Source organism: Podarcis vaucheri, assembly GCF_965113315.1.
Source record: "Podarcis vaucheri genome assembly, chromosome: 6".
NCBI classification, from domain to species: Eukaryota; Metazoa; Chordata; class Lepidosauria; order Squamata; family Lacertidae; genus Podarcis; species Podarcis vaucheri.
This window is the reverse complement of record NC_138764.1, coordinates 87,595,563-87,735,742: the sequence shown is the minus strand read 5'-3', so window position 1 is coordinate 87,735,742 and position 140,180 is coordinate 87,595,563. Positions and strand designations below refer to the sequence as shown.

The 140,180-nt window shown below is 46.2% G+C and overlaps 1 protein-coding gene across 3 annotated transcripts; it reads left to right on the top strand.

The window, feature by feature from the left end:
• Positions 1-51,194: 51,194 nt before the first annotated feature.
• Positions 51,195-123,492, top strand: LOC309534185 (opsin-5-like). 3 transcript variants are annotated; one of them, XM_082226284.1, is made up of 6 exons: positions 51,195-51,553; positions 94,368-94,455; positions 102,087-102,249; positions 103,889-104,016; positions 116,581-116,909; positions 120,502-123,492. In XM_082226284.1, exons 2-6 carry the CDS (start codon positions 94,368-94,370, stop codon positions 121,087-121,089), a joined length of 1,296 nt encoding a protein of 431 aa, XP_082082410.1. In that variant the 5' UTR covers positions 51,195-51,553; the 3' UTR covers positions 121,090-123,492. The 3 variants fall into 3 exon arrangements, with proteins under 3 accessions (XP_082082410.1, XP_082082409.1, XP_082082408.1); XM_082226283.1 differs by lacking the exon at positions 51,195-51,553 and adding an exon at positions 75,055-75,221; XM_082226282.1 differs by lacking the exon at positions 51,195-51,553 and adding an exon at positions 75,055-75,257.
• The last annotated feature ends 16,688 nt before the right edge of the window (positions 123,493-140,180 follow it).

The window sequence follows — 140,180 nt, the reverse complement described above, 5'->3', positions numbered from 1 at the left end:
CTCTTCCAGCCTCCAGTCTGAACTGCTCTCTGCCACAGCCTCTTCCTGCTCACTAAACCCTGTTACCTCTTCTGCTTCCAACACCACCTCCTAGTCTGCCCTCTTTTCTCCCTCTGACCACTCATTGTCGTCCCACCACCAGTCCCCTTGCTCTGAGCCTTCTTCCCCTGGGAGTTCTCCTGGGGGTTCCTCAACTGGTTCCTCCCACCTCTCTTCTGCATCCACCAAGTCCGTGACTTCACTCATATGACTACATCCCAAAGGCCATTTTCCAGCAGCGATAGAAACACTTGCTTTAGAGGCAGGGATCCACATTTTCTTGGACAATATAGAATTGCAGCATTGGAGAGACAGATTAGTCCTGAATTTACCAATGCTCTTAAGATGTTGAGCTACAGCTCCCATCCTTAAACATTGGCCAGGCTAGCTAGTGCTGATGGGAACTGAAGTCCATGGTAACTGGAGGGGACCTGATTCAGTCTAACACCCTGTTTGATGTAGGGAAGCTAAAGCATCTGACTCTCCAACATCTTCAAGAGTTCCAGTGGAAATCCTGCCAACACTTGGTAACTGCTTTCACTGTCAAACTGCTCTTACCATTAAAGAGATTCCACCCCCTAGAGAAGCAAAGGCTGGACATGGCAATTCCTCCATGACAAATCTACACCTATTTGGGGAATGCTGTATTAAAGTAAAGCATAGCTTTACATTTTAAGACATCTGCAATACAGAACAGGAAATGCAACCACAGAATTGGGCACCTCTCAGCCAGCCACTGCCGGACATATGAAGCTGTTTCAGCTGATTTACCTATCTACTTGTGTGGGGTAGCTGAAAACGTTGGTTTGACGTAAGAGTTTTTATCTAGTCCCCAAACGAATGTTTGGCACAGGCCTAACAGCATTCAAGGCTGTTCTGTAAGTGTGAGCCATGGATTTGCCCTAAGTGGGTGAGATTCAGCTGTGTTGAGCTGATAGTAACAGCTAGTCCTGGCTCTACTATTGGGCAGAGCAATGCAGCCAACACAGAGGGTGGTGGCAAAATGTTGGAGAATGGCGCTGTGTCTGCCACATGTCCTGTACTGCACCCCTAAGATAGACAGCTACCTTCAGGCTGATGATGCTGTCCCATAGCCAGGCTTGAAGAAGAAATATTCGTCTGCTAGCCTGGGTGACTTCTGTATGTGGAAGGGAGCCAGGGGCATCTTGACCTTCACCTCAAGCAGCAAATGTGTTGCCTCTGTTCCATCCACTTTCCCTGCAATCATCACATGTGTGAGGAGGGGTGGTGGTCAGCAAAATGCGTGCGTCACCAAAGCCCCTGAGTTTTCCTTGCTGTCTTCGGTGAGCCCAGACCTTGAACAAAGAATTACCGTATTTTCCGCTCTATAAGACACACTTTCCCTCTCCTAAAAAGTAAGGGGGAATATGTGTGCATCTTATGGAGCGAATGCAGGCAGGAGGCTCTGCTCAGCGCTCCCTTTCATAAGCCACGTGGAGCGTGTGTGCGGCTCTTCGGGACTTTTTCCCGAGAAGGGGATCCCGCTGGCTGACCTGGCTTCTGGCATAGCTGCGCGAAGCCTCCGCAGGGGAACCTTCATCCCGCTCCCCTGCGGAGTCTTTGGGGCTACCCCAGAAGCCAGAACAGCTAGAGGGAGCACTCCTCGGGGAAAAGCCTGCAAGCGCCGCACACACGCTCCACGTGGCTCATGAAAGGGAGTGCTGAGCAGAGCCTGGGATGCAGACAGACTCTGCTCAGTGCTCCCTTTAAATAATATATTTTTTCTTGCATTCCTCCTCTAAAAACTATGGCCAGGTGCACCTTATGGAGTGAAAAATACGGTAACATTTGGCGAACATGAATCCAGTTCAACCATGGAACGTAGAGGAGTCAAAGTAGGGAAGTTTCTTTCCTGTTACTTGTAGTGTGGCATGCATCTGTGATGCTGGAGAATTTTGCACATTGCCCTGAAATGTATCTGTGAAAGACAAATAATCATAACCATGCTTGTGTTTATTAAAACTACTAGTTTTATAAAGGAGTGCTTGCTAAAAAAACTTCCATCTTCAAGCCATCCTTTCACTATACTGACTCATTTGTTGAGAAAAGCCTGCATGTTTGCCGTAGAATCTCAGCACACTTATTCATCTTTTGGCACGGGGGCAGCATAATTTAAAGTGGCATGTGTCGAAATGAAGTACCGGACTGCTCTGACGCCAGGACATGTTACAGGGGGCAACTTCCAGAAGAGTAGCTAGCGAGTTGTAGCAAAAACATCAGAATCTTGCAGCACATTAACAACGAAGGAATGTGATGTGGCATGAGTGTTTGTAGGCTACAGTCTACAGTTGTGTGAAGTGCAACCCTGAATTGTCAAACATATATGAACATGGGGGGGGGAGGGTTAAGTGAAATCAGAGGGAGATTAGATGCAAAATGAACGGACAAGGAAGCTGACCTGAAAGCACAACAGATATCACTTTATTAATAATAATAATAATAATAATAATAATAATAATATCAATATTGTATCATCAAGCATTTAAAAAGACAATTCCTTCCGTTCTGTTTGCTCTCAGATCCATTGAAATTATGAGTCCTGCTCTAATGAGCAATCAAAATGGGGCTTTTTGCCAGTGGCATATACCAGCCAAAAGTCCTAATAAATAAGACTGTTAATAACAACATGCGCCTTAGCAGCTTCTTAAATACACACACACAAGCAGCTTAAATGAGTCAGCGCAGTCATGCTGCTCCTCTTTCGCATAGTTGGCTTGAGCTTTCTCAGTCTGCCTCATTTTTAATCATTATTAGCATATGCAGCATCTATATCAGCCTTTGCCAATCTGGTGCCCTACAGAAGTTTTTGAACTACAGCTCCCATCAGCCACAGCTAGGGTGTGAGACAAGCTTTGGCCATAGCAATAAAATATTTGAGGGGGCACCCCCTCCCAAGTTGATGGGTATTGTCTTTCAAATGGTGTGCATGCATCGCTTCATATGATCAATTATGCAGGGCAGGGCATGCCTGCCTCCCTGGCAATATTTTATTCAAGTTAGCAACCCTGTCCCCGCTTGTCTCCCAGAACCAGAAGAGGCATGATGAGGGAAGAAGAGAGGTTGGCTGCACGTAGGCATAGCCTCTGATTGCTTGGGGGGAACCTGGGAGAGGAGGGGATTTAGACAGTTGTGGGTTGGTGGGGGCTTTCCGTCTCAGCAACTGATCCATGGGGCAAGACCTACAGAGGATCAGCTGCTGTGCTCATTAGGCCTGACACTCTGACACTTGTGCTCAGAGAGCTGAACTGGTTGCTGATCTGACAGCAGGTTGAGTTCAAGGGGTCGCTATTAGTATGTAAAGCCCATAACAACTTCGGACCAGTTTACCCACGAAATTGCCTTCCCTACATGTGCCCACTCAACCGCTTTGATGGGCGGAATTGGCTCTACAAATTTGTGCCGCAAATTACCCATTTCGTATATGTAAGAACTTAATCTTTTAGTGTGGCAGATCCTAAACTTCGGAACTCCCTGCCTATGGAGATCAAGCAGGCGCCTTCATATTTTACTCTTTTTGGGCCCTGCTGAAAACATTCCTGTTTAGACAAGCTGACCCAGATGCTTAGAAAGTTGAGGCCATTTCAGTCCGTTTTAGTATTTTAACTTCAGTATGTTTTATAGCAGGATTGTAATTATTTTCTGATTTTACTGTTTTATCTTTTGAGGGTTTTTTTTTTTACAATCAAGGGGTGTGCAAATTTAACGAAACAAACAAACAAATATTAGGTCTGACTGAGCCATTTAGCCTGATTCTCCAGCCACTGGCGGAGGAACGGAGGAGCGCACTGCCCCCAGCACCATCGGGGAGGGGGTACCATTGCGGCTGCCACCCTGGACACATGCCACCCCCCCACCGTGCTGTTCGCCACGCCCCCGGGACGCATGCCACGCCCCCACAGGCGACATGCCACGCCCCCGCCTGGTCTCCGCCCCCGGTTCCGGAGCATGCAGCGTTGCCACTGTCTCCAGCCACATTTTCCTTTGTCCCCATCAATTGGGCTTCCCCTCCCCTTCCCCTTCCAGTCCTGGAATGCACCCCCAAAAAAGCTGCTCATAGGGGAATGCAACTCTTGGGCTGAAAAAGCCCCCATACAATTACTTGGGGGTCGGGGGGGGGTGAGTCCTGCTGAACTCAAGGGGATTTTCTTCTGATCTGATCTGTAGCAGATGGCACTGTAGGAATTGTGTTCTCCCAAAATTAAATGTGGCTCTGCCATGCTGTGGGAGTTATTGAAAAATGCCCGTAGGTGGCGCTCTGGCATCAGCTTTTGCCTTGCAGAAATTGTCCGGAGCTTAGAGCTCTGCTTCAGGAGAGCACAGACATGCAGCGTAAGTTTATCATTGAAGAAGGATTGGAGTAATGGAACTACGGTTATTGCATCCCGACGCGGTGGAAGTAGAGCTTTCCTTTAAGTGAAGTGGTGCATATTTGCAGTTCTCCTGATATTGTGGGCTTTGTGTGGGCAACCCAGTCAGATGGGTAGCGTACAATTATTATTGTTGTTATGTGTGTTAGTTTGAAGGGGTTTTTTTATCTGGCTGTAGCTCAGCGGTTGAGCTACACTGCAGATGGTGACAGCAGTCACGAAATTGAAAGACGCCTGCTTCTTGGGAGAAAAGCAATGACAAACCTAGACAGCATCTTAAAAAGCAGAGACATCACCTTGCCAACAAAGGTCCGCATTGTTAAAGCTATGGTTTTCCCAGCAGTGATGTATGGAAGTGAGAGCTGGACTATAAAGAAAGCTGATTGCCGAAGAATTGATGCTTTTGAATTATGGTGCTGGAGGAGACTCTTGAGAGTCCCATGGACTGCAAGAAGATCAAACGTATCCATTCTGAAGGAAATCAGCCCTGAGTGCTCACTGGAAGGACAGATCCCGAAGCTGAGGCTCTAATACTTTGGCCACCTCATGAGAAGAGAAGACTCCCTGGAAAAGACCCTGATGTTGGGAAAGATGGAGGGCACAAGGAGAAGGGGACGACAGAGAATGAGATGGTTGGGCAGTGTTCTTGAAGCTACCAGCATGTGTTTGACCAAGCTGTGGGAGGCAGTGGAAGACAGGAGTGCCTGGTGTGCTCTGGTCCATGGGGTCAAGAAGAGTCGGACACGACTAAACGACTAAACAACAACAACAGCTCAGCAGCTGAGCACCTGGTTCCCAGGTCCAGTCTTCAGCCTATTTATTTCGTTGATAGGCAAGGAGGAACATGGCAGAGGACCCTGCTCAGCCTACAAACAAATATGGCTTGGACAGTGACTGAGGGCATTTGAATACTTTAATTATTTCCCTTAGTATAATAGGGTCCATATTCTGTAACCTTGTCTTGTTTACCCTTTTTGTCTATGCTAGAAATAGTTCTCCACATATACCAGTTCTCTATTAATTTTGGTTTTCTTTTATGTCTGTATTTGTTTCACACAGTGATCTATAATTGTATACGGATTATTTATATTGTCATCAGTTCCAGTTTGATAACACTGCAAAATCTTGCATAGCCTTTATTTTAAAAAAGTCCTAAGCTGTGTGGTTTAACCCACAGTGCCACCCGCGTCCCGTTCCTCAATGTACAACACTTTTAACTGGGTTGGCGTATGCGGGCGAAACTGTTGCCTGTCCCCAGCCTTTTCTGTACCTGGTTCCCAACTTTTCTTATTTTTTTAAAAAAATCAAAACCTTGAAGTGTTTCTGAAGGGCTATTGGAAGCCGGAATAGTATATTAAGCTCAATTTTTGCGACCAGAAGCCGGAGGGACACCCCTCCCCTTTTTGAGAGACTCCCATCTAGGTAACCTCTGAAAGTGATTGCAAGGAGATTGCTTCCCCTTCCATCTTGAGTCTCTCTGGTACAACTGCTTCCAGCAGCTCACCCCTATTAGGAGGTCACTCACTCTGTTCTTCACCAGCTGTAGATGTGGAAAGTCTTCAGGGGCAGCCCCACACAGACCGCATTGCAGCCGGCAATCTTCAAGGTTACAAAGGCATGAATCATGCCAATTGCTAAAGCCCAAATCTGCAAGGTAGAAATAAATGAAAACAAGCCAACAGCTTTGCTTCCGTAATAGGAGAAGCTGCGGAGCAGGCCTGCCGGCCAAAGGCGAATTGAGTGTTAGGTGGAATGATCTTAAAAATAACAAGAAGGCAAAAGCTCTGATAAATCAGTTTTCATGAATGCAGCTCAGAGATGTCAAAAGGACATTGCTGTTCCTTGGACTCAGAGAGTGGAAAAGGAACTGCCGTAAATAACAAATCCAACAAGTTAAGCATGCTTTCCCTCGCAGAGCTGCAATTCTCATGAGTTTCCTGTTAAGAGGGAGAGACAAACTGCTCTAAGAATTGTAGCTCCGAGAGGGGAATAGGGGGTCTCTCCTAACAATGCTGTTAGCAAACTACAGCTACCTTTGGGGGAAGCCGTGAGTGTTTAAAGTTGGAGGATGGATGGCAGCTAACGGATTGAGGTTGAATCCTGACAAGACAGAAGTACTGTTCTTGGGGGACAGGGGGTGGGCTGGTGTGGAGGACTCCCTGGTCCTGAATGGGGTAACTGTGCCCCTGAAGAACCAGGTGCGCAGTCTGGGAGTCATTCTGGATTCACAGCTGTCCATGGAGGTGCAGGTTAATTCTGTGTCCAGGGCAGCTGTCTACCAGCTCCACCTGGTACACAAGCTGAGACCCTACCTGCCCGTGGACTGTCTTGCCAGAGTGGTACATGCTCTAGTTATCTCCCGCTTGGACTACTGCAATGCAGTTCACGTGGGGCTACCTTTGAAGGTGACTCGGAAACTGCAGCTAATCCAGAATACGGCAGCTAGACTGGTGACTGGGAGCCGCCGCCGAGACCATATAACACCTGTCCTGAAAGATCTTCATTGGCTCCCAGTATGTTTCCGAGCACAATTCAAAGTGTTGGTGCTGACCTTTAAAGCCCTAAACGGCCTCGGTCCTGTATACCTGAAAGAGTGTCTCCACCCCCATCGTTCAGCCCAGACACTGAGGTCCAGCACCAAGGGCCTTCTGGCGGTTCCCTCTCTGCCAGAAATGAGGTTACAGGGAACCAGGCAGAGGGCCTTCTCGGCAGTGGCGCCTGCTCTGTGGAACGCCCTCCCATCAGATGTCAAGGCAATAAAACAAATATTTTACTTTTAAAAGACAACTGAAGGCGGCCCTGTTTAGGGATGTTTTTATTGTCTGATGCTGTATTGTTTTTAATATTCGGTTGGAAGCCGCCCAGAGTGGCTGGGGAAACACAGCCAGATGGGTGGGGTATAAATAATAAATTATTATTATTATTATTATTATTATTATTATTATTATTATTACAGAGTGAATTCAGGGTGAAGCAGCTGCCTCAGGCGGCAGAATCCACCAAGATGGCACCCCTGCAGGTACCCTACCCCACCCGGGACCTCTGCCACTGGCTTCTGGCAACATCTCATGGAGTGTGTGAGATTTTGTGGGAAATTGGTGGTGGAAGTGGCATGGCAGAGGCGGGCAGGGTGGGACAGCATTCCCATTTCATCTCAAGTAGTGAAACAAGACATGCCACCCCTTTGTGAATGTGGCTAAGGTACATTCTAAGGTGGCTTAAGAGCAGGAATAGGGAACCTGTGAGGCAAAGTTGTTGGACCAATCAGTGCCAACCATTGCCAGGCTGGCTGGGGCTGATGGAATCAGCAAACAACATCTGGAAAACTACAGGTTCAGCTACAGGTTGCCTAAATCTTTGCTTCAAACAAAAGCACAGCTTAATTGGGGATGGGTGCTCTTATTGTCTCCCATCTATGATGGAGCCAAACCAGAGCCCACAGGGACAGACATTTCTCCTCAACACAACAGCATTAATGATTGTAAAGTGCTTGTTTAGCCAAGTCTTATGTTTTATATTTAATGATTTTTTATTAAAGATTTTCTTGGTTTACAAAAGTCTCTTGTCTCTTTTCCAGGTTGTACAATCTTTTTTTACAGATCAGTTACATTTGTTATGAGACATTTGTGTTGAGTACACTATAAGGCAGACTTCCTCAAACTCAGCCCTCCACATGTTTTTGGCCTACAACTCCCATGATCCCTAGCTGGCAGGATTGGTGGTCAGTGATGATGGGAATTGTAGTCTCAAAACATCTGGAGGGCAGAGTTTGAGGATTATTGCTATAAGGTCAAGAAGAAGGAGGGGTGGTGGTGAAATATATATACAGTGGTACCTCGGGTCAAGTACTTAATTCGTTCCAGTGGTCTGTTCTTAACCTGAAACAGTTCTTAACCTGAAACACCACTTCAGCTAATGGGACTTCCTGCTGCCACCGTGCCACTGGAGCACGATTTCTGTTCTCATCCTGAAGCAAAGTTTTTAACCCAAGGTACTATTTCTGGGTTAGCAGAGTCTGTAACCTGAAGCGTATGCAACCTGAAGCGCCTGTAACCCGAGGTACCATTGTAGCGCATTACGTCTGGGTTTCGCTGCTCACACATGCACAGATGCTCAAAATGATGTCACGCGCATGTGCGGAAGTGCCGAATCGCGACCCACGCATGTGCAGACACGGGTTGTATTCGCTTCTGGATGCGAACGGGGCTCCGGAAGGGATCCCGATCGCATCCAGAGGTACCACTGTATTTTTACAGTGTATGTGTGGGGTTTTGTGTCAGCTTCTGCTGGATAGGTTCTCTTTCTGTTCACTTGCTACATTTCCTTGGTCGTGAGAGGGATTGGGGCCCCAGGGTGTGGTTGGTTGTCTGTACAATCATAGAAGCCAATCAGCTGTTAAGGAGTGGATGGTTTGACAATGATGGGAACCAGGTCTATTTCCCCCTAGTTCTCAACATACCTCACCCCCAATGATTAAGTTCCCCCACCCCACCCACTTTGGGGAAAATAAACCAGAAAGTTGAGAATTTCAATTACTTGACTGCGTCTGGTTTGATTTTATTTTTTTAAAACATAATTACATCAATGCAGAACGGGGGCCACTTGAAACTTGAGCAGACTTTTATCAGCAAATGGGCTTCCTCTCTCTCTTTCAGTCTTTCACCAATTTAGAAGCTGGCTAATTGTGTGATTTGTAAAATAGAGCATGACAAATGCATGGCAGCGATGTATTATCATGGGCATTATTTGGTGATTTATACCGGGGCGCTTCCTATAAATATCACGGCACGTCAAAGTAGAGGGACCATATAGATTATCTGACCTCGATTCCAAAATCACTGACTCAGATACATCGCAGGTGATTTTAACCAGGGGGGAAAAATTAATCACCCCTGACGCTCCAGTATCCAATGTTAACATGAACCATTAATCACATTCAGCCTCACTTATGATAGCGACACTCACAAAATGGGCAGCTCTCCAGTGTTGCCTTATACTGGGGGTGCATTCTGATTTGGGGAGTGTTGCATTAGTTTCCCTGGTTATAATGCTAGCTCTTCTGTTATGTTTTCGAATGTTCCTTTCACAGTGTGCCGTAACTCTTGTGTTATGGAACTGTAGCTTATTGACTGAAATACCAGCAAGTTGTGCAGAATTTCATTCACACCAGTGGGTTCGGCATGCCATGACAATCCACAACATTGGGCCATGTCGCTACCCCCCAACCCTTTCCACACATTGGTGCTTGTGCTCACCCGTCCGCCCCCATTGATTCCCCCACAGAAATGGCAGGAAAGAACTGAAATGCCAGGATACCTCCCTGAATTCCATCACTTTCCTCCCACAATTTTCTGGGTTAATGGGTTTGCAAACAGAATTTTTTTCCTGGCAGCAATTAACACAGAAATGCAGACTAAACTTCCACTAGATTCCACTGGATCTCTGGGAGTAGCTTTTACATGACATCAAAGTTCAAATATAATTCAGAACTTAACATTTAGGGAAACCGTGGGGAAAGGGAATAAACTGCCGTGTGAATGTATCCGGGGTCAGATCATTGCTCCACCTAGCTCTGCATTACTGACACTGGCAATAAAGGTTATCCAGGGTTGCAGACAAGGGGAGTCTGCTCCAGGCCTACCATGGAGATTCAACCTAGGTTCTTTCACATGCACAGCATTTAATTAATTAACTAATCAATGCATTTATATACCGTCCAGTCAACTACGTCCCCCGGACAATTTGCAAATTGAAAATACAATCGATTAAAATAACCCCTCCAATCATAATTTTAAAGCAATCAATGTATGAACAGCACCAATATAGAACTAGCAAAGGGGGGGGGAATCCCACCTAGCATTAAACCACGCTGCTTGAGAAAAATAAATGAAACAACCCTAAAACCCATAAGGGGGGGAAAGTTATAATTTAAAGAACTAAACGCACAGAGAAGACCTGCAAAGAAGACCTGGGAGAAGAAAAAAAGTTTTCCCCTGGTGCAGAGAAGCTCCTAAATGTAGCTGAAAGGCGAAAACTCTGTGGGGAAAACATTCTATCGTTGGGGTGCCACCAGTGAAAAGGCCCTGTCTCTAGTAAGCTGGATAAGGCCCTCCAATGAAAAGGTGCAGGTAGGTATATGGAAGAGGCACCTCCAGGCCCCCAGCCATTACAACAGAGCTTTCCAAACTGTGTGGCACAACAGTCATGTTGTGGTGTGTAGGTGTGTCATGCAAACCCTCCCTGCACTCCTTCTGGGGCTGGAAAGTTTAACCCCTGGTTTGCTAGTGAAGCTGAATTACTATGTTGTGAAATGATGCATTTCTGAAAAGTGTGCCAGCAACATGAAAAGTTTGGAAAGCTCTGCATTAGGGCTTTAACCTTTGAAGCAGAGGTGGGGAGATGAGGAGCCCTTCTAACTAAGGGCTGCTGCATTGCCTCCTGGTCAACCTTTTGAGGGCCACATGCCAGTCAGTGGTGGGCAGGATCTGAGGCAAAAGTCAGCAGAGCAAAACACCTACGTTTTCCTTTTTTGCAGCTGACTCGTTTCTACACGCACCGTGCAGCCTCTCTATCCATCATTCCGACAACCCAGAGGCCTTATCGAAAACGCATTTTGGCAGGCAAAACACACCCAGAGCCCAAGGAACTCAGTTCCTCCAAGGAGTTCAAGGCAACTTACATGATTTCCCCTTCCTCTCCATATTTGTCATCACAGCAACCTCACGAGACACCGTGACTGGCCCAAGGTCACCCAGTCAGCTTTACGGCTGAGCTGTGCACCATTTGACACCATGCTTGCTATGGCAAGTTTCAAAGCTGAGTTCTCAGCACAGGTGAAAAACCCGCAGCTACTAGGATATAGGATGCTCCTCTGTCTGTCTTCACCCAAAGCAAAGCTCTGTTTGCCTCCAGCTTGGACATTTTATCAGGATCTTAGGAAAGGGCACCTTATATCTTTTGGAATTATCCTGCATTACTCATTGTACTTTGGTCTGTATAATAACAGTTTCATTCTATTTTATATTCCCTTTAAAATCTGTGGATTCCCCCCCTTTTTTTAATTTGCGCACCTGCTATGCTTGCTGTGCCTTGGAACAGAGAGATACACTGTTTCAGGCAAGACTCGCCCGTACATTTGGAGTCATAAGATACCACTTCATTATCATAACCTTTTCTTTCTTCCTTAAAAAAAAAAGTTTAAAAAAAGAGCCACACAGTTTCTCATCCTTCTCCAGGCGAAATTGCTCAGCCTTATCTTTCTATTCATAGCCCAGCTTGGCTGAAGTGTAACTTAATGTGCATTTTGCCCTGAAGGCAAAAATTAAAACTCGCACAATTATGGAAGCTTCATTTAAGAAATAAAGGAGGAGGGGAAAGATCAAGATATAGACTTAAAGAAGAATGGGATGAAAATTGTATTCCTTCTAATTCTTATTATAAATTTCTTAAATATGAAATGTGATAGGAAGGGACTGGTTGGAGGGGATATGCCACCAGCTGGCCCATTAGGACAAATGGGGGGCTGCCCCACCAACCTCACCCAGGCCACGCCTGCCTGCCTTCTAACCAGCCCAGAGCCAGCTGGTCCTTGGCTGTCAGCTTCCCCCTCCTTAGTCTGTTTTGTCCTTGCAATGCACAGAATGAGGATGAAACCAGAATGAGTTGACTCCACCTACCATCAGCTCTGACTCCATCCACCATCGGCCTCCTTGCTTTCCATCCCACCAGCCACAATGTGCCCCCGGCCAGTGTTTATGCCACTGAATACAAGCTAAGGTAAAGGGACCGCTGACCATTAGGTCCAGTCGTGGCCGACTCTGGGGTTGCGGCACTCATCTTGCTTTATTGGCTGAGGGAGCTGGTGTACAGCTTCCGGGTCATGGGGCCAGCATGACTAAGCCGCTTCTGGCGAACTAGAGCTGCACACGGAAACGCCGTTTACCTTCCCGCTGGAGTGGTACCTATTTATCTACTTGCACTTTGACGTGCTTTCGAACTGCTAGGTTGGCAGGAGCAGGGACCAAGCAAAGGGAGCTCACCCCGTTGCGGGGATTCGAACTGCTGACCTTCTGATTGGCAAGCCCTAGGCTCTGTGGTTTAACCCACAGCGCCACCCGCGTCCCTGAATACAAGCTACAGGGAGGAAAATATTGTTTCCATGTACTGCTCTTTGAGCACCTGAGAGACATCTGCTACATAAGGAGCAGAAGTCACACCAGACAAATCTCACTTCTTTTTTTGATAGATAAAAGCTTGGTGGATCAGGGGAATGCTGTGGATGTAGTGCATCTTGATTTCAGTAAGGCTTTGGGCAAAGTCCCTCCAGTTGGATGCAGTAACTGTTAGGTGGATTTGTAGATGGTTGATTGACCAAACCTAAAGAGTGCTCACTAATGATTCTTTGTTATCCAGGGAAAATGTGAAAATTGGGGTGCCGCAGGGTTATGTCCTGGACCAATTGTTGTTCAATGTCTTTATAAATAATTGGACAAAAGAATTGAGGGCGTGCTCATCAAATCTGCATGTGGCACAAAACTAGGAGGGGTAGCTGATGACACACAAGGCAGAATTGGGATTCAAGATGACTACAGATGGGAGAAATGGGCCCAAACTAACAACATGAATTTGAATAGGGACAAATGTAAGGTTCTGCACTTAGACAGGAATAGGGTTGCCATATTTCAAACACTGAAAATCTGGATAGAAAAGTTGTGAGTTTTTTGGCCAAAGTTATTGAACTTTTTTTTTTAAGGGACGTGGGTGGCAGTGTGGGTTAAACCACAGAGCCTAGGACTTGCCGATCAGAAGGTTGGCAGTTCGAATCCCCGCGACGGGGTGAGCTCCCGTTGCTCGGTCCCTGCTCCTGCCAACCTAGCAGTTTGAAAGCACGTCAAAGTGCAAGTAGATAAATAGGTACCGCTCCGGCGGGAAGGTAAACGGCGTTTCCGTGGTTTGCCAGAAGTGGCTTAGTCATGCTGGCCACATGACCCTTGGTCAATAAAGCGAGATGAGCGCCGCAACCCCAGAGTCGGTCCCAACTGGACCTAATGGTCAGGGGTCCCTTTACCTTAACTATTGAACTTTTTAAAGTTTTTCCCAAAGTTATTGAGCTTTATGGGCAAAATCGCTAAAAGAAACACGGCAACAATAGCACTGCCTACGTCTGGGTGCCAAAATTTAGGAGAGCTATGACAAGCTGAAATGTATTGACAGGAGAGGGACCAAGATGATAATCATTGGAATTTTCCAATGACAACCTTCTGGGGGCCACATGCTAATAGTGAGCAGGGCCAGAGGCGAAAGTAGGTGGGGCAATGGATGTGAATTTTAACTTTGTACGTTAGAGTAGTTTCCACGAACACATCCAGGCAACTAAGAGGCATTATCAGAGAGATTAGGATCATTTCCCAGCCACACATAAACACTCAACAAGGCTATGATTGGTGTGGTCTGGGGAGAGTCTGTAGTCTGAGAGTGGGGAACCATTTTGGCTCCACAAGCCAACTTTGATTGGTGGGGCTGTCCACCTGTCAACCACCTGACATAAGAAGTGATGCCAGGGGAATGGGTGCTTTGAAATCCTGAAGTTGGGGCTTCAAAGCACGAGCAGGCAGCAAGGCACAACTAAAAACAAGGTTTCCCCCACCTTTGTTTCAGCAGCAGTTTCAGGACATTGCTTGTGCCAGCCCTTGTGTTGTGGAACTCCCTCCCCACAGAGTTGCATCTGGCGTCTTCACAGTACAGCTTTCAGCAAATGCTGGGGACACACCTGTTTCCCCTGGCCTTTGACACCTGGCCTTTGTCTCTGTGATTGTAAGTGGCTTTACAGTGGTACCTCGGGTTACATACGCTTCAGGTTACAGACTCCGCTAACCCAGAAATAGTACCTCAGGTTAAGAACTTTGCTTCAGGATGAGAACAGAAATCGTGCTCCGGTGGCGCGGCAGAAGCAGGAGGCCCCATTAGCTAAAGTGGTGCTTCAGGTTAAGAACAGTTTCAGGTTAAGAACGGACCTCCGGAACGATTAAGTACTTAACCTGAGGTACCACTGTAAATCGTTTTTACATTATGTTTTGTTTTAACATGCCCTGCGACCTTAGGGTGAAGGGCTGGTATATTTAATAATAATGCATGGCCAAATTTGAAATTAACCATTTCCCACAAATTAACCCACTCCCACTTTTAATACTCACATGGAGGGCAGACAAATGGCAAGTTCAGTAGAACACTTCCTACCCTGAGTGCCTCCACAGGGCAGCAATTTCCAGACACAACGGCAGCAGAGATTTCCTTGGCCCTCGCCCTTGCCAAAGGGGTCTTGGGAGACATGATAGCTTAAGTAAGCTCTCTGAATGACACTCCTCCATTTCGTCCCTTTGATCCCTGGCTATTTTTATGCGACGGATCGATTCTCTATTTGTCACTGTGTTTATATTTTGCAGATCTCTTTATTTTTAGCTGTAGTATTCCCCCGGCTTCAGCATTTGGGGCCTCTTTTTCCCTCCACTAATTATCCCTTTTAACCCACCACTGTTTGCTCCTATAGATCTCCCCTCTGTAAAAGACATGGTATTTTTAAAAGCTGCCAGCCCTATCGCTTACTCTGATCTATAAATCCCAGCGGACCCGTTGCAGCTTCTAGAGCTCTTTTCATTGATTAACCTGAATGAATTTCAGCTGGAGGCCGGCCAAGGTACCTCTCTAATATTTCCAGCTTGCCCCCGGAAAGTCCCTCTTGGAAAACTACGCAGGTGACATGGCAGAAAGTCAGGGACAAGAAAGCCTCCTGTTCTTAAACTGGCGCAAGTCTGGAACATACTCAGGGGGTTGAGCTGGAACAGGGCTTGCTCAACTGCATCACAGTGAAGAACCTCCGTAAGCAAGACGACAACAAAGGACCCATTTCAAAATTTAATGGAGCTAATTTGGCTGCCTTTTTCAAAAGTGAAGCTGTCAGTAGCTGCTTGATCCTGGTTATTTTTTTTTAAACGAAAGGGACCTGGAACTTAAGCCCCTGAAGAAGGAATCCTTACTTTGACTTCACATATATTTCCCCCTTACAGCAGATATATGATCCTGCTCCCAAGTTATCCCTGGGGAGGTTTGAAAAGCTTTCCTGCTTGCCTCAGGTCAGGATGGAGCCAGACAGTAGCTGGTATTTCACCTGTCATTTTCGTCTGCTCTTTGTTTTATTTGCCGTTGTTCGGTAACTTGTTAGATAGATATTGATGGATAGGCTGGTATCCAATGTAGTGCAAAGAATCGTCCCATTGCTGCAAAGATTTGTGCTTGCACAACAGAACTTTAACCCCCACCCCGCAACACAGCCTAAATCTGTTCCTGGGTTTCCCCTAACTATCCATAATTAATTTGGTGGCGGCACTGGGGAGAAAGAGGGGAGAAAGTCCCATTTCACAAACATAGATCCTTGCATTGATGGGACAGTTAGGTAAAGGTAAAGGGACCCCTGACCATTAGGTCCAGTTGTGACCGACTCTGGGGTTGCGGCACTCATCTCGCTTTATTGGCCGAGGAAGCTGGCGTACAGCTTCTGGGTCAGCATGACTAAGCCACTTCTGGCAAACCAGAGCAGCACACGGAAATGCCGTTTACCTTCCCGCCGGAGCGGTATCTATTTATCTACTTGCACTTTGACATGCTTTCGAACTGCTAGGTTGGCAGGAGCTCACCCCGTTGCGGGGAATCGAACCGCTGACCTTCTGATCAGCAAGTCCTAGGCTCTGTGGTTTAACCCACAGCGCCACCCATGCCCCTTGATGGGACAGTTACTTAGCGCTAAATTAGATACAGGCTAGTGGTTTCTGTATTATTAGCCAACTTGGACGTGGCTGGATGGAAAGATGGGTCACAAATAAGCTTAGATGATGAGATGGTTTGGCAGATTGGCTTTCAAAGACTAGAAAGTGCTTGGCAGTCCTGTCCTGGGCATGTTTACTCAGAAGTCAATCCCACTAGATTTAATGGGCCTTACACAAATGTACCTATATTGCAACCTAGAAGTGGGTTTCCATCCTATCACTTTTGACCCATCATTGCCTCCAATCTAACAGGTATTGCAGATCTCTGAAGCAATGCCAAAGAACCGGACATCGTATTTGCCAGAGTCAAAGGTGGGTTTAGTGCACTCACAAGCAGCTATCGCCCTTCTAATTCTGGGAGGGGAACCTCCCCCCCCCCCCACTGTTTATCTCGGTCTATTGGAGGCTGTTATAGATACGAGCCCATTTTCCTCATCTACAGGTTTTTCTGTACTCTCCCTCAAGTTGAAATGTATTTATTTATATTTTTAAACATTTATGTACTGCCTTCCATACCAACCTGTCCTTTAAAAGCAATCCTACATGCTGCAGATATACGTTAGCAGATCATTGCAGACAATAAATTAATTACTTATTCTTGCCGTAGGGCCAAAATAGAAAAGGTGCTGAAACGGTGGATGTTTGTCAAACACAAAAGTAGCAGTCGTGTCATGGACTGGCTGGATGCAGAGGAATGCTGGGAGCCACCAGCTGGAGAACCCCCAAGGAAGAAGGCTCAGAGACTGGGGAGTGGTGGTGGGACGATTATGATGAGTGGTCAGAGGGAGAAGACTGGGAGGAGGAGGTGCCAGAAGCTGATGAGGTAGAAGCCCAGAAGCAGAAGCAGATGCAGGAGAGGAGAGAGACCAAGAGGCAAAGAAGAATCTGGCTGGTGAAGAAGCCAGTGTGTCTCCCCCTCCTGCTGTGACAAGCTCCCTTTCCCCCCTGCCTCCCAGGACCAGGAGAGCTATGAAGCAGGAGGGCACACAGGTGAAGTCTCAGATTTACTTGGGAAAGACACAGGAAAGGAGGAGAGCTAGGTGGCTGAGGAAAGGCAGGGACCTTCAGTCTCCACAACTGCCTCATAGGGGCAAGACCTACTGAAGAGAGTTGCTGTGCTCATTAGGCCTAGCACTCCTGAGCAGAGCCTGTTTCTTCTAATAGTTAACTTCACTTACTCCGTGTGATTTATTGCTGGCTCACTCCTGACAAGTAGTGTGAGTGAGCACATGTGTGGATGAGTGTGAGATGCTGATTCTGATCTGTGGTATTGCTGGGTAGGTGGAGGGGTGACCTTCTTTCTCATACTGTTTTCCAGACCTAAGGAGCCCCTCAGTTGCTATTTGCCCTGTTGCTATTGGGGAAAATATACAAGTAGCAGCTTAGGGGGAAGAGAGGTTCTAAATTGTCCCAATAAAAGGTTAAACTTCCATTCTTCAGCTTCCATTGATTCAAGTCCCATTGCAGCTACTTCTAACTTAAGAAAAACACAAACACAGAATATCAAGTCAGATTTCCAAACATCTTCTCCAGTTTGGTCCTCACTTTGAAGAGACCTTGATTCTAAACCTGGCTTTAACCAGTGACTCACTGAAAGGTAGACAAACTGCTTGCACCTCTGATGCCTGCCACATCCTTAACGGAGAAATGAGCACAATAATTAGCAGTTCCTTCTCAATGTTAGGAAGGCAAGCTCTCAGTTGCATACCTCATATGTGACATCACACAGCAGCCGGAGCTGGTACAATGACTGTGTGAAACTGAAATCCAAGATGACAGAATCTTCCTTAAGTCTCTTTCAAAATGGCACTACTTGTGGATGGAGAAAACAATATGGCAAATAACAGGGAAGATTGGGGGCTGGGGGCTGGTTACTGTTGCTGCTCTGTGTGTGTGCTTTGGGTGGCAACAAAGGATGGGTGGAGGCATTATTCTGAGCTGTGGTTTTTTTCTGAATTGGGGGTGGACTTATGAGAAGAGTTTGCTGGCATGAACATAGTGGATGCTGGTTCTAATCCGGCTTGGATTTTGTTTTTAGATGGAGAAGAATTTCTTGGGTTTTTAAGGCTTTAGCTTTTTCAAGCTCCACTAGTTTGTAGCTGAGCCTGGCTCAGTCAATCTTTACCAGCATCTCTGGAAGAAACTCGTGAGTCCTGGATCTCAGTATTTTTTTGCTTTTAACTACTTTTTTCAAAAGTACAAGGACATTTGTAGCTTGTGCCATAAGCAGCACAATTCACCTATCTGAAAGGGTATGCTTTGTGAAGGGTAGGGAGAAATGACTTTGTGAAGAGAAAATGAATTAACAGCATGGGCTGAAGTGCACAAGGAAGAAAGGATTTATTAAATAGTTCTACAGAGGCGATAAACATTAGGGGGAACCTAATGGAGCAGAACTTCTAAGTGAAAACCAAGGAAAGGGGGAAACCAATTTCAAGGTAATGCTTTTATATTTACATAGTGCTGGAAATGGACAGCACAACTCAATGTTGGTTGGAGGAGAAGTACAGCCCACCTGGACTGCTCTCTGCAGGATTCCGGGGGTCACTGAAAGATAAGAGATGGCCTGGTTTTTTCTTTTCTTTTTGTGGAGGCAATGTTGATTAGTGGTTAAAGTATCTGGGCGGCTTTGCTTCTTGTTTCTACAGAGCTAGTTCACACTGCATCTATTGTGTTTGTGATTTGTGCACAGGACAAATTTGTGTCTGGTTATTTGCTCCACAGAAGAAGTGCATCTTCTGCCTGAAAACATTGTACTTGTTCTTAGTGTTGGCATTCATTTGTCTCAAGAGACAATGGAGTGCGCCTCTGGTGGTGAAGTCAAGCAGCCAGTGTTTAGAGCACTGAAGCGACCTCCCCAGGGTGCAAGCCTGGGCAGTGTATATGGAATTTCTGGGCTGCCCAAACAACCAGACCTCCCTCTCAGCCTCGCTGATGTGGTCCAGAGGAAAGCAGAGCAATACATTTGGCACCAGCCTGGCTGCAGGAGTTGCTGGAAGGAAGCTTACAAGACACCATCCAACTGTCTTAGGGACTCCACTAGGGTTTACTCCTTTGTCATTTCTTCTCCTGAAGATGTCCTGCAAAGCATCAGAGGTTTAGGATCAGAGTTTTCCTTCTCCTAGATGGGCTACCTTCCCAGGTTGACAAGCCCCATCTGCCCCTCACTTCCATCTACAGCACATGCAGAAATCACCTTCTTGACTGTTGGACCCACTGCTGGGCAACATGACTGTGATACAGAAGTCACATTTGCCATAACTACACTGGTATTTCTGAAGTAAACAACTCACTATCCTTAGCCACAGCACTTTGACGCTACCCTTCAGATGTGTTCCTGGGGCAGCCGTTTGCAAAGTTAAAATAAAATAATGTAACATAATTTTAAAATGTGCAACCACAAACTTCAGCCAGAAATTCAAAAAGCACTGATTAGTTGCGGCTCCTCGCCACGGCCCATTACATCCTGAGAGGTGTGCATCCGTTATCAGCTCAGTGGAAAATTTCCTGACTGCAAATGAGCCAGTGAAAAATGGTCAGAGAGTAATTCTGAATCAGCAAGTTGCAGGAATTATGCATTGTGTGTGTGTGCCGACTGCTTCCAGAAAGCTTCTGATTCAGTGTTAAAATCAGTCTGTGCCGGCCTATCATAGAAGTTTACATAGACCAAGGAAAAATGTGAAAATACCTATCTTACCCAGGCATAAGCAAACTCAGCCCTCCAGATGTTTTGGGACTGCAACTTCCATCATCCTTGACCACTGGTCCTGTTAGCTAGGGATGATGGGAGTTGTAGTCCCAAAACGTCTGGAGAGCGAGTTTGCCTATGCCTGATCTAACCGATCACTGGTTGCTAGTGTGTGCTCTGGTATTAGCAAATACTGGAATGTATATGGCAGCTGTACCAGCTGCAGCCATTCCTGGACAGAGGTAGTTTTGCCGTGTGATTCACTCTCTCTCTAATCTTCTGGCTAGATTACTGCAATGTGTTGTGCATGGGGTTGCCCACCTGTCAAACTTGGCCCATGGAGGCCAGAGGAGTTAAGTTCCCACTCTTGTCTTTGCCTGTCTTCTATGTGTTTTCTCCAAAATTACTGGGTTTAGATGTTGTGTTAATTGTTTTCACTCTTATGTATTTTGTCCTGGAACCTTCTGGTCAAGAGCAGTTAAGAACTATTTTAAACCTATCAGGCACTTAGCTCAGTTGGTAGAGCGTGAGACTCTTAACTGCAGGGTTGTGGGTTCAAGCCCCAGGTTGGGCAAATGATACCTAGCTTGCCAGCAGTTGGACTAGATGGCGCTTGTAGTCCCTTCCAACTCTACAATTCTCTGATTCTATGAAATCAATAAATTAATGAGTTGTAATACTTAGCAGGGCAAAAGCTGGTGGTAACAACAAAAGAACAATCTTCACCAGCCAGGCATCAAGAGAGTTCCACGGTTTGGGGCAGCTAGTGGTGCTACCAAGGAAGGACTTTAGGGCAGAAGTCCAGAGCCCCCACTCAGCAGAATGAGCCACAAGGCCCCCCAAATGGAGCAGGGCTGGCTTACTACATTGTGAAGTGAGCAAAGAAATGCGCCTGACCATTGAAAGATGTGCACCCCTCCCCATTAAATTCAGAATTATCAAATGACCTAACTGCACACGGAGTCTGACCAGTTAGGCCATTTCACTCTCATCCCATTCAGAGAAGCCTCTCTTATAGACTGCTGCAGAAGCCCCCACTTTGATGCTCCCTTGTTAAGCAACATGGGGTGGAAGAAGGTAAGCAGTTCTTCTCTTTACAAAGAATGCCAAGAACTCACCAGTGGAGAATGTTTTTATTTTCTCTTGGGTTCTGGCCTGCTCCTTCACAAGAAAATAGTCTTTAATTAGACCTCATGGTTTAAAACTGTTGGGTTTTCCTTTTTGGTGTTTTTTTGTAGGTGGATTTTGCAACATGACACTGATGCAATAACTGTGCATTCATGTTGGACCACACACACACCATTCCTTTTTATTAGTCGTTCTGCAATCATTCCCCAAAGTTACTCAATATTGCTGTCTTGCGCTGTCACTCATTCTTGCACTGTAGCTCAACAAAAACAGGACGAAAGCAACCACCGCCCTGGAACATTTGTGGTCTAAGAAGTTACAGAACTTCAGCAGGAAGTTACAGCTCGGGACATGTAGCGATTGGAAAGGAAGCACCATGCCCTCCCTGCAAAGAGGCTTTGCAGATGCAAACAATGTTGAACAAACACAAATCATCTTGAAAGAACAGTCAAAGGAGTGTCTGGAGAGTGTTAGAGTGAAGATGCTCTTTGCATGCACACCCACCGGTGGCGTAGCGTGGGGGGTGCAGGGGGGAGCGGCCGCACCGGGCGCAACATCTGGGGGTTAGGGGGCGCAAATCCACAGGTTAGGAGGCACAAATTACTTGCCTTGCCCCGGGTGCTGACAACCCACGCTACGCCACTGACACCCACCAATTTACAGCAGGAGACTCCGGTATACTGGCCTGCCTTACAGAGTTGTTGTAAAGACGACAGAGAAGAAAGTAATTTAAGTGTTGCACGTACGGCAAAGGCTAGATATAAGGAAATCTGCGCATTATCCTTTATATCGCTTCACCCTGATCTGTTTCTGGCTGGACCTTTCAGCCAGAAGTTGCAAAAGCGAGCACGAATCGCGGACAATGGCGGGCTATATAAAAGAGCCCTTATCTCTCTTGTTTCACAGTGCGTGCGTGTGCCCCCTCCAACCAGGGAAATTTCATCCATTCATGCTTCACAAACAAATAATTACAATAAAATTGCCTTGACGGCCGAAAGACGTTATACATGTGCTAAGTGTTGCTATTTTCAGCCACGCTACTTAGGTGGCTGCGACGGGGCTATCCATCACAGGCTTCCCCCTCCCTTCTCTCTTTTTAAAAAATACTGTATTTGCCATCAGCGCTGCGCTGGATCTGCGGTATATTTTATTATAACAACGAGCCTTGCTGAATCGAAACTCCGCTGCCCTTTCTGCTCCACGCCATCTCCTGGGCCTGCAAGAAGGAGATAGGGTCTGCTTCTCCCCCTCCTCTCTCCCCCCGCCCCTGTCAGGTGCTTGTGCGGGAGGTTTTGGCTCACCTATAGATAATATCCCCAGTATCAGAAGCAGCTGTTTAGACAGCTCCTCCAGCCCATTAATTCTACATGGAAGGAAGGAAGGAAGGAAAAAGAAAGAAAGAAATTTCTTCGCAATTGTCCTCCGCGCTCCTTGCGAGCAGTGATTGCAAACACACCACGAAGCCCATTGATTAATTTTGCATCCCGCCGTGGGACGGATATCGCGCCCCCGCCCTGGTCTCCATTTCCTCTTTGATCTCGCAGACAAGGCACGTTCGGAACGCAGCAGGAGGCCGTGCGCGCACAGACGCAGACGCTGCTCCGGATTCTCTTCCCCCTTTCATTCATTCACTCATTCGCCCAGGCTTTCATTCATAACCCAGCCTAGCCCGGCCCGGCCTCCTGGCTTTCTCTTACGACCCTTTCCAGGTTCTCATTATGTTTCCAGCCGCTTAATTTTTTTTTATTATGATTTTTAATCCCTGCCTGCTGCAAAGGTCCACCTCTTCGCTTCCTGCCTGCTGCAACCCGCCCACCCTCTTTAGTCTGCGTGTTCCCACTCACGTCGTCCACGCTCTCGGTCTCTCCACCTCTTACATCATCGCGGCGAGTGACTGCGCGCCTTAAGCAGCTCTAATGCCGCCTCTCTCTCCCCCCCCTCCCGGACCCCACTCTCTCTACCTTAGCTTTGCCACCTGCCTGGAAGCGTCCGTGGGCAAGGCGGGTGGGGAGGGGGGAAAGGGAGAGACAGCAGGACTCTTGCCTTACTCAATGTGAAGGACGAGGCCGACCGCCCCCAGCCCCTCACCCCCCCCCCCCGCCAAGTGCCCATCATCTCCACAGCGACGCCGAGCGATTATTCAGAGCGATCTTGGAAACTGAGCGCGTCGCTTTGCTAGGAAGGCTAAAAGCACGCGCGCGCGCGCGCAACCAAAACACCGCAGAAAACAGAGCAGAGCAGAGCAGAACCCACCGCGCCGAAATCCTTAGGGCTGTTTTACCGGCGGAGCCGCTGGGCCTCCGCACTTTTCGTTACATTGTTTTGCCTCTCCTGTCTTGATTATTGATGAGAACAATTTGCAGTACGTGATGCTTTATTCAGAGGGAACAAACGAGGCTTACGAGGGAGGGAGCGAAGGGGCGCGCGAGCAAGCGAAGCGCCAACAGCCCGCCTCCTCTTTGCCTGGGTTGGGAAAATCCCTCCCGAAGTCTTGGCCAGAGTAGCGGATACAGCTTCCCGTTGGTCCCTCCATGTGCCTGTGGACAACAGCCTGAGCTTATCTAGGGGGTCCTTGCAGACTGGTAGTTTTTGTGTGTGTGTGTGTGGGGGGGGGGTGTATTCAGAGTTGGCTGTATGCCGAAACCCAGTACCTGCCACCAGCACGAATTGGAGTGGCTGAATAAGTCAGGCAAGGGCCATAATGGCCTCCTAAGTATGAGTCCTTAAGGTAACAAAGGAATTGGTTCTGTGCCAGAAGACAAATGGGTGGGGGACCCTCCCTCAGCTGTCTGTTAATTGGAAAGACAGAGACCAGAGTTGAGAGTCGTGTGAGCTAGAAGCTAACTGTAGTCTGGGAAGCCAGAGAGAGGGCCGTGCCTGATTTCTCCTTGAATAGGCTGCTGCTATGGGACAAGCAAGACCTTTTCGGGGTGCTAATGCTGTGAACCCCTCCATGGTAGACTCAGGGAACTAAACCATATATCATAAAGGCACCACCATCTCTGCTGTGCCTCATTCCAAAAGGAAACAAGGCCCTGAGTAGCTGGGACCCCTGGAATTTTGCACCGCTCAGATTGGAGTGGCATGCCACAATAAGAACCAAAGGAGAGCCTGCAGGATCAGGCCAGCCAGGGGCCCATCTAGTCCAGCATGTTTTTCTCACATTGGCTGAACATGGGGAACTCCAGTGCAAGAGCACTCTCCCCTTCTGTGGCTTCCAGCAACTGGTATAAACATCATTACTCTAGTAGCTATTGATAGCCTTATGTTTGGTGAATTTCCCCAATCCTCGTTTAAAACCATCCAGGATGGTGCTCATCACTGGCTCCCTTGGGAGTGAGTTCCAAAGTTTTAGTTGCTAAGAGTAGAAGTGCTGTACTTTCTTTCCCCCGAATTTTCCAAGATTCAGCTTCACTGGGTGTCCCTGGGTTCTAGTGCTATGAGATAAGGAGAAAAACCTTCCTATTTCCCCCATACTGTGCATAATTTTATCATAGCTCTTCTTGCTCACCTTTTCTCTATACCAAATAACCCCCAAGCACAGCAACCTGTCCTTGTAGCATTGATGCAATAATAGTGCATAAGTGTTGGGTTTATATTGGACTATCCAAACACCAAGGGACACGGGTGGTGCTGTGGATTAAACCACAGAGCCTAGGACTTGCCGATCAGAAGGTCGTGGTTTGAACCCCCGCGACAGGGTGAGCTCCCGTTGCTCAGTCCCTGCTCCTGCCAACCTAGCAGTTTGAAAGCACGTCAAAGTGCAAGTAGATAAATAGGTACTGCTCCAGCGGGAAGGTAAACGGCATTTCCGTGCGCTGCTCTGGTTTGCCAGAAGTGGCTTAGTCATGCTGGCCACATGACCCGGAAGCTGTACGCCGGCTCCCTTGGCCAGTAAAGCGAGATGAGCGCCACAACCCCAGAGTTGGCCACTACTGGACCTAATGGTCAGGGGTCCCTTTATAGAGAAGGAAGGCAGTGCATTCTGACTGCTCAACTGCAATGGTCTAATTTTGTCAAATGATCTTTCCAAAAAGACATATGATGAGCTATTGGTTATTGCATGGGTTAGATAATTACTGCTTGATGCGAAACACGTAAACGGCGTTTCAGGGGTCCCTTTACCTTTACTACACGCCATTCTGCTTTGTTGTTCTGAGATGCTTCCCCAGCATTACTGCATTATTGTCATCTGTAAGGGCACTCTTGTGCTATAGCACACCAAAAGCAGGATGAAATGAACACACCTGGAACATTGCATGTGGTTTGCAGCCAAATCACAAATGCATGTTTTGCTAGACAAGCACAGGGCTAGTACACAGAGAGTTCTTAAACTTCCTAGAGAGGGCTCTCTGTGTGGTCACCAGTGTGGTGCAGTGGTTAAGAGAGGTAGACTCGTAATCTGGTGAACTGGGTTCGTGTCTTGGGCCAGTCACACTTCTCTGAAGTGTCTCAGCCTCACTCACCTCACAGAGTGTTTGTTGTGGGGGAGGAAGGGAAAGGAGATTGTTAGCCACTTTGAGACTCCTTAGGGTAGTGATAAAGCGGGATATCAAATCCAAACTCTTCTTCTTCTTTGCCTCCTCTAGGCAGGAATTCTGTAACAAAGGAGATAATCCCTTATGCGCTGGGTAAACGATTCCTGCATTTCAGGGGGTTGGACTAGATGACCCTAATGGTACTTTCCAGCTCTACAATTCTATGAAATGCTCTATCTCATCCAGCCAGCCTGATCAGGTCCTTGGAGCACTGAAGCAGAGTATTCACAACTGTTTATATTTTCAGGGCAGGCTAATGGAATACCAGGGAAGTGGCATTTGTAATGTCAGTTAAGTCTCTGCAAGCCTCAGTTTCCCCATTTGACAAATACAGATTCTCATAAAGTGTCCAGGAGGGATATTGTGAGAATTAGCTTTAATGTTGTATGCCCACTAGGGGAAAAGGCATTAGGAAAGAGAAGCTGCTGTTCTTCTTATTGGTTTCTTCTTGTTGCAGAATAAAAATCACGGCCAGAGGCTTAGAGGTTCATGATGGGTCACTGCAAGATCATTAGGAAGAATAGCATTTAGGTTTTTTCCATTAAAGATAACTGGAATCTATGAAAAGGTGGGGAAGTTTCCAGCCCTTCTATTAAAGAGAGTGAGGTGGACACCTCGGGCTGTTTTGAGAAGGCAATGAATTATTAGTTATTTAATTTAAATTGATAATTACGGCTGAGAGCCAGAGTTGTGAATCAGGAAGTCCTGAGGGAAGTCATTTCTGCCCCTCTCCTTGCACTGCAACATGGGGGAAATTATACTGGTCTACTTTGCAGGGTTGTTGTCAGGGTTACTAACACAACATATTTGAAGTGCTTTGGAAAATCCCTGAAACACTATGAAAATTTAGTACCTTTATTTTGTTCAGGATGGTACATCGCAAGTAAAGTGTGAAAAGCCTCAATAGCACCTGACGTTTGGGCAACAGAAGAGTAGACGAGAATCAAGACACCCAAGGAAGAAGGTTGGGGCTAAATAGTAAGAGATACTTTGTAATAGTGCAAGGTCTTCAACCGTGGATCACAGGCTGCCTTGGGAGGTGTTGGGCAGGGACTGGATGGTCATCTGTTTGGGATGCTGTAGCTGCATCCTGCATTTAGCAGGGAATTGGCCTAGGCTACCTCCAAGGTCCCTTCCAACTCCACAGTTCTTTGAAATGCTAAGTAATTATCGTGGAACCACCCCTCTCCGCTCAGTTTCTGAATGAATGAATGAATGCCAGTTGCTGGAAGTCTTGTGCTCTGGTCCTAATTGTGGGTTTGCCACAGTCAGCTGGTTGGCTACTGTGCAAACAGGATGCTGGAGGAGATGGTCCCCTGGCTTGATCCAGCAGGACTCTTCTTAAGTTCTTTTGAAGAGAAAAGGGCATCCAGCTCAGTATCAACTAAGGTCTGTGGGCCAGATAAAGCCCGAGGGACTCGTTTATCCAGCCCACGGCGACCTCCGCTGCCTGCTGCCGCGGCCCGCTCTTAGAGGTGCTGCGCTGCACGGCTGCCCACTTCTGGGTCAGAGGAGCACCGGAAATAGCTTGTGCACATGCACGAGCATTATTTGTGCATGCGCAAGCATTATTTCCGGTGCACATCCGGGTTGGAGGAGGCCTGTGCACAAGCTATTTCCATTGCTCCTCCGACCCGGAAGTGCGCCGGAAATAGCGTGTGCGCACATGTATGGGCACGCGCCCTCCAGCCCACCGCACAATCAGCACTGGAGACACTGGCCCGAGGTGCTGTAAGTTTGCTGACCTCGGTCTACTCTGACTGGCAGTCACTTTCTAGGCTTTCCCAGGCCTACCTGGAAGTGCCAAGATGTGGAACCTGGTTCCTTTTTACATGCAGAGCAGCTGGTCGATCACTGAGCTATGACCCTTCTCCATGTCTTCAGCCTCACATTTAGATGGTCTGCTTGTTCACAGAATCAGAGAATAGTAGAGTTGAAAGAGACCCTGAGGATCATCTAGTCCAATCCCCACAGTGCAGGAATATGCAGCTGTCCCATACGGAGATCGAACCTGCAACCTTGGTGTTACCCAGAACCATGTTCTAAACAACTGAGCTATCTGGTAACTTAACTGGTTAGCACACCATCGGTGTGTCTGTAGCAGCTATAGATTCCTGGCTTGCAAATGCTGCCTGTATTTGTGTTAATCTGTTTTTAAAATTGTGACGGCTGCATCATATCAAAACCAGGTTTTGCATAACACCTTCGCTGCAACATCTCTCCAAACAGTTGCTCACCCCCTCTCCCATTTATTCACAATTTTTATTTTGCTCCTTTGGGAGCAAGAACAGTATTTTAAAGCAAAACAAACAAACCTTCCCAGTAAACAGTCACACACATAGATATTGTCCTGATCTTTCACTTGCTGCAAAGCACCAGGTAGCTCAAGAGTTAATTTCCACATCTTTTTTGCTCATGGAGAACGGGGTTGCTCTTTTGACAAGTTTTCTAATGGAAATAAATGACTTTCCTTTTTTAAAACCAAAACATCTGATCACATGAGGCTCTCATCATGTGGAGTTTTGAACTTTGCGGACTCAAAGTCATCCTTCATGCGTCTGATAGAAAAGTATCCTTGAAGTCTGCAGAGAATCCCATGGTGCTCTCAAAGCGTACAGCCTTGGAAAGGGGTTAGCTTTGGCAGTGTATGTCTTTATGACACAGCCCAGGGTGAACACAAGACCACGTCCTGCTAGATCAGAACAACAGTCCATCTAGTTCAGAATCCTGTTTTCCATAGTGGCCAACCCAGGACCTGTGGGAAGCTTGGAAGAGTGATATGAGTGCAAAAGTGTTCTGCCCATTGGTGACTCCCAGCGACTGGTATTCTGTGAACAGGAAGGCCATAGCTCAGTGGTGCAGAATGGTACAGGTGCAATCTCAGGTAGAGCTGGGAGACATCACTGTCTGAAAGCCTGGAGAGCTCTTGCCAGCCAATTGAATTAGATGCACCATAGAATCAGAATTGTAGAGTCGGAAGGGACCCCATTAGGGCCATCTAGTCCAACCCCCTGCAATGCAGGAATTTCGGCTAAAGCATCCCTGGCAGATGGCCATCCAAGCTCTGCTTAAAAACCTCCAGTGGAGGAGAGTTTACCACCTCCCAAGGGAACCTGTTCCACGGTTAGGCAGCTCTGACCAATCTGAGAACTCATTGTAAGTCAGCCACCTGTATTCCTAACCCAGAAATAGACTTTTGAGAGGGAGGGACTTAGGATTGGCATGCTGTGACCATGGGAGCAAGAGCAGGCTTGGGTCATGTTTTCATGCATCTAAGAGCTCACCCTGCAATTGACCAGGTCAGAGACTTTTAGGGAATCCTTTCTTAGACCAACACATCCCTCCCTCTTTGTGTCCCTTGTCACGACCACCATTTTGTTCCCCATGCAAATTCATGATGGCACTACAGGTCCTCTAACGGGGGTTGCACAATGACATTCGTATCGATCTCTGTACCAGAGAGGACAACAGGTCTGTGGCAAGTGAGGAAGAGGAGGAGAGGGAATAGAGAACGACGGCCCAAAGATCGTTAGTGATTAATCAAATACCATTAGTACGCGCTAACCAGCCATTAAATAAACTCCCCCAAGAAATGGGAAATCCATCGCTTTCAAGCCAATCTTGCCTTAGCAGATCAAGCGAATACCTGCCTCCTGTCCTGGCTTGCAGTGAATCAATGCTCTTAACAATGACTAAAGTGCGCTCAGAGGAGCACTAGATAACCTCATCTAATTTAAAAATAAAACATGCGTACAAGTGAACCGCTGAAATCCAATAAATTCACAAATTACCTCCCAGCCATAACACTATAAAACACCTTAATGTAATTCCGGACTCCGTTGCCTCTTCCTTTCTTCCAAAAAAAGAGGAACAAATCCAATATGAAACTTGGAGGGGAAGGTTGGGAGGTACGTGTAATAAAAACCAGCCCCGGCTGCCTCATGGAGGGGTCAGTAGCATTCAGGAGCCTAATAGCATTTTTATACAGTAGCCGCCGTTGCTTGCAGATGTGGGTGGCGAGGTGTACGCAGATCTCTCAGCTGAAGAGGCAGGAGCCGGGAACTCCGTTTCACTCGTTTTAAGCAGCCCAGGTGTATTGTAATGCCTGATTAATTCACTCTCTCAACGACAGAACCCATAAAGAGCCTGTTAGGACTTCAGTTCATTCTGGAAGTCAGTTCTGCAAGACTGCAAACACAGCCCATTTATCCGCTCCAAATTTTAAACTCACACCTTCAGAGATCTCCTCCAGCTCTGGCACTCGGAAACTTTCCTAGGCTTTCTGGGTTCTGGTTTGCACCATCGCCTCATGTGCTTTTCTGATTTATGTGCAAAGGCCCTTATGCAACTAGGTTTCTCATTCCAAACCAGGAGAGGCAGTTTTACGCCACAATGCCCTGGCAAACACACTCAAGCAAAAAAAATAAAACCTACTGGAGTCAAAATTGTGTGGGCACCTAACATCACAAGGTACTATTTGCTGGGGATGGGGTATAGCCAGAATTTATGTTGGGGAGGGGGGTGTCAGGACACCCACCTGTCATCATCTTCCATCTGGCTCTGTCTAGTAGATTTGGAATGAAATGTCTCAACAACAGTTGCTTCAGATTACTTTCTTTTGATCCCAAGTGCTCAGAAAAAACGGTTAAAATCTGTCATTTGAAAACTAGGAAGTGATATTTTTCATTTTAGCCTTTCATGCGGTTAACATTTTGCAAAATTACAAAGAGCACTCCTTTTTTCATCTTATTTTTTTTTTTAAATCTAAACTTGGATTTGCTGAAAACAAATAAAAAAACCAAAACCTTTTCAGCACTTCCTTCTCAAATTGCTCCTTTTTCCAATTCAGTTTTTCTGTGCACACTCAGTAAGCAGAGGCCACTGAGACAGTCCCCTGTCATCACTAGCCTGAGCCAGGTTTTTACTCTCTGCTCTATGGTCAAGTGGTGCACAACTGAGGGTAGGGTAAGAAGATCTGCTACGTTCAGCTCTTTTAACTGTTCTTTGCTGAGTTTCTTCTCTTTCCACATGGTGTACCATAGTTCGGCTTCGGGTTCGAAGTCTTGCGACTTACAAAAACTTGAGAACTGCTTGGCTTTCATCTTGAAGTCTTAAATCTCCAACATGATAAGGGCCCAAAGTTCAGTCGGCTTGCCAGTTGCGTTGCTAGAACACACCACAACATCATCCAAGGGATCTAAGTGAGCATTTCAATTTCAAATATTCTGATTATTTCTACTTTTAGTGAAGTATTTCTATTTATTTGCTTGATTTAAGGGGGGCAGCTGCCATTTGGCTATGCCCACAGATAGGAATGGGCATATCTGTCAAATTTGGTTTCTCTCATTTTCTCCTTTTTCCAACCTTAAGTTCAGTTCTCCACATCTGCACATTAACCAGCATTTTAGTGTGAATTCCTCTTAATATACACACACGTTTGTATGCAATATTGCCTAATACATACATTTTTGTAAAACAGTGTTCCCCATTCATTCATCTACAGTACGTTTTTCCTGGTGGTGCATTGGCCTCTGCTAAAAATATCCCAGCATCCTGATATATGCGTGTCAGAGAAAAATGAATTGCAAAATGCGGGGAAAATGTTTGAAGATTAATTCAAGGAGCAATCTTGTAGGTTCTCAGCATGCAGAAAACTTCAGCTTCATGAGCCTGGTGATATACAGCAGATTTATGCACCCCCTGGATGGTTCAACACCTCTCAGCTCATGAAGATGAGCTGTTCCTCACCTTTCCTAACCACACCTTGCTTTTAGAAGGCTCAAAGTCTCATAGGATGAGGGCATCGCAAGTCCACATGAAACAGCAAAAGCATAAATTGCTGTATGATGGTCTCTATTATATAATTTCAATCACATACATTTCACTAAACTTTGAAAAACAAAACCCAAGTGCCAAATATCCAAGCACTTTCAAACTAGTACATTTGTACTAGTTTGTCAGAATATTGGGTCCTGGGGAACAGTTTACAGGCGGAAAGCTGGGCTGGGGTGGCACAGGACAGAAACAACATTCTGGTGCTGCAAAAGATACAGCACTGAGATCTCGGGTCATCTTTGTTATTGTTGTTGTTGTTTAGTCATTTAGTCGTGTCCGACTCTTCGTGACCCCATGGACCAGAGCACGCCAGGCACTCCTGTCTTCCACTGCCTGCCGCAGTTTGGTCAAACTCATACTGGTAGCTTCGAGAACACTGTCCAACCATCTCGGCCTCTGTCGTCCCCTTCTCCTTGTGCCCTCCATCTTTCCCAGCATCAGGGTCTTTTCCAGGGAGTTTTCTCTTCTCATGAGGTGGTCAAAGTATTGGAGCCTCAGCTTCAGGATCTGTCCTTCCAGTGAGCCAGGTCATCTTACCGGAAGTAAATGTGAATGTTAGGTCCCTTTGACAACCTGGCTCCATTGAATGGCTGAGCAACGGATTGTTGTTGTTGTTGTTGTTTAGTCGTTTAGTCGTGTCCGACTCTTCGTGACCCCATGGACCAGAGCACGCCAGGCACTTCTGTCCTCCACTGCCTCCCGCAGTTTGATCAAACTCATGCTAGTAGCTTCAAGAACACCATCCAACCATCTCATTCTCTGTCGTCCCCTTCTCCTTGTGCCCTCCATCTTTCCCAACATCAGGGTCTCTTCCAGGGAGTCCTCTCTTCTCATGAGGTGGCCAAAGTATTGGAGCCTCAGCTTCACGATCTGTCCTTCCAGTGAGCACTCAGGGCTGATTTCCTTCAGAATGGAGAGGTTTGATCTTCTTGCAGTCCATGGGACTCTCAAGAGTCTCCTCCAGCACCATAATTCAAAAGCATCAATTCTTCGGCGATCAGCCTTCTTTATGGTCCAGCTCTCACTTCCATACATCACTACTGGGAAAACCATGGCTTTTACTATACGGACCTTTGTTGGCAAGGTGATGTCTCTGCTTTTTAAGATGTTGTCTAGGCTTGCCATCGCCTTTCTCCCAAGGAGCAGGCGTCTTTTAATTTCGTGACTGCTGTCACCATCTGCACTGATCATGGAGCCCAAGAAAGTAAAATCTCTCACTGCCTCCATTTCTTCCCCATCTATTTGCCAGGAGGTGATGGGCCCAGTGGCCATGATCTTCGTTTTTTTGATGTTGAGCTTCAGACCATATTTTGCGCTCTCCTCTTTCACCCTCATTAAAAGGTTCTTTAATTCCTCTTCACTTTCTGCCATCAAGGTTGTGTCATCTGCATATCTGAGGTTGTTGATATTTCTTCCGGCAATCTTAATTCCGGCTTGGGATTCATCCAGCCCAGCCTTTCGCATGATGAATTCCGCATATAAGTTAAATAAGCAGGGAGACAATATAAAGCCTTGCCGTACTCCTTTCCCAATTTGGAACCAATCAGTTGTTCCATATCCAGTTCTAACTGTAGCTTCTTGTCCCACATAGAGATTTCGCAGGAGACAGATGAGGTGATCAGGCACTCCCATTTCTTTAAGAACTTGCCATAGTTTGCTGTGGTCAACACAGTCAAAGGCTTTTGCATAGTCAATGAAGCAGAAGTAGATGTCTTTCTGGAACTCTCTAGCTTTCTCCATAATCCAGCGCATGTTTGCAATTTGGTCTCTGGTTCCTCTGCCTCTTCTAAATCCAGCTTGCACTTCTGGGAGTTCTCGGTCCACATACTGCTTGAGCCTTCCTTGTAGAATTTTAAGCATAACCTTGCTAGCATGTGAAATAAGTGAAATTGTGCGGTAGTTGGAGCATTCTTTGGCACTGCCTTTCTTTGGGATTGGGATGTAGACTGATCTTCTCCAATCCTCTGGCCATTGCTGAGTTTTCCAAACTTGCTGGCATATTGAGTGTAGCACCTTAACAGAATCATCTTTTAAAATTTTAAACAGTTCAGCTGGAATACCATCACTTCCACTGGCCTTGTTATTTGCAGTGCTTTCTAAGGCCCATTTGACTTCACTCTCCAGGATGTCTGGCTCAAGGTCAGCAACCACACTACCTGGGGTGTACGAGACATCCATATCTTTCTGGTATAATTCCTCTGTGTATTCTTGCCACCTCTTCTTGATGTCTTCTGCTTCAGTTAGATCTTTACCACTTTTGTCCTTTATTATGGTAATCTTTGTACGAAATGTTCCTTTCATATTTCCGATTTTCTTGAACAGATCTCTGGTTCTTCCCATTCTGTTGCTTTCGGATTAGCCTCTGGTGAATCTCCTTTAGTGTTCTGCTCATGGGAAGTGTGACACAGTTACATGGAGAAGTGACTGAAGAGGGCCTGTTTGCTAAGAAGTAATTAAGCTACACTAAGAGTATTGAGTGTAAATCCTGCAAGTGCGTTCAAGGCCCCTAACGAACAATGTGAAAAAACAAACAAACAATAAAGCTCGTCTGTTTTGTTATAATGCTACTTAGCACACCTTTTGTACTGATAATGTCCTTCAGAGTTAGTACGCTCTTTGCAGACACTGCTTTCAGGTTGCTAAGATCCTCCCCCCCCCATCTCAGATAAATTAAAATTCTACTTGAAACATTCCATGTCAATAAACGAATGAAAGAAAAGCCCTTCTTTAATTCTAAATGCTTTGCTTGTTTAAAGGCAAAGAACTCCTGGTTCCCATTGATATTATTCATGGCTGGGATCCAAATATATGTGAACCTAGTTTGGTTGAACCCATTGAGAGCTTTAGATTATTTTTCTTAAGTGGCAGCCCCCCCCTCCCCGCCACTCCTGCATAGGAAGCTGCTCATGAGATTGAAGGAAAATTCAGAAGCACTTTGTGAAATGACAGCATGGAGGTGGGGGGGGTCTGCCAGTGAAAGAAAATAAAAGATTTTTTTCAAAAATAAAATAAAATCTGGGTTAGCACAACCCTCTTGCGTCAGGCTAAGCACCTGCTTGAATCCTGGCCAATGTTATTGTTTTAATAATTCCCACATCCGTCCTTAGCATCATATTGCCCTATCATTAATTAATAGGGGATAATAAATATGGGTAATTAGAGAGATGCAAGACAAAGAGAGAGATTTCAGGAGAGGGAGGGAGAGAACACAATAAGGTGACTAACGGTCACCTTACCTTTAGACTTAACTGTTTAAAAGGTTGTAGGATAGAATGAAGACACTGGCTCATGGAGAACCTGTGTTTATAAGATGGATTTTGTGGCTCAGATACATCTGTAAATATGAACAAAAGAAGAGCCATGCTAGGTGGCAATGACTCATCGAGTCCAGTATCCTGTTTTAGCAGGAGCTAATTGGATGGTATGAGAAAACCCCAAGCAGAATATGAAAGCAACAGCCCTCATGATTCCCAGTAACTGGTATTCAGAGTTAAACTGCATCCGAAAATAGGGGTAGAACCTATCCATTGATAGAATCATTCTCCATCAATTTGTCTAGTGCTCTTTTAATGCCATCCATTCTTATGCCATCCATTCTTCCAACCACCAGTTTCACCAGATGTTCCCTCTGTGAACATCCTTGATGCTAACAGGGTCTTCCCCTTGTCTCCCCAAGGCCTATTTCCAAATGCACTGTGGGAGGTTGCCTGCAGGGGGCGCTGCAGGTTAGGAATAATTGAAAATGGCCTCACTCCTTTCTCTCAGCAGTAGCCTGCACTGGATAAGTCACTTACGCTAACTGAAGGACTCCTTCCACTTACAATTGGCGTTGCTGAATTCAGCCCACAACTCTATTCTGGGGGGGTGGGAAATATGCAAGTTCAGCTGATGACGTTTGCCTGCTAGGAAACTAGGAATAACTTTGCTCAATATATGGGCAGGTAGCCGTGTTGGTCTGCTGTAGTCAAAACAAAATAAAAAAAATCCTTCCAGTAGCACCTTAGAGACCAACTAAGTTTGTTATTGGTATGAGCTTTGGTGTGCATGCACACTTCTTCAGGTACACTGAAACAGAATTCACCAGTCCCTTATATATAGTGGAAGGGTGGGGAGGGGTATACTCAGAAGGGTGGTGGGAGTGGGTGATTGGCTGATAGTAAACCTGTTGATGACTGCTAATGACTACAATTGGTCTTACAGGAAACAGCAAGGGGTGAGATAGCTAAAAATAGCTTTATCATGTATAAATGAGATAAGAATCCAACGGCTCTATTCAGACCAGGTCTCTCCATGGTTTTAAGTTTGGTAATAAGTTGCAATCCAGCAACTTCTCCTTCCAGTCTATATATTTGCTCAATATACAGCACAGGAGATATGCTAGCCCTAAAACTGGATAAAAGGTTATTATGACAGTGCAACGTTCGTGAGTTACACTGAACAGCTCTGCTGTACTGATATTAGCCCTGTTTCATTGGCTTCATTTGATACAGGAAAATCCCCCCTGTGGCAAAGCTTAGAACAGGATGAGGATACGTTTTCCAATATTATAATCTTATATTCTATATATAAACATTTATTGGTTTTTCCATTAGTCAAGGCCGAAGAAGAAGAGGGGGGGGGGAGAGAAGCAATTTTTGTCTAACATATAATTGGCACAACAGATAGTATAATATACTGTATTTTTCCGTGTATAAGATGCCTCCATGTATAAGATGACCCCTATTTTTTTGAGCCCAAAATTAAGAAATAAATAATTATTGGTGGTTGTAAGAACCAATGAGCCCTATATTCTGAACAAAATGCTTGTTTAACCTGGAAGTAGGCTGTATGAATTGTGTATTGCTTTGTAACGATTTGTTGGGTCTCTGGACCGTAATAAAGGTTGATGATGATAATTGCAACATTCCAAGTATAAGACGACCCCTTTGGCGGGGGGTAGTCTTATACACGGAAAAATACAGTAACACTTCAATAAGACAGCTCAATTATTAAGCCCAATAGACATAAAAAAGCCTAAGATAGTTCAGCATATATTTAGATATTCAAATAGCCCAGCCGTTGAGAAAAATGGGATACATGAGGCCATCTGAAGCTGCCTCCTTCGTTCACATATCTTTAAAAATACAGAGCAATATCAAAAGTATCAAATTTGGTTACACCCTGAATGGCTCCTGAGGGGGGGAAAGTATTTGATCCCCTGCTAAATTTGCCCGTTTGCCCTCTGATGAAGAAATGACCAGTCCATAATTTTACTGGTAGGTTTATGGATTGGTCATTTCTTCGTCAGAGGGCAAACGGGCAAATTTAGCAGGGGATCAAATACTTTCCCCCCTCACTATAATATTCTTTTTTAAAAAAGTTTTTTATTTATACAACAAGAAAAAAACAAGAAAAAAACCCAAATACCAAATTACACACAAATTACAAAAGTAACCATAGACACATAATTTTCTTAGCAAAAAATAATTCTAATTACAGTTCAGTTCTTCTGTGCTGACCTGATAACATAGGATGTCAGGTGATTGACTAGAAGGGATGGATGAACATGTCAGTTTCAGTTCCTCCTGGTTTCTCATTTTTCCTGTCTTAGGTTTGGTTCTTTCCATTTCTATAACAATTTGAATTATTATTATTGTCAAGGGCTGCCTCAGGTCTCAGCTCACAAAAGACCAACGCCAAGCTCTTCTTATATACAAGGATGTTTATTGCAGTTCATTAATGGTTCCACAACCGAGGCGTGCAGCCCCGCGTCTCTTAGACGTTAGAAGTCCCCTCTGAATCGGTCCCTCCCCTACACCAGTTTAATAAGCTAACGCTGCTCCACCTTTTTCTCTCTTTCCTTTTCCGCAGGGTCTTTCTGCCCGCCGGGGTTCCTCCCCTCCTGCTTTCTCCTGAAGCGGAGTCTGTAGACTGCTCCTCCCCCCTCCTGCGGGCTTTGGGACCTGGCTCCTCCTCCTCCGGGCTCCCTGTTCTTCCACGCGCCTCCTCATTTGAACTTGGCGCGCGCGCCCAAACTCTGACCTTCCTTTTGACAGTTATGCTACTCCCCTCACTGCCCTCCTCCCCTTCCGGGAGAACGGCCTGCTCTGATCCCTCCCCTTTCTCTGTGGCCGGAGCTGCTCCCTCTGACACACTGGAACCTCCCCCTCCTTCGCTGAGCTCTGGTGGGGAGGCTGGCCCTGATTCCCAGCTGCCGCTTTGGGGTCCCCTGCTGGCCCCCCGCTCCTGACACTTTCCCCCTGGGGCTCCCCTTGCCCTTACCACAGGCGCCCCCTTCTGGGAATCCTCTGATTCGCTGGAGAGACTCATGGAATCCCCTGCGTCATCGCTATCCTCTTCCTCACTACCCTGGGATTCATCTCCATCGCTCTCCATTTCCTGCCTTCCCTGTGCCTCTGTCCCTGTACCCCTGACAGTTATTATTGTTGTTGTTAAAGTCCTCATGAAAATTCACTAGCCTTTCACTGCAAAGTTCACCAAATATACACATAATTTTTCCCAATACACATTTTTGCAAGCCTATTTCCCCTAATATGTCTTCATATGATAATTTAATTGTTTTAATCTTTTGGTGAACTGCTTTGAGGGGTTTTTTTAATAAATAAAAAATACACATTGGAAAATAAATACATTAAATAATTATGCCCCCCCCCAAATATGCATTTATAGGCACACTTTGCTGTAGTATATGAATTTTGATATTTATTGGCTGGAAAACACCATTGCAAAATTTGGAGAAGTGCAAATTTAGGGGGGTGTCTGTGCTTTGGTTTGCATATTGTTTCAGAAAGTATAAATTAGGTAAGTTCACCTTTAAGTGCAAACTGAATCAAATCTTTCCTCCATCCCTTTTGACATCCCAGCTGTCAAGAATGGCCTGTGAAGGGTGGGTGGGCCAATTCTGGATCTGAAAAAGATTCCCTGCTCCTGCTCTGTTTGAAGGTGTATTCTACCTGAAGAGCATGTTGCAAGTGCCGCAGCAGAGACCATTCTGTGTGTAGCTAAGGGTTAACTCTGTTGAAGTCAACTAGCCAAGATGGGGGGGGGGGGAGGTGGGTGCTGCTGCTTAGTGATTGAGCACAGGCAGGATGTGCCCTGATTGGCTCTGTATCTCTGAAGAAGTGTTTCTCTGCATATTTGGTTGCCTCCTGGCTATGTACAAGGCCTAAAGTAAGAAAGACCCAACCCTCCTTGTTCCTTGCTTCTCTGATTATACACTCTTTTTGTTCTGTTTTCTCAGTTGAAGTCCAGTGTAAATATAAAGAACTGTAAAAAGGGAGACTGGGTTGCAGAGTCTGGTACTCAACCCGAGGTACCACTGTATGGTGAGTTGTATTTTCTTCCAGTTTAAATTAAAGTAATTGTTTTAATTGTTTCAAAACCATAAAGAAGCTGATCGTCGAAGAATTGATGTTTTTGAATTATGGTGCTGGAGGAGACTCTTGAGAGTCCCATGGACTGCAAGAAGATCAAACCTATCCATTCTGAAGGAAATCAGTCCTGAGTGCTCACTGGACACTGACAAACTGGAACGTGTCCAGAGGAGGGCAACCAAAATGGTCAAAGGCCTGGAAACGATGCCTTATGAGGAACGGCTAAGGGAGCTGGGCATGTTTAGCCTGGAGAAGAGGAGGTTAAGGGGTGATATGATAGCCATGTTCAAATATATAAAAGGATGTCACATAGAGGAGGGAGAAAGGTTGTTTTCTGCTGCTCCAGAGAAGCGGACATGGAGCAATGGATCCAAACTACAAGAAAGAAGATTCCACCTAAACATTAGGAAGAACTTCCTGACAGTAAGAGCTGTTCGACCGTGGAATTTTCTGCCAAGGAGTGTGGTGGAGTCTCCTTCTTTGGAGGTCTTTAAGCAGAGGCTTGACAACCATATGTCAGGAGTGCTCTGATGGTGTTTCCTGCTTGGCAGGGGGTTGGACTCGATGGCCCTTGTGGTCTCTTCCAACTCTATGATTCTATGATTCTATGGAAGGACAGATCGTGAAGCTGAGGCTCCAATACTTTGGCAACCTCATGAGAAAAGAAGACTCCCTGGAAAAGACCCTGGTGTTGGGAAAGATGGAGGGCACAAGGAGAAGGGGACGACGGAAGACGAGATGGTTGGATAGTGTTCTTGAAGCTACCAGTATGAGTTTGACCAAACTGCGGGAGGCAGTGGAAGACAGGAGTGCCTGGCGTGCTCTGGTCCATGGGGTCATGAAGAGTCGGACATCACTAAACGACTAAACAACAACAAATTGTTTCAAAATTTGCATCTATATCTGTCTATCATCTATCTATCTATCTATCTATCTATCTATCTATCTATCTATCTATCATCTATCTATCTATCTATCATCTATCATCTATCTAGCGCGACACACATAGGGGCAGATGGGGCCCAGCAACCCCAGAAAGTAGCCAATCTAGAAGGAGGAAAACCGTGATCCGAAATCTCCTCTGCCTTCAGAAGGCTGCAGTGTAAACCTATGTAAATCTGGAGTGGAGTCCCTAAGATGACGCCTCGTATACAGTGGTACCTCAGGTTACGTACTTAATTCGTTCCGGAGGTCCGTTCTTAACCTGAAACTGTTCTTAACACTTTAGCTAATGGGGCTCCCGCTGCTGCTGCGCGGCCGGAGCACACTTTCTGTTCTCATCCTGAAGCAAAGTTCTTAACCTGAAGCACTATTTCTGGGTTAGCGGAGTCTGTAACCTGAAGCGTATGTAACCTGAAGCGTATGTAACCCAAGGTACCACTGTACATCCTTCTATCAACTATTGTAGCCAAGCTGGTACCAAACGTATCACTCTGATTCCCTTTGGACCACATCCGTGAGGCCAAGAGGAGGGTTTTGTCATCTGGGCAGTCCAGGACCTCCATATACGCTGCCCAGGCTTGCGCCCCAGGGAGGTCACTTCAATGCTGCTAACACAGCAGTTCGACTTTTTGACTTCACCCCTAGAGGCGGACTCCATTGTCTCTCAAGACAGAAGGATACCACCACCGCCAACACACTTTCTTCCCTTTTTTTTTTGCAAGTCTGTGTTTTCTTTTTGTTCTCCTTTTTGGCAATGTGCAAGCGATCTCCCTATTAAGTATACGTAAGATCCTGCTCTGAAATACATACGCAGTTACAAAAGCAACAGCAATTAAACTGCTGCAAGCAATCTATACAAATGAAGGTCTAAATTGCATTGATTTCTCATAAAATTAATAAAAGGCAACCCTGCTCTTTGAAATGACTCAGTCTCTCCAATGTATTCATTCAATTATCTGTGCCATTTCTGCAGTTCTCCAGGACTCAGCCAAGCATTGTTTTAAAGCCGGAGGTTCTTTACCGCACACTATTATTTGCTGCTAATAGTTCCAAGGTCATAATAATAATAATAATAAACCCCATAACAAATCATGATGCTCTTACAACTGCTAAACATGCAATGGTTCATAAGGACCTGCGTTTCTGAGCATTAGAATAAAACTATACAAAATCCTTCTTTGTGTTACGTGCCTATCCTAAGTTTGTCTACCCAACATTGCTTCCATTCCTTGCTTTAAACAAGGGTTTCCCAAACTTGAGTCTCCAGCTGTTTTGGGACTACAATTCCCATCATCCCTGACCACTGGTCCCGCTAAGGTAGGCAACTTCAAACAGTCATGGCTTCCCCCAAGGAATCCTGGGAACTGTTAAGGGTGCTTAACAGAGCTGCAATCCCAGAGCTACTATTTCCAGAGTTCCCTGGGAAGAGCTGATTGACAGTTAAACTGCCCTGAAAATGGAAAATGGAAGCTTATTGAACTGGTTTTAAGGTTTTTTAAAAAGAAAAGATAAACATAAACAAATATAAATATAATATTTCATGCTGCCAGCATGACCAGTGATGTAGTCCAGCAAGGTCTCCCACCTGTTCCCTACATAAAGGACAATATTTTGCCACCTTGATAAATCCATTTATGCACAACTCTTGTAGGTTGAAGTGGAATATAGGAACATAGGAAGCTGCCTTATACTGAGTCAGACCATATATCTATCTAACCCAGAATTGCATACACTGATTGGCAGCTGCTCTTTGGGATTTCAGACAGGGTTCTCTCCCAGCCCTACCTGGAGAAGCTGAGGACTGACCCTGGGACCTTCTGCATTCAAAGCAGATGCTCTCCCACTAGCCAAGGCCCTTCCCTTGTGCACCTAGTTGCAAACCCCCCCCTCTGCACCCTTCAAGCACAACCAACGTATGGTAGAATCTAGGAAGCAAAGCCCATTCCCCACCGTGAAAAGTGGGTTGGCAGATGTGCATCAACTGGCCTTCTCTATAACTCTTGGGAATTATCCTAATTATCCTAATTCTGTAACAAATAAAGTTGTGGCCTTTTTTCAGCCCATTAACCTACATTCTGGGACGCGGGTGGCGCTGTGGGTTAAACCACAGAGCCTAGGGCTTGCCGATCAGAAGGTCAGCAGTTCGAATCCCCACAACGGGGTGAGCTCCCGTTGCTCAGTCCCTGCTCCTGCCAACCTAGCAGTTCGAAAGCACACAGTACAAGTAGATAAATAGGTACCGCTCCAGCAGGAAGGTAAACTGCATTTCCGTGTGCAGCTCTGGTTCGCCAGAAGCGGCTTAGTCATGCTGGCCACATGACCCGGAAGCTGTACGCCGGCTCCCTCGGCCAATAAAGCGAGATGAGCGCCACAACCCCAGAGTCGGCCATGACTGGACCTAATGGTCAGGGGTTCCTTTACCTTTACCTAACCTAGATTCTGGTGTTAATTGTCTTTATTCTACAATGGGGGAGGGTTCAGGACCCTGCCACACAAATAGCCACACCTGACCACAAACTGACTTGCCCACTGCACTGCCCCAGTTTGTATTAAAGGTTAGGGAGAAGCCAGCTATTTCATCAGAGGAGGATACCAGTGGGTGCAAACAAAATTAAAATCGATGCACCTTTTCTCTAAGGGATGGGAAAGGTGAAGCCATTCAGAATTCCCATCTTCCTTTTGATCCTCTGAAAGAAAAATGCTTAAGGAGAGGTATCGACTGCCCTCTCAGCTGATCTTCCTCAGCGTTGCATAGGTCTACACTCACAAAGACACCAGAGACACTGGAATCGTGTGCACCTTTAGCTCCTGGAAGTCAGAACTACAGAATACATTTTCTTTCATGGTGTCTCTAGTGTGCTAGCTGGTAATTGCCTAAAGGGGCTCCACTTTTTCATTCCTTATTGCTTGGCTCATCATTTTTCCAAAATAAATTCTTCTTATACAAAAAATGTATATTGTGTTTCTTCCCCCCCAAAAAACGAGTTCATCGAAGCACCAGACAAAATATAAAACCAAACAAAAAGTTAAAAATAACAATAACCAAAGACAACAAAGTGTCTTGCAGCAACCTTAAAGACTGACCCATTTATTATGGCATCGACTTCCATAGACTTCTTCATTTGCATGAACTGAAATCTTTGTTGACAGGTAGATAAAGGAGAAAAGGTGGGAGCTGAGTGGCAAGGACATGCAAAAGATTACAGTCAGTGATGACTGGAGCTCAAATGTATGTTAAATGGCCACACTTTTACAGTATCAGATTGGTGAAAGCATTGTATGCTGCCCTGGGTTACATGAGAGGAGCAAGGTGGGATATTTGTGTAAATACATAAATATATCAATAGTCTGGTGGAGAGATTTCGTTGTCCAGAGCACTGTGGGAGGTCATTCTGGGGACTGTAAGGAGAGAATTTGCCTTCTCTTCCAGTGGCAATACCTGCTGAGCAGGACTCCACACAGGAGATGCTCTTGCTGGTGGGAATGAAATCTGGATCCAACATATAATTTCTTGCTGAATGAAGAATTCTAACACAGGTTGCAGTTTCTACCCTCAGAACCAGTCCTGGTACCTGAAGTCTCTTCTGTAGCAGGTGCTGGTGGGGGGGGGATATCTGGTGATGAAGAAGGTGGAGTGGATTTGGACTCGCACAGTGACTAGGTCCCTCCTTGGGATCTGATTCACCACCCACTGCATCCTTTTCAGACTTACCGTCCCAATCTACTGGATCCCGCCATGGGACTGTCAAGCTCCAACTCTTTAAGCTTCTCCCATCCATTGTCCTAATCCAACCAGCCCCTCCAGGGCATCGCCACAGAACCAACAATGAAATTCCGTAGGTTCTTCTGATACGTGAACCTGCTGTCCAGGAGAAGAATTGCATTTTCCCTGATATAAAATATTACCGACTGAGCCCTTGGAAATTGCAATATCCCTGCTACAAAAGCTTAATCTGGAGGGAAGGTATGCTGACTGTGCACAATAAATGGGAAACTCACAGAACTGGGCTGCTCAGAAATGCCCTGAGTTTTGCCCACATTAAACATCCACAAGTATCTCTATTACATGGCAGGAAAAGAACACATGCCATGATTAATGGTTCGCTTCTAAAATACATTGGAAGAACAAGTTCAATTAGAAGAAAACAGTTTCTTCTGTCTGGTACCAAATTAAACACACACTCATGAAAGGGATCAAATTGTAAAATTTCAATGCTGCAGTAATCTCTGCCTCTTGCAACCCCTTTTGCATTTTGTATTGGGTGATGGGCTGTAAGATTGGGCAGAAGTGCTGCTATGCCAACGGAATGCCAGGTACTTTGCCACCATGAAAAATACAGGGGCTTGCTGCTGCTACTCTAGCTTCCAGGCTGGTGGATCACTGTTGCTTCCTGGGAAGGGCAACGTAGCAGGAAGCTTGATGCAGTGCTAATGTATCAGCAGGTTGACAAGCCCCATCTGCCCCTCACTTCCCTCTACAGGTTGGGTTTCCCAAACTGGGGTCTCCAGCTGTTTTGGGACTGCAATTCCCATCATCCCAGACCACTGGTCCTGCTAGCTAGGGATGGTGTGAGTTGTAGTCCAAAAACAGCTAGAGACTCAAGTTTGGAAAACTTTGCTCTACAGCACGTGCAGAAACTTCCTTCTTGCCCGTGGGACCCACTATTGGTCATGACCTGCTTAATCTGCCGGGGCCTGTCTTCACATGCAGGGGAAGTTTCATGGAGGGCTTGAGACCCATTGTAGAGGCTGTTCCTGGGGTGTGGCCTCTGTCTCATGCTGACAGCTTCTAGGAGCCACAGGTGAGAGCTGAGTGAAAGGAGGGCAGGGGAACCAAAGGTAGACAAACTACCCCTCCCCTAAAATCCCATACACTCCATGTCCTTATGTAAGGGGAAAGTAATGGAGTCTATTCAGACCAAACTCATTCTCAGGTGTGTGGAAAGCACAGTATGTAGTCTAAAGGATTAATATAATGTTTGCATTGAGAGGGTATGGAGCTATGTGTGTTCCTATCTGGAAGAGGAACTATCTGGAACCTGCTTGGTGAGTCTTCTGTTTTAGATTTTTCTGCTTGACAGCAGCTGGCAGTTTACATTACTGGAGGTGTGGTGCGAAACTGCAACTTAATCTGCCCCGTTGCCCCATTGTCTATTGTCTTTGTAACATTTCCAACAGGCTGCAATTGTTTTCTGTGAAAGGGGTATTATTCATCCCATGACTTATAGCCAAAACGCAATGCTTAATCCTTGTGTTTTCTTAGGAACTCAAAGAAGCCCTTAAAAGCCTGTAAGGCAACTGAGGCCCTACCTCTCTGCCATTTACAGACAGCAACAAACAAGATGACCTGAATCTGCTTCTGAAAGCTGGTAGACACAAACCCTTAACAGAGCATTAGACCTGGGAGTCATGGCAGAACTTTCTTTCCCACAGGCAATGCCAACAGTGAATACATGGAAGCTTACTTCTGAGCACACATGTATAAGATTGCACAGCATGTCTTCCCTTGGTTTACTTTAGCAGATGCCATACATATCCATGCCTATTTAAACTGCAAGTAGCTTTTTCAAAAAAGTCAACATATCTCTCTCTCTCTCTCTCTCTCTCTCTCTCTCTCTCTCTGTGTGTGTAAGCCAGTCTTCTTACATTTCGCTGGCAGCCAAATAAAACATTTTCATGTGTGGGGAATGAACAATAGATGCATAAGTGACTGTCGTGACTAGAGACTTGCCAAGCCAGGCAGAGCCAACGACTGATTTGATTTAATAAACACAAACAGGGCCAGATTTCAGTGGAGACTTGCAATGGCCTTCTGCATTGTCTGAGAACAGCCCATCACTAACGCTCCTCACATAGCCTGTCTCCCTGCAGGAGAGGGACCAGCAAAAAAGAGGTAACTGCATTCCCATCATGAATGTTTTATTATTCCTTCTTTTCCTATCTGACATTCATTTTACAGAAACAGAGTGCAAGGCCCTGCAGCCTGCAACAGAGGAAGCAGTTTCCATCAGGGATGGGGAACCTGTAGATCTCCAGATATTCTGGGACTCCAAATCCCATCAGGCGCAAGGTCAGCGTGATCAAGCATCAGGGATGGTTGGAGTTGCAGTTCATCAACATCTGAGGGAGTTGCATGGAAAGCCCTTAACAAATGTGGCTATTTAGTTGAAAGGTTAAGGTGGCATTTCCCTTTACATGAGTGCGAATAATACCTGAAATATGTGCATTAGCCATAGCTCCTTGCCTCCATAGCAAAAAGGGTCTGTCTGTCTGTCCATCCGTCCGTCTGTCTGTCTAGACCAGGAGAGCTTAACCACAGTAGTTCAGGCAACGGCGATCTCAAGACCAGATTACTGCAATGCATTCTATGGGGGCTTCCCTTGCACTTGACCCAGAAAGCTAGTACTGCAATTCTACAGACATCTGCACTGGTGGCCCACTTGTTACAGAGCCAAGTTCAAGGTGTTGCTATTGGAAATCCCTCAACATCTTGGGCCCAGTTTACTTGCCCCACTCAAACACTTTGGTCTGTGGAACTGGCGCTCTTACAGGTGCTGCATAATACTCGATCTACACTTGGGGTGGGGGAAACAGGCCTATTGCTGTGACAGCACCTAAACTTTGGAACTCTCTGCTGATTGACACCAGGCAAGTGACTACTCTGTACTCTTTTCATTGCCTGCTTAAAACATTTTTGTTTAGGCAGGGCTATCCAGAATTATAGACAGTGATGTATTTTCAGCTCTTTTTAGTCTACTGTTAATGTTAACTATTTCCATAATCTTTTTACTACATATTTTTTTGGTCTTTATTGGTAATTATAGAAATATGATAAATAATACTAATATTATTGTGTTTGTTTGCTACTAACTATATTAAGTATTGTTGTGTTTTTATATTGCAAAATGTCTTGTGATCCTCAGATGAAAGGCAGCATATAAATTTAATTAACAACAAGAACAACAACAACAACAACAACAACAACAACAACAACATAATAATAATAATAATAATAATTTTGATATTTCTTGTAAACTGCTTAAAGGCTTTAAGGTGTGTGTTTGTGTGTATGCTGCCACAAGCTTAATACCTTGTTTGATTACTGGTCTTTATTTTATTTCCTTATGTAGAATGTGTACAAGTGTTGTAATCTGTGCTTAGTTTATTGCTGATTTAAATTATTACAGTACTTAAATGTTTTAAATTGCTGTTCTAACAGTTTTTACTGATAGTTTTATTATTTTTCTCTTTTTGCAAACTACAGGCAAGTGGCATATACATTTTATGAAGAAAGTAAATAAATAAAAATTTTGTTTGCATTTTGATATCCTACAGGTCAGACTAGATATGATGTTGTTGTTGATCATGATGATAACTTTATTAATTATACCTTGCCCATCTGGCTGGGTTTCCCCAGCCACTCTGGGCGGCTCCCAACAGAGGACTAAAAACAGAATAAAACTTCAAACATTAAAAACTTCCCTAAACAGGGCAGCCTTCAGATGTCTTCTAAAAGTCAGATAGTTGTTTATTTCCTTGACATCTGATGGGAGGGCATTCCACAGGGCGGGTGCCACTCTCGAGAAGACCCTCTGCCTGGTTTCCTGTAACCTCACTTCTCCCAGTGAGGGAACCACAAGAAGGCCCTCGGCACTGGACCTCAGTGTCCGGGCTGAAATATGGATGATTCATTTGTTTGATAAGAAATAGGTGGATTGGGACCGCAGTTGGGGAGGGAGAGGAAAATAGACTCTCTGCTCCAGCTGCATTCCCATTTCAGGTGCTTCCCCCACCCCCATGCTAACATATGGCTGCTACTAACAATAAAAAAGAAAGAAAATGAAAGAAAATCCAGCACAATTGCAAGTGGCGCAATTATTGTCATACCTAGCCTGGCCCCCAAAGCCCCACAAGTTGATTCAGAGATGCATAGCATGGGTGATTATGGAATCCCTGGTCATGACATCCCTGCAAAGAGTACCACCTGCACAGCAGGACTTCACCTTCGTTTCTTTCCTGCAACCCCTCCCGGAGCAGATTTGGGGGGTGCCAATCAACCTGGCAGAACTGCAAGCGCCTTTCCACTCATGCAAGATATCCCTGGATCCAAGCCGTTATTCCTATTTTGTGGAGAGTGCTCAGACCAGCAGCATCTTCCATACACCTGTTTATTCGTGGCAAAGAAGTATGGGATAGCTACATTTATTAATGAATCGGTTGATCAATTTATACTCCACCTTTCCGGGGTGGGGTGGGGAGTCTTAAGGTAGTTCACAACATCCCTATTCAGCAGGGGCTGGGAACATCCCAAGGGCCACAGTCTTTTCTGGGGAACCTCCTGGGGGCCGCACACCAGAGGCAAAAGTGGGCCGTGCATTACATGTGAATTTTACCTTTGTGCAGTAGACAGGTTCCTGCACACACTAAGACGCCCCTCTCTAGCCTCTGTCCAGGCAAGCAAGAAGCACTTTGTAGCCAGGCAAAAGCACTGGTGGCCTGGAGAGAGTCCTGGGGGCCAGATAAGAGAGGCCTAGGGGGCCATGTTTGCTCCACATGCCCGAGGCTCCCTGTTGCTATTAAGCAGTAAAGCATTTTTACAAATCGGCACACTAAAATTTAAGCAGCATAAAACAGAGAAAGCCAACAATCCATAAAGTCATAAGCTGTGACAGTGGCAGAGGAAATCCCAACGACGGCTGCAACTAGCACCTCATCACAGTAGCATGAAACCATCTCAGCTGCCCGTTGAAGCCAATTTTGTTTTCTCAGCGCGTCGGGTTCAGAGGGAAAATGGAGCAGTGCTGCTGAAGTTAATGCCGAAGTACAATTAGGAGCAGCATAAAAATCACCGAGAAAGCTTATACAAAAGTAATGGTAGGGGGACCATCTACTGGTGTGGAATATTGAGTTCATGTAGAACTGCCTGTTAAACTTCTTCCTTTTAAACGAGGACTCCTAAGGCAGTGCGATGTAGTGGTTAGAGTCTCAGGCTAGGACATGGGAGGCAAGGTCTCAACCCCCCCAGTCAGCTGCGAAGCTCACTGACCTCAGGCCAGTCACTGCCTCTCAGCCTGACCTACCGCACTGACCCTAATTAGATGATAAGAGCATTCTACATGGTGCAGAAGTACGAGACATGTGACTCTCCCCAACCCCAAGTCAGAAAGTGAAATAGAGAATTGGGAAAGCTTTATTATATCTTAAATGAGCAATCTTGGAGCTGCTTGAAAAGCTTGCTCTGTAAAACCCCCCTCCCCGCCGCTATCCCTAAGCCCAGATCTGTGGGAGCTCATAGCTGTGCTTATTCATTGGTAAGGAAATGGTACTCTGCGTATGCTTCATGGCAGAAGGTAGACTAGGCTCTGCAGAAGCATCTCTGGGGGGAACTGGCAACAGATCTCGGTAGTAAAACTGGAAAAAATTAATTGATTGCTTATCTTTTAGCCTTAATGTTCCTTATAACTGGTTGCCTCTGACCAATAAACACATTGTTAATATGTTGGCCACCTAATTAATTTTCTGTTAGCATCCCTGATGTTTAGTAATTCAGAGGTAGACTTGTACAGTTGAGGCTGGTCCATTTGAGCTATGGGGGGATTGGCCCACCAGCCCCAGCCTGCTCTTAGCCACCCCCCCCACCTGCCTGCCACTTACTTAATACTTCTTTTTAGTCTCTGTGTCACCCCTTTTAGAACTTAGCTGGGAAGAGAGGAGGGGAACCCCAGTTAGTTGGCTGTGCCTGTCACCCACTGTGCCTCTCCCTGCCTTATGCTCTTCATGCCCCAAAGCACACCAGCCATCACTGGATGGATTTAAAAGGGTTCAGGGTGTCCAAAATCCAGCAGGCTGCAAATGTTGACGGACTCGCAAGTCTCTTCACATGCAGTCAGCATCACCAATGATCAGGGATGATGGGAGCTGTCATCTAGGAATATCTGGAAGACCACTGGCTCTGCTATCCTTACCCAAAAATCATTTCTAATACAAGTACTCACAAAAAGTGCTTCCAGTATTGCCAGGGGAGATTGACAATGCCTCACATCTAAAAATCTGTTCTTTCTCCATAACTATGAGTTGCTTGCATTACAATGGATAAAGAGTCAGTTGATTAGTTAATTGATCAAAAGCTTGTTCTGCTGTGTGGGATCCCAAGCCATGCCCTGATAGCACCACTGTATGTGCCTTCAATGTTCATCTCGGTGGTTTAAAATATATTTGCTTTTAACCCTTTTCCTCCTCAAAATCTGCACCACAGGGAATTGGCCAGCTTTGCAAAGCTGTTGCAAAAAACCCCCTACATAATTTGTGTGAAGTATTTCTTGCTTTTAGGAGAATCACTGCACCCACTAAACACTGCTTGCCTATGCCCCATCATGATATTGTCAATCCAGTTGCATGCCAGCTGCCCATATGCTCACAGACTCTTTTCAAACAGGGAAAGGGAAGGGAAGGGAAATAGACCTTTGAAGGGAAATAGACCTTTGAAGGGAAATAGACCTTTGAAGGGAAATAGACCTTTGCTAAACTGTTGCTCTGGATTAAATTTGATTTGTTGATTACATGGTCATCCCAGCCTTTCCTTCTAGGAACTTGGAAGTGTGTGTTATCTCCTCCCCCCCCCCCATTTTATCCTCACAACAACTCTGTGGGGCAGGTTAAGCTGAAAGATAGTGACTGGCCTATGCAGGTTAATTTATGGAAAAAACCAAACCCCTGCTAAAAAGTCACACAATTACGATGGATTAATTGTGCGGCTCTTTAGCCAATTAATGATTCAATCCGCATCCATCTTCATTCGAGTAACTCAAAGTTCCGACAGCCACAGAGTTTTGGCCTCTTGCAGCAAAGAGAACGACAGAGTGCCTTGGCACCTTTTAAGACCAACCCATTTATTGTGGCAGAAGCTCCCATGGACTCAAAGCCACTTCTTCAGTTACATAAAGGAGACAGTCGTAAGATGGGGGCAAATGGCAATGAGCTGCAAAAATGACAGCCAGCAATCTTAGGTGCACATATGTTGGCTTGGCACAGCTTTATAACCTTTCACAGATTGGTGGTATTTGTTGAGATGATTGTATGAGCACAGGGTAGCGGGCAGGGAACTACTGACTGAGCAAGAAACAGTGTCGATAGCCCAGATCTCCTGGTATTAGGAAGCCAATCAACACATGAGGAGTGCAATTTTTCAAAAAGAATCCTTTCTCTCATTAAACCTACAAGTGATGGCATTGAGGTTCTTGGTGCTTGTAATGGAGATGTTTCCCAAGCGCTGCACGTCCCAGCTGTCCCCCCTCTCTTCTCCCCATCCCACCCCGCCTGCCCCCACCCCCGTGGCGGGCCGGCCCTCCTTCTCCCCCACCCTCTCCCCCACCCTCTGCGCCTTGTCCCTCCCCCTCGTGGTCCCGGCACTCACCCGCGGCTCTCCGTGGGTGGCAGGCAGAGGAAGGGCTGCGTGCGACTCCGCTCCTACATCAGACACACAGTCCGGCGCCGCAGTGGTGGCGGCAGCAGCAGCAGCCAGCCAGCCAGCCAGCTAACCTTGCCCTGCTAGCCAGCAAGGTGCGAGCGCGCTGTCGAGGAGCGCTGTCCGCCCCCTGTTGGTGCTGAACAGCCCCTGAGCGCGCCTCTCCGCGCTCTCCTTGCCCAGCCGCGGGGTAAGGGAGGGCGGCGGCAGGAGGGCGCTGCCATGGGCTCCGCGGCAGCTCTCCAAAGTTTGCCGGTGCACAGGACGGAGCCCAGCTGAAGGAGGAAGCGCCCGGGAGTCCCCCTGCCCACACGCTGCACGCCTCTCCGCGCGGAGAAGGTAAGGGGAAACGGGGCTCGCCCGGTACTGCCTGAGCTTGGGAGGGTGGGGAAAGGGAAGTCGAGGCAAAGTCGTGCGGACGCCCACGGGCTCCTGACACGCGCGGGTAGAGGGGTGCCTTGACCTCCAGTCCACACGAAAGCGCAAGGGGGCGGCGGGGAGAGAGACTCGGCAGCGCTGTCGTATTGCAAATCACTTGCCCCGAGTTACTTCCTGGGTTATTCGCTCTGATGGAGTCATGGGGGGGGGGGGTCGTCTTCTTCTTTGCAACCCGCTTCAATGCATGTTGAGGGTGGGAAAGAGTGATTTCCGATCCGCAGGGATGGCCCGCCATACAGAGGCAGGATGAGTAGTAGCTTCTCATCCGGATTAATAAATGCTGGGTATGAAGGGGCAATTACTTCGGGTAATGTTCCACCGCACTGTTTGGATATTACATGGGGGGGGGGAGAGAGAGACTGTGTACTGGGATAGGCGGCAAGTAGGACAGAAACACCCTGGCAGAGCAGAGATTGCGTGTTTGCAACTGCCCCCAATACTTTTTTCTTTTTAAATCCACCACTACCTCCAGAGTAGGTATGGTAACTAGTCCTCAAGACTAAGGGCTCTATCCACAGCTATGGAAGAGCCATAGCTCAGTAGCAGAGCATGCAGAAGGTTCCAGGTTCTGTCCCTGGCATCTCCAGGTAGGGCTGCGAATGTCCGCTGCCTGAAACTCGGGAGAGCAACTGCCAGTCAGAGTAGTGCAATACTGAGCTAGATGAATGAATGACTCAGTTTAATCAGGGATTGTGTGTTTGTGTGTGTGACAACTTCACAACAACTGAGGATGGCTCAGTTGGTAAAGCAGGAGCCACATAATCTCAGGGTTGCAGGTTTGAGCCGCACATTGGGGAAAATATTCCTACATTGCAGGGGGCTGGACTCGATGACCCTCCTGGTCCCTTCCAACTCTGTGATTCTGTGAAGATCATTACATTACAATTGTGTGAGAGAGAGAGAGAAAGAGAGAGAGAGAGAAGAAAGAGGGAGACAATTTGCAGAGCAGGTGCTGTGCTAGAGATTCCTCTGCCCCCCCCCCCAGTTAGAAGATTTGTGTGAGTTGGGGCTCTTTCTAGACACATCATAGAAGCAGGTGGGCTAATACTCTGGACGGTAGTGGCTGTGTGCAATGCAGCATCACCAGCCAAGGGATATGATATCGAAAGCCAGCGTGGTGTAATGGTTAGTGTGTTGGGACTATGGCTCAGGAAACCCAGGTTCAGATCCCTGCACAGCCATGAAGGAACCTCACTGGGTGACTTTGGGCCAATCAGGAACTCTCAGCCTAACCCCCCTCACAAGGGGTAGAGGGAAACGCCACGTGCGCTACCTTGAGCTCTTTGGAGAAACCACAGGCTGTAAATGTAATACAATAAATAGATACATAAAAATAAGTACTACCCTCCATCCAAGGACTATGCTTTTCACCTCACTATTTTAAAAGCAGAAGCTGAAAGCTAAACTGTGCTGGAGGAGTATGCATATAACTTTTCTGTCCTGTGAAGGAACACATCTCGGACTGTAGACATGTTCACATGTTGCACTGAACACAGGTACAAGCTGCAGGTACACGGGTTTGTTTGAAAGTGCACACTTGTTGATTTGTACAGCTCAGGTGCACATTGGAACAAAGGAAGTGGCCAGCTTCTGTGCCTGATGTTGGTCTTTGAAGCACGGGGTTGTCTGCGACACCAGCAGCAGCTCCCCAGGGTCTCAGTCTCTCCCAGCCCTGACTGGAAATGCCCCAGGGATTTACATGGGGGCCTTCTGCATGCAAAGCAGGAGATCCCTGGCTGAGCTATGGCCCTCCCCCCCGCAAAAAAAAAACCACACACCCAGATTGCACATTCATTGGATGTTATAGGTGAATAACTCTACAAGTGTGCAGCTAAACTCTTTGTGTGCACAGGTACACTCCTGTAATGTGCAAACACTCAATCTGAAATTCTTGTATGCATTTGTGAGCTGGAGGAGAGGGAATACCAAACAGTAGGTGTTGTGTGATTCCTGCTCAGAGATCATGGCTGTGTGTGTACAGGCTTTCTTCCAAAGCCTGCGAGAGATTTCTTTAGAAAAGGATTTGCATGATACAGTATTCCTTCCAAAATAAGCAGGCAAGGAGAAGAAGGGGTGTGTGTGTGTGTGTGTGTGTGTGTGTGTGTGTGTGTGTGTAAGGGCTCCTCCCTCTCTCAAATATATGCCCATACACAAACACACCAGAGCAAATAATGTTGTCCTTAGTGCCAAGCGTAAAGGTTAGATTTTCTCCAACGGGAGGTGTGTATTCATTTCTTTGTACCATCTCAGCTCAGAAGCTATGCACCAACATGAGCTGTATGTGTGCGAGACCCAGCCAGAATTGGGACCTTAGTATGACCCTCAGTCCAACAACAGAGTATGTTCTATCAGCCTTTTACAAAGGTGGAAAGACATCTCCAAGGCCAGAGTGTGTGGTGAGAGAGATCTTTTCTCTTCGGAAGCATTTATATAGGCATTCCTCCCAATCTTTCCTTTAAGAAGTTCAAGGTGGAGCACCTGATTCTCTCACCTCTGTTTTATCCCCACAACCACCTTGTGAGGTAGCTTAAGCTGAGAAATACTGACTGGTCCAGGAACACCCAATGAGCTTCATGGCTGCATGGGGAATTGAACCCGAGTCTCTGTTGTCCTAGTCCAATACTCTAACCCAGGAGTGGCTAACCTGTGATCCTCCGGATGTTGTTGGACTCAAACCCTTATCAACCCCAGCCCGGGATAATCAGGGGTGCTGAGAGTTGCAGTACAGCAACATCTGGGTGGCCACAGGTTACATCCCTGCTCTCTCCATCGCACCAAACTGGACCTCAGGAATACACTTCCTGTGTATGCATGAGAGAGAGACAACAGCTCTTGTGACTGGTCACAACCGCACCATACATTCAAAGCACATCTCTCCCCACCCCAAGCATCCTGTTGTTCACCAAGAGTGCTGGAGATGCTAGCTTAAAAACTACATTTCCCAGGATTCTTTGGTAGGGGGTGTACTTTAACTGTACAGTTTGGCTGTGACCGGTATGTCTCTGAAACCCATATGAGAGTCTGTGACCCACAAGTCTTCTCCTAAGCCCTTCTGCCTAGGAATCGAGAGGGAAACACATTGAGAGGGTTGTGTTTCTGCACGAGAACAACCTCCCCCCTGCCACTGGAGCTGTGTGTGGGAGAAGGGGTGGGGGAATGCATAAGACTAGGAAATCTTAGCCCAAAGGCAAGAAATGGAGATGGAAAAAAGGTCTCCCCTGGGAAGGTACATAGGAAGCCGTCTGGTATACTAAGCCAGGCTGTTAGTCCATCAAGTGCAATATTGTCTACAGTGACAGACAGGGAGCCTCCAGAGTTTCCCAGGCTTACCTGGCGATGCTGAGGACTGACCTTCTGCATGCAAAGGATGTTCTCCACTTTTGAGTTGCAAATCCTCCCTGCTGTGACTGTGTATCAGAAAGACCCTTCATAACATTGCTATTATGTTCGATACACCCCCTCAGAGAAGGAGCTATAAGTGGGAGAAATCTCAGAGCAAAGACTGAGTGGGTGGCATGTGTGTGCGATTTCGGGGTACACAGATATGCCTTTGTGTGCACACGTACGTTCCTCAGACAGACACTTCCTTTTTTCTTTTTTCTTTGCAAGAGCAAAGGCTGCGTGTCACAGAAACTCTTGCCCTCCACCCCGCTCTGTTCTTTATTTCCTCATGCGACAGAGACACAGAAGAGGCATACTCAGGGCCAGTTCTGACGCAATGATTTGGAGTAATATATATTGAAAACGTCATGGCAGGATGGGAAAAATCTACATATGGTTCTGCAGGGATATGCCAGCAAAATCTTCAGGTTTTGCACTGTGGGCATAAGAGTTTGCTACTATACCCCAATACATAATCAGTGTTCAGAGGGGAAATATGTTGTATTCTGAGAGAGAGAATGAGAATGAACAAGTTACTCCAGTGGGAGTTACAGTAGGAATAGTGATCGTGGAATCATAGAACTGGAAAAGATCCTTGAGATCATTCAATCCACACCCTTGTCCAATGCAGGTCTTACTCTAGGACATCTGACTGCATTGGGGGGGGGGAGGTCATGATCCATGATAAGTTTTGAGGGAGGCATAAATCCAATGTTTCTTTCAAAACAGGCCCATTCCTTGTTCATTATCTGCTACATCCAAGTCAGACCTAGACCCAAAGTTCAGAATCATTGGACCTTTCTGTCAGTTTGTTTGTGCTGGTGTTATGACGCCTCAGATTTGGGCTATTCCTGTGTTTTCTAGGGATGGAAACTGATAAAAGGATTGCTTATTCTTCTGTCTTTCAAATGATCAATCAATTCATCAACTGGTTTACATTTCATTCAGTTGGCATATCCTTAAATCAGGGCTAGGGGCCCTGTTGTTGGACTCCCAGTTCCTATCAGCCTCAGCCAGCATGCCTAATGGTCAGCGATGATGGGAAGTGAAATTCCCCATCCCTGCCCTGAACCTTCAGTATAGCTCAATATAGTTCAAATTGTCTGAGATACCTGCAATTTTAATGAGAAGTTACCACTCTTTGCTAGAAGGGAAACTTCTAAATATTACCTTTTCATTCCCTTTTCATTTTGCCATCACCCAACAGTCGTCCCCACCCCACCCCAGAACTTGTGAATTTTTAATCCGAGTAGCATTTTGCCTCACTGAATGAAATTTGTTCCCCCCAATTAATCTGGTGAATGTAGCATAGGGCAGTGGTTATAGAGTGCTGGGTTTTGACTGAGGAGAGCTGGGTTCAAATTCTTGGCCAGCTACGAAGCTCACTATGTGACCTTGGACTGGTCAGATAGCCTCAGCTTCACTGGATTGTTGTGAGAGTAAAATGTAAGCCTCCCCGAGCTGTTGGGAGGAGGAAAAATATATTAAAAATGTGATGCTGATTGGAATCAGCTGACGAAAGCTTCCAGACCTAGCATTTTCTTCCCACACTATTCTTCCTTCCTAGAACTCGGGTGACCTCTTTACAGCAAGATCTACCATACAGCTTATATTTTTGTGAGCGAAGCATTCTTCTTTTGTGGGTGGAATATGCACGTATAGCCATTACGTTTGTGTTCAGGTTGTTTAGTGCTGTGGGTCTATTGTAGACGGACTTTATTGATGGGAGAAAGCACTCTAGAGAATAGCTGTCATTAGCTGAGCAGGTGGATTCACTTGAGAAGAAGTGATTGACGTAGAAATTGCTTGTCGTTATGTCGACACATAGTGCAGATCCCCTCTTCTTATGAGCATATGAACCTGCCTCTTACTGAATGAGACCTCTGGTCCATTTGGGCTGGCAGTGACTTTCTATACAGGTCTCACGCAAGGGTCTTTCCTAGCCTTGCTAAAGAAGCTGGGAATTGGATGTAGGCTGTTTTGCATGCGAGAGCCGTGCTCTCCCACTGAACTATGGCCTCTTTCCCCTGCCTAAGGGCATTCTATCACTCTCCATTAAATATAGAACTTCATATTTATCAGTGACACCCTTTCCCCCCACCCCCCCTTCAGAAATACTAGACATTCAAAGCAGCAGAAGCTAAGATGAAAATCTGCCATGTTTCAAAGCTGAATGGCGTTCTTCAGAACTCACATCTTGCTGGTTGAAATCCAAACTTGGGGTAAAAAATTGTGCAAATTTAAGTTCAGAGACAGCTTGGCTGAAAAGGCAGAATCCAGCAATTTCACAGAATGGTATCTCAAAGTTCATGGTGCTCTGTACCTTGTCTGTGTTGAATTCCAAGATGCAGGTTTGGAGAGTCAAATAAAAACCCAGAAGACATATCCTCTCCAGCATAGCAGCTGCAGTTGCGGCTTCTTGAAAAACTTCAAAAAATAGTAATTGTTTTTTAAAAAGACACATTTAAACTTTTTTTAAAGTGGGTAAGATGTGTATCTGTATCTTTTCCTGCAACCGGCTTGAGCAATGGAGCTTAAATCAAACCCAGCAGCAGATTTGTACATCTACAGAGTCCGTGGATAAGCAGTTTTATTTTTTTGCTTAAAATGGGAACAGTTTCACGCTAGGGAAGAAAGGTCAAAATGAGTTTACCCTTGGAGGCTTAGGGCATTAAAGGTGTATGTGTGTGTGTGTGCTTGCAAGCTTCCAAATGTACAGTATGCATTTTACATTTGCAAAAGGCACCCCTGATACTGAAGCATTGGCATGAGGAGCAGTACTGCATACTGTCTCTGTAATGAGCTGGCACGCTGCACAGAAGGTCTTATTGCAGTGGTGGGCAAGAAAATGCCATTAAAAGCTTAGAACTGATGAGAGCAGTAGGAAGACGGCCCAGAGACTGAGTTGCTCCTCAAATTGGTGAGCAGGCCCCATGGTGTAGCAGCTACCAGAGCATGGAGAGATAGCTTCTGCATGGCATTTGTATCCACCCTTCCTCCAAGGAGCCAGCACCTCTAATTCACCCCCCCCACACACACACACAACCACCATTTTGTCCTCACAACAGCCCTGTGAGTTAGGCTAGACTGAGCAAGTGTGTATTCCTCCCAAGTCCATAACTGGAGATTTGAACATAAGTCCAGTTCAATTTGCTCTAACACCCTGGCTATCTTTTGAAGCGAAGCGGTCCACAGACAAATGAGAAAGGAACCCAGGGCAGCAAACACTTCTGTGATAAAACAAACACACACACCGCAAATTAAAAAGGCAAACAAACAAAAAATACCTAAAACTGCTTAAAGCATTCTTTAAAAAAACATGAAAGCATCTAGAACAAACTCAAGAGCAGGTATGGCCAAATCATGGGCTTCCTCCAAATGTCAGTGCTACTCAGAGTAGAACTGTTGAAACGAAAGGACCTAAGTGAGTCATGTCCATTAACTTCAGTGGGTCTACTCTGAGTAGGGTGAACATTGGCTACAGCCCTCTGTCTCTGGGCAGGCCTACCAAACAAGAAAATTATGTCTTTAAAAAAGCAACATGTATTAATCAATTCATTTCAAAATGGAGGGCTGTAGTTATGCCAAGTTTGCCCTCCCCTTGCTCTGAGTGGCAAGTCATGCCCTTGTATGTGCATTATATGTTTATTTCAGAAGGTGGTTTTAGACAAACTGTTATCTTTTAACTCTTCCCCTCCCCCAAATTGACATAAGGGGACTTGGCCAGGCTTGCAAAGCTATTGCAAAAAATTCCCTACATAGAATTGGAAGGAACCTAGCCCACCCCAATCCCTTGCAATGCAGAAATCTCAACACACAGCCTCCCATCCAATTTTAAACCGTACTAAGTCCTGCTTAACTTTGCAAATGTGCTAGTAATTTTATTGCTACACCCCTGGGGGGGGGGAAACATAATTTGCATGAAGTATTTAGGAAAATAATTGCACTCATATTAAGTGTTGCCTGCCTGTGGCCTCATTGTGATCCAGTTGCTTCTATGTGCTAGTTCAGGCATAGGCAAACTCGGCCCTCCAGATGTTTTGGGACTACAACTCCCATCATCCCTAGCTAAGAGGACCAGTGATCAGGGATGATGGGAGTTGTAGTCCCAAAACATCTGGAGGGCCAATTTTGTCTATGCCTGTAGTTGCACATATTATCACAGACTCCTTTCAAAGAGGAGAGTGAAGGGAAATGTCACCATAGCTCTGGGATGAATTTTATTTATGTCATACCTTTTCACCCCACCTTTTCCTCCAAGGAGCTCAGGGCAGTGTGCATGGTCCTTTTTCATTCCCATGATATCTTCACCACAACCCTGTAAGGTACGTTAAGCTTACAGATAGTGTCTGGCCTAAGAGTTCACCTAGAGAGTTTCATGACTGAGTGGGGATTTGAACCCTGGTTTCCACAGCCTCCCCGTCTGACACTCCAGACACCCTGGCTCAGAAGACAATTGTGACTATTGCGCAAGACTCTGGGATCCACCAAGCACCTCCCTCTGAAGCTCTGAGGTTGGTACACAGGCAATGCTGTATCACATCGCAGCAGCAGCAGAACCGTGCCGTGCTATTTATGGAAGAAAATAAACCCATGACATTTGGATCTATCTGCTTCAATGGCGTCAGGACGCACATTGACCTAAGACCTCATGACCATATCCTCTGTTCCCATTACTTCGTGCTAACATCAAGGTCAGGTTTCTCCAAAGGGCTGTGCCCCATTTTATTTCTCAGGGCAGATTTCCGCAGGAGTTGAATCTGAAGGTGGGATGAGCTCTTTAAAACAAACAAACAACAGCCCCCTCCCCACCCTCAAAAGCAAAACCCTGTGGCTTCTGCTATATTAAAATAAAATTATATATTTAAAAAAACCCACCACAAAGCAGAATTGGCACATTAAATTCACAAATGCTTTTTTATTTTATTTTAACCATTTCTCCAGCAATATTACTGTAACTTCCTTAGATGTACCTGTGTCCAGTGCAAGGTGAATTTAAAGGACCTGGTTTATGGTCTCCCTTCAATGGAAAAAAATTGACAAATCTCCTTGTTTCTGCACAACCACTTGCAGTAAGCGTACCTTACTGTTAATGATAGCAGCACATCTATCACTCTGATCCAGACATGCCTTTCATTATAATAGCTGAAGTGATAGATGAACGCCTTACAAATGGCTTCGGCATAACCATAAAAACGGACACATCTGACGTAATCTATCAGAAATAAAACTTCATCTCCTGGATTTCTTTTTTGGCCTGCCTGGTTTTACAGCTATACTACTCCCTCCCTGCCCCCAACCCCTTCAACACTTGTTGCTTTGAATCAAAGGTTTAAATGGCAACTTGGACGGAAGAGGGGGGGGGGGAGAGAGAGAGATTTACCTAGAAGAAAATTCCAAAGTGTCACAATAATTTATGTGGATAAACCACAGAGCCTAGGGCTTGCCGATCAGAAGGTCGGCGGTTCGAATCCCCGCGACGGGGTGAGCGCTCATTGCTCAGTCCCTGCTCCTGCCAACCTAGCAGTTTGAAAGCACGTCAAAGTGCAAGTAGATAAATAGGTACTGCTCTGGCAGGAAGGTAAATGGTGTTTCTGTGCGCTGCTCTGGTTCGCCAGAAGTGACTTAGTCATGCTGACTACATGACCAGGAAGCTGTACACTGGCTCCCTCGGCCAATAAAGCGAGATGAGCGCCACAACCCCAGAGTCGGTCATGACTGGACCTAATGGTCAGGGGTCCCTTTACCTTTTTAAGAAACATCTCTTCGTGCTCTAAGTGGATGGGTAGGCAGAGAGGTGGTCCAGCAGCAGATTTTGAAAGACAGACTTGAGGGCAGCGGAATACTTGAGAACAGATGGATCTGACCCATGGGGCACAAGGCTGTAAGATGTTGTCTTCTGTAAGCCCTGCTGAAATGACTGGGAGCTGAGCAAGAGTGAGGCCATAGCACTAGGAAGGCAACCTTTAAAATGGGCTATTGTGCTCTTCCTTTAAGCCCCCGCTTGTTCTGCAGACATTAGAAGGTGACTTTTTTTCTCAGCACAGAGCAGTTTATCGCCACAGATCAAATGCCTTTTAACACTCGGTGCAAGGGACAGTTTTTAAAGCTCTTGCAGTTTCCCTTCTCCTCGATGTGCCTTTGCTCAGGAATAATTGTCCCTCAGCCTGTGTGCGCCGTATGAATGAATGAGTGGTAAGGTACCATTCTGGATTTTTCTGCCTCGGGAGATCCCTGCTTTCCCCCTTTCCTCCTTTGTTAAATAGAAAATGTTTTCTGAATTAGTGCGCAGACATACAACTTGCCTCCTGTTCTGTGCCGTGGTTTCAAGGAAGAATAAAACACAGCTCCCAATAACTGGAGAACTCAGAAATTACCAGAGTAGAACTAAATAAAGGTTAGGTCCAATTAGGGTAATGAGGCTGCAGGTTTTGTTTATTTATTGCACCGAGGTCTGCAGCAAATATGGCCGAGTCCTTAGAACACCTTTCCATTGTGAGCCTGCGGCACAGCATGGGCTGAAGACATATGATGCTGTAACCTGATGAAGCTAAGCAGATTGCTGCCTGGTCAATGCCTCCATGGAAGGCTGCCTGGGAACCTGAGTCAAGCTGCCTGGAGGAGAAGCAGGAAACAAACATAAGAGAGCAATGAGCAATGTGATGGACCACAGTCTTGTCTTTTGTTGCCAAGAGGCATAAAACACACCTCTCCACATCTGTTGCACCTGAGGTCCTTCACCTACAGAGGGTTGCTCCTAGTGAAAGCAAAAAATAATAATAATGCAGAGCTGGGAAGAAGGCAAATCAGAATCAACTCATCTCTGGGTGATCTGAAGTTGGTCATCAAAGATTACTGGATCCCAAATAACTTCCTTCCCCTACTCAAATGATACCTCTGGTTTAGACCACAGTTTAGTCCATTGGGTAGGGTTTATTTCATAGCTCCCATCGTTATTTTGGACTGAGAAGAGGGAGGTTGTGGGTTTCTGGAGTAGTATTTTGTATATCATGGATACCTCCCCTCCTTTCATCACCCCCAAACTTATACTGTATGCAACATTAAAATCTCACATCGAATATAACTGATATGTAGAAAGGACGTTATGATCTGAAAATAGACAATGTATGTACTTTTGTAACCCAAGAAAATCTTGAATAAAAACAATTAAAGGAAGAAAGCAAGGGGAGGAGTTACCCAAGAGTGGGGGGTGTGTGTAGAAAGGTCTGAGTTCTGCTTAGACCTACTGCCAAAGCAAACTCCGGGGCTCTGAGTTCTTTACTTCTAAGTGGATGCCTTCTGTGGCTGGTTCCAGTTGGTGGATCTTGGGGTAATATAACTCTTGCCCCACCTCCGCTATAGAGGGCTTGCTCTGTTGAGAGAGCTTGCAGGAACATTCCAAGGGGATGGAATGCTCAGCCCTAGGGGAACCTTCCACTCTGGTCAACTTTCCGAGGGCCACATGCCAGGGATGGGAGGGGCCAGAGGGCAAAGTGGGTGGAGAAAGGAATGCAAATGTCTCCATTGCACAGTAGGGTCTGGTTTTTTGCGTGCACGTTTCTCTATCCTTCATCTAGGTGAGCAAGAGGCATTAATGTGAGGGTACATTAAAACTAGGCAAAAACAGTTGGAGTGCAAAACAGGGTTAACAAAGCCCAGAGGCATAGGTTGGGCCTGGGAGGGTTCTGAGGGCCAGATACTGAGGAACGGAGGGCCATATTTGCCCCCTGCTGTAGTTCCCCATCCCCGATCTAATGGATTTGTTGTGCTAAGTCTTTTGTTGAGTTCCTGGAAACCTCAATTTCCTCTCCTTTGAATAGTTCTCAATGCTTGTAGGAAGTTTGATTTCTCTGACTTGGTCTCTGGGTCACTAAGCATGAAATGAACAGGTGAAGCTGCAGTGGGGCTGGCAGGGCAGGGCTTGGGAGCAGATGTCTGGGGCACAACTCAGAGAATGGGCTAGAAAGCCCCCCCAAAGCCCCCCCAACACAGCTTGCTCTGCTGACCACCCTTTGAAGTAATGCACATTACCAGAGGGGGACGAGAACCTTTGGCCCTCCAGATGTTGCTGAATGTCCCATCTGCCCCAGCAAGCATGGTCAGTGGCCAGGGATGATGGGAGTTGTAGTTCAGCCACATCCCCTGCATTGCAATGTAAAGAGACTCTGATGTCCAGAGTCTAAGGTGACTTAACTGCACCACTGCAGAGCTGCCTTGCTCGGAGTTAGACAATTGGTTCATCTAACCCAGAATTGGCCACTCAACCAGCAGAAACTCCTTATGATCTCAGGTTGAGTTCTTTCTCTGTTCTGCTACCTGAGATGCAAAAGAGGCCAGGGCATCTTTAACAGGGATGTAGAATAGAGGGTTTCAGCAGGTGCGGGTTGCAGGGCAGGCTACAGCTGCCCTTGCACTATGCATTTTAAGCACATGGCTTCCCTCAGAGGATCCTGGGGGAAGAGCTGTAGATCATCTGCTTTGCATGCAGAAGTTCCCAGGTTCACACCTAAGCATCTATAGCAGGGCTGCCGTATGTCCAGAATGTCTGATTTGTCAGTTGAAAATTGCAATTTCCCTGAAAACTAAGTAAAGAAGGGGCAACTACTGCCAGTCAGTGCTGCCAGGACTGAGATAGCTGAACCTATTGTCTGACTCAATATGATTCTTATGGAAACTTTAGTTTGCTAAAGGTGCTGGGAACCGCAGCTCTGTGAGGGGTAAACTATAGTTCCCAGGGTTCTTTTTCACAGGTGCCATGTGCTTTAAACCTATGCTTATATGAAGCCTATACCTGCTGAAATTAAAGGTGCAGGAGCCCTGACTTCTTTTTAATCCAGAGACTTCATTTAACTGGGGATAGCATAGAGTAAATTTAAGACCTGCTGAATGTGCTATAATGATCAACCCTCAGACTGCTAAATATGTCCTTATTTGGGATAGCTCAGAGCAAGATTCCTGCATTGCAGGGGGCTGGACTAGATGGCCCCTGTGGTTCCTTCCAACTCTGTTATTCTCTCTGCTAGGGATTTGAGGGCTTGAACCAACTTGAGCAAACCTACCTGGCAATTTCATACTTCGGGATTGCACAGTTATTTTGGTTTGAGCCCTTGTGCTTCCAGCGTACGGTATATCTAATGACCTAGCGATGGTCTAATAAGTTTAAACTTAGCATCAATTTAAATCAGCCAGACACAAAAAGAAGCAAGAGGTGAGCTCCCTTAGACATTCATCATATAGAGCACACGGAGACTGGATTTTCATTAGCTGTAAAATTAAACACTGCAAAGCAGCTTCTTCATCCTGACAATTATGGAAACATCAAAAGAGAATGATGCTCGCAAGCGCCTTTCTCCACGCACCGGTTAGGAGGCTCTAGCTAGTTAATATAAGGCAGCAACAAAGAGCTTGCATTCCAGAGCCTCCTTGAGCCTGACCTCCGTGTGGGAGGAGGAAGGAGGACCAGAGGACCATTTTCGTTGTTCCTCCCTTTTTGTGTTCCTGCTAGCTGAAGTTCTGTTGAAGGTGAAAGTTTATACAAATACATGAGCCAGATGTGATCATCACATGTAGGGACTGGTGAACCTGTCCATTTCAGTTTGTCTCAGTTTCTCAATTTTTTTTCAATCAAGTTCAGTGGTCCATGATGCAACATCCTTGTGAAAATTCACCATCATTTAAGCGTGAATTTATTTTTTAATTCACATTTTTTCCTAATACTGCAATTCATTTTTATTTGTTATTTTCACTAAAATGCATTTCATGCACACACAATTTTGCATGCATTATCTAATCTGAGAACGATATTGCAAAATTCAAAACAGTGTAAGTTTGAAGAATGAGTGTTTCTGTATTTTTCAGAAAGTGCAGATTAGATAGGTTTGCCTTTAAAATGCCAACTGGATCCAATTTCTCTCCCATCCTTAATACAAATAGAAGATAGATCCTGAATTCAAATAGGTAGCTGCACATAAGCATCTACAATCAAACCATCGTTTCTGGCCTGGGGGAAGTTGCTTTCAAAAACAAGCAAATGTTTGACTCTGGCTTGAGGCGAGCAAGTTCCTGCAGTGAGAAAGTCTGGCTTAAGTTAGATATAACTAGATTTTAAAGATCTGCCACTTGCCTCTGGGAAACATTTTGTGGTATTTCTCATTTTGAGGTCAGGCGATGCAAAAATGTCAGAGAGAGGGCTGAAAAATAGAGTTAAGTGTTTGCAGTAAAAACTTTTGTTTCAGGTCATAAAAGTGGTAGGTTTCAGATAATAAAAACCAGGCTGCATAACAGTTTTCCTTTACAGCATTCACAAGCAAAGTTATCGTCATATTTAACTCAATGGACTAGCCAAATTTAACGACCCAATATTATAGATTATCCAGCTACAATAACAATTGTCCTGGAGCTTTTCTGGCTAGATGCAAATAAGGACTTTTAGTAGTCGTGCATGAGATGGGATTTCAGCAGATGTAGCTCGCATGACAAGCTACACCTAGGAAAATAAGAAGCAGACTTACACCGAGTCAGACCATTGCTCCAGCTAGCTCAGCGTTGTCTACACTGACTGGTTTCCAACAGGGAGTCTCTCTCTGGAACCTGGGAATGTCTGCATGCAGATGTTCCACCTGGGAATGTCTACCACTGAGCTGCAGCCCTTCCCCAAATCTGTTGTCGTTTAGTCGTGTCCAACTCTTCGTGACCCCATGGACCAGAGCACGCCTGGCACTCCTGTCTTCCACTACCTCCCACAGTTTGGTCAAACTCATGCTGGTAGCTTCGAGAACACTGTCCAATCATCTCGTCCTCTGTCGTCCCCTTCTCCTTGTGCCCTCCATCTTTCCCAACATCAGGGTCTTTTCCGGGGAGTCTTCTCTTCTCATGAGGTGGCCAAAGTATTGGAGCCTCAGCTTCAGGATCTGTCCTTCTAGTGAGCACTCAGGGCTGATTTCTTTCCGAACGGAGAGGTTTGATCTTCTTGCAGTCCATGGTACTCAAGAGTCTCTCCAGCACCATAATTCAAAAGCATCAGTTCTTCGGCAATCAGCCTTCTTTATGATCCAGCTTTCACTTCCAGACATCACTACTGGGAAAGCCCCAAAGCTACCACCTGCTAAAAGGCCTCCTTCTATGCCACTATTATAGGTGAAGGCAGTCTGCTTTTTTTCCTTCTGCATCTGCCTACCTGAGATGGAGCCCACTTTCTGGAGCAAGAGATCTGCTCAGGGTAAAGTTACCCCCAACATGATGAGAGCAAGCTCTCGGACAGGGCTGTCACACTGATATTCCCATTTGATCTTTCAGTCCTCGGATGCCAGCTGGACAGAAACCACATGAACAAGCAACCTGACTTGCTCCTCACAGGGGTTTGACGTGCAGAACTCAGCAGGGCCAGCTTTTTGTGGTGTGGAGCTAGAAGTCACCTGGCCCACTAGCAGCAGATCAAATGACTATTAAAGGAATAGCTGCAGGGACCAGTTCAAAAGAGAGCAACCTTATTTTAGTACACTGATGAACTGAGAGGCAAGCCAGCCATTCATTCTCTCTCTCTCTCTCTCTCTCTCTCTCTCTCTCTCCATGCACACACGCACACACACACACACGCACACTGGTCTTTTCTCTTTGTTTTGTCCCACCCCCTCTCTTCTGGCTGTACCACACACCTGGACTCCTCTGCTGTTGGTTGCCAACTGAGCTCCATACTTGTTCTTTTCAGCAGTGGATTGAACTCCAGCAATTATTAGCAGATGGTCATAGAATCTTGGAGTTGGAAGGAACCCCAAGGCTCATCTCATCCAACCCCCTGCAACGAAGGAATCTCAGCTAAAGCATCCACGACAGATGGCCATCCAACCTCTGCTTAAAAAGGAATGAGAGTCCACCACCTCTCGTGAGAGTTTGTTCCATGGCCGAACAGCTCTTACTGTCAGAAATATTTTTCGAATGTTTAGTCGGAATCTCCTTTCTTGTCGCTTGGATCCATTGGTTCGAGTCCTACCCTCCAGAGCAGGAGAAAACAAGCATGCTTCCTCTTCCATGTGACAACCCTTAAGATATTTGAAGATGGCTATCGTATCGCCTCTCAGTCTCCTCTTTTCCAGGCTGAACATACCATTATGCTTCCATTACCTGCCATGATTTGTTTGCCTGCCTTCTTTGCTTCCTGGCCTGTTGAGAGAATTAAGGGGAACAAATAGGCAGGGCAGGGCTGTGCCAGTGTGGTGTAGTGGTTAAGAGCGGTAGTCTAGTAATCTGGTGAACCAGGTTTGATTCCCTGCTCCTCCACATGCAGCTGCTGGGTGACCTTGGGCCAGTCACACTTCTCTGAAGTCTCTCAGCCCCACTCACCTCACAGGGTGTTTGTTGTGGGGGAGGAAGGGAAAGGAGAATGTTAGCTGCTTTAAGACTCCTTTGGGTGGTGATAAAGCGGGATATCAACTCCAAACTCCTCCTCCTCCTCTTCTTGCTTCAGTGGCACACTGAGGGCTTGTCCACACTTCCGCTTGCTTTGTGTCTAGAAAGCACAAGTCTGGGAGGTTTTCTGCTCATGCTTTCTAAGCAAGAGTCCAAGTGGTTTTCCATTTGCCCTGCAGCTTTCTCCTGGCTAGGCTGAAATGGAGCAGTTGGCGCAAGGTCAGTAGACTTTGTAGTTGAATGGGGATTTGAACCAAGGTTTCCTAGGTTCTAATCAAACACCCTAACCCAAGCATAGGCAAACTTCGGCCCTCCAGATGTTTTGGACTACAATTCCCATCATCCCTGACCACTGGTCATGTTACCTAGGGATGATGGGAACTGTAGTCCCAAACATCTGGAGTCTGCCTATGCCTGCTCTAACCCAACCTTCTTCAAGCCTTCAGATGCCATTGGACTCCTACTTCCATCAGCCCTAGTCAACATGGCCAACAGGCAAGGAGTATGGGAGTTGTTGTCCAACAGCATTGGGTGGTCTCCAGACTGAGAAACACAACTCCAAGTGCAACACTACACTGCCTGTTAACTGTACGTGACCAGATCTGGATCATGCCCCAAGTGCATAAAAGGTGAAACCCAGCAGAACAATGGTATGAGAAATGACAAATATAAATGATAATGACTTGATTCCATCACGTAACCAGGTCATGTGCTACCATATCGCAAGAGAAGCAAGCTGAGGGAGAGAGAGAAATGAATGAGGGACATATTCATAAAGGATCAAAGTAGGTGCCCAGAAATTAATCAAGAAAATGTAAATATGATCTATCTGGTGGGGCTGCTGAACTATTTGTTTCAGGTCTGTTTGAATGGGTATGGAAAGCCTATTTAAAGCACAAGCTTATAGGCTGTTCTTTCCTAAAACCCACTTACCTCCAAAGATTAATTACCATTCTGGGGAAAGGAAACCTTTGTCAAATGGGTTAGTGCTCGCTTTTCTTCTCTTAAGACAGCAGAGGTCCTTGAAACTTTATCTCTACGAGTTTCTAGCATCCATAGGGAATGTCTCTGGCTTTTTCAGTTCTGAATTGCAAAATATATGCACGAGATCACACAGTATATGCATTTATATGAAACCATATATATATGTATACTGTTATTCTATGAGCTAATGTTGTGGGGAAAATATTCAGGGATGGCCCCAGATAAGGATGAGGAAGAAAATCGCTGCAGTTGGGATTTAAATCCAAAACCTGTCAAATTCACACTTTCTGAGACAAAAACACAACCATTGTTCACAATTCACACTTATCCCAATTTTGCAGTGCTGTTCTCCAACCCAACAATGTTTACAGAAAAGTAAGCTTTAGGGGAAAGTGGACAAAACAATGAACATATTGGTTAAACTAACATACAACACTGCATTATATTAGGAAAGTTTGCTTGGGAAAACGGGTATATTAGTTTGCCTTTTTAAACACACACACACACACACACACACACACACACACACACACATTCAGATAAAGTGTTTAGAAAAGCAAAAAATTAGAAAATATAACATGACAAAAAGAGAGGCAGTCATAAGGATATTTTGCAGCTTTCATATTTGTTAAGGGTACCAACAAACACACACCAAATAAAACAAATAATAATAATAATAGTGTGCCCAAATGCTGGGGGGGCGGGGGCGGAATAGGAATCACATATCCCAAATGTCCAGCAAAGCAGGTGGAAGTGCACTTTTTTCTTGAGAAATGTGGAGAACTGGATTTAAGATAAGAAAAATAAGAGCACCAACACTGGCACATCCTCCATGACCTAGCCCCAAGTGCTGGCACCAGTGGGCACCTACTGATACCCACCTCCCTCTCAGGTGGGTGCCCCAACGCCCCACCCAGCCTTCGTCTTTCTTCCTTCTTGTTCACTTATACAAGCAGTGACAAGAGTAAGGAGAAGCAAGAAGCAGCCTCTACTTGTCTTGACTTCCTTCTATGCAGTGGATTGGACTGGGTGCAAGAGAGGGCGGGTGAATAGGCAGTGATGAGGAGGTGGATCCACTTAGGAAGGGATCTGCTTAGGGAGGTGGAGCCACTTAGGGAGGGAGTTCACTGAGGACACCTCACCCAGTGGCCACCCCCTCCCAAAATCTGGAGCCAACAATGAAAGCATTTCTCAAATATGGGTGCAACACCACAGAGGCCCTACTGGACAATACAGTTCTGTTTAACATAGGGGTGGGAAACCTCAGCTCTATTACTGAATGTGGCCTTCCACCCCACTCTTGTCTGGCCCTTGAACACCCCAGGTTAGGGCTTTTTAGCTTTCGATTTTTTAAATTTTTAATGCGTTTTAAGCATAAAGAATGTCACTGATTGCTACCTGCTCCTGCTGCTGATGCCTTGATTGCTTGATTTAGGAGTTTGTTCTTTGTATGATTTAAACTGCTTCTTAAGTTGCCTTGGAAATACAGGTGGATGTTGGTGTAAGGGGGGGGATATATAGGAAAGGGAAATATTGGATGCCAAGACCCAAGTTTGGGGAAAGTACCCTTTAGTGAGAGAATCCCAGCAGAGATTTAAAATCACAAAACATGCAGCAAAGTGTGGAAATATAGGCTTCTAGATCTTTGAAAATACGCCCTTATAAGTTCCAAAACTTCCATCTTCCCCCAGCATAGGAAAAGACCACACATTTGGTAAGTTAAAATTTTAGATACAAACTCTTGAGAGGTCAGGTTCATGTGCATTTTCTTACATCAGTCAGAAAATTTGCATAGGGAGTAAAACTTTACTTTGTTGCAAAGTGGTGAAAGTTCCTAAATTATTGGTACAGGAACTCAAGAGAGGCTTGTAAGCCTCTTCACACTGGGAAAAACAATAGACTTGATTACCCATTTCTTCCCAAAGTAAGGGGAAGTGGACATAGCTAAGCCTGGCAGGCCAGCTTACTCTATGGTATTAACCCCTTCATGCATTAATTATAATAAGCATGTTGGTTACATGAGGCTGGCTATCCCATAGTAGACAGGTGGGTTATCAGTACTTTAAATAAACAACACAGCCAGACTGCACAGCTTTGCATTTAACATGCCGGTGTTTTAACAATTCAAATAGCACCAGAAAATTACCAGGGGAGGGGTGCTTATAATTATTGGCATCACATCAGGCGAGGAAGGGAACTTTAACTCTTTTCTCCTCAGCTGTGGTTCTGAGGAAAAGCCCTCCTTTTGAAGCAGGTATTTGCTTTGGACGTGCCAATGGAAGATTTCCTTCTGATGCAAACACGAGCTTCAGGGTTACTTGGCAAAAGGCTTACATTCTCCGTCCATGCATGCTGTGATCCTTATAATTCTCAGCTGCCTCCCAATTGAGGCTATCTGTATTCTTAATCACTCGCACTTCAAACGCAAAGATGCATTTAACATCATATTGAATTCAGCTCCCAGCCTCCAAAAATCTGTGCAAAGGCCCTAGCAATTGTTCCTCTGTGACAGTTCTACTTGGAAGCTGTCCCCAGCCTTGATGCCAGGAGAACAGAAGCTGTTTTGGACTGTTGTTTCCCCCCATGGCATTATGTGATCCAAGAAGTGTGCTCCAGGATCGCTTGAGGTACAAATGGACTTGCCAGTATTTTTTTTAACCAAAAATAAAATCACTCTGTTCCTGTGTGGGCTTATCCACACTTACCTTTCTCCTCCATTCTTTCCAGGCAGGATCCATGCTTAAATAATTACCCTCACCGCTTTGCGACCAGGAGGGCAGCGAATGGGGTGGTAGTTCAGAGCCTTTGTGTCACGGTCTGGTTCACGAGCAGTCAAAGTCCTGGCTGGGGATGTCGGGACCGAGGGCAAGATGGCAGGGTGGGAGCAGGAACGGGAGTCCAGAAGCCAAGAGTCAGGAAGCCAAGGATCCAAGAGTCAGAGAGCCGGGAGTCAAGAAGCCAAGGGTCAGGACGCAAGGAGTCATGAAGTCAAGGGTCCAAGGATCAAGAAGCAAGGAGCCAACTGCAGCAAGGCAGGGAACGCGTTGCTGTGGCAAAGAGCCAAAGGGAAATGCAGACCTTATACCCCTTCCTGGCTCTTGCCACCAGGTGCTTTGAGTTACCAAGTGGCCTCATCTGTGAGGCCACACCTTGCCTCTTCAGAACAAAGCCCCCAGGCCTGCAAAGTCCTACTGGTCTCAGGGCCTGGCTCCTGCACACACTCCTGACACTTTGTGGGTACCAGGAACCCTTGCACCCACAGTTGCCTCAATAGTTGACCCCGAATTGTAGGGTTGTTGTTAAATGACATTTCCTCCAATTCAGTGGTAAAGATCAGGTTTTCCAGGGGGGGAAAGCATTGGGACAAGAAGATGAGCCCCAAGAGAGATAAGTGGTGGATGAAGGGGTTCAGGCTGATCTGGGGTGCGTGGAAGAGGGAGGCTACAGATTCATCCAGCAGTTCTGGCTGATTTGGGGCAGGAGGGAATGGACACTGCAAAAAGGAAAAGCACCGGCCCAGTTTCAATCAAAATGGAGCGCCGGGCAAGGGGAAAGAGAGTCAAATTGCTTCATGAAGCAAACTTGTTGCGAAAGCAGGCGGCTCATTTGCAGTTGGCTCACGTCTCAAAGTCAATAGCTTGTCTGTGTCACAATGAAATTTCATTTTTAAAAACAACAGAGGCAGGAGTCTGGGTTAAGTACAATGGAAACATTCCTACCTGTTGCCCAGGAACAATTTCATCCGCTTCTTTGGGAGACAAATGGGGGCAACGGAGAAGAAAAATGGGCCAGTCTGTTGCTCAACAAGCTGCGGCTATTAAACTGTTTGCTTTGCTGTCACCAGCAAAGGGGCTGGTGGGGAATGTCGGAGGTGGCGTGCTTGTTCACACAAGAAAGAAGCAAAACCTCGACTCCTGCATCTTTATCATTTGCCTAGCTGCTAGCACTTTAAGTGCTGTCCAAAGGTACACACAAACACAAACGGAAGAATCGGCTGGGCCAAGAGATGTGTTGCTCTGGTTTTGTGGTATGACTGACACAGTCCTAGCACCCAGTTCAGGCTCCTCAGGGGATATGGTGGTCAGGCTGCTACCCGGAGTTTCTGTGCTACCTTCCAAAAATGGCAGTGCTGCAGGATATTATGGATCAGCAGCACCTACAGCCTTATTTATTCACCAGTTCTCTTACCCACCTACTTCTTATGCCTATCAAGAGGGACGAAAGCTGAGTCCTGCTTGCACCTTCTCTGGTTTGCAATCTGGCAAGCTTAATATGGGGGTTTCTTAGGTCAAGAGAGGATTGTGCGTATCCAAACTGCCCGTCCAATTTCTTTTTTTTATAATAAACTAGGATTTATTTGTTTTTACATTGAAAATGCAAGTACTCAAAGGAAAACTAGCAAATAAGGAAACAATAATTACACAATAAAAAAATACACCAGATGTATGAGTAAACTTCAAATAACAATGATTTATTTTATAATCCAGAATGTCAGTCAAACTCTTACCAGTTTCTGCACCCATGTGTGAGCCACATTTGGTACCTAGGGCAGAGGTTTTCAACCTTTGTGAGTCCACTGCTCCCTTGACCAACTACATTATTTCTGCGGCACCCCTATGGGGCTCAGGAGCCCAGTTATACCCCCTCTTCCCTGCAGAGCTGGCAGCCTCTCACCCTTTTTTGAACACCCTCCCTTGTGGAGTGTTCCCTCAGCCTCCTCTCCTCTCTCCTCTCCTTAGGAATCCTCTGGGCAGCCCATGTCTCTAAGCTGCCTCCCCTGCCCCAAAGAGAGGTGCCTCCTCACGCTGCCCCACAGGGGCCTGGGAAGCACCCCCTGGCCAGCCCCAGAGGCACCCTTCACCTGGGGAGCTTGTAGCCAGGGCTGCTGAGACAAACAGCTCTGCAAGCCTTTGGGAGGCAGAGACACAAGAGGACATCAGAGGAGGGAGGGAAAGAGGGACAGAGGCCAGTGTTTCCCACGGCACCAACATCCAAGGCACCCCAGGGTGCCATGGCGCACTGGTTGAAAACCACTGACCTGGGGGAACTGAGTGCATGGCTTTTATAAGAGTGGAAATGTGTTGTCTCTGCATCATTTTCCACAATTTGTTTCCCATGGTTTAGAGTAAAATATCCAATGCTGCAACAGAGGACACAGAGTCTTTGTAAACCTCATGCATCTGAATGGAACAGGCTTGCCAATGTTTGGTCTGGAAGGGTGCATTGGTGCTTTTAATAGCTGCGTCTTACTCATGAGAGCAGCAATAATTGCTGTAGCCCTCGCTGCCAACACAACCATTAAAGAGACATGAACAGCCTTCTTTGGGTCTGCTGCTGCCAGGTTTTCCGCAAATGATGCTTACATCAGATTTTCCACTTCCCCACATGTTTAAGCCGAATAATAAAGTGACATTGATTAGAATGAATGCCAGGTTTCCCCATCTCTCTCAACCCCGCCCCCCCCTTTTCACTTGCTGCCATGCATAACAATGATTGAAGCGATATATTATGGATTAAAAGCTGTTTTTAGGGCCTTTCCAAATGGCAACCAGCTCCCTGGATTATTCTTGTTTATTTTAGGCCTGGCGCTGATCCCATGCAGTCATGCAATACCCTATCTGGTGTCTCCAAGAGATGGACAGGAACAACGACAGCCTTCCTACAGGAGGGCTATCTGCTCAGTGCTGTTTTGGTTTTTTACAATAGGAGAGAAGTGCTGTTCATTATGGAAAGACTGTGCAGCCCTTGATGAAAGTTTTAGGAAAGAGAACCGGAGGAAAGGAAGGCATGTGCTGTTTGGCCAAGGCATAAATGATTGGTTTGGGGGATCCATGCTGGAGTGGAAGAAACTCTTATATAACTTGTCAATGAGAGGTATTTTCAGAACGTTGAGTTGGTCTTTATGGAAATTCTCTGTCAAGCAGCAGAAACCACTACAGACCTGGAGTTGTGCTCACTACTGGGTAGATAATAGGCACACAGGAACCAGCACCTTAAACACTTGGGCCCCACCCACCGTCACTGTGCACAAGCTGCCCAAAGTTCCCACAATGCCCTGGAGTGTCACCACATCAGAAGCATTGTGGGAAATGGGAAATGGTGGCTGATATCTGCCCATACTTCTGCCCCTAGGGAAGTCTGCAGCTGGGGACCCACCAGTGGTGTAGCGTGGGGGGTGCCAGGGGTGCCAGCCGCACCGGGCGCAACATCTGGGGGGGCGCGAGTCCAGAGGGAAGGGACAAGTTCCTTCCTCCGCCGGGCTCCCCGCCACCACCGCCAGCCTTGCGCCCTAGCGCGCGCGCCCCCTGCCGTCGCTGTGGCTGCGCTCCGCTCACTGCTCGCAGGAGGAGCAGCCGCTGCAGCAGCGCCGACGCCGCCACTGACGCCTGGCCAGGCACGGGCAGCCTCTGCACCCTGCCGCTGCCGCCATCCCCTCGGCCCAGCCACAGGCGGCGGCTGCTTCTGCCTCCATCCTCCTCCGGGCAAGCAGCGTTGTTTGCGCGGCAGCGCCAGCGGCAACTCGCAGGTTAGGGGTTGGGGGGGCGCAAATTACTTGCCTTGCCCCGGGTTAGGGGGCGCAAATTACTTGCGTTGCCCCGGGTGCTGACAACTCACGCTACGCCGCTGGGACTCACCAGTGGACACTTTGCTGAGGGCCCCCTCAAATTTCGAGCTGACCCTGACAAAGAGAAATGCAGCTCATCAGGGCAAATAGCAAACATTGCCTAACGCTTTGATGGATCGTGACCCAGGCATCATTTATGGAAAACAAGCGCTCGATTGCAGAGGTGAAATCTGAGTGAGTCAGAGGATTCCGCAGTGCACTTTGCCTGGTGTAGGTGTGAAAGCACGCAGCTCTCCTTGATTACTTAGCAAATGCTAGAAACCAATATATGCAAATTCATGTGTCTGACGTGAGGTTTGATCATTTTCTTTGTGTGCAAACAACGTTTGTCACATGGGCAAAGCTCACGAAGAGATTTTTTTTTTCCAACTTCTGCACTCTTTCAAAGGCTGTCAGCTTATTATATAAAAATTAATTATGCTGTGTTTACAATTGCTGAAGGAAGGCCAGGAATTTTCCTCCATTACTACCAAATGTCACTGAGTGGGCAGAGGGTATACTGGCTTCTAAATAATGAAAGTATGGATATAGGCACGCACACAAAATCCCACACATTTAGGAAAAGATTTGAGAGGAAGGAAATACCCGCTTTGTGGCATGAATATCTTCCACTGCATTCCAGGCAATTAAGACGAAGTGGTGGGGGTCAGGGGGCAGAGATCAGAGGGATGAGTTTCAGAGAAGCCTTGCAAATTAATAACATTCTCGAAATCAATACAGTTAAACGAACCAGTCCCCAAAACGGATATATTCAAGCATAATGCAATGGGATGGATTATCACTAGCAAGTAATCTAATGCCAAAATAACTGCAGCTGAACAAACAAAACAGCAGCCATAAAACAGGGCAGTAAAAGAGGATATTAGCTACATGTATATTAACTGTAAAGTACCTATTACATGAAAAAGCAGGCGGGGGGAGGGGGTTGAGTGGAATAAATGGCTGTTTGGGTAGTGGCTAATCCCATTGTTCCTCCTTGGTGGGATGCAGAGAGAGACCTGTGGTTTTCTGTTCTTTGCACATTTATAATGCCAGTTTATTAGTGCTGAGGATAATTACAAGTCTTGGCCAGCGAAATGACAGATGCAGGCGAAGGTATCTGGAAGTGGTTGCATGCTGAACATGTACATGCCAAACTGTTGATTTGAATGCTGAACTGCAGCTGTTTGTGTTTCATTATTTATCGTGTTTGTACCCTTACTGACCTGCAAAGATTTCAAGGAAACAGACATAGCTTATCCCACTTTATCCTTGCAGCGAGCCTATGAAGTCAGCTGGGCTGAGAAATTATGAGATGCCCACCGTTGCTGAGAGCACTTGGTGGTTAGGCAGAGATCTGAATCGAAATTTCTCTGAAAAGTAGATTTCTTCTGGTCCCTGACACTGCATATCAATTCTTACCAAGCCATGAGTCATATTATGCATCTTACGCATGTGTGAGTAATGCATAGTTGTGCGTGTGTTTGTAAGTCCTGCTTCGTTCAATTGGATTTACTCTCAAGTAAAACGACAACAGAGTCTTGTGTGAATTCTTTTGCATAGAGATTGTCCCATTTCTTCTATACAGAAAGGTATTGCTGGCAGATGATGGCATATATCACTTTGGAAGATGGCGAATGTAACCCCAGATGTTCTGGATGACCTAACATCACCCATAGTATCATGACATTGATGTTCTGTAATAGTATTGTCATAAAAGATAGATGTGTGTCTCTGTGTGGTGCATATGCTTGTCTGTCTGCCTCCCTTCTGTCTCCCTGTCTACTCCCTGTCTACTCCTCCCTGTCTACTACTTGTTGTTGTTGTTTAGTCGTTTAGTCGTGTCCGACTCTTCGTGACCCCATGGACCAGAGCACGCCAGGCACTTCTGTCCTCCACTGCCTCCCGCAGTTTGATCAAACTCATGCTAGTAGCTTCAAGAACACCATCCAACCATCTCATTCTCTGTCGTCCCCTTCTCCTTGTGCCCTCCATCTTTCCCAACATCAGGGTCTTTTCCAGGGAGTCCTCTCTTCTCATGAGGTGGCCAAAGTATTGGAGCCTCAGCTTCACGATCTGTCCTTCCAGTGAGCACTCAGGGCTGATTTCCTTCAGAATGGAGAGGTTTGATCTTCTTGCAGTCCATGGGACTCTCAAGAGTCTCCTCCAGCACCATAATTCAAAAGCATCAATTCTTCGGCGATCAGCCTTCTTTATGGTCCAGCTCTCACTTCCATACATCACTACTGGGAAAACCATGGCTTTTACTATACGGACCTTTGTTGGCAAGGTGATGTCTCTGCTTTTTAAGATGTTGTCTAGGCTTGCCATCGCCTTTCTCCCAAGGAGCAGGCGTCTTTTAATTTCGTGACTGCTGTCACCATCTACACTGATCATGGAGCCCAAGAAAGTAAAATCTCTCACTGCCTCCATTTCTTCCCCATCTATTTGCCAGGAGGTGATGGGCCCAGTGGCCATGATCTTCGTTTTTTTGATGTTGAGCTTCAGACCATATTTTGCGCTCTCCTCTTTCACCCTCATTAAAAGGTTCTTTAATTCCTCTTCACTTTCTGCCATCAAGGTTGTGTCATCTGCATATCTGAGGTTGTTGATATTTCTTCCGGCAATCTTAATTCCGGCTTGGGATTCATCCAGCCCAGCCTTTCGCATGATGAATTCCGCATATAAGTTAAATAAGCAGGGAGACAATATACAGCCTTGCCGTACTCCTTTCCCAATTTGGAACCAATCAGTTGTTCCATATCCAGTTCTAACTGTAGCTTCTTGTCCCACATAGAGATTTCGCAGGAGACAGATGAGGTGATCAGGCACTCCCATTTCTTTAAGAACTTGCCATAGTTTGCTGTGGTCAACACAGTCAAAGGCTTTTGCATAGTCAATGAAGCAGAAGTAGATGTCTTTCTGGAACTCTCTAGCTTTCTCCATAATCCAGCGCATGTTTGCAATTTGGTCTCTGGTTCCTCTGCCTCTTCTAAATCCAGCTTGCACTTCTGGGAGTTCTCGGTCCACATACTGCTTGAGCCTTCCTTGTAGAATTTTAAGCATAACCTTGCTAGCATGTGAAATGAGTGAAATTGTGCGGTAGTTGGAGCATTCTTTGGCACTGCCTTTCTTTGGGATTGGGATGTAGACTGATCTTCTCCAATCCTCTGGCCACTGCTGAGTTTTCCAAACTTGCTGGCATATTGAGTGTAGCACCTTAACAGCATCATCTTTTAAAATTTTAAACAGTTCAGCTGGAATACCATCACTTCCACTGGCCTTGTTATTTGCAGTGCTTTCTAAGGCCCATTTGACTTCACTCTCCAGGATGTCTGGCTCAAGGTCAGCAACCACACTACCTGGGGTGTACGAGACATCCATATCTTTCTGGTATAATTCCTCTGTGTATTCTTGCCACCTCTTCTTGATGTCTTCTGCTTCAGTTAGATCTTTACCACTTTTGTCCTTTATTATGGTAATCTTTGTACGAAATGTTCCTTTCATATTTCCGATTTTCTTGAACAGATCTCTGGTTCTTCCCATTCTGTTGCTTTCCTCTATTTCTTTGCATTGCTCGTTTAAGAAGGCCTTCTTGTCTCTCCTTGCTGTTCTTTGGAAATCTGCATTCAATTTCCTGTATCTTTCACTATCTCCCTCGCATTTTGCTTGCCTTCTCTCCTCCGCTATTTGTAAGGCCTCGTTGGACAGCCACTTTGCTTTCTTGCATTTCTTTTTCATTGGGATGGTTTTAGTTGCTGCCTCCTGTATAATGTTGCGAGCCTCCATCCATAGTTCTTCAGGCACTCTGTCCAGCAAATCTAAATCCTTAAACCTGTTCCTCACTTCCACTGTGTATTCATAAGGGATTTGGTTTAGATTGTATCTTACCTGTCCAGTGGTTTTTCCTACTTTCTTCAGTTTAAGCTTGAATTTTGCTATAAGGAGCTGATGATCTGAGCCACAGTCAGCTCCAGGTCTTGTTTTTGCTGACTGTATAGAGCTTCTCCATCTTTGGCTGCAGAGAATATAATCAATCTGATTTCGATGTTGCCCGTCTGGGGATGTCCATGTGTAGAGTCGTCTCTTGTGTTGTTGGAAAAGCGTGTTTGTGATGACCAGCTTGTTCTCTTGACAGAACTCTATTAGCCTTTGCCCTGCTTCGTTTTGATCTCCAAGGCCAAACTTGCCAGTTGTTCCTTTTATCTCTTGATTCCCTACTTTAGCATTCCAATCCCCTATAATGAGCAGAACATCCTTCTTTGGTGTCACTTCGATAAGGTTTTGTAAGTCTTCATAGAACTGGTCAATTTCAGTTTCTTCAGCACCAGTAGTTGGTGCATAAACTTGGATTACTGTGATGTTAAAAGGTCTGCCTTGGATTCGTATCGAGATCATTCTATCATTTTTGAGACTGCATCCCAGTACAGCTTTCGCCACTCTTTTGTTGACTATGAGGGCCACTCCATTTCTCTTACGGGTTTCTTGCCCACAGTAGTAGATATGGTAGTCATCCGAACTGAATTCGCCCATTCCCGTCCATTTTAGCTCACTGATGCCCAGGATGTCAATATTTATTCTTGCCATCTCATTTTTGACCACATCCAACTTACCCAGGTTCATGGTTCTTACATTCCAGGTTCCTATGCAATATTTTTCTTTACAGCATTGGACTTTCCTTTCGCTTCCATGCATATCCACAACTGAGCGTCCTTTCGGCTTTGGCCCAGCCGCTTCATCAGCTCTGGATCTACTTGTACTTGTCCTCCGCTCTTCCCCAGTAGCATGTTGGACACCTTCCGACCTGAGGGGCTCATCTTCCAGTGTCATAACTTTTATATGCCTGTTGTCTTTGTCCATGGAGTTTTCTTGGCAGGGATACTGGAGTGGCTTGCCGATTCCTACTCCAGGTGGATCACGTTTGGTCAAAACTCTCCACTATGACCTGTTCATCTTGGGTGCCCTGCTCGGCGTAGTTCATAGCTTCTCTGAGTTCTTCAAGCCCCTTCGCCACGGCAAGGCAGTGATCCATGAAGGGGCTGTCTACTACTACTCCCTGTCTACTCCCTTGGACTACTGCAATGCGCTCTATGTGGGGCTACCTTTGAAGGTGACCCGGAAACTACAACTAATCCAGAATGCGGCAGCTAGACTGGTGACTGAGGGCAGCCGCTGAGACCATATAACCTGAAAGACCTACATTGGCTCCCAGTACGTTTCCGAGCACAATTCAAAGTGTTGGTGTTGACCTTTAAAGTCCTAAACAGCCTTGGCCCAGTATACCTCCTTGGCAGCAAATTCCACTGTCGAACAGCTCTTACTGTCAGGAAGTTCCACCTAAACATTAGGAAGAACTTCCTGACAGTAAGAGCTGTTCGACAGTGGAATTTGCTGCCAAGGAGTGTGGTGGAGTCTCCTACTTTGGAGGTCTTTAAGCAGAGGCTTGACAACCATATGTCAGGAGTGCTCTGATGGTGTTTCCTGCTTGGCAGGGGGTTGGACTCGATGGCCCTTGTGGTCTCTTCCAACTCTATGATTCTATGATTCTATGATTCTACCTGAAGGAGTGTCTCCACACCCATCATTCTGCCCAGACACTGAGGTCCAGCGCCAAGGGCCTTCTGGTGGTTCCCTCACTGTGAGAAGCTAAGCTACAGGGAACCAGGCAGAGGGCCTTCTCGGTAGTGGCATCCGCCCTGTGGAACGCCCTCCCACCAGATGTCAAATAGATAAACAACTACCTGACATTTAAAAGACATCTGAAGGCAGCCCTGTTCAGGGAAGTTTTTTAATGTGTGACATTTTTATGTATTTTTTAATCTTTGTTGGAAGCTGCCCGGAGTGGCTGGGGAAACCCAGCCAGATGGGTGGGGTACAAATAATAAATTACTATTACTATTGCACAGGAGGATGCTTTATGCACCCAGAGTCACAACACTAGCATTTGTTTGTTTGTTTCATTTATATCCCACCTCTCCTCCCAGGAGCTCAAAGTGGCACAAACAGATATCCCCTTTCCCATTTTATTCCTCAAAACAACCCTGTGAAGTAGCCTCATAAAATTTGTGGATGCCACTAAACTGGGAGGGGTAGCCTTGAATCAGGATTCAAGATGACTTGCACATATTGGAGAACTGGGCCAAAACTAACAAAATGAATTTGAACAGGGGCAAATTTGCAATGTTCTACCCTTGGGAAAGAAGAACCAGCTACACAAATATAAGATGGGGGGGGGGGCACCTGGCTTGCCAGTAGTATGTGGGGAAAGGATCTAGGTGTCATGGTGGACCACCAGCTGAACATGAGTCAACAGTGTGATGCAGCAGCAAAAAACAACAACAAATGCTATTCTAGGCTGCATCAACAGAAGCATAGTGTCCAGATCAAGGGAGATCATAGTCCTACTCTATTCTGCTTTGGTCAGACCACACCTGGAATGCTGTGTCCAGTTCTGGGTGCCATAAGTTAAGAAAGATATTGACAAGCTGGAATGTATGCAGAGGGCAGCCAAGATTATCAAGGGTCTGGAAACCAAGCCTACAAGGAACAGTTGAGATACTTGGGTATGTTTAGCCTGTAAAAGAGAAGATATGATAGCCATCTTCTAATATCTGAAGGGCTGTCACAAGCTTGTTTCCTCCTGCTCTGGAGAGTAGGACCCAAACCAACGGCTTCATGTTACAAGAAAGGAGATTCCAACTAAACATTTGGGGGGAAACAGTAAAAGCTTTTTTGACAGCAGAACAGACTCCCTCAAGAGGTGGTTGGGCAAGGTAGGCACATGGAGGTAAGTTGCGGGGAGAGACCTTGTTGATTAGCTTAAAATATATGATCCAGCAAAGTATTAGGCTGTTCCCATTCTGATGTAGCTCCCAATCTGACTTGGATGAATGGATGATGTCACGTATCTGCAAGCCATTGTACCTTTCAGACGTTGACTCCAACTCCCTTACAGTCCCACCAGCATGGGCAATGGTCAGGGTCATTGGCAGATGGAGCTTCATCTGAAGGGCACATGGCGAGTCCCACTGATCTATCCTTTGAAGGCAGGTTCTGTGTGGCAATGTTCTATTTGCTTTTATTTGCTTTGTACAATGTGTGTAAATCGAAAGAGGCAGCTCCTCCCTTGCTTCTCATAAGGGGCAATGCTATTTTCCAAGCTGAATGACAGCAAGCCCTCTGGAAAAATCAATGCAGCTTAAGGTTGGAGCAGCAAGAGGTCATGATCTAGCAAGAAAACAAATCAGTGTCATAAGATCCCTTTCTTTAAAAAAAAAATTGCTAATAAAGATTTGCTGGGTTACTTTGCTCTTTCGTGAACATGTTACCTGAAAATACAGTGGAGACAATCCTGTCTGTCCACTTTTCACTTCCAGCTCCTTTAGCACAATGCCCCAAATCTAAAAACTGGCAGTGAATGTTCAGCAAAGGGCCATATCCCATTGGTTGTGCACATGCGTTGAATACCAAAGATTCCAGGTTCAATCCTTGGTGTCTCCACATAGGGCTGGGAAGGAACTCTGGTCTGAAGTTTTGGAGAGCTGCTGCCTTTCAGTGCAGAGAAAGCTGAACTAGGTAGGATCAACACTCTCAGTCAGCAAGAAACAGTTTCCTGTGTTCCATCATCATCATCATCATCATCATCATCATCATCTCAAACCTTTTCAGTTTGGGTTCAGGCCAAGTTACAGGACTGAGTCAGCCTTGGTCCCCTCTACTGTCCCTCCTCCTTCGAGAGAAGGAGGGGACGACGACTATGCAACCCTGCTGATCTTTTGATACCCTGGGATCCTTCTGAGCCGATTTAGCGGGATGAGTCTTGGAGGCCCTGTTTTGCAGTGGTTCAAATCCTATTTCCAGGGTCAGTTTCAGAGATGGGGTGATTGTCTTTTGGCCCCCTGGTCATTGTGCTATGGGGGTGCCACAAAGCATCAGCTTGTCCCCAGTGCTATTTAGCATCTAAAGTGGTACCTTGGTTCCCGAACGGCTTGGCTCCCGAACATCGCAAACCCACTCTGTGGGTGGGTAATTTCCAAGTCTAGATAATTGTTCAGTTTAGATGGGGTCATGCTCCCCTTGAAAGAGCAGTTTTGTAGTTGGGGAGGGGGTGCTCTAGGATCCATCTTTGTCACTAGAGGTTCAAGTGACCAGAGTAGCTAGGAGTGTCTTCTACCAGCTTCAGCTGGCAAGACAGCTGTGACCATTTCTAGACTGGGATAGCCTGACCACTGTCAACAATGTGCTGGTAACCTCCAGGCTGGACTAGTGCAATGAGCCAAGGCTGGCCTTGGAGGTGGTGCAAAATGCAACAGCTCAAGGACACACCGGGGCAAGATATTGCCAACACACTTTCCCACTGTTGAAAGAATTGCACTGACTGCCAATTAAGTTCAGTTTAAGGTGCTGGTTTTGGTGCATAAAGCCCTCCATGGCTTGGGGCCAGGATACCTGAAAGAGCATCTCCCCCTTATATATCCATTCTTGACATTGTAGCAATGGGGCCTTTAGTGTTGAGACACCTGCCCGTTGGAATGCCCTCTCTTTGAATATTAGACAGCTGCCATCTCTGTTGTCTTCTTGGTGCCTGCAGATGACCTTCCTCTTCCAACAAGTCTTCTAAGTTGATATCTTTCCCATCTCTATTGGGGAATACAGATTTAAATGTTTTAAATTCTTTTTTTACTTGTCTTATACTTGCTGCTTGCCACCCTTGGCTCATTTGGGAAGAAGGGTGGGATATAAGTTTAATGTAATAAAATCATCATCATATATAGCTCAGTCGGTAGAGCGTGAGACTCTTAATTTCAGGATTGTGGGTTCAAGCCCCATGTTGGGCAAAGGATTCTTGCATTCCAGGGGGTTGGACAAGATGACCCTTGGCGTTCATTCCAACTCTATAATTCTATGATTCTATCATCATCATCATCATCCTATTGTAACCGACAAGTACTATATCAGGATGCCACTGAGATAACATGGGAACAGTTGGTGCACCGCTGCAGCTCTACACATATAGCATTTATACGGAGAGTTCAACCCATCTCTGATACACTGTCACAAGCTTTTATTGCACAGAGACCACTGCAAAGCTCACATCCTTCAGTCATACCACAAACAGATAATTTACAAAAATAAAGTGTGCATGAACAGCATACATAAAAATCCATCATAAACAAAATCCATATTTTACTGCACATCAAACTTAGCTCAGCTAGAAGTGTTAACAAAATGATTAAATTCCATTAAAATCATCAGAATAAATTAAAGAGCATTATTTCCCAACAGCTGCATCACACTGTTGATTCATGTTAAGCTTGTGGTCTACTAAGACCTCTAGATCCTTTTCACATGTACTGTAAGTAGACTTACTGATGGAGAGAACAGGGGGCATGGAGAGTGTTGGGTCCCGAAAAACTTGAAGCTGACTGTTGGGGGGGGGGTGCCAACTCAAAACCTCAGTGCTTACCAGAGTCTTGAGTGGCTTATAACCATTTTATGCTCGTGGTACCTGTTGATGGTAAAGTTATATTATTCTACCTTGCCATCCATTGTTTTAAATCTTCCTTGATTCAGGCGTTTCTTATTGTTTTACATTATACAGCCTCATAGTCAGCATTGCTTGGGAATTCTAGGAAACCCCAAAAAATTTGCAGTTTTAAAATCAGTGCAGTTTTTAAAGGTACAGTCTGACATCTTGAGTCAAAATGACAGCCAGTTGTATCCAAACAAACACAGAAACCTGCTTCTTGGTCTCAGGAACCAACCATCCCACAAAAATTTCTTATGTTATCTTAGGAGTGTCTGAAAGCATAAAGAACAAACAACATTCCAAAATATAGTAGAAGTTGGCTTGGAGACCCTAATTGGGTCAACATAATAGCCATATAAATGGTTCAAATAAATAAAGAGATATCCTGATTTATCCAACATGGTAGGAATTTCATTTCCAGTTTGGTATCATTGATCTTCATGTTTTTGCATATACCATAGACTCTCTCCTGTTAATCAAGAGGAACTCATGAACATTGATTTATGGTTGGATTTTGCCCTAAATTTGCAAACCTGCTTTGAGTTCAAAATTGGCATCATCTTTGCAAATTTCCTAGTTCAAAATCTACAAAAAAAATTCTTAGCATTCTTCAGATTATAGACTCCTTTTCTATCCCCAGACACAGAGTCTCCCAACAGGCTCCAGTTGGCTCTCAAGATGGCTTGAAGGACAGCTAAGGCAACAAAACTATAAATACTCCTTGCTTCAGAGGCGAAAGTCAGGCCAACGTGTCATTGCACAGCCACGTAGCTGGTCAGGCTAATCAGCTCAAGAGTGTATGGGGTCCAGTTTCACAGGGAACTTAAAATCTATTGGCAGGGTGTATTGGCAGTTTAGCACCAATTAGCACGTTAAAATACACTTACTCTCTAAGCCAATTTACTTGCCACTTGAAGTAATTAGCTCCATCTGTCTGGCTAGAGTGTTGGATGTGAGCATGGCTGTAAAAAAGAAGAGAGAAAATCAAGATAACAATTTGTGGTTGCTCCAGTTGTGAGAGCCAATGTCATCAGCACTTCATGAAAAGAAACACTTCAGGAAATTCTCTAGGTAGTCTAGCATCTATTACAAGTTCCATCAAAGTGTATAATTAGTAGCATGGCCTAGAGAGCTAAATGCAGCCCTGGGAATCAGGAATTTGTCAGGTTTAATCCCAACCTGACATTCAGTTCCCTGGTCTGAAGATTCCCCCGGTGCCTTTTTTGCCTAAAATTAGGGACAGGTTTTCCGTTTTTCTGCAAAGAAATGAAGAATGAATGTTCGCCTAGCCTTCTATCAAAGCTAAAACCCTCTTAACTTCAGTGATGTCAGAATGAATTCTGAGACATTACCACACTTTCAGCTTAAGGCCGAGACAGGGGAGATCCATGATTGATCTTTTGTCTTGACTTTTTAAAAAAAGAAAGAAATGCAGCCTCTGGGGATTGCTGAATTAATTGGAGTAGGTGTGTGTGTGTGTGTGTGTGTGTGTGTGTGTGTGTGGTTCAACCCTTTCTCTTATGGGCCACTTTTACAGTCAAAGGGTTGCATCCAAAAGTAGTCCTATTCAAAGCAGGCCCATGAAAATTTATGAGCATGACTAACTTAGGTCCATTAATCTCTGCAGGGCAAATATCAGCGCTTGAGGAGGGATCAGCTTTGAATGTGAAAAGGCATGGGGGAAAGTTGGACACCCATTTCCCCCCTATGTCTCTGCTGTAAACAAATTGGCAGCCCTGCAGTGGCTGCAATTAAGGCTCTTTTTAAAAAGTGAGGAAATCAGTTACAGATCTCCTTCATAACGTGGTTTTGGGGCATAAAATTTCAGCTGCCCTGCTCAGATTTTTCAGAAATCTTAGCTTTCTGCTCTTTGGTTTCAGAAACTGAATGCCTTAATCGCTCAGTCGCAGGGCATAGCGTGGTGGGCTGCTGCTGCTGAGGCAATCGTCCTGGGCGCATTGTTGGGGGGTCGCGAACCAGTCTTGCGGTGCTTTGTGAGGCTGGGATCAGATCAGACTCCAGCCTCACAAAGCAGCTCAGGGAGGGTGGCGTGAGAAGGATGCCTTGTCTGGCAACTAAAGAAGAAAAAGGAAGATAGAATTATCAATAAAATTAAAATTGAAGACAAATGGATTCAAGAACCGAAGGAAATTAGTAAAAACTTTACTAGTTTTTTTCGGAAATCTATATAAAGAAGGTCCAGAGAATCTAGAAAAAATAATTGATTATTTGGGCAAAAATAAACTACCAATAATACCTAAGGAAAAGAATTGAAATTTTGAACTCGCCAATAACAGCTATGGAGGTGCAACAAGCTATACAAAGATCAAAACTAGGAAAGACACCAGGCCCAGATGGTCTCCCAGCTAAATACTATAAAAAGTTAAAACAATCACTATTTCTTCCCATGAAAGACCTAATGAATAATATTCTGACAAATGGAAAGCTACCGAAAACCTGGAAGGACAGCTTTATTACTCTTATCCACAAACAGAGAACAGATGCCTCAGTTTTGAGGGGCTGGGATTGAAGGGTACATGACATCCTTCTCATGCCACCCTCCCTGAGCCATTTTGCGAGGCTGGGATCTGATCTGATCCTAGTTTCCCAAAGCACCCTGTGCTGCTTTGCAAGACTGGGATCATTCCAGCCTATGATTGCAAGTGGCAGGCCAATGTGATATCTGAATGGTTGACTCATGGGTGATGGTGAACAGGGACTTTGAGCCTGTGCTTCTTCCACATATGATGGATTCATATAGAACCAGAGACTTGTAGAATTGGAAGGGACTCCAAGGGCCACCTGGCATGACCATAGCTGTCACCTTACAGATTTGAAAATAAGGGACCAGCAGCCTTGAAAATAATGGTTCAGCAGCCAAAATAAGAGATCAACAATTACTTTGATAAAATACATACTTTGTTGCGTGCAAATGGCTTTAGATACCTATTAGGTCCATAAATTACCATATAGCATATATTCAACACAAAAAAACAGCAACAATTTGTTGTTGACAAAGGACAGCTGGACATAGAAAGGGCCCCATTACCTTCAGTAGCTTATTTAAGGGACATCATCAATAAGCGGGACATGGCACTGGGATAAAGGACTGTCCCACCATATAAGGACGCTTGACAGCTATGGGCATGACCCCACTAGATCACTGAGATCATTGCTGTTCTTTACCTGATGCAAGTTCCCCTTCTCCATAGTGAAATTGGGTACCCTGCAAGGTTAATGATGCCCACGCCAAGGGCGACGCTAACAAAGAGGTGCTTGCAAAGAGCTCCTGTACTATGGAGACATTTTCAGCTCTGACCTATGTGCTGTTGTTATTATACAGCAATCACAGGTGACTCTTTTTAAACCAGAGACTCACCTGGTTCAGGAAACACACAGGAGCAAAGTGGGCATTAAGTATAGCAGTTGCAAGCTAGCAAACAGCCGTTAAGATGTGCTGTGAAGTCACCCACCCACCCTCCCCACTCTGTGAACTTCCGCTTCTTATAAAGCAAGCAAAATATTTCCCCCCACTTACTTGTTATCAGCAGAGGGAAGGAGTACTTTGAAGAAGGGGGAAAAACACTCGGCACGTTCCACTCTATTACCCCCTATTAACTTTCTAAACACCCTGGAACCTTTGCATGAAATACCAGGAAAACTAATTAGGGCAATAAAGCATGATGATTTTTGTCAGGCACACTCTGAGAAAGTGAACATAACTTTTCCAACTTCCACTTTATTGTTTTTTATGCGCACACATTAGCGAGTGAGTTCCTTGCCATCCTCTCTGCCAGACTCCATAATGAGAAATTGCTTTGCAATCAAAAACAGAAGTGCAAGGCTTGAAGACAAAAGGGAGGCAGAAGGAGAAAGGGCGAGTGACTGAAATGCAGTGTGAATGAATGAATGAATGAATGAATAAAAGTGCCTTTCCCAGAGTCAGACCGTTGGTCCATCGAGCTTGGTATTGCCTACACTGATGGGCAGCACCTCTCTAAGGCAGCCTTCTCTAACCCGATGATAAGTGTTAAGTTGTGGGTGAACATATCAGAAGACACAGCGATTCTCCAAACAGCTCTTGCTTATTCACAGGTCAGAACAGAACTGAACTGAAGGGTTCAGCCAGCCTGCTTATATAGAGCTCCAGTACAACGTAACTGTAACAACTTTCTGTAACTATCCAATCACTGAACGTCACTTTCAATCCCTTATTTGCATATGTGGACCTGAACTATCTACAGTATCCCCCTGCTGGCCCAGGGTGAGAACTTCAGTACATAACAATAATCTCAAATTATTCTGGGCTCCAATTCTCATCATCCCTGTACATTGGCTGCACTGATGAGAATTGCAGTCTGCAATACATGGAGAATACCTATGGTTACAGGCAGGGATCCTTCCAGGGCTGGATTAAGATCTTCACAGGCCCTAAGCAGTTAAAAGAATTTGGTATCCCCATATAGATCTGTTTCAAAACATAAACATAATAAACTGTAGTTTTTTATTTTTCGAAACACAACATACAGTAAGATGGAAAATAATGTTTATTTTTGGTATCCACTAATGCCAGTTTATTCCTTTTCAAGTTGTTTGACCCAAAGGCTGCTGTTTCATTCTGAGTTGTCATTTTATTTAACTTTTGTTTGTTTTCCCTACACCACCTTGTTGTTGTTATTCATGGAACATAGAAATACTTCACTAAATCAAATCAACAGAGTGGGTTGTGCTAGGCTACATGGACTAATGGTCTCTGATACCAAATGAAGCATCTTCAATATCCTTACATCAGACTCCAACTCCCAGCATCTCTCACTATTGGCCATGGTGCCTGGGGCTGATGGGAGTTGTAGTCCAAAATTGCCTGGTGAGTCATTAAGGCATTGGGCAGAATATAGGGGCAGGTTGAAGGCAAATGAATTAAGGTCATGTTGAAACAAAGGCAGCTTATATTCTGCACAGCAGCCACAGGGCCCTTGAGAGAAATGCCACAGTCACAATTAACTTGTTCCGTTGTAATGGGAATTCTTACTGTAACTGTGTCAGGGCCTTCAAGCACAGGTAGTTTTTCTTCCTCTCTTTTATTGAAATAAACTTACCCCACCTTTCTGCAACAAAGGAACGCAAGGCAGCTGGTGGCATCCCGTAAAAGCAGCAGAAAGCAGCAAAATACAACCCAATATCATTATAATTCAGTGCTTCTCCATGCGCACAACCTTTCAGTCCTGCATATAGAAAATTAGATGCCTTCCTTAAGGGCTCACATATAGAAGACTCACATATAGAAGACTCAAGGCAGGATGCAACTAACACATCCATTCCTGCTTGCACAACAGTACTTCCCCTACCCTTCCTCCTCCTCCTCCTCCTCCTCCTCCTCTCCTCTCCTCTCCCCCAGCCTTCCAGAGCAGATTTGGCGATGGTAGGGGAGGCGTGCGAGGGGAGGAGAAGAGGGAAAGTCCCATTGCACAAGTGTAAATCCTTGCACGGATGTTGCTTGCAGACTGTCTTCCTACATGCTTTTCTGATTTTGGAGTTTGGGATGGAAATGGAAATTGGAATGAACTGTTGCAGAGATGGGTCCCTTTTGTTTTGTACTGGAATAAGAACTTTAAGTGTTCTCAATTAGAGGAACATCTGCTGTTTGATTCTGCTCCGTTGATTTGTTTCGGCCATTGGCGATAACAGGACATACGTTTTCTGCTTGGTAGTTTCCTGTTTATTTGTTTTATCCTCATCATCAGCAACAACAGCATTACTTGCATCATCTACACTTAGATGTCAGGGATAAGGGTTCGTTCCAATCCTTCCAATCCTTCCTCAATATACACATTTTTTCTCTCTGAAGACTTTGGCACAACCCTTCCAATTCCAGCGTTCTACTATAACTAAGTGCAAAAGAAGACACCATTTTTCTAGGAAAAGAGGTGCCAGAACTCACCATAAGCCAATGTGGTGTAGTGGTTAAGAGCGGTAGACTCGTAATCTGGTGAACCGGGTTCGATTCCCCGCTCCTCCACATGCAGCTGCTGGGTGACCTTGGGCTAGTCATGCTTCTCTGAAGTCTCTCAGCCCCACTCACCTCACAGAGTGTTTGTTGTGGGGGAGGAAGGGAAAGGAGAATGTTAGCCACTATGAGACTCCTTAGGGTAGTGATAAAGTGGGATATCAAATCCAAACTCCTCCTCCAACTCCTCCTTGCACCTGTGTCCAGTTCTGGGCACCACAGTTCAAGAAGGACACTGACAAACTGGAACGTGTCCAGAGGAGGGCAACCAAAATGGTCAAAGGCCTGGAAACGATGCCTTATGAGGAACGGCTAAGGGAGCTGGGCATGTTTAGCCTGGAGAAGAGGAGGTTAAGGGGTGATATGATAGCCATGTTCAAATATATAAAAGGATGTCATATAGAGGAGGGAGAAAGGTTGTTTTCTGCTGCTCCAGAGAAGCGGACACGGAGCAATGGATCCAAACTACAAGAAAGAAGATTCCACCTAAACATTAGGAAGAACTTCCTGACAGTAAGAGATGTTCGACAGTGGAATTTGCTGCCAAGGAGTGTGGTGGAGTCTCCTACTTTGGAGGTCTTTAAGCAGAGGCTTGACAACCATATGTCAGGAGTGCTCTGATGGTGTTTCCTGCTTGGCAGGGGTTGGACTCAATGGCCCTTGTTGTCTCTTCCAACTCTATGATTCTATGATTCCTCCTCCTCCTCCTCCTCTTCTTCTTCATAAACTTCTCCCTTGTTCTCTTATAATGGCAATGGCACCTACCTGAGAGGTGCTGGAACTGAGTTCTGGTGAGTTCTGACTGAATAAAAAGCCCTGTACACAACATTCACACGATTTAGCATTTACCACGGTCTCCCCTGTGCCTCATTTCCAAAAGGAAACACAAACCCTGGCTAAGAGCCTGGAACCCCTGAAATCTTGCACCGGTCAGAGATTGGGGCAGCATGCAACAGTACAGAACTGTGTAAATTAGGGGATTTTTTTAAAAAAAACAAAAACATAATTCCAAACTGATGTGGAAATGTGCAGAATTTAACTTAAGGCTGGGAAAGCGAGCAACTGAACTTACCAGGTTCATCCATCCCTAGAGACAGGGGGAATAGAAAAGTATTACACTAAAAGGGAAATTATAAAATTATCCCTATCCGAACTCGCTGCATGTAGAGTGCTGACCAGCACTAGGTTATATCCTTCCAATTAAGGATAGCTTCCATAATTGTTATTATTTGTTGATGGTTTTTTAATGTTGGAGGATGTGCATGGGAACCTAAGGATTACCTTGTTAAGTTGTTTTTTCTGAGTAAAGCTCCTTTCGTCTCGGTTCTAAGGAAGCCAACTAAGATTAGTTCACATCTTTCAGTTTAATGAAAGTAAACCAATAGAAAGCCCTTCAATAAGCTGTTTGCTCCAGGTTGGAGGAAGCAAAAAGAGAGCGAGAGCCCTCACATCTCCATTCTCTTGAGCCTTGGATTACATTTTACAGTAAACCTTTCCTCTGCTGGACATTGTGCAACACTTCTGCGTCACAGATGTGAAAACTTACAGAGCCAAAAACTGTTCTGTTCTGTCAAAACCAAAGTTATATCACAAAGGCCTCCTTTCCCTCCCCCATTCAGTTAAGAGATTTGGGCAGCTCAATTCTGTGCAAGTCAACACAGAAACAAATGCCAGAGTGTTCAGCTGGGTTTTAAAAGCAGATCTTTGCCAGATCAGACTAAAAGTCCATCTGCAACAGTAGCCAACCAAATGCTCTGGAAACTTGCAGATAGGGCACAAAAGCAGCAGCCCCACACTCTTTCCCTGGGTCTACAGCTGCTCTTTGTCCACTGGTAGCTACCAACCTTGCCTCAAAAAACAAGGCTACTTGGAGTCATGCCTCCCCAGCTGATCTCAGTAGCCAAGCAGAAACATATGGGATCCATCCACCACTGAAAGGCCTATTCCCTTGCTGCCACTCATTGAACCTCAGAAGACACTTGAAGAAGGACCTCAGAAGATGTCCTTAATATCTGGACAGGTTCATGGGGCAGTAGGTGCTCCTTTGGATCAGGGATGGGAAATCTGTGGCTGGCAGATGTCGTTGGGCTCCAACTCCCATCAGCCCCAGCCAGCATAGCCAAAGGTATAGGAGCTGCAGTCAGACAACATCTGGAGGACCACAGATTCTCCACCCCCCCACTTTGCATGCCCAGGTTCCAAACTGTAAATGTTTTTTCATATATGTAATTACTCCCTGCTCTTCCTTCTCCACCTCCTTATTACTGTTTACTCACCCTCCACTCTAAGGTTCCAGACAGTGCTTTTTTAAAGGAAAATAGGTGTCACTACTCACCATGAAGTTATTACAGTAAGCGCAACACTTTTTAACAACAACAAAAGAGGTGCTGGTACAGTCAAGCCTTGTTTCCTGAACAGCTTAGTTGCTGAACAAATCGGCTCCTAAACACTTCAAACTCGAAAGTAAGGGTTCTGGTTTGGAAACATTTTTCGGAAGCTGAAAGTCTGACGCAGCTTCCGCTTGAGTGCAGAAAATTCTTGCAGCCAATCAGAAGCTGTGCCTTGGTTTTCGAACATTTCCGGGAGTCGAATGGACTCCCGGAACGGATTAAGTTCAAAAACCAAGGTACCACTGTACTGCGTACCCTTGAGTACCCCCTGAAAAAAATGTACTGGTCCCAGGGCGAGTTACAACAATTAAAACACAGTGTTAAAAACAATTTAAAGCAGCTTGCAATCACATAAGTTAGGTCCTACAAATACCGTATTTTTTGCACCATAACACTCACTTTTTTCCTCCTAAAAAGTAAGGGGAAATGTCTGTGCGTGTTATGGAGGGAATGCCTACGGGTGGCATGCCTACAGATTTTCCTCCTCTAAAAACTACGTGCGTGTTATGGTCGGGTGCGTGTTATAGAGCAAAAAATACGGTACTTATCGCAGGTGTCAAAAGCCAGAGTAGCAGGCGGGAAATGGCCTCCAGCTGACAAAACTAAGAAACAGTTGAACATTTAAAACAGAACTAGTATTTTCGTTTTGTTTTTATTCTCCTTTTAGGCTGCTGTTGCATTGCAAATAACCAATGTACAGGCAAGCGAAAATGGTAAACAGGCCAATAAAAATGTGGACTAGTACGCTGCTTGTCGTTATTTGCCAGGTTGCTTTAATTTGTCATTTAAACTGGACCTGACGCAGAGGCTGCCTGGAACCTGGCGGAAAATGTAATCTTTGGCTGCTCCTTTTGTGATTAAGCTGGCAAAGCCCGTTGCAATTAGCATTAAGGCTCAAACTGGCAGTCCCCAGAGGAGCCGCAAGCCGGGGAGATCAGAATCTCACAACATCCTCGGCAAATAGTATTGATGGAAGCGTAACAGCTGGACCCGCTAAGTGGCCTTTTCTTACTGTAAAGTACCTAAATAAAAAACTTAAGAAGGAGAAGAAAGTATTACTCAGCAGCTAATCAGCACGATCTGTAATTAAATGTGCCAGCCTGTAATCAAGTGGGATTACCGGGAGCTTGGCGGACCAGCCCGATCCTATTATCAACCCAACGCACAGTCCAAGTTGCATCGGCACCAGCAATAGGAACTGTCAGTTCCTTTCTTCGTAGCAACATGCTCAGAGCTCTGGCAGTTGACTTTGCTTTGGCAGCAGCCCGCAGAAAAAGGCACGTGGCCAAAGTCATGCCATCTTTCCCGACAGCCGTCCTGTTCTCTGAAGGAGACACATACCAATGGCTCAGCGGCTAACCCAAATTCATCCTGACTTACATTTTCTTTCTCCTCTCCCCTTTTTGTTTTTGCAGATGGAAAATGCCTCCAGTTCCTCAGCATTCCTGTCAACTTTATCTGAAGGAGAAGACCTGGTTTTTGGAACCCTCTACACTCTCTTTGGTAAGAGTAGGGATGGGGAGAGACGTAGCTTTGTGCGAAAACCTGCAAGCTACCAGCAGATCTAGCAGGGGGATGTGGCGGGGACCTTGGAGTTTGCTTGAACCAGCGTTATTTTATTGCTTGGAAGTGCTTTGCTGTTTGGCTCTAGTCACGAGATTCCACTACAGCTTCATGTGTCAGGGAAATGCTACCTGTGGCAGGAATCCAAAACTGGAAACCTCTTGGGAATTAAAATCCTGGCACTGGATATAGGTATTATTTTTCATTCAAAGCGAGGATGGGGAAGCTGTGTCCCTGCTGCTGGACTCTGACTCTCCATCAACCCCACTGTTGTACCAAGGCCCTTGTCTTAATGTACAAATCACTGAACAACTTGGGGCCAGAATACTTTAAGGGACTGCCTGAGTCCTTATTTCTCAGCTTGATCACAGAGGCCACCCAGAGGAGCGCTATAAGTTGTACCTCACAATACAGGGATCCAGCTGTTCCAGATCTGAATTCTACTGCTGCTGGTAACACTTTTAAAAACGTACAAGAGATCCTGTTCACAGATTTCCTTCAGGACAACTAGTTTGGCCCAAATGGAAGAAATGAAAGACTAAGGCTGCATACACACCATACATTTAAAGCACATTCCACCACCACCCACAACAAATTATGGGAACCGTAGTTCACCCCTCATTGAGGTACAATTCCCAGCACCCTTAAAAAAACTACAATTCCTAGGATTTTTTTGGGGGGGGTGTGCTTTAAATGTATTGGGTCTATGCAGCCATTGACTGTCTCTCTTATCCCAGGGCTTGAGATACAGCCCCACCTCCTACTCCTTGACTGGAGCCCTATTGGATGTTCCTTAGATTTCAAGGTAGTATTGTCTACTGTACTAAATCAGCTCACCTGGCTCATTTCCCAGACTGGGAGTGGCCACCAATACCATATAACACTGGTCCTGAAAAACCTACATTGGCTCCAAGTACGTTTCCAAGCACAATTCAAAGTGTTGGTGCTGACCTTTAAATCCCTAAAATGCCTCAGCCCAGTATACCTGAAGGAGCGTCTCCACCCCTATTGTTCAGCCCAGACTCCGAGGGTCTTTTGGCAGTTCCCTCACTGCGAGAAGTGAGGTTACAGGGAACCAGGCAGAGGGCCTTCTTGGTAGTGGCGCCTGCCCTGCGGAACGCCCTCCCACCAGATGTCAACAACTATCTGACATTTAGAAGACATCTGATGGCAGTCCTGTTTAACGTTTGATGTTTTATTGTGTTTTTAATATTCTGTTGGGAGCCGCCCAGAGTGGTTGGGGAAACTCAGCCAGATGGGTGGGGTATAAATTAATAAATGATGATGATGATGATGATGATGATGATGATGAAACAACAGTGGGCTGTTAGAAGGATGCTTTGCCAGGCACCAGGTACGGTATACGGTAAATAACCGCAAGAAGGGAGAACAGGGTCTTGAAGTTGTTTGCACCTGGAAATCAGACTGAGCAGACACACAGGACGCCTGGTTGCTGTTCCCCCCACTATGGTGAAATGGATTCTATTTCTATTGAAATTATAGTAATTATTTCTAAATTTGCATCCATGCATATCAATGGCAACATTCACATTTTATGCAAATCTGCGCCCCCTTTTGCACTCTTTCTGGTTATGTGTTTCCTTTTTAGTGTGTGTGATACATAAGTGAACACCCTCACTCAGCTTTCACAGACTGTATCCTGGTCACAGTTCCAAAAGCGGGGTAATTCTACTTCAGCCACTCTCAGCACTGGGCTAACAGCGCGGCACGAGAACAGAAACTCGATACACACGATCCCAGCCATCTGCCTTGCCGGGGACTTGTCTGTTTCAGGCTTCCAAAGGCAGCAGGGGAAATTAATCAGTGCCAGACCTGTCTGCTTCCTGGAGATGCTTAATGATGCACTGAAAAAGGGATCACTGCTGTCAGAGTGAAAGGGGATTGATGGTCCCTTGGCAAAAATAACTTGGAAAATGAAGGGATCAACCTGGGTGTCTTCTCAGGCAAGTGCTCTGAGCTCGGAGATGCAGTCAAATCAGTCCTATGCTCTCACATTCTCACTTTTTATTCCTAAACCGGGAGACTGCAAAATGGGGTGGAAAACATTTCACAAGAGTCACAAGAATACTTAAGTGTACCAGTGTTCATGAATGTTAACATATCGGGACCTTCATATAGAACATACTGGAAGAAAATTTCCTCGTACACACTCAGTTGACAGGGGTGCCAACTTGAATAAAACATGGGGGGGGCAGGTAAGCCCTGCCCCACATATGTAATTGATCACATAACATGGTGCATGCACAACATTTGAATGGTAATGCCCATCAACTGGGGCAGGGTCAGCTCCCTCAAATATTTTACCAGGGGGGCACAAAGGAGTTGGCTCTTATGCCCTCTGATGAAGGCTATGTGTATTTCTCATCTTTCAAATAAAAGAAAACCCCAACTCCAAATTCTGCAGCTAGCAAAGCTAAATTCTGCAACCTGCATAAAGTATGCAAATTGGATAAATCTGCATAACTTTGTTTATTTTGTCTAATGTGCATGTCTTATAAAAAAAGCAAGTCCTATTATGTATAATCTGTTCTGGGACGAGTAAAGAGCTATATTAGTCCTGGAGCCCCATCTGTAACTACTAGGAATTCTATTCCACTCCCTCTTTTAAAAATGAAAGCAGGGGTTTATCCAGAAGCCTAATTACTTAATTCCACTTTCTGCGCATTAATCCCATGCATTTCTAATTAAAAGAAGAAGAAAACGTGGGTTTGTATGTCAAAACCACGGCCGGGGTCCACATATTAGTGCTCCAACTGGAGGTCATGGCGTGACTCACTGGACCAATTGCCTTCTTTGCTGTGGACCTCCAGGGGCTTGTAGGCTCCAGTGGAAATCAGCACTCCACCAACACCTCTGATCCTTTGTGTCGGAGGATCCCAGAACTGCATCTAATGCACTTTCAAAACACTTTCCCAAAGTGTCACACAGAAGTGCTCTAAATAACTAGCACTCATTTGCCAGGAATAACTCAGCATCATTTTTGCATTACGCTGTCAATGCCAAGTTGGAATAAGTCTGTGGCTGCAAGATAGACATGCAGGAAGTTTCTTGAGAAGCCATTGCCATTTGCTGGAAATCCCCCTCTGGCCACCTCACCACTACCACTGCCCTAAATTATTGCTTTGTCCTTGACCATCAAGCCAAACCTTAGCAATTATCCTGATGTTTTGAGCTGGTCTGGCAATAACCTTGCAGTGCCAGTCCATGCTTTCTTGGTGACAAGTTTGTTCTGAAGTCAGTCTTAAGAAAAGGCAGGCCTCCTCCAGGGAACCTGACTAGATATTATGGTCTGCGTTACAGGAAAAGAGGAACAGCCAACCCTGTCCTGCAAAATCTCTCACGGCACAGAGGCTTGATGGTGCAGGATTGATTGATTGATTGATTGATTGATGGATTGAATTTTTGGTGGTGATGCCAATTTACTCCTAGCTTGTGGGGTGGGGTTGGAGGGGCAGATAAAATGCTATCTCATTAATTGTGCTGCAAGCATGTTGGCAAAGAGAGGCCAACCTGCTCAAAATTGTCCATTCACATAATGGATCTCAACTGCGGAAATTTGATTTTGCACTCGATGAGTTTCAATGCTGCTTAAGAATGGCAATGTTTTGGACATGTTTTGCTTTTATTTATGTAATAAATTTATATGCTGTTTGGTTGCAAAACAAAAAACAAAACAGAAAACCCTCAAAATGGTTTACAAAAGATCAAACAGTAAAACTGAGAAAAAATTACAACCCTACTTTAAACATACAAATGCTAAAACTGATTACAATTACCAGAGGTTTCTAAGCACCTGGGTAGGCTTGTCTAAGCAAGATTTTGTTGTTGTTGTTGTTGCCGTTTAGTCGTGTCCCCATGGACCAGAGCACGCCAAGCACTCCTGTCTTCCACTGCCTCCCGCAGTTTGGTCAAACTCATGCTGGTAGCTTCGAGAACACTGTCCAACCATCTCATCCTCTGTTGTCCCCTTCACCTTGTGCCCTCCATCTTTCCCAACATCAAGGTCTCTTCCAGGGAGTCTTCTCTTCTCATGAGGTGGCCAAAGTATTGGAGCCTCAGCTTCATGATCTATCCTTCCAGTGAGCACTCAGGGCTAATTTCCTTAAGAATGGAGAGGTTTGATCTTCTTGCAGTCCATGGGACTCTCAAGAGTCTCCTCCAGCACCATAATTCAAAAGCATCCATTCTTTGGTGATCAGCCTTCTTTATGGTCCAGCTCTCACTTCCATACATCACTACTGGGAAAACTATAGCTTTAACTATACGGACCTTTGTTGGCAAGGTGATGTCTCTGCTTTTTAAGATGCTGTCTAGGTTTGTCATTGCTTTTCTCTCAAGAAAAGAAAAGATTGTTTTTAGCAGATGCCAAAAAGAGTACAGTAAAGGTGCTTGATTGGCCTCAATAGCCAGGGAGTTCCGAAGTGTAGGCGCCACAACACTAAGTGATCGAGTTCTTACAAATGTGGCTTGTAAGGGTTTTATGTGGCACCTTCAGTGCCACCAATTCCACTGATCAAAGCAGAAAAGTGGGCAGATGGCAGGTAAGGCAACCTTGCAGATGTTCTTAACATGGGGCCCCACTGTGGAAGCTCATGTGCTTTAGGACCAGTGTGGGCAGAGGTGGGGGAGGAGCTGTGAGGAATCAGGTGCTATCAGGGAGTATGGCTAGATGCACAGCCCTGCAGCCCGATGTGACCCCTTGAACATCTGATTAGGACTCATCACTGGAGGCCAAGAGACACACCCACCCCATAGCTCAGTGGTAGAGCATCTGTTTTGCGTGCAGGAAGTCCCAGGTTCCATCCCCAGCCTCTCCAGTTCAGGCTGGGGAAATTGTTGTTGTTATTTATTTATTAGATCTGTATACCGCCTTTGATCAAAAGACCTCAGGGTCGCAAGATAAAAACACGAGATAAAAGCACAAAAAAATAGTTAAGGAACATTGTTGCCTGGCGCCTAAAGATATATAATGAAGGCGCCAGGTGAACCTTCCTGGGGAGAGCATTCCACGAATGGGGAGCCACTGCAGAAAAGGCCCTGTTCTCGTGTTGCCACCCTCCGGACCTGTCTCTGAAACCCTGGATAGCTGCTGGCAGTAAGGTTTAGAGAACACTGAGCAACTTTCAAGGATCCCGTGTTTCTCTAGTCCTCATCAGAACACTGGAGAGAAACTCCCAGATGTTTTGCCTATAGCATACACAGAAGAGCACACACTCTCTTCTTCCCTTTAACCGCCCCTTGTGTTCGTCAGTGACTGTACAGCTTTTTACAACCGCAACCGTTTTCTCCATGCCGTTTCGTCAGCTCATCCAGGATTATTCGTCAGGTCACGGGACGGAGGAAAGCCTGACTCAGCAATCTTTCTGCACTGCTAATAAAACAGCCTGTAAAATAATATGCGTAATGGATATGGTTAATAACGCGCCATGTAAGGGAGAAAAAGAAAAAGCTTTGCATTAGAAATCATGGAGAGGAGTAGAAACAAGGACATATGTTTCCTATTCTTTCATGTGATTCACACTCCACACGCAAATGTGCGTCGCTTAGGAACAAGCTGGGGCAGGCGTCGCCAATGTGGCTCATTCCAGATGTTATGGTAAAGGGTAAAAGGGACCCCTGATCATTAGGTACAGTTGTGACCGACTCTGGGGTTGCAGTGCTCATCTCGCTTTATTGGCCGAGGGAGCTGGCGTACAGCTTCCGGGTCATGTGGCCAGCATGACTAAGCCGCTTCTGGCGAACCAGAGCAGTGCACGGAAATGCCATTTACCTTCCCGCCGGAGTGGTACCTATTTACCTACTTGCACTTTGACGTGCTTATGAACTGCTAGGTTGGCAGGAGCAGAGACCGAGCAATGGGAGCTCACCCCGTCGTGGGGATTCAAACTGCCAACCTTCTGATCAGCAAGTCCTAGGCTCTGTGGTTTAACCCACAGCGCCACCCGCATTCCAGATGTTGCTGGACTCCAAATCTCATCATCCTTGACCATTGACAGTTACTAGCTGGTGGGAGCCCCAAAATATCTAGAGGGCGCCATGTTGGCTACCACTGATCTAGGGCCACAGAGGACTTGGCACAGGAAAACTGGCTATCGAGACTGTTCTACACCTCCAGCATGTTACTGTTATCATAATATTTAATTTGCAAGCTAATCTATCAAGAAGTCATTCCAATCGCCCATAGCCTGCCCTTGGAGTAATCAGGATCTCTTTGGTGGTTACACAGGAAAACTCTTTTTAAATGAAATTAGCATGACTTAATAGAAAAGGAAAATCCAGGGCATTAAATTTTAATTACCACTGTTGTCTCAACTATGTTCAAACAAAAGAACAGCTTGTCCCTGCAGCCCCCGTTGGATTTTGCATAATCTCCACAATGTTCCTTCTTCTGTTTATTTTGCGCACACAATATATTATTGTAGAAAGCAGATCTATATGTGAGGAAGATTGCCAGGAAGGTCTGCGGGGGGGGGGGAGGTGGACATGGGGGGGGGAGCAGAAGGAATTGGACATCGCCACTCTCAAGCTTGTAGGATGAAACTTAGCTGAAAACGGCGTCTCCTGCTTTGCCAGCATGAAGGTCGGGTTCCGCCATTCAAACCACACGGGGCATTATTCCGGCTCAAAATACCCCTGTGCATCACTGACATTAACGGGGAGGCAATGTGAAAAATGTGCTGCTGGATCCAACCAAAGGTGCATTTAGTGGTCTTACGAATGATATTGAGCTGCAACTCTCACCAGCCCCTGCCAGTGTAGCCGTTGATCAGGATTTGGGTAGCTCAGTTGGTTAGAGTTTGGCACTGGTAACACCAAGGTTGCAGGTTCGATCCGCATATGCGACAGCTGCATGTTCCTACATTGCAAGGGGGCCTGGGCTAGATGATCCTCAGGGTCCCTTCCAACTCTACAATTCCATGGTTCTGTGATCTAGTTCAGTACCCTGCTCCCACAGTGGTTGGGGAAAAGCTGCCCTAAATAATACTAGCAGCAGCAGCAATGGTAACAAGGTAAAGGTAAAGGGACCCCTGACCATCAGGTCCAGTCCTGACCGACTCTGGGGTTATGGCGCTCATTTCACTTTAATGGCCGAGGGAGCTGGCGTACAGCTTCTGGGTCATGTGGCCAGCATGACAAAGCTACTTCTGGTGAACCAGAGCAGCACACAGAAACGCCATTTACCTTCCCGCCGGAGCAGTACCTATTTATCTACTTGCACTTTGATGTGCTTTCGAACTGCTGGGTTGGCAGGAGCAGGGACCGAGCAATGGGAGCTCACCCCGTCGCGGGGATTCGAACCGCCGACCTTCTGATCGGCAAGTCCTAGGCTCTGTGGTTTAACCCACAGCGCCACCCACGTCCCTATAATGGTAACAAATAAGTAGCATATTACAGTAATATGTAGAATGAATGTGCAGACTGGGTATTGCAACTCAGCTAGGTATTTGCGAGTGGATGTAGCTATGACACACCTTTGTCCCATTCTTTCTCCAGCCGTTCACTGACTGGACGTGGAATTTAGTATGGCTCACTCTTTTCTTTTCCCGCAGGTGTAGTCTCTCTCTTTGGAAACTCTCTCCTGCTGCTGGTAGCTTATCGGAAGAGAGCCGTCCTGAAACCTGCCGAATTCTTCATCGTGAACCTTGCCATCAGCGATGTGGGCATGACCGCAACCCTCTTCCCTCTGGCCACGCCATCCTTCTTTGCACACAGGTAGCTTGCTTTGCTCATTTGCTCATGTTGTTGGGTTCCACTCTTCTGTTTCGAAAGCTCAGAGCGGCTAATGGCTTTCTAAGAACACAGGAATGCCATAAGCTAGGCCCGGTACTGAGTCTGGTTCAGTCTTGTCCATACCAATTGACAGCAGTTACTCCTAATATGTGACGTCAGGGATTGAACCTGTGACTTTCTGTGTGTGAAGCAGAGTCTGTACCACTGAGCTACAGCCCTTTCTCTCCAAGCAACGATCAGGTCCCTCTTTGGCTTAGCTTGAGCGATGATGTTGCATCAGGGCCAAACTACATTTGACGTGAGAGCTCCATGTTTGAAGCTCCCAGCATCTTTTTCATGCTTGAAATGCAGGTGGGGGGAGCAATTTGGATAGGTGCTGTAGGGCAGTGTTCCCCAACCTTGGGCCTCCAGCTGTTTTTGGACTACAGCTCCCATCATCCCTCTCTAGCAAGACCAGTGGTCAAGGATGATGGGAATTGTAGTCCAAAAACAGTTGGAGGCCCAAGGTTGGGGAGCACTGCTGTAGGGCATAAAAGGGCGTTAGCTATCTCCCCCCCCCATTTGCATTTCCTACCCCAAAAGTACTATCAACCACAAAACGAAAAAGGTATGGATTTCTGTTCTTAAGCCTGCATATTTCCCCCTCTGCAGTTGATAAGCAACTTTGGGAAGGCTGGATTTTGAAGTAGGGCAATGCTGTAGGAGCCAAAGTCCAAACTGGACCCTTCTGGAGTTTTCGTGGCAGAGTTTGACCCACTTTCCACCCTTTGGAATGGTTCGTAAGACCACTCTGCTAACAACTGGATCCAACTGTGCGTTTCTTGAATCTAAGTGGGTCATCTGAACCATCTGCCATGTTTAAAAGTTCAGCTCTGACCCCACCACTGCTTGAACACCACCACACCTAGAAATTTTCTGCATTTTGGAACTTTCTAATGACAAGAGGTGTTTGGCTTTTGTTTGTTGTGCTTAGGAAGTGTGCAAAATCCAGCCAAAGTTCAGAAAAGCTGCATCCTGGCCATCTTGGTTTTCATTTTGAAGTAAAACCAAATTTCTAATCCTTGTGGGTAAAACTGCATGGATGATACATGGCTCGTGTCAGAAGACTGGGGGTGGCGTTCTGCTGCCTTGCCACTATAGCTCATTTCTGCTCTCCCTGCCCAGCAGAAACAGATTGCTGGCAGGATCAACAATCCTAACCAAGTCTACTCAGAAGTAGGCCCTACTGAATTTGAGATGAATTACTCTCAGATAACCGGGGTTCGAACTGAAGCCTAAATCACGCAAAAGCTGTTCCGTTTGCATAATTTGTATGCAAATTTGCAATCATTGATTCTATGTTTTCGAAATTACAAGAAAATAACAAGTGACTGTATGTTGAATACTGATTTTACACAGGTTGCGGAATTCAACTTTTCCTGTTGCGGGATGGCCGGATGGGTATCTCATGGAGCACACGCGGTTCTGTGATTAGGATGCTTTTTATCATTGTTATTGGCCACTGTGCAAAGTCCTGCTTGGACCAGTGATGCTCAAGCATCTCTTTCTGTGACTGGGTTGCCTGGGACACAAGGCCTTGTGGGAAAATCATTTATTTCCCCTAGTTATCTCTCCCTTCCAGGTGGCTGTTCAACCATGCTATGTGCACTTTCTATGCCTTTTGTGGAGTTCTCTTTGGCCTGTGCAGTCTTACCAGCCTGACAGCCCTGAGTACCGTTTGCTGTATGAAAGTCTGTTATCCGGCGTATGGTAGGTGCTGGGGTACACAACGTAAACATCCTCCCTCTTGCTGGGCATCTCTGTCTCTGTTCTGTTCCTCTCTCTCCCCTCCTCCCTCCCCACCCCAGGGCTTAGCAACTCTTTCACAGGGTTAGGAAAGTCGTGAATCTCTTAGCAACATCCCTCCTAGGAGAACTGTCCATTAGGGAGCCTATTCATCAAAGGTTTGAAATTGCAGTAATTAGCACAAAAAAATAATACAGCAGCTACCCATTTTCCCCTTTTCATTTGCATATGTAGATTAATCACCAGCCTGTCTGCTTTTTTTGTGTGTCCAACTTCTAAGTCCTAAGATATATGATTGTGGAGGGAGACAACTTATTTTCCACCGCTTCAGTCATGGGGGCATATTATTATTTGTCTCCTTCCTGCACTCAGACAATTCAGAACCTTTTGGTACATCAGTAAAGGAGGACATAAATGCTCACGATGGTGAAAGAAGCAAATAAAAATTGCTCACGCAAATTAGCATTTTGATGACAGAATTGCATAATCTGAAAGCATAAAGCAGGGTTGGCTAATCCTTTTCAGCCCAAGAGGGGCATTCAAGGTTGAATGGGTAGAAAGAGTCTCCCATGGTGAGGGACTTGGAGAAGAAGTAGGCTCTCAGGTGGCCGCTGGGAGGGTCTACTTCTCTCTGTGTGGATAAATGATAGCATATACATAATATAAATATGGTAAAGGGCCTTATAGTTATCTTCTTTCTCTCCTTTTTGGGGTTGTTTTTTTCTTTTTATTCATCTTGCTCTGTAGACTGGGGTGGAATCTACACACATATAAAAAAAGTTCTGAAAATGCTTTTTTAAAAAGCATATTTAAAAATAGATTGAATTTTCCATACGGCTCCCCATCGCCATCTAGCGTCACATTGTATATTGTGCTTAAAACACACTTAAAATGTTTTATTTGCAGCTGTATGCAATTGGTGTTTGTAGCAAAGGTGGCCTTCGAACATGTATAACACTCAATGCAAATCCATACACACCCCAACAGCACATGCAGAAACACAACTCTCTCTCTCTGTCTCTTAATTAAATTTGTGTACCGTCCTATACTCTTAGATGGACGGTTCACAACATAAAATTACTATCTTTCTTCTTCTTTGGTGATCACTCGTAGCCGAGTAAGGTTGTCTTCCATAAACACGGTTTTAACAATGAGTCCTTAAGTGACTGTGGAGGCCAATTCTGGATCCACACGTCCTTCCACAGTGGGGACATTGGTTTCCAGGTGAGAGCTGATCATGGTGTGGATCTGCCAAGCGTGCCTTCCTCTTAGCACATTTCTCCCTTGCTTCCTGAGTTCGAGTGTCTTCAAAGCCCATGACACCTTTGGTAAAGGCTGTTCTCCAACTGGAGTGCTTGCAGGCCAGTGTTTCCCAGTTGTCAGTGTTTGTACAGTGGTACCTCAGGTTAAGTACTTAATTCGTTCCGAAGTACTTTAGCTAATAGGGCCTCCCGCTGCCGCCGCGCCACTGGAGCACGATTTTTGTTCTCATCCTGAAGCAAAGTTCTTAACCCGAGGTACTATTTCTGGGTTAGCGGAGTCTGTAACCTGAAGCGTATGTAACCCGAGGTACCACTGTACTACATTTTTTTAGATTTGCCTTGAGACAGTCTTTAAACCTCTTTTCTTGACCACCAGCATTAAGCTTTCCATTTTTAAGTTCGGAATAGAGTAGTTGCTTTGGAAGGCGATCATTAGGCATCCACACAACATGACCAGTGCACACACACACATACATAACAAAAACAAAGACAATCCAATAACCCCCCAATTCCACAACACATTTTAAAAGGGGATCAGATGTCAATCAGCCCAAGGCCTGGTGAAAGAGAAACATATTTGTCCAGCATCTAAAGATGCATAGTGAAGGCACCAGGCAAGTCTCCCTGGGGAGATCATTCCACAAACAGGAAGCCACTGCAGAAAAGACCCTGTTCCTGTGTTGCCACCCTCTGGAGGAGGATACACAAAGAAGGGCTTCAGATGATGGTCTCAGGGTCCAAGTGGGCTCATATGAAGAGAGGCTGTCCTTGAGGTTTTGCAGTCCTGAGCTGCTTAGGGCTTTATAGGTCAAAACCCAAACATGGGCCTGGAAACTAAATAGTAGCAAGTGCCGGTGGGACTGGATCAGTGTAATATGCTCAGCTGAACCAGATAGTACATAAATGCTGCTATGGCCTAACTAGGGATGGGAGAAGAATTAGATTCAGTTCTTGTTTAAAGGTGAACTTGATGCAATCCACACTTTCCAAAACAGCACAAGAACCAAGATACATTCGCTCTTTGAAATTTGCACTTCTCCAAATTTTCCGAGGCAGTTCTCCAGCCAAGCAATGCGTGCAGAAATGTGTATACTAGCATAGAGTGTGCACATAAATGCCTATATTGGTGAAATCAGCATGCGGATATGCATTGTATGGGGGGAAACCCCATACTACACATTGCAGAAATGGGTAAAATAATAAGGGAAATTGACAGGTCCGTCCATCCGTGAACCCAGCCAAGAAGTGCATTTTCTCTCCCAGGAAGCAAAAGAAAAAAAGAGAAAGCTTCCTTTGGGGCACTGTGGGGTTATTCTAGCCCTTAGCCCAGCTCCCCCCAACCTGGAGCTCACCAGATTTTTTTGGGACTACATGTCCCATCATCCCTTGCCATTGGCCCTATTGGTCTGGGGTTCTTGGGAGTTGTAGTCCAAAATATATGGAGGGCACCAGGCTAGGTAAGACTGCCTTGCTTTTTATTCATTTACAGTGGTACCTTGGTTTATGAACTTAATCCATTACAGAAGTCAGTTCTTAAACCACGGTGTGCTTTCCCATAGCAGTGGGGGACTCAATTTACAAATGGAACACACTCAACAGGAAGCGAAACATGTTCTTATTCCAAGGCAAAGTTCACAAACCGAAACACCTACTTCCGGGTTTGCAGTGTTCTTAAACCAAGGTGCCACTGTATTTGTTGGCAGCATCTGTGTGCCACCATGTAAGCTTTGGGTACCGAACAACAAACCAAATATAAAATGTACCGTATTTTTCGATCTATAGGGCGCACCGGACCATAGGGCCACCTAGTTTTTAGGGGAGGAAATAAAGAAAAACAATTTTTTTCCCCCAGCCCCAAAGAGCAAAGAAGCCAAGACAGCCAGTGGGATCCATCCCGCTGGCTGTCTTGGCTTCCTCTTTAGCCATGCACAATCTCTCCAGCCGGGAGATGCTGCGCACAGCTTTGTTTTTAGCCGCGGGGCTTCCCCCGACCCCAGTGCCCAGAACGGAGGCAAGGTTGCGCAGCCTTGCCACCGCTCCCGGAGCTTGCGCTATCCGAAGGTTTGTGGATAGCTGCCTGAAGCCCGGGGAGCACAGTGGAAGTTGGCACTGTGCTCCCCGGGCTTCAGGCTGCAGGCTGCTATCCGCAAGTGTTTGGAGCCCAGTGGGAACTCCCGCTGCTCTCCGAAGGCTTGAGGATAGCTTCCTGAAGCCTGGAGAGTGAGAGGGGTTGGTGCGCACTGACCCCTCTTGCTCTCTAGGCTTCAGCGAAAGCCTACATTCGCTCTATAGGACGCACACACATTTCCCCTTCATTTTTGGAGGGGGAAAAGTGCATCCTATAGAGTGAAAAATACAGTAAATATAAATCAGGCCTTTTCTTAGCTCTGTTTCATCTGAAAACCAGTAAAATGTGTGTGTGTGTGTGTGTGTGTGTGTGGCTGTAGGACATTTGTTGTCGTGCCACTCCATGCACACTTTGTGTGAACGAAATTTAGCACGGCCTGCTTGTATTTCAGTCAAAAACTCAGAGTTTGGTAATTCAACAGGTACTGCAGTGTGAAAGGAACATTAGAAAACTGCAGAGAAGCAGTAGCCTCATAATCAGGAAAACTAATGCAATGTTCTCTACGTCTGAATGCACCCCATGAAAGCAGAATAAATCCACTGCTAATGCACTGTTATTATTTTGTCACGAGCGCATGGCAGAATGCGTCGGCAACATCACATCAGTCTGAAGGGGCCCAGAGATTGCAGCGCAAGGGATCAATAGCAGCACCTTCTTTCTCCTCCCAGCTCCTACAAACATGTGGCCTGTTTCCTCTTCCGACCCAGATTCTCCCCCAAAAGTTGAAATCCAGCCACATCCAAGATGCTATTAGAGATGCTAAATGCTTTTACTGACAGCTCTATTTGCAGAGGAAATAGGAAGGCCCTTACAAAAGATGGCGCATGTTACTGCCATTCCATACTCTCCACCATTCCTCAGGTGAAAACATGGACATTTCTCACTCCTCACAAATGACCCTCCTCAAACCCCATTTTTTTGTTGTCATCCCGGCACTGCAGAGCATTTCCTCTCAGAAGAGGGGCGATTGCCACCAAGATCACACAAACGGGACACAGCACACACACCCTCTACTGTCCTGAAAAAAACCCAAAATCCTTCTTTTATTTTATTCTTCAGTAGATTTACAAAAAGAAAAACATGTACCAATAAATAAATTTTAGAACAGGGCAAGATTTGACGTAGACACACAGACATTAAAAATAAATATATCAAGACTCCTTGCGCTCCACTCTGCTCCTCCTTCCTTCCTGCCCAGGGTAGTCCTGCCTTCTGCCTGCTCCTCATCACATGGGGCAGGGCCTTGGCAGTGGTGGCCTCTCTCCCTCCTTGCCTGCTCTCCAGAAGCCATTACAAGCTGCCCAAGGGAGGAGGCTGGCAGTGGTGGCCATGCAGAGGCAACAGGATGCGCCTTTGCAGCCACCGCTGTCATCCTCCTTCCCCAGCTCAACAGTGGGGGCACTGGCAGAGGAAATAAGGGCCTTCTAGGATCAAATCAGAACCTGGTGTGGCTTTCGTAAGTCCGGGACTGTCCCTTGAAAATCGGGACACTTGGAGGGTATGCCATTTATAGATTCCCCACCTCCCCACTATACATTGAAGCACATGGGCTTTGTGTGCAGCCAACACGGAGCTCAAGGGACATCTCTTCTTAGTTAGACAGATTACTGGAGAAGGTGGAAGGAGATAAAGGCTACCTTTAGCTACTAAGCTTCAGCCAACAAGCAGCTCTGCCTCCCCTCTGCGATTACGGCTTCTGTTTTCCCAAGGACTATGGAACACAGTTCCACCGCCTCTTATCTTTCCTCTAATGCACTACTGCATTTCCCCACTAGGAAACGACTAATCTCAGCATATCTTTAATTGCCTGGTTTCAAAGAAATGTTAGCCTTGCATATGTCTGAAGGTTGTTGTTGTTGTTTTTTAAATTAAGCCTTTAGAAGATCAGAGAGTTTAGGATTTAAGCAAGGGAGGCAAGGGAGCGCACAGAAAAATCCAGCTTGCCTAGCACAAACTGCCTTTTAGAGGAGGGGAATTCTGATAAGACAAACATTTTATTTTACATTAAAAAAAAAAAATAAGTTGCCCTTCTGTCACTTTGCATCTCAGTATGCAAATCTTTCTCCAATTTTTTTTAAAAGTGTTTTTACCAAATGTACAAATGGAACTTTGATGCCAAACAAGAGCAGTAAAAATGACTGAAAGGAAAATAATATAAAATATATGGACCGCTTTTATGTCCCTTGGCTAGCGTCTTCACCCTAGTATAATTTCCAGCCCATTCCTTTGCTATATTGAACTTCTACTCTTTACTGCTAGTCCTCACTGTTGCTCAGTTTGGAAGCCTTACCAATTTCCTTCAGGTAATTTATTACAACTTAAGCTTTCACTTTGTCCAACGCTGCATCTCATGAAGAATGGAAGAGCTGGATTAACACTGTTTCTAGCTACACTCCTGCATGGGGCCTTGCATGGCAAGGGGAGTTTCCTTACCACAACAGCATTCATCAAATTCCCACTTGCCCTGTTCACTGCCTGCGGTAAAGGTAAAGGTAAAGGGACCCCTGACCATTAGGTCCAGTCGTGACCGATTCTGGGGTTGCGGCGCTCATCTCGCTTTATTGGCCGAGGGAGCCAGCGTACAGCTTCCAGGTCATGTGGCCAGCATGACTTAGCCGCTTCTGGAGAACCAGAGCAGCACACGGAAACGCCGTTTACCTTCCCGCCGGAGCAGTACCTATTTATCTACTTGCACTTTGAGGTGCTTTCGAACTGCTAGGTTGGCAGGAGCAGGGACCGAGCAACGGAAGCTCACCCCGTCGTAGGGATTCGAACTGCCAACCTTCTGATCAGCAAGTCCTAGGCTCTGTTTAACCCACAGCGCCACCCACGTCCCTTCACGGCCTGCGGAGGTATCTCCAAACTTATGTTACCTGGTTCCTTTGGGTTTTCCATTGGAGAAACATAACAAACTGGTCTAGAACCAATATAGCAGGGATGGGGAACCTGTGGACCTCCAGATGTGGTTGGAACCCAACTCCAATGAACCCCAGGCAGAACAGCCAATGGCCAGGGATGATGGGAATTGAAGTCCACCCGCAATATAGGATTGTAGTGCATGCACACACACACACACATTACACAAGTGTGTAGTATATATTAAGTGTGTTTGTATTAGGGGTGTGGAGGGTTTTTTTGTTTTGTTTGCTTTTTAATTAGAAACCCATGTATTCTGATTTCAAGCCAATGCACCAACCAAAACACAACTCTCCTTAAAAATTCGCTAAATTTATCCTAATATTGCAATGCAGTATGCGAGCCAACCAATGCGTATGCAAATGCACATACAGTCATACCTTGGGTTGAATATGCTTCAGGATGAGTGTTTTCAGGTTGCGCTCCGTGGCAACCCGGAAGTAACGGATTTCGCTGCTCGTGCATGCGCAGACGCTCAAAATGACGTCACGCGCATGCATGGAAATAGACGCGCAGATGTGGGCTGCTTTCGCTTCAGGATGTGAACGGGGCTCCAGAACGTACCAGAGGTACCACTGTATCAGGGGGAAGTGTACAGAAAGATGCATACGTTAGTGGAAAATAATGTATCAATTTTATGTGTACTAGGGGGAACTTGCTTTCAAAAATGTGTATATTACTCAAAATTGCATATGGGAATGTGTGCGAGGGATTCAACTTTGTGCCAAGGCAGTCGTTCCATCGGAGCAACTATTCAGGCTTGTCAGATGGAACCATCTCCCTTGTTCTCATCTGCCTTGTGTGCTGTTCTGGAGTTTCTCCTGACACCCCTCAAGCCTATTTCGGGGGCTGCACAGGGGGATAGAGATTCCTGTTGCCCACATGGAAGTCCTTGTACAGGGCTCCGCTGATACGACTTGTTAACTGAAGCCTGTCCTGTGGTTTTTTTTTTGGGGGGGGGGAATTGCACTGAAATGCTGATGAAGTTTCACAAGTTGCTGCTGAAATGTGGAGAACTGAATTTAAGAGAGTGTGTGTCTGTTCATGCACACTTGTCTGTACTAGAACATTGTTTTCCATTCCACCTTCATCCCATGCATTCCACCCCATGTAACACTGGTGTTTGCAGCGCTGTTTCTCTTCCGCTGCAGTTCATCTTCCACCAAAAGTGATGTCATTCAGCTCGCTGGTTGGCAAAACGATGTGACCTGAGCATTTTTCACATAATTTGTGGCGTAAAATATGCAATTTCCGTATTTTTCGCTCTATAACACGCACCCGACCATAACACGCACGTAGTTTTTAGAGGAGGAAAATCCGTAGGCATGCCACCCATAGGCATACCCTCCATAACACGCACAGACATTTCCCCTTACTTTTTAGGAGGAAAAAAGTGAGTGTTATGGTGCAAAAAATACGGTACATTGTCGTTGTGTTATTCCACCCCCTTCATTCCAATGCAAAGAAAAACAATGCAAACAAAGCAGGAGAATAACACAATCAATTGCATAACATTTGCGGACTGAAAGCAGCAGCAAGTACCGATCTCATTCGTGGGATTGCTTTCTGCTCCAGACACAGGATGAATAAGTGGTAGGTAGGTAGGTAGGTAGGAAGGTAGGTAGGTAGGTCAATTGCTGGTAGATAGATGATAGATGGTAGATAGATAGATGATGATAGATAGAGATAGATAGAAGATAGATGATAGATAGATAGAGAGATAGAGATAGAGATAGAGATTGAGATAGAGATAGAGATAGGGATAGAGATAGAGATAGGGATAGGGATAGGGATAGGGATAGGGATAGGGATAGGGATAGGGATAGGGATAGAGATAGAGATAGAGATAGAGATAGAGATAGAGATAGAGATAGAGATAGAGATAGAGATAGATGATAGATAGATAGATGATAGATAGAGAGATAGACAGATGATAGATGACAGATAGATAGCAGCACAGATATGTCTAGATTGTGGAGTGACCAGGAAAAGCTCTCTTTTCCAGCATCTACATACCCTAAAGCTGCTACTGCTGCTTCTGCTCTAGTGTCAAAGGGAAGCAAATGCGAATTTGATCAATGGGCTGCTGATCTGTCCCCACACGGCAACTTGACTCCAAGTAGTCCATTTACTGCTTCTGATTATGGCACGGATAAAAGCATGTCTGAAGGAAGGGCAGATGTTTCCTTGTTAACAAGGGCAGCATCAATATGGTGTGCATTGCTTTGTGAGGCAGCCGCTGATGTGTCTGTATGATCGCTCATCTCGAAGCAAATGGGAGTTACTCTTGCATACTGAGAGGATAATACAGCCCTCACATCTGAAGCTTTCTATCAGACCTGACATTAAAGGTAATGTGTTGAAAGGGCTTCTGAAAATATTTGCCAGTGCAGCTCTGCATGTGCGTGTAAATATGCAGTTTCGTGCTCAAAGGGCTATTTGTCAGGCGGTTTGCTGCGGCTTTTCTGCAAAAAAAAAAGGAAGGAGGGAGGGAGGGAGGGAGGGAGGGAGGGAGGGCACAAATGCAAATAGTGGTGCCCCCACCCCACCCTGCTCTATTTTCTCTCAGCAGTTCTTTGGAAAAGGTCATTCGGAGCCAACATAAATCTCAGGGCTTCAAATGTAAATCTTTTTCCCTCAGCAGAACGTTTGTTATCGTTTCCCCGAGATCAATTCTCCGAGAAACAAAAACGGAAAATAATAGTTATTTCAAATAATGGCCCTAACTGAGAATGGGAAGGTGGAAACAACTCCTAAGAGAATAGGGCTGCTAACACCTCTTCCGCCCCCCCCCAACCCAAATAATCCTTGATAACTAAGGATAGTCATATAATAGCCATAAAGGTGAAGGTAAAGGGACCCCTGACCATTAGGTCCAGTCGTGGCCGACTCTGGGGTTGCGGCGCTCATCTCGCTTTATTGGCCAAGGGAGCCGGCGTACAGCTTCCGGGTCATGTGGCCAGCATGACTAAGCTACTTCTGGCGAACCAGAGCTGTGCACAGAAATGCCATTTACCTTCCCGCCGGAGCAGTACCTATTTATCTACTTCCACTTTGACGTGCTTTCAAACTGGCAGGAGCAGGAACTGAGCAACGGGAGCTCACCCCGTCGCGGGGATTCGAACCGCCAACCTTCTGATCAGCAAGTCCTAGGCTCTGTTTAACCCACAGCGCCACCCGTGTCCCATAATATCCATAGTCACTCCCAATAAGGGAGTGGGTGGGTTCAACCAAGACGTTGGGCACATGACACAAACCACTTCTTGGGTGCAAGCAGCCTAATCTCAAACAGTATTTTTTGGGGGGTGGGGAGAGATCTAAATGTGAGTTTGCCCTAAGGACAGGCAATTGGTAGCCAAGGGCTTGGGATGATTCCTAGTGCACCACTGGTTCCAAAACAACCCCTTATTATATTCTCTAGGCTAACGTTTACCAACCTGGTGCATTCCAGATGTTTGGGACACCACTTCACTACGGTTATGGTGGAAACGGTAGTCCAATATATCTGGTGGACCACCAGGTTGGCAAGGCTTGTCTTTGATATTTGGCCTGAGACCTGGTCTGTAGATTCAGCAGGAGCTGATAGAGGCCCTGAGGTGGTAGAACCTGTAGCATCCTAGAATCATAGGGTTGGAAGAGCCCATGTGGGCCCTTTATGTGCAACCTTCTGCAATGCAGGAATCTTTTGACCAGTGAGGGGCTCGAACCCACAATGCTGAGAGTTTCATGCTCTACCGAGGGTCAGACTAAAGGTGAGGGTGCCATTTTAAAGCCACCCCACAAAAAAGGCAGCCTGCAATTTTTTTTAAAAAGGCAGATCCGACACTTGAAGAACAATTTTTTCTCTTAAACTCCTGGTTACTATACTATTGTCCTACTTGCAAGCAAGCAATACACACACAGAGAGAGGAAGCATTTAAAAATGGAATCCCCACCCCAACCCGTAGTCTTAACTAGTACATTCCATTCTTTCCCCCACCTCAAGGAATTCTACCACCTCCTTCCCATCTGTTCAACAGTTTATTTATTCCATTTTCACAACTTTCCCCTAACAGTTAAATTCCACGTTATATTCTTCTGGGACTGTAATGGAATACAGTGCTAGTTTTAAACTGCCCCCCGTTATTACAGTCATACCTCGGGTTACAGCTGCTTCAGGTTGTGTTTTTTCGGGTTGCAGACCGCCAAAACCCGGAAGTACTGGAATGGGTTACTTTTGGGTTTCGGCGGTCACGCATGCGCAGAAGCGCCGAATCGCAACCCACACATGCGCAGTTGCGGGTTGTGAATGCTGCAGGTTGTGAAAGTGCATCCCGCACGGATCACGTTTGCAACCCGAGCATCCACTGTATTATTATTATTTGAAGTTTTAATTGTATTATTACTGATGTGTTTGCCATCCTGAGCTCCTTGGAAGAAGGTGAGGCAAATAAATCCAACAAAAAATAATAAATAAGTGTGGGAGCGGCCACACTCAGTCTTGGCCACACCCATCAGAGTCACGCAGCCCATGCAGTATTGGCCAAGGGTGGCCTTGGGTCAAGAAAGTTTAGCCACTGCTGTTCTGCAGGCTGATCTGAACCTCTGCCCAGAGCCTGTGCATGTACAGCCTTATGTGTAGAGTTACTGCCCTCCCACATTTCAATGGCTTCCTCCCATATTATAACCACAGGTACAATTTAAGGTCCAACAATGAACACCTTGGAGGAAGTCAAGTTTGATTGATTTGCCCTTCCTACCTGCAACAATTTGCAACCTTCAAATGACTTCTGAAGCTCACAGGTCTCAACCACGTAGGTGTAATACACAAAGTTGCTCTTTAAAAGTTACCCTATTGTTAGCCAGGGAAATAAAAGTGCTGGACCTTAATCTATCGTTGGCTGAGCACCTTCAAGGTCTTCTTTCTCCTTTGTTCTGGATAATGAAACCAGTGGCCTTCTTTTGTGACATTTGTTCAGCAAAATCAAACTTCTGTAGGGCATGATTCATATACCTACTTTGTTTTCTCTGAATCTCACCTCCCCCCACCCTAAGATCAAGGATAACCAAACTACCAACAATTGCAGGGAGAGCCATAGCAGAGGATATGCTTTGCATGCCAAAAATCCCAGGTTCAATCCATGGCACCTCCAGGCAGGACTGGAAAAGACTCCAGATGACAGCCACTGCCGGTCAGCGTAGATGTGGGGCACCTGTTGCCTTCCAGATGTGTCATGGATTGGTTGGACACAGAGGAATGGTGGAAGGAGCCAGCTGGAGAGCTGCCAAGGGAAGAAGGCTCAGAGCCAGGAAGGACGACAATGAGTGGTCAGAGGATGCAGCGGGAGAAGACTGGGAGGAGGCAAAGCAGGGAGTTGAAGAGGTAACAGGGCTTTGTGAGCAGGGAGATTCTGTGTCAGAGGGAAGTCCAGAATCAGGAGAGGAGGGAGGCCAAGAGGCAGAGATAAGTCAGGCTGGCGAAGAAGCTAGGGTGTCCCCCTCCTGCTGCAACAAGCTCCCCTCCGTGCTGGTCTCCCAGAACCAGGAGAGGCATGAAGTGGGAGGAGCAAAGGCTGAGTCTCAGATTGCTTGGGGAAAACCCTAGAGAGGAGGAGACTTAGGCAGCTGTTGGAAGGCAGGGACTTTTAGGTGCCACCCAGTTCTGGCACAAGAGGCTTAATGAGAGCCAGGTTTCAATCCATATTTTAGATGGCTAGTTCCATTTGCGCTCACCTTGCTTCTGAATTCCAGGCCCCATCTGTACTAAGCATGTTTCCTGCTTGGCAGGGGGTTGGACTCGATGGCCCTTGTGGTCTATTCCAACTCTATGATTCTATGATTTAAATCAGTGCTGTGCCACTTTAAACAGCCATGGCTTTCCCCACAAATCCTTGGGAACTGTAGTTTGTTAAGGGTGCTTAACAAAAGAGGCTCTTAGTCATCTTGCAGAGTGACAGTTCCCAGAACGGCTTAACAACCAATCGGCTCCTGGAACTGTTGCTCTGAGAGAGGAGCAGGCGTTTCTTAACAACTCTCAGTTCCCTCAGCAAACTACAAGTCCCAGGGTCCTTTTGGGAAGCCCTGGCTGTTTGAAGTGGTATGGTGCTGCTATAAATGTATAGTGCAGATGGGGGGTGCACATTATCTCAGCAGTATCATTTTTGAAAGAACGAAAACCTCCTGTCAGGGAAAGTTCTGAGCAGACGGGTTCTCACTTTCTGTCTCTCTCGTTTGTCCTTATAGGCAATAAGTTCTCTCCCGCATGTGCTGGGGCACTACTATCTTGCGTCTGGGTTTACGCCCTCATCTTTGCAGTGGCCCCTCTGGCCAACTGGGGCAGCTATGGGCCAGAGCCCTACGGGACAGCTTGCTGCATCAAGTGGAAAGTGTCCACCAGAGAAACGAAGTTCTACATCGGGGCCCTCTTTGTCTTCTGCTACATCATCCCTTGCCTCCTGATCCTCATCTCTTACTCCCTCATCCTTTGGACTGTGAAAGTGTCCCGAAGAGCTGTCAGGCAGCATATGTCCCCGCGGACCAAAGCCAACAGCGTCCACACTCTGATCGTTAAGGTAAGAGAACTAGATTGGGAACAAAGGCATAGGTGGGCACATTATTGTTATAACCATCACCATGTGTAAGTGTAAAACCTTCAAGTTTTTTCCTGACGTCTTAAAACTCCCTTGTGCTGGGGTCGCCAGTGTGACGCCAGCCAGCACCTCCTGCAGTGCCTCTGAATGGTCTCAGTAAATACCATGTCGAAAATCCACAGGGCATGAGAAACTGCTTTCTCTTTTCAATCAGTGCCTGTTTCTTTCTCTCTCTCTCTTTTTTTGGAAATAATTTTTATTTGATTTTACAAATACAAAGTTATAAAAATCCAACCATATATCCATATACAGAGATTACTCTGAATCTCACGACTTCTCCTCACCCCCTCCATGGGGTCCCATTTTGAACATTTGCAACTGCATATTTTTCCATATGCTAACTTTTATATCAATCCATACGGTCCATGGTATTTGTTACACTGCAAGTGGAATCAAAATCCTGCCAACGTTTCGATCTGCTCACAGTGGTCTCCTAAATAACTTGCAAGTTTTTCCCATTCTTTTTTAAAGCTTTTGACCTCTTGGTTCCTGAGTTTTCCAGCCAGTTTTGCCAAGCTGATGGACTATGCCGTAATGGCAGCCAGTGCCTGTTTCATACCCACCAACAACTTGAGTGCCAAAACCAGGACGCACATCTTCCCATCTGAGCTCCTGTATGAGTCATGTGACCTGTGCAAGATGTGCTTTTTCAGGGCCGTGCTCACAAAAATGCACATTTTGGGGAGCTCTGTGAGATTGCAGCCCCCCAAAAACACTTTCTTCCAGGTGAAATTGCACAAGATCTTGGCACCCAAAATGGCCGCCGTGCTCTCGTGTGAGAAAACGGAATGTCCCCCTTTTTTTGTGGGACACTTGTGGGTTATGCTGTTTGTGCTGGCTCAGGCTACATTCACACCAAACATTTTAAAACACCGGCTTCTCCTAAGGAATTCTGGGAGCTGCAGTTTGTTGAGGGTACTGAGAGTTGCTAGGAGAACCCTGTTCTCCGCAGAGAAATGCAATCCCCAGAGCGGTTTAACAATCAAGAATTGTAGCATTTAGTTGGAGTCCACCCTGTGGCTTTCCAGATCTTGTTGGTCAGCCCCTGACCATGGACTGAGTTGGCTGGGGCTGATAGGAATTGAAGTCCAACACTTGGAGGTGCTCTAGGTTCACCATCCCTGGCCTAGAGTGCATAAACTTCCATATGGGCACATAATGTTTGATGGCAGCCATTTGCTTGCTTCTAAATAGTGCACCTGATTTCCATGGCATCCTCACCACAAGTAGAAATGCAGCCTTTGGTGCTTACTTGTGCCGACAGTTTGTTCTTTCAGAACCCCTTGGGGACAAAGTATAACGAATCTCCAGCACAGAGTATTATTACTTTTTTTTAAAAAAAAAAAAAAGTTTCACCCACACATATTTCCTGTATGCCATATGGTGGCGGGTGGGGGAGCAGGGAAGTGATACATGCTCTGGAGTGAGCAAAAGTAAAATATAACCGGGCTCTTCTATCACACCAGGATGATTTGCTCACTCATGTTGCACGGCTGTCTGTCACGACTTGACAACTTAATTTAACTGTGCATACACCTTACCCTCCTGATTTGCAAGCGTTTTGTCATTGGTAGATTAAGGGCTGCTTATCTGAAAAAGAAGAGGAGCTCCAGGGCTTGTTTATAATCCAGCCGAGTGCACTAACCAATTCACAGGTTCAGTTAATTAACTCATTAATTACAGACTAATGCAATTAATATACACATGCACAGAATATTATTTGCAGCCGCAATGTATAGCTTCTCATCAGAGGTGAGAGAGGTCGGTTTGCTGGCTTGCTTTTCTTTCTTTTTTTTAAGGCAGCTGGTGCTATTTGATGGTATCCTGCTTCTAAGGTGAGATAATTAAAAAGCAAACTAGTTTATCATACACGAGGAAGGGTCGTAGCTCAGAGTTGGAGCGTCTGCTATGCATGCAGAAATTCAATCCCTGGTTTCTCCAGGCAGGGCTGGGAATGTCCCCTGCCTAAAACCCTGGAGAGACCCTGCCAAAAACCCTGGAGAGACCCTGCCAGTCAGTGTAGACAAGTACTGAGCTCCATGGATCAATGGCCTGACTCCTATGTTCCTATTGGACTCACTGGGTTGCTGGGTTCAAGGAGTTGATTTTCAAAATTATGTCCTTTCCTCTAGAAAGACACTGTTCATGGCTTGCCCACATTGGATGGAGGCGACACTTAAAAAAGGAGAAACCCTGACTCCCCTCTTTCATCGTGCTGATCCTTGCATAATTCCCTTCCATGGGAGCCAGTGTAGTGTAGTGGTTAAGAGCGGTAGTCTCGTAATCTGGTGAACCGGGTTCGCGTCTCTGCTCCTCCACATGCAGCTGCTGGGTGACCTTGGGCTAGTCACACTTCTTTGAAGTCTCTCAGCCCCACTCACCTCACAGAGTGTTTGTTGTGGGGGAGGAAGGGAAAGGAGATTGTTAGCTGCTTTGAGACTCCTTCGGGTAGTGATAAAGCGAGATATCAAATCCAAACTCTTCTTATTATCTTCTTCATGATACGGACTGCAGCAGATTAATCTCGCACCAGCACCTCCCTGGGCATATTACCTACCTAAAAACTGGATTAATCTGCATCCTTTCCCCGGGGGAAATGGGGGGATGCAGTTCTGTGAGGAAGTTTAACAAAGAACTCTCAAGAATCTCATCAAACCACAGTTCCTTGAATTCTTTGCGGGAGCTGGGAAAATCCCATTCCTTTAAAATTAAGTGCTCATCCACACAGGAGTTTAACATGGATTCGAATCTGCTTGTGTCTCAAGGTTTGTTGTTGTTGCATCCACATTATGTCCTCATCTAAGCAGGAGTCCGCCCTCCCTCCTCTCTGCTTAAATTTTAATTTTCCCAATCTGCAGATAAGCCTCTGTCTGCCTGGACATTATTTGCCCTCGCAATGTGTTCCTTGGTGGGCTGCTCGCTCTATATTTTGCGGAGCTGGGTGAAGTACACGTTTTGGTTTTAAATGGTTTTGTGTCTGATATAAGTTTGGAGTGCAGTTCTCTCTGTGTGTGTTGTGAGCTGCAGAGCTTTGTACTGATTCATTGCAATATCTGCAGATCTTACGGTAACTCCTTACCAATATGCCATGGCGCTCCACATGCAGAGACAGATTAATACATGTGCTGCAAATGGTGTATGAGCAAATTCGACAGTGGATGAGCCATGGAGTCTTGGCATGGGGGAAAGTGCCTGCAGGCTGTTCTACCATTTTTAAATTGGTTGTTGTTATGTACTGAAGTTCTCACCCTGGGCCAGCAGGGGGATACTGTAGAGTTTTCACTCAGGTCCACATATGCAAATAAGGGATTGAAAGTGACGTTCAGTGATTGGATAGTTACAGAAAGTGGTTACTGTTGCGTTGTAGTGGAGCTCTATATAAGCAGGCTGGCTGAACCCTTCAGTTCAGTTCAGTTCTATTCTGGCCTGTGAATAAACAAGAGCTGTTTGAAGAATCACTGTGTCGTCTGATATGTTCACCCACAACTTAACAGTTGTCCTCTCTCTCTTCCAGCTTAGTGTTTCTGTGTGCATTGGATTTCTTGCTGCGTGGACCCCCTACGCTATTGTTGCCATGTGGTCAGCGTTTGGCGACGCCAGCCAGGTGCCCGTCTTGGCCTTTGCCCTCTCTGCTGTGTTTGCCAAGTCTTCAGCAACCTACAACCCTCTGGTTTATCTGTTCTTCAAACCCAACTTCCAGAAGTTCCTTTCCAAGGACTTGTCCCTGTTGCAAGCTGTCTGTGCCGTCTTCTGCTGCAGCCGGCCAAGGGTTATCACCCTCCAGTCCTTCCACACCCGAGATGGCCGGGCTTCCATGAAGTTCTCCACTGCTTTTACCGACCACCGTGGATCCTGCAGGAACTGCACAGACACTTTTGAATGTTTCAGTAACTATCCCCGGTGCTACAGGCTCTCTCCAAAGTCGGACACGACCGCCAAGGCCAAGCCGCTGGCGATACTGGCAGACGGAACGACTTGCCGGCCAAGTCTGAAGAGAACCGTGCAGGTCATGGTGCTCGTGACGAGGAAGAAGACCGGGATGGGGACTAGGAGTGTGGCTGGGGATGTTCTGCCTTCAAATATTGTCAGAGATCTTATGTGAGCAAGGGTTCGAAGGCAGGGGGAGCCCCCTTTCTGCCTAGACCAATCAGGAATGTTTGGTTGCCATTTCAAAATCCATTTTCTTCTCCATATGTATAGTTGTTTCCAAAGTGTGCTTTGCAGGCTAGGAGATACTGCAAATCTTACACCAGCATTCCTCACCCCTCCATTGTTTCTTTAAACAGCTGCAATTTTGTGCCAACAATTTTGCACCTGTTTCCCGCCCCCCCAAAAAAAAGATCAATAATGCAGAGCCAAAAAAAATAAAAATCCTGCCTCTTTATAGGTTCCATTTGGCATTTGAGATGTCACAGTGCCACTATAGGCAACTCCCCACTTGCGCAAGATGTCGTTGTTCATAACTGTGCATGTGCACAACATCTCTTTGGACTCTGGGGAGGGTTTCCTCATTAGGCAGAGGCACAGTGGGGCTTTTGTTGAGGCTGCTCAGCTGACACGCAGCAGTTCAGCTGACCTCACACATCAGCTGTTAGGCGGGGAGGCTGAGCAGCCTCAACAAAGCCCCGCTGTCCCTCTGGCTCCTGTGGAGACCCTCCCTGGAGCCTGAAGAGGACATCTTCTTTGAGGTCTCAGGAGGGTCTCCTCACAAGCCGCAAGAACTCTCCAGGGGGCTCCCCACAACACACATTTCACTTATGCACACGGGGCCCCGGAACATAACCCCTGCGTAAGTGGGGAGTCACCTGTATTGATGTGAGGCATAAATCTGAGTTTTGGTTCCACACCTGTGCAGTCTGCCGCATGCTAACGTTCACTTGCACAGCTAACGTTCAGGTCAATCCAAGCGGTTGCTATTGGAGGCAGGTACAATTAACCGCTCGCATAATTGGACTGTAAGAGATTAATCCAATCGAGCTGCATCAGCTGCAGCTCAAATGCAGAGGGTCAGATCATCAGAGGTGTGCAAGGCCATGTGGACAGGTTGAACATCCGGTCAGCCATCCCATGCCTTCGGAACGGCAGGCGGGTGCAACAGCTCGTACAGCCATGTTGTTCATGTCTACAGTGGTGTCACCGTTAGGTTCTCCTCTGCACCACAGTTCTCCTTTTAGAAGTTCATCCTGATCCAGCTGCAGGTGCAGACACAGCCCGTACTCATCTAATTCCCTACAGCAGGGAACCTGAGGCCCTTCAGATGTTTTGGACTACAACTCCCATCATCCCCTGCCGGCACAGGGGCTGATGGGAGTTGTAGTCCAAAACATCTGAAGGGCCTCTAGTTGACGAAGACTGTCCTGCAACATCTTTCTCTCCCTCTCTCTCTCTGTTGTTACGCACACTTTCATGGTTAATTTTTATAAGAAAAACAACTGAAGGAACACAACTCTCTCTAAAGGCATTAGGGTGGGAAGCTAAGAAATCTGAGGTGCTATTCCAACCAACTTCTCACCCTGACTTCTGTGGTCTCCATTCAGTTGTGGAAACACACAGCGAAGGTGCTTCGTTTCCCTCTCTTGCATCTGAGGGGGAATGGCGATATCCCTCTACCTCACAGGAGAGGCTTGTTTAGTAGATGAAGCAACCTCATGTTTACAGTGCTTTGTACACGACAGCATTCAGTATTGCTTCATCTGATTTTCCGAGGCCATCAATACTGTAGAACGCAACAACCGCTAGTGGCCCAGAAATAAAGGCTCGTTCTACATGGAAGAATTATGACCAATGGATATAGTCCACGCCCAAACAAGGCATAGAAGATACTGGACTCCAAGGACACAGCATCCTTTCTGGCCGGACTGCAGTCTGGGTTTCACGACGAGCTCGCCCAGCGTTTTTGCCGTCGTTTTAACAATAAAAGAAGGCAGGACATTCCCAACAACTGAGGGGGCCAGAGGTGAGAAAAATCGTTTTCAATAACAAGGCCGTTTGCCCCCCCTCAGTGAGTCAATGAGAGCAATCCCGTCAATTTCAGCCTGGCACAAATGAACAAACCTAACCTCAAAGGAAAAGCACCACAGCTATCAAACTAGCTAGGACTCTTTTGGAAGCAGTCGTTGTGGCAAGAGACAAAGGCAAGAGACTGCTAACAACCTAGAATGTTCTCTCTGGCTAGCGCACGGCGATGCCCTGCTCCTCAGGCTCCATCTGGTGAAAAGGTACAGTTGGGCCAACAGAGATACGGTATTGAGAATCAGATTCTTTTTTTACAAATAAATAAATAAATGCAGAGCAGCTCTTTCAAAAACAACATTATGCTTTAAATAAGAGGGTGCACACAAGAAGAGCTGCAAGCCTCAACACTTCCCTTCCTTTGACAGGGGAAAAAGATGGGCTGTGTGGTCAGCAGAGTTGTTCCACATCTGCAGTGTGGATTAGCACCGACCCATGAAAATGAGCACAGCAATTCTGTCCATGGAAATAGAAAGGCATTCAGGCAATTTCACAGGAAGCAGCAGCTTTATTTATTTTTTATTGGTTTTACAATTTTTTTTAAACAATACAAACATATAAAAAGACATACAAACATGTATAATTTCATAACCTTTTTTTCATAAACCTCGTTTCTCAGACTCCCCCATACCTCCCCTTCCTGCATCCCAATGTCCAAAATTATTTCAGCAACTTCTAAATAATTTTATCAAACATATGTCTTCCTAATCTTTCCTTCAACCTAACCTTATATCGCTGTAACCTCCCTTTCTTTCTCAAAACCTCGGCATTTCAGCATTCATCAACTTTATAGTAGTTCTTAAGGTAGATTTTAAATTTCTTCCAGTCTTCTTCCGCCGTCTCTTTTCCCTGGTCGCGGATTCTGCCGGTCATCTCAGCCAGTGTCATATAGTCCATCACTTTCATCTGCCATTCTTCCAGAGTGGGTAGATCTTGTGTCTTCCAATATTTTGGGAAGCAGCAGCTTTAAGCCAATTCAGGCTATTTACCTGTTTGGCCACCCAAACTGGCCGCAGGTCTCTGAAGCAGAGGTTGAGGAGCCCTCGAGGTATTGATGGACTACAACTCCCATAATCCTCAGACCCTGGTGAAGCTGGCTGGGCTGATGGGAGTTGAATTGCGGCAGCATTTGGAGGACCACAGGTTCCCCATCCCAACCCTTGCGCTAGTGTTTCCAGGTCTTTCCTTCACCTGCTACCAGATCCTTTGAAATGGAGGTGCCAGGGAGTCAACTTAGGCCCTTCTGCATGCAAACCATGCATTCTGCTGTGGCCCCTATGATTTGGTATTGACCTCTGAGTTGACAGTGGAAAAGGTCAGAGTACATCTGGGACAAGACAATGCTTTCAACCCAGCTCAAGAGCAGTCTATGGACCCAGGCTACTGCCCCAAACCCAGTGCCCATGATCCTTCCCCATAACATTATTGCAAACTCAAATTTCGTGGTTTTTGTGTGTTTCCCCCCCCTTTTGCTACTCCGCCCCCAATTACCATGGTTGTAATAAGCCTCCTCTGCAGTTTTTGCACATCTCATTTCATCCTCGCCATCTCAAGATTACTTTGCAGTCAGCAATCCATCACATGTCCTGACATCTTTGCCGCAAGGTGGGTGGGCTTATTATCCTTCCCCATTTTGGGAAGGTGGGCGAGCAGAGTTTGCACAGGGAGATCCAGCAGTTTTCTCAGCATCGCTGCAATGAAGTCTGGGCCAGAGATGGGGGGGAAGGAAGCCAGAGCCTTCCAGGGGTCATTAGCCTGGGCTCGCCTCCCTGCCTCCCACCAGAACCAGAACCAGCACCCCGATGGCGAATGAGATGCTTGTTGCCACTGTGTGTCCTATCAATTGTCTGGTATCATTAGCAGCTGTGCTGCTCCACACGTGCAGCTTATCTGAGAGCCCTGGAGGGAGAATAAGGCACTTAGCGAAAGAAGCTGGGAAACAGTTTTGCTCCGTAGTGAGCCATAAGAGCAGAGTCTCTCCCACAGCCTAGGCGGCTGCCATACCACTTTACTCTATATTCCTTGCACAGGGTAGGATAAATTACCTGTCTTTCTGTATTCTATAATCTGATTCTCATCTCCTTCTGCTGGATTCCTTCTCTGGAGATACAGTCATTGCTATTCTCCATGTGAACTCCTGTAGAAGAAGGAGGAGGAATGTTGGAACTGTACCTTTTTTCGTGTCGACCACCAAACAAGATTTTGGGAGGCAGGTTGTCGGGGAGATACTTAGGCGATAAGCCCACAGTTTTGTCTCTCCAAGAGTCCTCTCTATTCCAGACAGGCTGGAGGAAAGACCTTGCTAATCGACCACTTCCACGAAGCTAGGAAAAACAAAGGAGAAACCAGGGCACCAGAGACGATGCATCACGCAAAAAGATTTGTGTCCAGACACCGGCAGAGAAGCCAGACGGGCTGCCAACTTGGGATGTCACAGCAAAGGTTATCAATCTGCCTTTTGCTCCATCAGACCGTTAGTCTACCAAGCCCAGCACTTGTCCACATTGACTGGTGGCAGCTCTTAAAGGTCTCAAGCAGGGATCACTCTCAGCCCTGTTGCAACCTGAGATCCTTATAAACCAGAGACACCAGGGATCGAACCTGGAACTTTCTGCATGCATAGCATGTTCTCTCCCACTGAACAACTGCCCTTTACAAAAACACACACAACAACAACAACCTGCCCTTGCTTCCACTTGATTAAGTTCATTGTGCTTATGCGGTGTTGAGTAAGGCTGAGAAGAGGAAATGGATATTCCTTTTTTGTAAAAGAAAAAGAAAAACAAACTATGCAGTGGGAGTCAGTCCAGGCCAAGAGAGAGAGAGAGACCCCAGACAATATCTGAAGTGCTTTCCTCTTGTTTAACTGGGGCACAGAGCAAGAGATCTGTAAGCACGTCACTGTTGGCAAGTAATCTCCTCTGCTTCATTGAAGCATTTCTCTACACAGGGGAGATAATGTCAGAAGAATAGCTACATCCAAGGAAGACAAATGAAGGGATACAAAGGGGAAAAACAAAAACCAACCACAAACCAGTGGCTTTCGCTATTGGGAACACGTCTACGAGACACATGAGACACACGTCAACCTAAGATGATGAGGATAGGAACCTCCTCTCTTGCCCTTTGTAGTGGAGGGGCACAGTTTGGAGCAACACCGCTCCTGTGGTTCCTCCATCTTGTCAATGTTTCAAAGCAAGGCCAGCTGAGGGCCAGCTATTTGTGCAATATATTATTGGGCATTTGCTAGCCGTTTCAGTTCTTAGCTAGGTTAATATGCTCTTGCACCCTCTTTGCAAAGCAAATATTTATGCAAATATGCAACTAGCTTATGCAAAAAAAGAAAAAAGGAGGGAAAGGAACACCCACAGAGTGATAACACTGGTGAAGCATCAAATGGACTGACAGGAAACATTTCCGAATTAGGGCATCAGGCCCTGTAAAAGAAACCGGGGTGAGCTGTCATCTGGTTGGCAACCAAGACAGGAAGTGGACACAGTCTTGCTTCCATGATACCACATGGGCAGTATAAATGCAATAGAGATTCCTTCTCTCAACTCCCTGCCTGCCTATTGTGGGGTCATGATTGGGGCTGAGTGTGATTGCAACCTAAGGGTAAACTGGGGCCTGCATGCATGCGGTTAAAATAAGACCAGTGGCTGGGGTTGCCAACTGTTCAGCCAGCCACTCTGCTCCATGCACTGCAAGGAGAACGACAAGTGACGTAAGCCTTATCTTCCATGCTGCGGATAACCTCATCTGCCGATTTCTGCTGCAGACCAAACTTGCTATTGGGGCAGACCAGTGAGCAATTTTTTTTCGCTGGATCAGTTGGCAACCCCAGTTCAAATGTAACCTGGATATGCTTGCTGCATGCAGCCCATCCAGCAATCGTTCAAGTAGAACGTGCGGCTCAGCCACCCCCAGAAGGTATCGGATGAAAGAACAAAAACTTTACCTAGCTTTGATTGCTTGATATTTTCCCCCTTCTGAGCTGTTCTTCCCATGGTATTTCTCGCGTGCTTTAGTCTCATTTAGGCTGAAAGAGGAAGACCAATAACGCAGACACTTCACGTATTTGTGCTGGCAAATTCATCGAATCCCAAGCTGCCATTTAGATGCTTTGTACCTGAAATTCCCTCGTGCCGTTTCCATTGGGTAAAGTGTTCTTCCTCGCTTGCTGTCCCTAAAAAGAAAAGAAAAAAGAAAAAAACCTAGCATGTAGCGTCGCTCTGAGTTGTCAGACAGTTTGCTGCACTTCGCTGCGGGAGCGTTGACACTCCTGCAGCGTTTGCAAAGCGACTGCTGCACGTGTTTCATGTACCAGCCCGTCGCTCAGAGGCTTGTAAAGCACTTTGGGATCCATCGAGATGGAAGGAGCTTCCTTTATATGTATACTTGTTACCCCTAATGCCGAGAAAATACTGGTCGTAGCTGTAGCAAGCATGGCAAAGCATGAGTCATGCAAAACGTGGCAGATGCCTTGGTCCACTGGTGGTTTCAGCTAAGCTGCTGTTGTAAACTAGCATGTTGTCTATGGTGTGAGGGGGAACAACAAACAAGAAACAGGATGGGACATCTGATCTGTCCTGGATTTCCAGGACTGCAATGCAAAAGGATGCGTCCAGATTTTGTGACAACAGGCTCACAGCCAGCATGAGCACGTGCAAATAAGCAAACAAGCCCAGATGATTCTGCAAAGTTGCATGCACACCAACAACTTTACCACCATAATGTGTCTTATTGGGGTCCGCAGAATAATCTGTGCAGAATAATTAGCTACTAGCTTGAGGGTACGGTGGAATAGAGTCCTGGCACAAAGGAAGCTAGCCCTCTGCATTAGAGTTGCCACCTAAATAGCCTGAAGCATGGAAATATGTCAGGCTATAGAAGGGTCACCAAAAGAAGACAGCAACCTTCTTGTGCAACCCAGAAATGCCCCTTGTGGCTTTAAATCCACTGCTGATTCAGGCAGTCAGGAAGGCTTGATGCTTCTTATCCACTGGTCTCCTGATCCTTTTGTGTAGCCTTCTCCTTTGTCTGCTGAAGCAAGTCGGGCACCAGGAGGACAGCAGCAGGGCAAGCAGGGCAGGAGAAAAACAGACAAAAAGATAGGGCAAAGTGAATGTGAGATGTCACAACTGTGCCGTGCCCTGATTTAGCAGGAGATTTAAAGGTCCTGGGCAATGACAGACTAGTGACCCCGTAACTCAGTGGGTGGTGCTACAGCATCTTTCTGCCTTCAGGTGCTTCTGTGAGGTTTACCCACAATGCGGTCCATGAGGGCAGCTTCCTAATCACAGGGCAGGAAATTTGTGGCTAGACAGAGAAGGTAACAAGATGTGAGACCCCAGATTATGGTTTGCTCATGACCCCTCTATTCTGTAACCTGGTGCTGGGTCCATGTGAACAAGTTTTAAGCGCACACGCAAATCTTTGCACAACTGGAACCTTAAACATCTAGCCAGGCAGCCTGTGTATTTTTAAGCACAGATCTCCAGCAGCAGCTGGCCCGGTTAGATGAGATGTTCTGGGCTTCAGACCTTATTGGTGCTATGCAGAGGCAAAACTCTTGAGATCAGGGTAGCTGGCAAACAAACTAGAACAACTTCCAACTGTTTGCGAGCCTATCTTTTTTACACCCTTTAAAAGCTGGAAATCCTACCCAAAACCTGAATCCCTCACTCCAGACTGACCACCCAGTGGCCACCACTGAACTACCAAGGGCTACAGCTGTGAATTCCACAGCACCACCCATCCCTGCCACATGGAAACAAAAGAAAACCACACCACCAACCCAAACCCTCTATTTCTCTGCTTAAGAACTTGATTGTTGTGCAGAAATTGTACTTCCCTGCCCTCCCTCCCCCCCCCCAAAAAAAATAAATTTGCTCGTGCAAAACTATTAAGCTGTGGTTCAATTAAGTGTGAGTTCTGTTGCTTGCTGCGCTCCACCTTCTGCCGAACTAATAGAACTGCAAATGCAAGTCCCCCCCCGGGGCACGAGAATATGGAAAGGTTTCAATCTCCTTGGTTAATGACACCGTATCAAGGAGAGGGGAGGACAGCTCATTTGTCAGGGGTACTGGGGACCAATACTGTGCTTTTAAGTTGGCAGACAAATCTGCCTTCTCCCAAAATTACTGCCTCCATCCCCAGTACGGGCCAAATTCTCATTCCAGCTGAACTGTGACTATTTTTCAGCCTCTCGGGCTTCTGAATACTAATGGAGAGGGGAGGGAAGCTGCTTAGGCGAGGGTTGTCAACTTTTTAACATGCCACCGTCCCTGTGCCTTTAACAGCTGCCTGAAACACAAAGCTGTTTACACATTACTAGCTTAAAACACAGCTGGGTTGTTCTATGTCTCAGTTTGGACTGAAGCTGGGTGGGGGTGGGGAGAAACGCATCAAAATACAGCATTTGAAAGGACAGGATGGATGCAGGATCAATACAGATTGTGGCTAATGCCGTGTGTACACACCAGCTTCCTGAACCAGAAGCAGGAGTGCATTGGATGTGGAGTAAATGGGAAGTTGTACACAGCCACTAACAGGAGATAATGTTCGTTCCCGAACTGTAAAAAAGTTGCACTGATTTTTGCACATCAAGGTGCTGTTAAATGGTACAAGAGCAGACCGAAGAGCTTTTTTTCTAGTCAGTTGGCAACCCTGCTATGATCAAGCCAGCTAGCAAAAAGTTTGCATATTTTTTACCCTGAGCTGCAGCAGGTGGGGAAGGAATGGGAAAGAGAAGTTGCTTCTCCCTTGTAGGGGACATGCTAAAGGTAAAGGGACCCCTGACCATTAGGTCCAGTAGTCACCGACTCTGGGGTTGTGACGCTCATCTCGCTTTATTGGCCGAGGGAGCCGGCGTACAGCTTCTGGGTCATGTGGCCAACATGACTAAGCCGCTTCTGGCAAATCAGAGCAGCACACAGAAACGCCGTTTACCTTCCCGCCGGAGCGGTACCTATTTATCTACTTGCACTTTGATGTGCTTTTGAACTGCTAGGTTGGCAGGAGCTGGGACCGAGCTCACCCCGTTGCGGGGATTCGAACTGCCAACCTTCTGATCAGCAAGTCCTAGGCTCTGTGGTTTAATCCACAGTGCCACCCGCGTCCATTACACAAACACTTCAGACCAACATATTCACAGTATTCCTACTTTGCCTCTCTGCATTTTACCATTCCTTCATGCAACCACAAAACTGTGATCCAGCACCAAGGCTAAGCCATGACACCCTACAAATGGCCCCACTGCTACGCCATCAATGGAAGCCTGATATGTAATAGGTGAAGCTCAGTGGTAAGACTTAAGATATCTCAGTCTGCATATCCTGGGACAATGTCTTCTCCTCAAGTATCCAAGGGGAAACTAGAACACCAAGCCATGAGATGTGGGATACTTCTGCACACTGCAAAATTGTCCCCAGGTCACATTTTCATGTCGGGTTAGGATGGTCAGATGCAAAGGAAGAAGAGTATAATGCTTTGGGATCCAAATGGTCATTTCCTTAAGAGGTTTGCATTTTTATAAGTACCGAAGCAATGCTTGCAAACAAGTAAAAATAAAATACAATAATAAAACTAGAAAAAAACATATTAAAAACAGATTTAACAATGTAATAGTGTTGGTGCTGCCCAAATGGCCAGGAAAACAATAATGTAGTTGCCAGAAAACCAAAATGTGAGCCTCCCTAAGGAGAACATGCCATAAACTAGAAAAAAAACATTATAGTGCAGTGTAAGTCTATGTCTCTGAATTATCAGCCTTGCCACTACGTATAGGACCCCTATATGTAGTTGTGCAGATGAGGGGATATCATGCTATTTTGCACCCCTGCAAGAATCCCATGAGTTTCTGAGCCACCAGCAGACAATGCTTCCACACTCAGCTTCCCCTGCCCGCCGTGTGATCAAGAGGACTGGAAACTTGGCCATGTGTGTTTATAAAAAAAAACCTCAGTTGCCCTCTTAGGGCACGGTCTTGCTTTTTCAGTTTCACAGTTCTCCCTCCCACCCCCAGTTGTTCACATCAGTGCAAGCTAATGGTTTGGATGGGGGACCATATGTTGGGATTCCTGTATTGCAGGCAGTTGCATTAGATCAGTGGTCAGCAAATTTTTCAGCAGGGGGCCAGTCCACTGTCCTTCAGACCTTGGGGGGGCAGACTATATTTTGAAGGGGGGGGGGATGAATGAATTCCTATGCCCCACAAATAACCCAGAGAAGCATTTTAAATAAAAGCACACATTCTACTCATGTAAAAACACCAGGCAGGCCCCACAAATAACCCAGAGATGCATTTTAAATAAAAGGACACATTCTACTCATGTAAAAACATGCTGATTCCCGGACCGTCCGCAGGCTGGATTGAGAAGGCGATTGGGCTGCATCCGGCCCCTGGACCTTAGTTTGCCTACCCATGACTTGGGGCCCCTTCCAACTCTACAATTCTGTGGTTGCTGTGAGGTTTATTTTTGTTTGTGTGAACAGCAGAGGAAGCTGACAGTGCAGGGATGTCTTTCCCCTTTGCAAAGGTGGTTCACACATTTGCTAGAATTAGGAATGGCTCAATACAGACACTGATTGGAGTGAGGCTGCTTTGAGAAACAACACATCAAACAGTAGCATTCTGTAACAAAGTACAAGGTACATATGCACTTTTAGATAAGGTCATGTGAAAATGGACCAAAAACCCAGCACTGGATATGCACTGAGTGTACAGTAAATGAGAGAGCAGCGCAGGCTTTGACTGCGTGTCCCCATCTCTCTGGGAGCAGTTTAATTCTGCAGCACTTAGGAAATCCCTATACTTGGCTAATGCTGATTTCTGCACCATCAGCTCTCAGCAAAAGGCACAGGAGCAGTGTTTTGTTGTTGCTTCCGGCCGGTTGGCAACCCTGCTCACCCTTACATACCCATTTGAGGAAGAAGAGACATTCCTGGCAACATATTGCCCGGCTTGGCAAACGACTGCCTGAGCTGCAGCGCCCCTTTCAAAGCGATAATAAGATTTCCTCGGCTGCAGTAAAGTGAGAGTTTGGCAACGGCAGCCGCTCCATCGTGTCGCCTGCGTGTCAAAACGGTTGTGCAAATCAGCCCCCGCGGCCGCCTGGGACCCTCGCTCTGTCGCATGCGCTAAAAGCTCATCACATAACACGCAGAGCTGTGCGTCTCCTCTGCCATCTCTGCCGGCTCCCTGAACAGCGGCCGGCTGGGGTGTGTGGCCCTTCTGCAGCTGCTGGGCCATTGTAATTACCCTCGGTCAATGAGCCTTGCTAAAATGAACCCGCTTGAATACCAGGCAAGGGAGCAAACTCCTGAGCTGACAACTCCTGTTTGCTTTTGGGCAAGGCGCGAGCCGTTTTGCTGCTTTCTCCAGAATCAGCAAGCAGAACAGGCCATCTGCTCCGACAGACCTTAATAGGAGATCATCAGCGTCTCTCTTGCCCCTGGAGCCTCTGCGTACACTTGGCAGGGCTTTGGACGGCTTCGGCGCACGTCCCTTTCCCAAACGCTGGGAAGGAGACAGAGAAAGAAACGGTCCACGATCCTGAATCAAGAAGGGATAAAGCCCCCAAATTACCTGCACACTTATCTATGCTGAAAGTGAGGGCTCTGGGCTAGTACTTTTCCTAGCGGTTACACAGACTAGGGGATTTTGGCTTCTCTTTGGCAAGCAGCACCAGCCAGAGCCCCCTCATTTCTGCAACTATTAAAAGGTGCAGGATGCAGCCCCAGCCTCCTTTCCATCTGGCCAGCCTAATAAATCAAAGGCCCAGTAGTTCTGAAACCAGAGTCAAGATGCCAGCTTTCCCTTCCTCCGGCTGCCCCTCCAGCAGCAGTTTGAGCTGCAACAATTAGCAGGTGATTACATTTAGCAGGTGAGCATATTTAACTCCAAGCAAGTAAATGTTCGCTTGCTGATCTCTGTATTAACGCCAGCCCTCTCCTAAAAGTTGTGGCAGAGAGCAAGCCAGGTATATTATTTCTTGCCAGTTGGTTACCTCAGCATTGGGGTTGCCAATATGTCCCACTGTACAGAGGTCAGTCCTCTGTTTGAGGGGTCTAGACATGGAAGACTGGGGCTCAAATCCCCAGCCAGACACTGCGTTCATTGGGTGATGGCCAGTCAAGGCCTCTTGTCCTACCTTACCTCACAGTAGGGTTGCCACCCATCCCTAGAAAAGCAGGACCGTCCCATTTTTGGACAAAAGTGTCCTGTTTGGACTTCAAATGTGTTATGTACTGAGTTCAGTGGGATTCAGAATGCAGCAGTCTGATTGGTCCTAGAACAACAGGATCCAGAATGCAGCAGTCTGATTGGTCCATGGGAGCCACCCAATCCAGCTCCAGGTGGAAGTGAATCCACAACCTGATTCACCTACAGGCGAATCCTGGAATTGGCCAATCACGTGGGGCCCATTGTGTAAATAATATATATAAAGCAGACATCCTGGGGGAACTTCCATTCCTCCTCACCACTATGAGCTGAATAAAGAGCATGAAATCCACTCTAGACTCCGAGTATATTTCAAAATGGAATGCCTCCCCCCCCATTCGAGTTTGGCCAACCCAAAATAGCAGTTGTGTTGCTGTTGGTGCAACTGACCAGGAGCCTGGCCCAGCGCGAGTGACAATAGAGAGAAGTGGGAAGGAGCGACCTCCCTTCTCCCTCCTTCGCCCCCTCCTTCCTTTCCTCTTGCTGGTGCTCCTCCTCAACCACCACCCTTCAGTCTAGCAAGGTGCAGGTCCACCACTCCTTGGCCCCCTCCACCACCCCGACCTGCCCCCCACCCAGGCTTGAGTGTCTTCCAGCAGTGAGAGGCTGGAGCTGCGGCTCAAGTCTTCTGTGGGAACCATCTACCCATGGCTCCTGCCAGTCAAGGGGAAGAGCAGGGTCAGGCCAGGGTAGTGAGGGAGGGGGGAAGCAGAATGCGGGGAGGATTTGATGTCATGAGTGTGTGTGTGTGCCCCCCAATCGCCACCCCCTGACCCGTCCTGTACTTTGCCCATCGCACCCCTACCTCACAGGGATGTTGTGAAGATAAAATGGGGAACCGCTTACACCACTCAGAGTTCTTTGGAGGAAAGGTTGACTAGGTAAAGGTAAACGACCCTTGAATGGTTAAGTCCAGTCAAAGGCGACTATGGGGTTGCAGCGCTCATCTTGCTTTCAGGCCGAGAGAGCCAGCATTTGTCCACATACAGCTTTCTGGGTCATGTGGCCAGCATGACTAAACCGCTTCTGGTGCAACGGAAACACCGTGACGGAAGCCAGAGCGCACGGAAACGCTGTTTACCTTCCCGCCGCAGCAGTACCTATTTATCTACTTGCACCGGTGGGCTTTCGAATTGCTAGGTTGGCAAGAGCTGAGACAGAACAATGGGAGCTCACCCTGTCATGGGGATTTGGACTGCCAACCTTCCAGTCGGCAAGTCCAAGAGGCTCAGTGGTTTAGACCACAGCGCCACCCGCATCCCTAAAGGTATGATAATAACATAAATAAGAAGGGGAGTGAGAGCCTTGAATCTGCTTGTCAGTAGGGATAACCTAGACAGCAGACAGACCTGTCACACAGTCTTTCCCCAATATAATAAGGTGCACTGCTGTAATTGTGGTAAATATTTCTCAATTTGCACCTACACCCATGAATTGGAATATGCACATTTTATGCAGAGCTCTCTGTTGTCCTCTTTTTTGTGTGGGGCCCCAAGAGCCGCACACACGCTCCACAAGCTCTTTAAAGGGAGTGCGGCTCTTGGGGGAGCCTTCCGCTGCCCTCAAGAGGCTTCATGGGGCTATCCCATAAGCTAGGACAGCAAGCGGGATCACTGTGCAGCGATCCCACTTGATGTCCTGGCTTCTGCCTTTGCCGCACGCAGCCTCTCCCGGGCAGGGGGATAAAGGCTCCCCCTGCCCGGGAGAGGCTACGCACGGCTATCCCAGAAGCCAGGACAGCAAGAGGCTGTCTCAGAAGCCAGATCCCTCTTGCTGTTCTGGCTTCTGGGATTCAGAATATTTTTTTTTCTTGTTTTCCTCCTCCAAAAGCTAGGTGTGTCTTATGGTCTGGTGCGTCTTATAGAGCAAAAAATACAGTATATGGAATTAGTCCTCCATTACACTATTTGATTGCCCTTTGGAAGAGGGAGAAGAAGGAGGGATCTGGATACAGCCTTGGGCATCATCCGTGGAGGCTACTCTGTTAGGGCAAGTAGGGTGCTGCCCCACCAATGTTAGTCTACCCTTTTCCATGCCCCAACTGCCTGCCTTCTTCCTTACAACTGGTCAGGAAATGGTTCTGTCTGTCTGTCATTCATGCTGGTGCCAAATGCTGTCGGTCTCCTTGCCTTTTGCCCTACCAGTCCAGTGGGCACCAGCCATACCTGGGCACCATCCACATTTATTATTGTTTGCTAAAATGCTTGTTTTATGCTGGGTGCTGTGCCTGGATCAGTCCAGTGGCTCAGGGAAACGTGCAAGCAGCACACACAAGTTAAGGGATGTCCACAGACTCCCTGTATTTAAAAAAATGAGGCAAAAGGAGAGGGCAGTTGGAGGGTAGAGGAAAGTTTACAATAACCGGAAGAAAAGGAAGAAAGTAAATGTCATAGTTTTAAACATTTACTTAGGAGTTCAACTTAGGAGTTGAAAAAAAAAATATGTCAACTAGAATATTGACAGGGAAACACAGGGACCCTTTACTTTTCAGCATGGTGGAGTATTTTTGTAGGTTTTTCTGTTAAAAGTCCAGAAACTCTACTGCGGGGGGCAGGAGGAAGTTGGGGAGAGCATCTTAAGTCCTGAAATCAGCTTCCCAGGAGGCCTGCCAACTTCTATTAGCACTATTTGTTTGTATTAGCTTTACTCATCAGCCCAGCATGCAGAAATTTGGCAGCAGGAGCTTTCCTTGGCACAGAAGGAAACTCTGTGGCTGCTAAATTCTTGTCTGTGGAGTTGTTGATAAAGGCGCAGTAACAATGCCAGTGAAAAGTTGGCGATGCAACTATACGTGCCAGTCAGGCACAAGCATGGAGTCTCCGCTTACCTCTGGAAGAGGCTGCAAGGTGGCGCCGGGCCTCCTGCCCTGCTCCCTTAGAAGAGTCACTTTTCCTCCCCCCACCCACCGCCTCCCCTCCTGCTTGCTTGTGGTGCTCTGCAAATTTCTCAATCCCAGAGCAGGGATGTGGGGTTATTGGTCTGCAGTCTGGAGAGTGCCCCTGTGGAGCAGTCTTGGAAACAACAGGAGGAGTTGGAGTGGGCAGAAGAAGCCGCCTTGTCCGTCAGCAACCCAACTGCAAACCCATTAGCCCCACAGCAGGGTTCAGGGGCCTGTAGTGAGCCCGATCTTGTTGGACTACAAGTCCCATCGTCCATGGCTGTCGGCCGAGCTGGCTCAGCATCATGGGATCTGGAGTCCAACAACAACTGAAGAGCCTCGGGTTCTCCACTGAGATGGGCCAGGAGGTACCCCTGCATTCTGGTATGAGTTTGCATGCACGACCACATTTTATCCCAACAAGTGTGGGGCACTCCTAGGGGTTTCCTCCCCACTTTCGCCAACAGAGATCCTACACTTTTAACAACTACAGAACAGCCAGGACTTACAAGTGCAGTGTTGCCCTGAAGGAGGCAGTCCACTGAGGAGAAATCTACACCTGTTGGATTTCTACCTGTTGCGCAGCAGTTAATTGCACAAGGCTTTGGAGCGGAGGCTACTCCTCTGGAAACCTATGCGCTCCGGTGCTCGTGGACGACATTAGCAATCTTCACACATCTTTCCTGGTCTGGCTTCTTCCTCTCTTCCATTACGGGCGCCTGGCCCTGCATCCTTTCTCTTCCACCCCAGCCCAAGTCACAAAAACTCATCTCCCCAAAACGTGGTGTCACTTTGGATTGTATTAGTCTACAGGGCAAACTTTCCACGGCAGAGGAAGCAATTGATCTGGTCCTCCAGCCGTCTCAGACAGATGCAGACCAAGTAACGGGAAGCCTCATTCCTGGGCCTGGAGAAAGAGAGGCCATAAATGGCCTGAGTGTATTAAAGAGGCTCATTTTATGATAGACAAGGCAATCAATTTGCAGCCATAATGGGCGCAGTGATGCCTCAGCCCATCAGGTGTCGCACAGAAGATGGGGGTTCTTTGTCTTCTCATTTTAGCAGCTCCCTTCTTATAGCTTATTGAGGTGGAGTGAGGGAGGGATCCGGTTGTAAAGTCCCTGTGGCTGAAATTTATAATCCCAAACAGTAATTTCCACTCTGCTGCTGCTCAGTTTGCCCTGGGCTAGGGATCTTAAGCTGTTGTGCAGTCCCAGAACTGAGGTAGAACTTTGTTCTCAGTCCAGGCAGAGTTGCTCTTTCCAAGGGCAAGTTGTGAAAATTTGGCAACCCCTCTTACCAAACTCCTCCCCTTGCACCTCCTGTACCCCCATCCCGTTTTCCTTGTTCTGTGCTTCAGATGTTCAAAACATACACACTTCCAATCAATCTAGGTGTGCATTTGCAATTCTCCTGCCCAACGTCTTTTTTATTAGGACAATTTTAAATCATGCATATGTGGTGTTAAATAATGAACCGGTGTCGGTACAATTATTCCTGCGGATGGTGGTGGAGTGTGGCTATGCATATTTCAAATGTGTGGCCTTTGGAGCAAGCTGGCTTTCCTCGTGGTTTAACTGCAGGTGTCAAGTTAATCTGCAGAGATCAACTTAGAATTCTGCGGCCATCACCAGTCCTGTGGGTTTTAAGAACCATTTCGCACATTAAGTGCCACCAGGTCCACCCTCAGGAGTGAGCTGTGGGCCAAAATCCCGATTCAAAGAAAAGTATGTGCCTGTTTCACTCCCCATTTACAGATGTGGAAAGTTTCTCAAACTGCCACTGTAAAAGCAAAATATATATTACTAGAAAGCTGCAGTGGCTGTCCACTGAGGGATGCTTGCTGAGCAGAAAAACAAAATGTTTGCAGCTTGACATGCAAACGTCAGCAGTGTTTGGTTTGTTTGTTTACAGCCCTGAGATCAACATTATTATCTCCTAATTGTCACATGACCTGGGAACCCTGCAGAACTTAGCTGGCAAGAAGGGTAGCTAGCATAAGTCAAATTCCTCTTGAATTAAGTTGGTGCCTCTTGAATTAAATTAGGGTTGCCAGACCTCCAAGTCTGACCTGAAGTCCTCAGGTTTGCCTGACCTCTTCCAGGTGGCAGGTAGAGGGCTTGAATGTCCAGGTGGGTGAGAGTTGCTTTAATAATAATAATAAAACATTATTATTATTAAGAAGACTGCATGCAGGAGCTGGCTGCAAATCATAGCACAGGCACTTGGGAGATCTGCCCTCCTCCTTTCCTAATTAACCTCTGTTTCCAAGGTCTGCCTCAAGGCATCGCAGGGTACTGTCCCTAGGTCTCAGATTTTGGCCCTGAAAACTCAGATACACTGAAAATTTTGAACCAAAGAACAATCTTAGAATTCTAACAGCAGCAGTTATTGATGACACAGATGATTTAGGAAATACTTATTAAGATGTGTAAAAGCAGAGTCAATCACCCATCTCCTACTACCCTCCTGAGAAAAACCCCACCCCACCCTCCAGCTATACATAAGGGTTCAGTGTACTGTATCTGAAGAAGTGTGCATGCACACGAAAGCTCATACCAAGAACACACTTACCGTATTTTTCACCCTATAAGACGCACCAGGCCATAAGACGCACCTAGTTTTTGAAGGAGGAAACAAGGAAAAAATATTCTGAATCTTAGAAGGCAGAACAACAAGATGGATCGCTACGCAGTGAAAGCAGCGATCCCTCTTGCTGTTCTGGCTTCTGGAATAGCTGCCCCAGCCTGAATTCGCTCCATAAGATGCACACACATTTCCCCTTACTTTTATAGGAGGGAAAAGGTGAGTCTTATAGAGCAAAAAATATGGTAGTTGGTCTCTAAGGTGCTACTGGACAATTTTTTTATTTTTATATATACCGTATTTTTTGCTCTATAAGAGATTCAGAATATTTTTTTTTCTTGATTTCCTCCTCCAAAAAGTAGGTGCGTCTTGTGGTCTGGCATGTCTTATAGAGCAAAAAATACGGTATATTTCTACTGCGTAAGACCAACAAGGCTACCCACCTAAATCAGTCGGAAGTTTGGTTATAAAGGAATGCTTTCACCTAAAGGTGTATAATGAATGGTGGAGACATATTTTAGCAGAGCTATTTTTCTAGAAAAAGAGTTGCCGGAAGTTCACCATGAACTTCTCCCTTGTCCTCTTAGAATGGCAATGGCGCACACCTGAGCTGAGCTCCAGTGAGCTCTGACTGAAATAAAGCCTTGGATTTTAGTATCCAAAAGTGGTAATTGACAGAGCTGCAAGCTACCTAAACACACAGGCAATTGTGCCAGGGAGCCAGATGCAGCTGCAAGATATCCAAGACAGAAACAGCCGAACAGACGCAGTTGAGCTGTGGCAGAAGATAACAGGCGTACAAGATTCTAATTACACAGCAGAAATGGGGAACGCGCCCTGGGGAGCGGGGGGGGGGTGCAGAGAGAGCATCTTCACTCCTCCCACCCCTCCAGCTTGTTCAGTTCTACATCTTCTTTTCAAGACTTGTGGGGTAAGTGAGCTGGACCAAAAAGACAAGACTTCAAATCTCCACTCAGCCCTGAAGCTCCCTGGATGGTCTTGGGCAAATCACTCTTGCTGAGCCTAGTCTACCTCGCAATGCTGTGATGAGGATAAATTGGGCAGCAGGGAACCTAACTAACAGCAATGGGTACAGAACAAGCCCCTCTCTCCCCAGATTGAGGCTGAAATGCTATGTACATTGCTTGAGTGTAAGCATCATTGAATGCTGTAAGACTTAAAGGTAAAGGTAAAGGGACCCCTGACCATTAGGTCCAGCCGTGACCAACTCTGGGGTTGTGGCGCTCATCTCGCTTTATTGGCTGAGGGAGCCGGCGCACAGCTTCTGGGTCATGTGGCCAGCATGACTAAGCAGCTTCTGGCGAACCAGAGCAGCGCACAGAAACGCCATTTACCTTCCCGCCAGAGCGGTACCTATTTATCTACTTTGACGTGCTTTCAAACTGCTAGGTTGGCAGGAGCTGGGACCAAGCAACGGGAGCTCACCCCGCCGCAGGGATTCGAACCACCGACCTTCTGATCGGCAAGTCCT

Coding starts and splice junctions, on each gene's coding strand:
- LOC309534185 (XM_082226284.1), top strand. CDS start 94,368: ATGGAAAATGCCTCCAGTTCCTCAGCATTCCTGTCAACTTTATCTGAA. Junction 102,250..103,888: donor CCATCCTTCTTTGCACACAG/GTAGCTTGCTTT, acceptor TCTCCCTTCCAG/GTGGCTGTTCAACCATGCTA. Junction 116,910..120,501: donor TCCACACTCTGATCGTTAAG/GTAAGAGAACTA, acceptor TCTCTCTTCCAG/CTTAGTGTTTCTGTGTGCAT.